Source organism: Citrus clementina, unplaced genomic scaffold (genome assembly GCF_000493195.1).
Source record: "Citrus clementina cultivar Clemenules unplaced genomic scaffold, Citrus_clementina_v1.0 scaffold_7, whole genome shotgun sequence".
Classification (NCBI taxonomy): Eukaryota; Viridiplantae; Streptophyta; class Magnoliopsida; order Sapindales; family Rutaceae; genus Citrus; species Citrus x clementina.
Window position 1 is genome coordinate 9,989,081 of NW_006262075.1, and position 133,982 is coordinate 10,123,062.

The 133,982-nt window shown below is 35.2% G+C and overlaps 8 protein-coding genes and 2 pseudogenes across 9 annotated transcripts; 1 reads left to right on the forward strand and 9 right to left on the reverse strand.

The window, feature by feature from the left end:
• Positions 1-7,276: 7,276 nt before the first annotated feature.
• LOC18036413 (auxin-responsive protein IAA1) lies at positions 7,277-8,631 on the forward strand. Its single transcript, XM_006427043.2, has 5 exons — positions 7,277-7,579; positions 7,689-7,873; positions 7,974-8,085; positions 8,198-8,259; positions 8,367-8,631. The coding sequence occupies exons 1-5, from the start codon at positions 7,368-7,370 to the stop codon at positions 8,402-8,404; spliced, it is 609 nt and encodes a 202-aa protein (XP_006427106.1). The 5' UTR covers positions 7,277-7,367; the 3' UTR covers positions 8,405-8,631.
• A 2,587-nt stretch (positions 8,632-11,218) lies between these two features.
• Positions 11,219-14,555, reverse strand: LOC18036951 (D-glycerate 3-kinase, chloroplastic). Its single transcript, XM_006427044.2, has 12 exons — positions 14,242-14,555; positions 13,285-13,685; positions 13,000-13,079; positions 12,839-12,890; positions 12,710-12,751; positions 12,514-12,592; positions 12,403-12,434; positions 12,246-12,314; positions 11,905-11,979; positions 11,707-11,823; positions 11,572-11,622; positions 11,219-11,476 (listed from the first exon to the last, which is right to left on the reverse strand). The coding sequence occupies exons 1-12, from the start codon at positions 14,486-14,488 to the stop codon at positions 11,342-11,344; spliced, it is 1,380 nt and encodes a 459-aa protein (XP_006427107.1). The 5' UTR covers positions 14,489-14,555; the 3' UTR covers positions 11,219-11,341.
• Positions 14,556-18,469: 3,914 nt separating this feature from the next.
• Positions 18,470-24,346, reverse strand: LOC18036371 (cyclin-A2-4). 2 transcript variants are annotated; one of them, XM_006427045.2, is made up of 12 exons: positions 24,258-24,346; positions 22,662-23,025; positions 22,305-22,557; positions 21,110-21,246; positions 20,793-20,885; positions 20,065-20,198; positions 19,863-19,938; positions 19,381-19,457; positions 19,250-19,283; positions 19,017-19,166; positions 18,789-18,923; positions 18,470-18,601 (listed from the first exon to the last, which is right to left on the reverse strand). In XM_006427045.2, exons 2-12 carry the CDS (start codon positions 22,962-22,964, stop codon positions 18,548-18,550), a joined length of 1,446 nt encoding a protein of 481 aa, XP_006427108.1. In that variant the 5' UTR covers positions 22,965-23,025; positions 24,258-24,346; the 3' UTR covers positions 18,470-18,547. The 2 variants fall into 2 exon arrangements, with proteins under 2 accessions (XP_006427108.1, XP_024036029.1); XM_024180261.1 differs by lacking the exon at positions 24,258-24,346 and adding an exon at positions 23,946-23,967.
• Positions 24,347-46,398: 22,052 nt separating this feature from the next.
• On the reverse strand, positions 46,399-49,583 carry LOC18036297 (wall-associated receptor kinase-like 10). The gene is made up of 3 exons (XM_024180732.1): positions 48,705-49,583; positions 48,447-48,614; positions 46,399-47,609 (listed from the first exon to the last, which is right to left on the reverse strand). The coding sequence occupies exons 1-3, from the start codon at positions 49,537-49,539 to the stop codon at positions 46,399-46,401; spliced, it is 2,214 nt and encodes a 737-aa protein (XP_024036500.1). The 5' UTR covers positions 49,540-49,583.
• Positions 49,584-64,915: 15,332 nt separating this feature from the next.
• LOC112096895 lies at positions 64,916-66,967 on the reverse strand. Its single transcript, XM_024181106.1, has 3 exons — positions 66,480-66,967; positions 66,121-66,353; positions 64,916-66,033 (listed from the first exon to the last, which is right to left on the reverse strand). Exons 1-3 carry the CDS (start codon positions 66,965-66,967, stop codon positions 64,916-64,918), a joined length of 1,839 nt encoding a protein of 612 aa, XP_024036874.1.
• Positions 66,968-77,695: 10,728 nt separating this feature from the next.
• Positions 77,696-80,920, reverse strand: LOC18036302 (wall-associated receptor kinase-like 10). The gene is made up of 3 exons (XM_024180688.1): positions 80,022-80,920; positions 79,764-79,931; positions 77,696-78,926 (listed from the first exon to the last, which is right to left on the reverse strand). The coding sequence occupies exons 1-3, from the start codon at positions 80,866-80,868 to the stop codon at positions 77,716-77,718; spliced, it is 2,226 nt and encodes a 741-aa protein (XP_024036456.1). The 5' UTR covers positions 80,869-80,920; the 3' UTR covers positions 77,696-77,715.
• A 12,814-nt stretch (positions 80,921-93,734) lies between these two features.
• LOC18036703 (wall-associated receptor kinase-like 10) lies at positions 93,735-96,885 on the reverse strand. The gene is made up of 3 exons (XM_024180834.1): positions 96,042-96,885; positions 95,780-95,950; positions 93,735-94,945 (listed from the first exon to the last, which is right to left on the reverse strand). The coding sequence occupies exons 1-3, from the start codon at positions 96,883-96,885 to the stop codon at positions 93,735-93,737; spliced, it is 2,226 nt and encodes a 741-aa protein (XP_024036602.1).
• A 7,486-nt stretch (positions 96,886-104,371) lies between these two features.
• LOC18036704 (wall-associated receptor kinase-like 10) lies at positions 104,372-106,879 on the reverse strand. Its single transcript, XM_006427051.2, has 3 exons — positions 106,014-106,879; positions 105,745-105,900; positions 104,372-105,626 (listed from the first exon to the last, which is right to left on the reverse strand). Exons 1-3 carry the CDS (start codon positions 106,873-106,875, stop codon positions 104,437-104,439), a joined length of 2,208 nt encoding a protein of 735 aa, XP_006427114.2. The 5' UTR covers positions 106,876-106,879; the 3' UTR covers positions 104,372-104,436.
• A 4,863-nt stretch (positions 106,880-111,742) lies between these two features.
• On the reverse strand, positions 111,743-112,697 carry LOC112096896 (annotated as a pseudogene).
• An 11,445-nt stretch (positions 112,698-124,142) lies between these two features.
• LOC18036218 lies at positions 124,143-127,331 on the reverse strand (annotated as a pseudogene).
• Positions 127,332-133,982: the final 6,651 nt, after the last annotated feature.

Sequence of the window (133,982 nt, forward strand, 5' to 3'; positions counted from 1 at the left end):
ACCATCGGGAAAGTCCCATCCATAAACTCGTCCAGGTACCGATTTCTCACCAAATCTTCGACCTGGGTCTTGAGATCTCTACACTCTGCTGTGGTATGGCCATGGGTGCCATGGAACTTACAATAACGTCCTCTATCCCTCCTGTTGGGTAGCTTTGTTATTGGTGTAGGGAGTGCAGCAGCCCTCGACCCTTTATGGCCTCGTACACCTCATCCAGGGGCATCTTCAAGGGAGTGTACCGCCCATAGTCCTGGTTCTGGTCGACCAGATGCACTGCTCTTTCTCTGTTTGCCCCACTGTGAGTTGGGGGCGGTGGGAGTGCTTCTGGTCTGCTCGTCCTGCTACCGTGGGAATGTTGATGAAGATCGCCGGATGCCGGATCATGTCTTCTCCAAGGCTCCCTAGCTGGGGAACGAGGAGGTGGCGCCCTGCTGCGCTGATACTGTGGCGGCCTCTGATGAGGCTGGTAAGCAATTACCCTACCTCCTGCTCCACTACCGGAGATCTGGTGGTCCCTCCTCCTGATCGGCCCATTAGTTGGTAATGCTTTCTTCTCTTTCCTCCCTAACCCTTCCAACTGGTCTGTCTTGATCCGTGCAGCCTTCTCCTCCTCAATCTCGATGTCTCTTTTAGCCTGTTCGTATGCGGCTGCATACGTTTGAATAGCTGGGCTTCTCAAATTGTACCACAGCCTTCCTATCTTCACCCCTTCTTTCAGTCCCCTTAACGCCTGAGGGTGGTTGAAGGCTCCCAAGTCGAGGACAGCCCGATGAAACCTCTTGATGAATTCCCGAAGGGTTTCTTGCTCCCCCTATTTCATGCTCTTCAGCTCCATCATGTCATCTTCCGGTGACATTGCCCCACTAAACTGCTCTGCGAATTCCTGGCACATCTGCTCGAAGGTTTTTATGCTGCCCCGAGGAAGTTTCCTGTACCATTCTCGTGCACGTCCCTCAAGGGATAGTGGGAACACCCTGCACCTTTGGGATGGAGATAATCCCTGGACCCCCGTTATGTCGTTGAAGCGCTCTATGTGCACCAGCGGGTCAGTTCTTCCCGAGTATCTGAGGTCGGGGAGGCGGAAATCTCTCGGAATAACTGCCCTCATGATCTCTGCTGCGAGCGGTGATTCTCCGTCCAGCATTATCCTCCAACCAGGGGCTCTGTTCCTCCCTTGCATGTCGTCAATTATTTGCGCTAGCCTTCGCACTTCCTCCTCCAGCTGTCCTGCGCGACCAGGGTCGCGCGCTGCAGCTTGATCCCGCTCTCGCTCTACATCATGTAAGTGTTGCCTCAGTTCTGTTTCCTCTGCATTCACCACCCCGTCGCCCCCGTCACAAGTCTGTCTTACTGGGGACTGCTCTCTTTCTCTATGAAATTCTCCCCGCAGAGGTACGTTACCTCTCTCACCACCAAATCTCCCAGCGGTTTGACTTCTCTCCGCACTATCGGTACCTGGTGCCGCTCCACCGCCTCTCACCCTTCCCTCTTGGGTTACCCTTCGCTCGTTCCGCAGCTCATGCAGGATGGTTGTCAAGGTTTCCATCTGCTTTTCCATTCGCTCCATCCGGTCGAACATGACTTTTTCCCGTGCTTCGCTGATTACCTCCCTCAGCGTCACGGAATCGTTAAGCCTTATGTCACCCCCTTGTGCGCTACTTCCTCCTATCTCCATTGCCTTTCGCTTACTCCACCCCTCTTCTTGCTATCGACAGAAGCTTTTTGCTCTGGATCCCCACAGACGGCGCCAAAATGTTGATGCGAGATTCCGGTTCTCCTCGTTCTACGATCAGGATCTCTGCTCGATCAACTTCGTCACGACCAGGAGGTCTCCTCGCCAGGCTTCTTCTCCAGAGGTCCCTGCGTACACAGATAAGTCAGAGTACGCCGGTTGTTTTCCCGGCGCAAACCCTCCGACGCTCAAGTCAGATATGAAGGTTCGGGAAAAGCTTGCCACAGGTCTTATGGCGTTTCTTGTGGTTTTCTCCCCTTTTCTCAAGAATGCCAACCCTTTTACCTTCGTTGACTACCTTTTTATAGGCTTCCTCTGAATCTCAGTCTTCCGCTCTTTTCGAGACGGTATGGGACTCCAACTGCTGCGTTATGGGCAAAACATGGGATCTGGCGTGTTACGCCACGGTTCAGGGGAAAGCGTGGCTGCCATGGCTCTGTGAGACCTTGCGTGTTACGCCACGGTTCTGGGGAAAGTGTGGCTGTTATGGCTCTGTGAGATCTTGCGTGTTACGTCGCGGTTCTGGGGAAAGCGTGGCTGTTGTGCCTAGATTCTCGTGCTGGAGAGCACGTCTTGCCAACTGCCGTCGACCGGGTCTCCTCGCCTCTCGATCTCTAGCCGGAATGGCCTTATGCCTTTTATAGGAATTGGCCTCGCGGACGACAACATCGTGGACGAGCAGGATGTTTCTGCTCCTGTTCTTCCACGCGCCAGGCTTTAACGGAACACACCAGTTCGCAGAACTCCGCCATCAGATATCTGCTCGTCATTCCTGGTCCCTTCGACGCATTTGTCCCAAACAGTATCCCTCCCAAACATAAAACATTAGACGATTTAGATCAGTACGTAATGCGTATATTATGTATATAGTTCACATTGTAACACATATATATGCAATAAAATATATGCATGTAACATTGTTTTAGTTAATCCAGATTCGTTAGGTTTAATTGTGGATTGATTAGTGGGTTTTAATTCAAAACCAATCTTTCTCCATTATTTATGCAATCTGCAATGTTTAGAAATATGTGAAGCCAATGAATGTCTCTCTCTTTGCAGCGAACTTAGTTTTGCTACGACTGATTATAAAATGGTCAGTGGTTTTAATTTGTTAATACAATTTATAGATTCACCACAGACAGCAGTTCGTTGCATGAGGTCCAATTAGCTATTTTTATTTGGCGAAGTGGGGTGCAAGAGATAGTGATAACTTGTGTGATTCTTTTTCAGAAAAGTCTATGACTAATGGGAAAAACCAAAATAATAATAATAATTTATTTTCTAATTAAACTTTAGCAGTGCTATGCTTAAAGTGTATCGTGTACTCCAGGTATTTAAATTGGTTACGGATAAAATTTTAAGTAAAAATTTATCTTCAAATGATTGAAAAGAAATCTCCCTCAGTAAGGTGATATTTGTTTGTTCGTCTAAAATCTGAATAAACCTGAATTAGTTTAAATTCTGAATAAAATGAATGTCTGAATCTGAATGATATATTTTAAATTTTAATCGGTTAAATTATTAAGTCCGTTTGTTTTTTTTTTCAACTTAATGAAAAATTATTAGTATATGCTAATTTAAAACATAAAGGGTTGTATTCAAGTGAACATGATTTATATTGTGATATTATATTATCTTATTTAAATTATTTGAGATGTTTGATATTTATTTAATATTTATAATTTGTAAGAAAACAAATGTAAAATTTTCAAATTTTTTAATTTAAAAAATAAACAACTTAATATCATTAACTCAAAAAAACAAACACCTCCTAAAGTTGTATTATAGTTCATTTAAAGTTTTTTTTTTCTTTTACAATGTCCACAATTTTTTTTTTTAAAGTGCTATCCCAAGCACTTTTTGAAATTATTTTTATTTACAAAGTCTAAAGTTTTTCTTCTGTGAACAAAACTACCTTTTAAGCAACAGTTTTTCAACTCAATTATGTCAAGACAACTTGTGGGCAGAAACCACCGATTTTTCAACAAAATATAGAACGTGGAAACATAGAAATTATGTAGTGGGAAAATTAGAGAGAATCTTATCAGACAAGAGTGAAGAAATTAAACAAAAGCGAAACACAATACCAAAAGCACTTCCGGGCCAAAAAGGGAAAATGCTTTGCTTAACTAGAAGGCCGACCATACAAAATATTTAATCAACATTTATATTAACTCTTGTGAGATGCTTTTCTTTCATAAACAAAGTTATTTGAAAATTAGAAAATTACTCCGGCCTTCTCTTATTTTCAAAATTTTATATCAATTTAAAAAAAAAAAATTATGTGCATAGAGTGCTCATCAAGTATGTCATTGCGTGCGTGTCAAATTATTATTATTATAATTGTGGAGAGCTATGAATATATATATATCTAAACGTGTTAAAATAACAACCTGGCTTACCTTGCCCTAAATGTAAAAAGCTTGAAAATGAACCTAAAAGTTAAGGTCTAGTCAGTGGTCACAATGGTGGCTTAGCTATATGGAGAAATGATGTGACCTAATGTCAAAAGAGCCAGCAGTTTAGTTGCTTTGTATGAAAAGAGAGAATGGCTCAGAAAAAATTAGAAAATTGCCATGTTTGATCAAAGTATGAAATTTTACATGTTTAGGGTGAGACATTAAATATTCGTCAACTTTGTGTTCAGAGAGTGGGTAGTCTTAAACGGTTGAACGCACATAATATTGGTGACTGTATTTCTTATCGTGTTTACACTTTTAAGGCTAATTATAAACACCAATTAGGTACTCGAATTGACCCATTTTTATGATCATCTAGTAGGGATATGTATGGTATGGTAGTTTTAAATAATCTCTTATTGAGTTACACTAATTAAACAATAGAAATTAAATTGCAGAAACTCTCACCAAATAATGACTCATTAAATAAAATTATATTATTTATTTAATATCTAACTTCGTTGACACAATCATAATCATACATAGACAAAAACGGATTAATTTTGTGTGATCAACAATTTAAATTGTGTTGTGACTAAATTAAAAATCAAATTTGTTTCTGTTATTTTGAGTGTGACTATTAACATGATTCTTGGGTACAACTGAATAAGAAATTAAATAAAAAGACCATGGGTATATTTTGTCAACAAATGGACTTTTTTTCTTTCTTTCTTTCATCTTGCCTAATGATATTAAGGAATCCACTGATTTATGTACTTCTTCTTTTGTTATAATGTGAGCGGCATAATGATGAAATTGGTTTTGACAATGAATAATCTTGTTAATATATATACAATTAATCATGAGCATGTTGAAGAGAGGTTGGAGCACTTGATCAATTTTTTTTTTAATTTTCTTTCTTGAGTCTATTATTTCAAACTAAGCTAGAGAATTTCCAATTTTTTTTTTTGAAAAAAAAAAAGAGAAATCATTAGGTTACCCTCCATTACTCAAAAAAATAAAGAAAAGATTGGACAATTGATTCTTAAAGCAGACAAGAATATTTTATAAGATTTAGATGCATATGGCCAAATAATGAAATATATCTGGCTTCTCTATCTAATGATGTTGGGTTTTTATTGCCTTTTTTCCTCCCATACCCTTTGTTGGGGTGGGTAAGATATACACAATGATTCCGTTATTTAAAATATAGGAAACACAATGTATTTCTCTCCATGATACAAAAAATAAACCAAGCTATACACTTTATGATAGAAAAATAAAATAAAATAAGATAAATCTTTGGTTAATCATATAATAAGCAATTGACCATAATGCACTTCAACCTTTATTTTCCTTCCTAACTTGAAAATTAATGTTCTTTTCTTGTTGGGCTTTTGTTGGTCAAGTAAACGTGTGCGCCTAATTTTTGAGCAACAAACTATTACTTAGTTCGTGCTTAAATCCGATGCTTATGATGATGAATCATAATTAGCCTTTAATTTAGGGGTGTAGACGAAAAATAACCCCAAAGGATTTTTTTATTTTTTTAACCTTGGATCGACGGTTTTGTGTCTGCAAAGCCGCGGGCGGAGGCAGACACGTGTCGGTGGTATACAAATTCTCCTGGTGACAATAGCGGAAAAAAGTTTTTTTTTTTAAATTTTTTTATCTAAAAAAAATAGTTTCCGACAAAGAAACATGATCACATGGGTGCGTGGTGGGTCCCAGCAACTGATTTTCTTAAGTTTTGCTGGTGGTCACATATAAGTTGACTTGTACTTTCAGAGCGCAACACGTTTACACTTGTGGGTCCCCAGACTTTTTTATCATGTACCTTCAATACACGGGATCACTGGCCATTGGGGGGTTTTTGATTCGGTGTTTCTGACTGTACAGATCACGTGTATACTTGTGGGCCTCTTTTATGATCAATTGGATTTCAATTTTTCTTGCTTTTCAGATTTTTTTTTCAAAATAAAATAATTGTTTCTTTTTCTTCTATAAAAGGATTATGGATTAATTATGTGACTTAGACTACATTTTTTCAATTTCAATAAACAAACCTTGCATGGTATGATAACATGGTTTAATTTTTTTGAGTAGCATAATAGCTACAAATTGTTATATAAATTATTTTTATATAAATTGGTGTGATATTATATAATTAGTTGAATAAAAATAAATATATACACTAAGTAATGTCTTCATTCAACCACTCATATGATGCCACAAATAATTTGTGATTATATCATTATTCTAATATTTTTAACATAAAATTATGAGGATTATAAAAAATAATACTTTAAAAATGACAATTTATTTATAATAACTTACTTTTTCAATTCTCAATATTTTTTAGTCTCTTTATTGAATTTTTACCTAAATTAAGGGTGTGTTTGAAATTAAAATCAGGCAAATATAACTTTTAAACTACAGTATTAAAGTATTTGGTAAACACTAACTGCTGTAGTTTAAAAATTATATTGATATAATTTTTCATTTGTATGATAAAAAAATATTATATCTTTAATAAGTTTGTCAAAAATATTATTTAAAATTTATATTTACTACTTATTATTAATTTTTATTTTATAATTATAATTTTTTTTACAGTAGCTATAGTTTAAAAGTTACAACACCTCAATTTCAAATAAGATCTGAATAATTTTTGGTGATTTTCATTTTGAAAAAGAAAAGAAAAGAAAAAAAAAATTCTTATGATTACAAACAGAAGAAATTAGTGAACATAACGACAGACAGCGGAGAATGAAATCAAATCAAAACCTTTTATTTCTGCTGGGATCTTGGGGTCCACAATAATCAATTATTGTCCAATTGTCCACACGCAATAATAACCCATCAACACAATAAGAAAATGTATATAACAGAATATTAGATTTTCCATTAAATTAAATTTGGGGGAAAAAAAAAACCCTCAAAGTCATGAAAACGACCGGCTCAGACCGACCAGCCAACGGGGCCCCGAACTTTACGGCACTCAAAATCACACGCTCACGTACGGTTACCTACATGGACAAATCATAACCGCTCTCTTAAGGACACGTGTTGAATCGGGAGTGGTTACGTAATTTTGCCGGCCACATACTCATTTTCTTCCCCGCCCTTTATATATACCCTTCCCATTTCACAATAAGCAACATGCAATTTTGTCACATAATTTTGTTAACACACTTCTCCACATAGCAAAGCAAAATTTGGCAACCTTAGAGAAAATGACACCGGAAAAAGTTAATCATTTGCCGGAATCCGACACGAAGCTCACGTTAGGCTTACCCGGCGGCGGCGGCGAGTGTCACCGGACGAAAGCCGGCACGAAGCGTGGCTTCTTAGAGACCGTTGATCTAAACCTCATGAGCTCAAGCAACGATAACAAACATTGCGAAGAGAACGATGCAATGGCCTCGACTACAACCCCAGCAACCAAGTAAGAAATTAAAATAAAATCTTTATTTTTTATGCATGTTAGGTCCTGATGTGAGCGGGATTCGCACCCAGATGATTTTATATCGGCCTAAAATTGTATGTTTTGATAGGGCACAAGTGGTGGGGTGGCCGCCGGTGAGAGCATATCGGAAAAATGCTATGAAGGGCAGCTGCAAATTTGTAAAGGTGGCAGTTGAAGGAGCTCCATATCTAAGAAAAGTTGACCTTGAGATATACCATAGTTATCAAGAACTCTTGAGTGCTTTAGAGGATATGTTCTCATTCTTGACTATAAGTAAGTTTTGTAAATACTTTTTTTTTTTTAATTTTTTAAACAAAGAAAAATTATGTTGTGAACTTAATTTATTTATTTAATTATTTATTTTTGGTTATAGGGAACCACGTAAATGAGAGAAAGATTATAGATAATGTAAATGGAGTTGAATATGTACCTACTTATGAAGACAAAGATGGAGATTGGATGTTAGTTGGAGATGTGCCATGGAAGTAAGTTTAATTTGAGATTATCCTTTAAAGATTCAATTCAATCGCTTCATATATATATATATATATTGATAAACTCATATATTAATCTGTTGGTAATCTTTCGCTTTTACAGAATGTTTGTTGAATCTTGCAAGCGAGTAAGGTTGATGAAAAGCTCAGAAGCAATTGGGTTAGGTAATTAAAAATCTTCAATTTGATTTATTTCCCCTGTTAAGATAAAAAAATAAAAATTCTTGGGTGATTGATTTTTTATTTTTTATTTTTCCCTTTTTGTGACACAGCTCCAAGAACACCTGCAAAAAATTCAAGCAAGAGTTGAAGAATGAATAACAGAATAAGGGCCTTATTGTATAAGGAGGCATTCCTGGAGTGACAATTAATGGCTGTACAGAGGCTTTTGATTGATTTGAATTTTAGTACACACCACTGTGTTTTCTTAGGAGAGTTTTGACGATCAGATTTTGATCAGTTGATATTAGAGAAATAAGAGAGCCCTGCTGCCTGTAATTATATATCATATATTATCAGAAGTTACATACAGTATTATTGATTGTTTCTCAGTTTCTGGGAATTTTTCTTTTAATTATTATTATTATTATTATTATTTGATTATTATTGATTGCCTTTTATGTTATACGTCAACGCAAGCACTTGCAAAGCTCAATCAATATGATTCATACAAGATTTGGGTATTTGATTCATTCGAAATCCTAAAGAATGTGGATCATGAACTGCACTGAAATGAATTTCACAAGTCTTTTAAAGCTAAGAAGAAATTCATCTTCGAACAAGACACTGGCAAGTGTTCGGTTTCCTATGAAAAACAGAATCACTGAAAAAGAAGAACTCGCTTAACCAAATGAACAACCGTTGACATGATTGCAGTGAAATTATAACTATGATTCATACGTGCATGCTGTGACATACATTGGCACATGTTCTGTCTCGTTAAAAAACGAATGAAAAATTCTGCTTCAGATGATTGATAAGATTCAGTTGATTACCTGTTTGATGGTATTTTGAGCCAAAATGTTAACAGACCGACCCTTTTTTCTTGTAAAAGATTGTGTTTGGCTTACCAGAAAATTTGATGGAACACGGAAGGAAAATAAATGCAGTTCTCAGATGCAATAGGTTTTTGACAAAGTAAAACCATTAAGAATTTGATTCAGTTTGGCCGGTCATTAGTGGGAGGATCAGTCGAGTTATTTGTTACATAAATGAAAGATTTGGTTGATGATTAGTACACGTAATATGTGCTCAATGTAATTATGCACCTGATTTAAGCCTCGGGAGAACTGCAAGTTTGTAGACAGCAGAGAAGTTGTTTGAATATTGGCAGCCGATTTAGAAGCACACTTTCTTTTACAGGCACATGCTGCATTCTTTTACTATTCTTTGTTTCAACATCTTGAATTTGATGCAATGCCATTGCCATTGATTTTGATACATGAATGCAGTATCTGATCCGGATCTCCTAGTAATACTCTGCTATCTGACTGCTCCGCATTAAATTGACATGAAAGTTTCCCAGAATCTATTATATTTACTTGGATCCGAAGCATGAGTGGTTTCTTTTAGGGTCTCATACATCCCATGGTATCAGAATCACCTCACGCACTCATAATGCAGTTGTTTTTGAGTCATCTTTCTTGGCATTATGATCAGTTAACCTTTAATACATCCTATTGAGATGATTTGAGGCTGCTATCAATCTCAACACACCAAAAATGTTAATCCTTTCAATTGATCAACACATTGATTGTTGATGTAGCTTACAGTGATGCCCAACAAACTGAAAAAATGACTCTTGTTCCTTGGGTTTTCATAGAATTTAATTTATGCAGTGTTTGGTTTGATTACATTAGATTTGTAGTATCAACGTAAGTAACAGAGAAGATTGCAGCTTCAAGGACTAGTTTGGTTTGCATTTAAGCAACTTTCTCCGCATGGTTTTGACGTTCGAGAATGTGACTGATGTTTCCACATTTTGCATACTGTTGAACAATGAGAGGTTGAATGTCTGTTTCTGCAAGATCACGTCAACATGTGCTGTCATTGTGGTCCATGAATTGGATGTAGAATTGTTGCATGAAATGTTTTGGTTTGTAAAATGTTTAGATAAAACTGAAAAGACAAAGCTGAAATTCTAAGAAGAAAAGAACAAAACTGCAGCGGATTACAAAGGTTGTGATTATGAATTGTGATTAGTAATTTTCATCATCTAAATACTCCTTTAATTGGAGCTACAATGTCAGTACAAATATCCCCTTCAATTAAAATGGAGATGGTTACATTCCCGTGAACATTTAAAGCATCCACGGGACAGGCTTTGAAGCTCAACAAACAAAGGGTCCTTGCTTGCTACTTTCCACTAACCACCACATTTAATGTATTCAGATAGACTAGCAAGCAAATTCATTGTACCCGAAAAAAAAAAATGACCCTTTGGCCTCAAGCAACCAAGCTATCTCCTCCACTTCTTGCCTATAAAATTCGATGCTACATACAAGTTTGTTTGTCCTTATCACATGAACAAAACTGCTATCAATTAGAAAACAAAGCTGAGAGAGAATCATGGATGCACCGGCACAGCAAGAGATGTCATATATGGAACATGTCAAAAAACGCCATGAGGAGAAAGGCTGCCTCTTTGCACTGTCTGTATTGATTTTCCGCTTTCTCCCCCCCAATTTTATGTTAATTTTTGGTCTGATGATACTTTTGCTTTTGATTGTTCTTGAGATTTTTGTGGCGGTATTATTGTGCGTTTACTTGTTCTGTTTTGATACACAGGCTGTTTGCACTTTGCTGCTGCTGCTGTTGCTATGAGTCCTGTGAATGCTGTCTGGACTGCTGTTGCTGCACCTCCTAGTTCATTTTATTGGTTCATACTGGACTGTAATCTAAAGGGTTGTACAATATTACCAAAATCTTTTCGGGGTTGTACTTTTTTGTATGAGTTGAACTAAAGTGGAATTTGTTTTGTGAGTATATTCAATCTTTTATTTTGGTAAAAAGTTTTCTTTGTTCCTTATACTCCATTCAGTTTCTTTATTTCTATCTTGGCAATTGAACCATGCTAAAGAAAGGAGATAAATAAATAATATTTATTCAATTGAATATTGCTATCATACACTAATTTACATTTGCATTTACAGTGATTTCTGGACATTTTTATTGTTAAGTAGCAATTGGCTTAGCAATAGACATGTCAACTGAGAAACCAAAATTGGAAATAGTTTTCACAAGTTACCTAAATAGGATTCCTCCCATCATCAATTTCAATAATTAGCGTATGTTCCGGATCTGATCCGTTAGGTCCTTCGGAATAGAGGGTGGGAAGGTAAGCGTGGTATGCGGGAAGGTAGCGTGAAACAAAATCCTTCACCTGCAACATATCCACCGAAACAAATAGACTTTACCTGCTGCGGAATTGAGGATAAAATAGAACTATGTTATAAGAAAGAAGATAACATAACATACCTCCTCATCGGACATCCCAGGATTGCCTGCCTCCCTCATTGCAATCTCAGCCTGTGGAAATCCCAGAAAACTAATTAGGTAACTAGGCTACAAGATACAAGAGTATTTGGAGCAAGTGATGCATGGGTAGCTAACCTGCAAACGCCACTCGTACACACAACTTGGATCCTTGATTTTGATAACAATCCATGCCTTAATGAATTTGTCCCATGCGTCAAAGTAAGCTTCCAGATTTTTATTCACCGTCTCCAACTATGAAAGTAAAAAGTTAACTGAGTTTCCCAGCTGGAACAACACTAATCAGTTCTCCCAAAATGCATTGAGAGTTCTAACCTGTGGGTCAACAGCTTTAACTACTTCAACAGGAAGAGGTTTGAAACCAAGCATCCAACCTTCATATAAAACAACCTAATTTATCAATCAACACGGACATCAGTTTTCAGGGGTAATGATATTTTGAAGTATCTTGACAGATAAGGTTCAAGAAGAAATACAAAAATCAGCTGAGTTAAAATTTGCTCTATTGTCCTTTTAGGTATGTTGGGACATAATTCAATTCTAAATTTGACTTTACGGCAATCCAATTTGAGTTTTCAACCCTGCAGCATAAAATGGGTTCAAATTCATATGGACCGCACTCAACCGTTACAAGCTTAAAATGAAATTTCTGTTACCGTCAGTGGCCCTTCAATCTCTGGCCATGTTGAAGGATCAGCTCGATCACCCCTCCCATTATATGCTGACTACAGAGCAAAACAGTTATCATAAGCAACTTCAAAAGGCCAAATGATGCTTGAGGAACAAGAAAATTTGAAAAAACTGAACGCTTACTTTATCATAGCGTGGTAGCTTCATCTTTGTACCTAAGAAAGTCCAACAAAAGCAATCAAAACAGTAGACAAACATATAATGCTAAGGAAGACAACTGAATAAGAAACCTACCTTCTTTTGTCAACTTGCTTATAGCTGTCAGTGTCTCAACAGATAACTGAAGATCATGGCTTCCAGCATTTCCACGAAACTGAAAACAAACAAAAACTATAACCAACAACCCATTTTGAGTAATTTGGTGAGTCGCAAATATCAGCACTACTCTTCTGTCAAATTGACAAAATATTAATAAGGGATAAACGGTTACCTCCAAAAGTGCATTTCCTCGATTTGCTTCCCTCAATTTAGCCTACACTTGATATAAACTTGCATCATAAAATGACAACCGAAATATGAAGAAAAAGAAGCACACACCAAAAATAAGCTGACTGATTACCTGACCCTCTGCTGTCAAATAGAAATCATCTATAGATATAGTTGCAGACTTCCTGAAAAGTTAAACTGCTAGTTTAAGTGCTCTTTGTCAAATAATTTTCACCAAAAGCAGAGTCAACTCACACATGAACTACATCTAAACTTCCATGGTCTCCAAGCTACCTGCCAGTGACGCGAAAAAGATAATCAAGAGCAAAGGCAAGTGTTGTCTTTCCACAACCTTGTGGTGCGCTGAAACCAATCTGCACAACACAAACACATAAGCACCATAATCAATGTTTGAGGATCTGCATCCATTGCAGATGCCTTTGAACCAGTAAAAACACCTTATCACATTCCCAAATGATCACTTATCAAATGTGCCTCTTTAAGCCTTTGTATACTACAGAAATTAGGCACAAAACAATTACTGAAATAGAACAGAAAGTAACATGTGCGCACACATACCACAAAGGGAGGTATATCTTCTCCATCCTTAAACTTGGACACATGCTGAGAAATTTGATCTTCACACCACAAGAAAACAGGTATGTAGTAGTGAAAAAACCTTACTTTCTGTGGGAATGTAAGATACAGTTCATTGAGCTGAAAAAGCCGACACAAGTACGAGTTGTACGCTATCCACTTGTCAATCGAGTCGCCTATCTTTTCTTTGGAAAAGCCCATCTTGTCTATGAGAGGACCTGAGCATATAAACGCGAAAAGGTCCTGAACAGATGAAACTTGAGCACGTTCCGTGGGAATGGCTGAACATACTAGGCCCTGCTTCAAATCAGGGCAACCTTCACCACTTTGAAGCATGGAATTATTTTGCATCCATGAACATCCAGTTCCAGCAGAAAGAGCCTCTGAAAATAGAAACAACAAAAGGTAAGATTACTCACAAGACCAGTTGAAAACTACGGACAAATAATGCAGTGATTCTATCATAAGCCCACATTTAAAAGTACAAGACACTCGGCATTTTGCATAGATGAGAATTTATGAAATATTGAATTCAATATGGTGCAATGCTCTAAGACTAGAAACACAGAAAGAGTACTTCAAAAATTCAAAATTGAAAATTAAGCCATTTTCCCAATTGGGATTTTCCTTTCGATGAGTTCCATTTTATTCCATCCTAAGAAACGAGAATTATATATAGAAAGCACAGTTGTGGATGCTCAATAAAGTACATTATATTAAGACAATTTAAAAAAAAAAAGTCGTGAATTTTAAGTCATCTAACAATACGATCAATATTATTAAGTTTCACAACATTTTGGATTATTGGTTTATAGACAATTAATAATAAGAAGGCGGCATAAAGCAAAAGTTCAAACTCAATACCACCATGAATTAAAAAAAAAATACAATACAAAAAAACCAAAAATTGAAACTTTAAGACAAAATTGAGAGAATTACCTGATTTGGACAAATGGGTTGGCATATGAGAGAATTTGTGAGATGGGTTTGATTTGGTTTGCACAAAGAGAGAAGAAAGAAGAGGAAGAGAATGAGAGCACGGCAACGAGTGTAATTTAGTATTATTATTACTATTATTATTAGTATTAAAATAAACATTATGAGAAGATTGACTATAATTAGCATTAAAATAATGAGAATTTGTCGATGGAGTTGGCAATAAGATATTCAAAGTTGCCATGCTCATCTCTTCCTCTCTGCTTCTCTCTGGCTTATGTGTGTGCCTCTTGGATAGCTTGACACATAAGAGTGATGAGTTCGTTAGGAAATAAGAGCCAGACAGTATCTTTTAGTTTGGGTAATTTTCAGGGCCCTCCCCTGAGGTTTGATTTATTAACACTTAGATAGAATGTATTGATATAATTATAGATACCTCCCCTGTCATTAGTTATAGGATAATTTTCAGGGCCCTCCCCTGAGGTTTGGTTTATTAACACTTAGATAGAATGTATTGATATAATTACAGATACCTCCCCTGTCATTAGTTATACTTACATGTTGAGTTGACCGTTAGTAGACTATTAAAATTACTAAAATACCCTCCCTTCCAAAATAATAAATTATCAAATAAATCTTTATTGTTTCGTGAAGTAAGATGTTATTAGAAGCTACTTTTGATATTTTAATTTAACTGAAATTGCACTTTTAAAAAATTATTTTAATTATTTTTATACGATATTTATTCGTAATCTACTAATACTTTCAATCGAAGCCTTTCATACCCTATTTAGATTCTATTATTATGACATAAATCAAATGTTTAGGCCATAATGAGCATATTCAAAGTTAAAAAATAAAATTTACTGAAAGGCGAGGACAAGCAATTGAAGTTAAATTGAACAAATGACATTGCCACTAGTTAGTAAAGACATGATTTCACATTAATAAATTTGAGGAATTAGCATTGTTGAAAGATTATAATAACATCATTACATCATTACGAACATACAAATCAACTTCACTCAGACATCGATATTTTTTTTCTTTTTCCCCCTTAGCTGAACTGGCTTCTGAAATCTCAAGTGAAATAGGACAATGGTCACTCCCATAAAAACCTGCAAACAAATATAAAAAATGCACAAAGAATTAGCATTTATCTAATTTTTCTGTTTTATGTATCACTATAGAGTATAGAGACATTGTTGATGAAATCAGGCAATTCAAGAGGAGGCTTTTCAGATTTTAAGTTTTGTTCCCAACTTGCTACTTAGACAGTAAGAAAATTTTCATAACATTCATCACACATTCAAACACTAGTTTCAAGTATATGTATGGTAATATAAAAGCTATCCATCAGGAAATAAACAGTACCTTCTAAATCAATTATGTGCCCTTGCATTTCAAATGCAATAATACAATCTTTGAGTTCTTCTGAAACAATGAAATAGCCTATTGTGTCATCCTTTTCTCCTGGTACATGGGAAAAAAAAAAGAAATTTAATATATCACAGTCTATACATTTAGATCCAAATTGAGTGTTAAACTTTACTTCGATCACCCAATTACTTTCCAATTGGATTTTCAGACCATAAGAAGCCACAATCCATGTCCTTTTTCTTGTGTAAGAATTTGTATGCATCTATTAGCATACCCCTGAAGCATAATCCATAAAAATTCTCAAAAGCTATTTTCCCCCCTAATTTTTAATAGGGCAAAAAGGAACATAACATATGCATAACTAGGAGAGCTATAAATCCACGACCACTGGAGATATTTTTAAATGAGATGTAGAGAATGATGAAATTATAAGAGTTGTCCATCAAACTCTCGATGACTGATCCATATGTCATGAAGAAAACATCAGTTTTGATCATGATTTCATAATTGCTAATCATATAAGTAAAGAAAAATTAAATACTCTTTCAATATGGCACCAAATTGCTTTCTCTCAGCAATCTAAATCCAGGCTACCCCCAATCCTGACCCAACAATAAATCAGGTCAAAAAAATTTTAAAAAATAAAATTATTGACACATTTAGAGGATTACATTACCTAACCATAGTTTGAAGACATGAAGAAATTCAACATCTCGGTTAACATTACATGATAGACTATCATTACATCCTAGTTGCTTGTAATTGATAACAGAGTAAATTCAACAAGCAGACCAAATCAGAGTTCAAAATTAAATGGACATGAATCAGAAAGGAAAGGACTTTATTCATTTGGTTTTGGGAATATCATATGTATATATTGACTTTAAAGAAAAAAAAGAAAAGAAAGCAAATTAGCTAACATAAAAATAGAAATATATGCATATATATAGGGAATACCAAAATTAGAATGAATATTTCGAATTAAAAAAATTGAAGAAAAATGAAAAAAAGAGAAACAACAGCAGTCCGAATGTCAACAATCATTGGCTAACAGAAAAAAAAATTAGAAACCACGGCTGTTGAAATCAACATGCTTAAAAAAAAACAAAATACAAAAAACTCATTTTCATTCGTAAGTAATTCAGAATCAACCCATTCTTTTTTTTAAAAAAAAAAAACTAAGCGTCAATAAAATAATTAATTGCATATGATTCACATCTTCGAACGATCATAAATAAGGACTAACCATTTTCTCCTCCAATTCTAGTCGCGGCTGAAGCCATTTACCGCCAGTACTCGCGTTGTGGAAGACTTGGGTCACCACAAGAACTCATCTCGTTTGTAACTGAAGCTAAACTCTTTTTTCAATCATGATAAAGCTTTAGGTAAAAGGAGTGCTTCTTCTCAACTTTAGAAAGATGAAATCAATGTTGGGTTTTGCTTATGTGAAAGAGAAAAACTAAGTGGATATTTCCTTTCGTGAAGATTTTTTCTTTCTTTTGTCCACTGGCATAAAGATTGTACCAGTTAATATTTCTCAGATATCGATAAATTTTCATCTTGAATTTTGAACTGTTTTGAATTTTAAATATATTTTTACACATTTAGCCTTCTATACTAACGACATACGTATTTTTATACTAATGACATGGGTGATATCTGTAATTACATTAATACATTCTATCTAAGTGTTAATAAGCTAAACCTCAAGGAAGGTCCCTAAAAATTACCCCTTTTAGTTTTGAGCATTTTAAAGTACTAAACTACCCTTCACATAAAATATTTCATACTCGGTTCGATAGTTTAGCTTTTGGAGAAAACGATGTTGACATTCTAACAACTGGGCCAATTATTGTGCACCTGGTGCATGGTGCCCCATGATTTGTCCATGCATAAGTTGTCAATTAGATCAATACAAAAATTACTTCAATCACATCTGTGTATTTTCTTTGGTTCTTAAGATCACCTTAAATTATAATTTGCGTAAGATATTGTTCATGATTTTAACCAATCCTACCAATTCATCATGTTACTACTTTTCCTTAAATCCAATGATTGGATTGGACTAGATCTAATACAAAACTTACTTCAATCACATCCGTGTATTTTCTTTGGTTCTTAAGATCACCCTAAATTATAATTTGCGCAAGATATTATTCATGATTTTAACCAATCATACCAATTCATCATGTTTCTACTTTTCTTTAAATCCAATGATTGGATTGGACAACTGTAAGTTACGTAATTTACCACTTACCTCTTAACATTTATGTCCTTATTGAATGTAAATAAAATAATGTTTGCCTACAAAGAAACATAATGTTTCTACTCTCCATCCAAACTTTTAAAAAAATTATTTCGTTAATTGAATAATAAAAAATATTTTCCACTACCAATAAAGTGAGCGTAGCTTCTTTATCTAAAGAAACAAAAATGCTTAGCTCCTCGGTCACTTGAAAGAATGATAGTATCACATTAGAAATGAACTGTTATTACAATTGTTCAATCTTCTGTTAAATTAAACCAAGATCGCATTAAGAAGGTTGCACACTGTTTCTTGCAAACTTTACAACCCAACAGATGAAACGCTCTTGGTCGCCGTCCCATGACATTCTAATTTCAAAGTGAACAAAAATCATAATATTGACAGTTTGATGATACTTAAAGAGGATCAAATTTAGTGGCCAGATGTCTCTACAACTTACAAGACATGGGTTTGGAAGAACCAAAACCCAGACAGAAGTGGCAACAACTTATGAACAATGACTACTAAAGATTGGACAGATGTGAATAAAAATGAAGAAATTAAGAAGTTGACATTTTACAACCTCGTGGGGAAATTAGGAACCTGAAGGAACTTCAACGTGAAATCTATATGTTAACCTGTTAGCAGCCCCTTACAAAAATTGATGAATCAACCACTTGTTCTCTAAAATAGTGTTTCAAGTAGTTTCGGGGAAGACAAAGCCGCCACATATTTAAACTGCAATGACAGTAACCCATTAGAGAACCTGCAGGATTTTCCTAAATAAACATCATGCAAATTCTGGATCCTTTATAGGCTTAACTTACACTTTGAGGCATTAACTACAATACTTAAATGAATAGAAGTGAGAGGGAAAGTTATTCAGAATGCATCAGAGCCTTAGAGTATCATTGATAGTTGTTACCTTCTCTTGCCTATATTTCATGCGTATAGCATTCAGAGGACATCCGTTGGTGTTCAACTGTAAGTCTTGTAATGCAAATGCAGACACTTTAAGATCGGAAGCCTTGTAGGATGTGTAATGTTCAAGAGTTGCATTCTGTCAAATATATAAATAAAGTCAGTTCTCTTGGGTGCAGACAGAATGGTAAAGACTATGGGAAAGACAGATAATGAGGAAAAGAATACAGACCCATGGGTGACTTGATTGATCCATTGTCCATCTGGCAAGAAAAACAGCCGATGCAGCTATGATGGATGGGATAAATTTGAGGAAACCATAATCAACTAGTGACAGTTCTGCTAGAAAGTTAGCCAAGTACTCCAATTCAAGACTGGGGCTCTGCAAATTTGAAGTTCAATAAGGCAATTAGTCTATCTCTAAGAATAAAGAAATCAGTTCTGTTGCTCCTAAAAACTCATTACCTTGTAGGAAACTTGAGCTGCTCTCAGAAATCTCCTGAGAGCCAAAACAAATTCCCATAAAAAATGCATTAGGAATGTTGTAGTAACACTTATATAATAACACAAGCAAAACAGTGGTTCAGTTGAAATACCTCAGAAAGGTTTTTGTTGTTGGTACAAATAATTGAAAGCCCAAACATTTTAGCACCTGACTCTCCATCTTTAATACCTGTCACGTAACTTTTCTCAGGAGCACAATCGAAGATACTCTTGTAGGAAGAAGAGGAAGAAAGAACTAAGAATATAAATATGTACATTCTAAACTAGTCCAATGGTTAATTGGTAGGATTTTAGGATGAAAATCTCCAGCATGCCACAGTTGATGTGAATGAAATACCAAACATAAGAACAAAATAAGTTAGATTTGTTGAGACCAGTGACTGCCATGATGCAGTACAAAAAAAGCATTAATCCTAAGATTGTGAGACTTAAAGTTTTAAAACTGATAGGCAGACAGCTTGTGCTTAAATTAGTTGAGATGCACTGCATTATACCCTCGCATTAAGTTTGATATTTCATTTACTTCAAGTTCAGGATTTAAAGCTCTCCCGTTGCCTTAGAACCATTGACATACCTCTTCTCTTGAGTAAGTGTTGTCCGTGATGAAGCAAAATTCTTCTGCTCGCGGTGCACATATTTCTTCATACTTCCTTCAAGACATAAAGAGAGAGTCGCATTAGAAATCAAATCAAACAAAACAAAAAAAATAACCATACTGTGGTGGAAGGAGTTAAATGAATCATGCAGTAAAGTCCATCATGGGTTTCAAAACTTACGAGGCAATTAGCATACAAGTGATACCAAGCAGTTGAAGCCTTTGTCTCTCGATGTAATTTTGGCAGAGAAACCAATCAATGAGATATACTGTCATGTAAAGTGTATCCGGCACCAGCTTATATTCCTCAGAGACCTGAACCCAAAATTAAATAAATATGAAATTAATAAATTTGGCATTCATATTGTCATATATAATTCTTAAAAGGTACTTTAGATCTCCAAGACAGTCAAGTTGGTTTTCTGAACTTGTCAAGCACTAAAGAGAACGCAATGCACAGAAGGAGCATCAAGAGAATACTGCTCTGATGAATTATATTTACATCATTAATAAAATACTAAAGTGAGCAATGTAAGAATCTAACAAAAGAACAACAGTCTCCTAACAATTAAATTCTTGAACCATAGTTTTTCAAATCACTACGAATAATGTTAGAAATTAAATTTTAACCACTGATTTGAACTTTCTGTTTTAATTTGCTTTGGCATAAAGTTATACACCTCAGATATAAAATATACCTCTGTGAAGCAGTATTCTTGATGTCTATTTAAATTGATATAAAATGAGACATCACATATTCAATTTTCTAACACCTGCAGCTCAAGGCACCTATGTGGCTATGTCAGTCATCACCAATCATTGCATAACAAAAATCTAAGTCTCTGACAAATAACATGCACGGCTCAGACCATTGGAAAATGAAAATTCAGATAGTTAAACTGCACTAACCTCCACAAGCCAATCAACAAGGATCCCCCTCATGGCTTGAGTGATATCACGTTGTACTGTTTCCATAAAATTGGGAAATGGCCTTCGGTTAAGCTGTCGAAACCGAAAATTAGATCATAAGCAAATGTCAGATCTTTTATAAAGAAACGCAGAGCAGGTTGCATATTTAGTAAATATTTTCTCAATCTCCATGATTTGCATATAGTTGTGACTTTTTAAATTCTAGAGTTCCAGGATAAACAGAGAAAAGTATTGCAGCAGTGGAAATCAAACACACGAGTGCTATTGAAAATATAATTGGTATCAACAGTACAAACCTCAGCAACTTGCAAATTGCTATAGATATCTGCAGCATATAGACTGCATAGTTGAGGATCTGTATGATCAGAGTCGATATCTACATGGTCAGGGTAACAAGATGTCATTAACTTCCCAGAAAAGTTGTCTTTCTCCACTGTAATCAAATCAAACAAAAATGTCATCTCTCCGGAACTATTACAAGATAAAAGAAACAAGATAAGATTTTTAACTTTAGACATATAATTCTTTCTTGCAAGATCATGGCAATTCCTTTTTTTCCTTATAGCATCTTTATGACATGTCTGTATTGAATTTGCAAACACACCCCCCCCCCCCCCACCCCCCAAACAAAAAATAAAAAATAAAAATTATCGATGTTGAAGACAACTTATGATACAACCCATAAGTTGGAAAAGAAAAATGGTTGTACATGGTACTATGATGATCCTTAATATAGTATCAAACCATTCTGCTCAAGAAAACTTCACAGTTAAAACAAGGGTTAGCCTTAAATATATAAGATAGCATAAGATAGACATTCTGAAAGAAGGTAAAAAGAAGATGCTATTTGCACTTGACATTTGGAACTTCCACTTCCACCATCCACTATCTTTATGATGAACTTAGGCAATGCACATGAAAAGCAGCAAGTTTAAGGAGAAAACTTTGAAATAAATCTGAGATAAGAGATTGACATGAGTAACAACCCTTTCATTCATTTGCTTAATTCCTTTTGTCTCTCCTTCCTCTCCTTTTTATTTTCTTCACCAAACTAGAGTTGAGTTGTATGCCTCATAACTGATTCCACCATTAGATAATTCCACATTACATGAAGGATGAAAAACCAGAAAATTAATTATGCAATCACCCCCGAAAAAGCCCTTTGAGCTCTCCAGTTGACACTTAATGACTACAACTCTGTTGATAGCTCTGGAATAAAAGTCTCCTTTGTATAACAAATTTTAATCACTCCATCACCTTCTTTAATATAACAAATTTTAATCGCTCATTACCTTCTTTTTCCAATTACAATAGAAGCATATTCACAAAGGGTGTGAAATTAATTTTATAACAAGTCCTACTATATTTTTGCGAAGCTGACAACATATATCAAGCTTGTAACACACAGATAATAAATACAAAATGCCTTTAGGACTAGTAAATCATTCATACAAACAGTTGTTCTGATTGTAGGTAAAATTGGAGGCAAACCTTTCTTTGTACAGATCTGCAGCTCTGAAGGCCTCTGATTACCCCTAGTGCACTCATTTATGGAACCTAATTGAACAGTCATATCCGCACCCAAACTAGTAGAAAGTTCTACAGGTTTATGTCCTGCTTTCACTGTTCCTTTGTTGATTCTTGTTTTTGAATTAGCCTGAACATGCTGCACTTTTACTGACACCGAAGGAGCCACTTTTGATATCTGGGCCTGACCATTTTTAGCCTGCTTACTGTTCTTAGGCTGAATGACAATTCAAATTCAGATAAATGAGTGGAGAACAAAATAAAATTTTTCACACAAGATACAACTTAATTATGGTCAAAGGGGGAGGACAACATATTAACCTGAATTTTAGCTGCATGGAAGAAGCTTCTGTAAGAATTTTCACAGCAAACATTTGTTACATCCTGAAGCACTGCTCTCCTCTTATGCTGTCGGCATGGATTGTCAGTCACAATGATGTTGTTCTCGTCTGAGGCTGCTTTTTTTGGATTTTCCCGCAGAACACGTTTTCTAGTTTGTACTGAAGGTGCTCTATAAGAAGCCACAAATCCAGATGATTGCGAGGCCAAGGTGGCAGCTCGAGAACGTGTCATTATTCCAGTTGAATCTCCAACATTAGCGGCAATGGAGCTCTGCTTCTTCATATTTACAAACCTCAGAGAAGAACAACACAAAGCATTAAACTAAAGCTTGAAAGTCTGGTACCTGCAAGAAATAGCCAAATCAGGAGCAAGTGAATTCATGAACAAGATTACCGCAACAAAACTAAACTTTCAGGGAGAGATTAGAAAAACAGGAGATCACATAAAAGAATTAAAACCTATTAACTTTATCATTCCTAGGTTTTCTGAACTTTTAGATAAAGGTATTAGTATTAGGTGTGCCAAGAAAGAAAAACTCTCCATGAATATAAATCAAGCTGTTCATAAAGCATGTTTCTCCATGCGTGGTAGTTCATTTATGTCTCAAAATAATCTAAGAAATGAGAAACCATGCGATCTTTTGTGCCAAATTACAAATAAGCACTAAATTACTGCAATTTGCTTGCAGTATAGATCAGCTAAACGGTTATGGTCCACTTTCATAAAGACTTTCAGAAAGCATGTATTTGAAAAATTCTTCTCATATTAACTGAATGACCAAGTCGAAACTCTTAGATTAGCTTCTAGAAATCACATTAATCCCAAAAGTTCTTTCTTCTTGGAAATCCTTCTCAAGAGAGACTTCTCATTGAAGATTGGAACTAACTTTAATGACAAAGAGGCAAAAGTGAAAAAAATTGAGTATACAAAGACTAGTAACATAGTGCATTAACTTTCAAATTTCTCAATGTGGACAAATTAAAAAAGATTCAAAATTTAGAAGCTAAAGCTCACAAGTTTAGATTTCAAGACCTGAACTTTCTTAACAGAAATCTAATTTCAAATCTATTATTCAGAACTTCAAGATCCCCCAGATTTATAATACAATCAATCATATAAGCAGAAATGGGAAACAAATTTTAAAAAAACACATCAACCCCAAAATCAAGCTAAACAAACAGAATGTTACCAAAAATAAAAACGCCAAAATATAAAATAAAATCAACCAAGTCATAAAATTCAAAACAATCACATTTCTCTCACCTGAGTCAACTTTCCTCACTTTCTTGAACTTTTCCAACAAATTACAAAAAAAGAAACAAAACACAAGTTTCATTATCTCCCCCAATTTCCTACATTTTCTCATCAATCAGAGAACCCATTCAGCTAACTAACACAACCCCACATCCCAAAATTCAAACTTTACAATAATGGCAACAAACCCATTGAACCCTAATCAATATATCAGCAAAGAAAAAAAAACAGAAAAATACAATGCAAGAACAAACTAACGCATAAACGCAGATAGGCATGTTTGAAAACGTACAATGCATAAGGAAAGATTGAAAATTTGACCTGATTTGGTGTTCAAAGATTCAAAAAGAGAGCCTGAGGATGAGAAAAAAGTTTGTATTTTTATTTTATAGAGAAAGAAAGACACTCACTTGAGAGTGAGTGAGCTGTCTGCCTCAGTGAGCGGGATAGTTGGGGATTTAAACTCTATAATAAAATATTAATTGTTTAATTTTTATTTTTTTTTCTCGTTTGAATGTATACATATGTATATATAATACTATGTATAGTTTAATTGACACGTTATTTTTCATTGATTTTGACCAAAAACACTTTTTTATTTAAAATGAAACATAAACATTTAAATTTTATTTTTTATTTAAGCTATGAAACTAGTATACAAATATTCAATATAAAAAATGATTTTTCTTATGAAAAAATTGCAAACCACCACAAAAAAGTGCAAACCCTAACTTTTAGTTTTTTTAAAAAAATTATTTTTGAAAAAATTATTTTAAGTAATAGTTAAAAATAATTGGAGTGAAAAGTATTTCTTTTTTGGTTAAATTATTTATTTATTGAATAAAGAGAAATTCCCATAAATACCAGAATAAGTTAATATTTGTTTGACTCGTTGACAAAAAAAAATTAGAAACTAGAATATATAAAGAATGTTGATTGGATGATGTTAATTTGAGTTTAGTGTTAATGATCTGTTTGTTTTAACATTAGATTTGCGAGATCTTGGCGATTGCTGGACTTATATTTACCATATTAACCTCCGAGACTTGGGGGGTTCTTAACTGATAATGGGGGTTGACTTGTTCAAAGTCTTTCTGCACTGGAGGGTAATCTGGTCATTTCGATTTGTCAGGCAGGTTTGATTTGTTGTATGGTTTGGGAGAGGAGGGAGCTGGAATTAATTGTGGAGAGTTCTAGGAAAGTATTAGAGTCTAGAGGTATATTCTAAGGACACGTGTTCAGTTCAAATCTAATTTAAGATCTAATTCACTTTTTTAAACTAATCAATTTAATTAAAAATTGATCTATCTCGATGATTTTTTTATAGATTAAATTAATTATATCATATACAACTCAGGCAATCAACTTAACATTTTTTTTAACATTGTAATGAAATTGATTTTTCCAAAATAATTGACTTTATTTTAATAAGTTATAGTAGATCTAAATTTTCATAGAATTAAATATACCTACAGTTAAGATCCATTCTTTTATATTTTTCTTTCTCCTGAACACCAATAGGCTAAAACTAAACTCAAATTAGAAAAAGAATTATGTAATTCTTGAATTTATCATTTGTCGTAATTCGTTATTCATTATAAATGACAATTTTGAATAATCTAAATTTAAGAATCAATTTCTATACCTCTTATGTCATACAAAAAAGTCATAACTTCATACTAAAATAGCGGTGATAATAGCTTCAATTGTTATATTTATAAACTATAAGTATATAATTGTTTTAAAAAATAAATTATGTGTACAATCACATATGTTATTAAATAAAGGGGTTAATATGATAGTCATTGTCCAAAATGATAAAAAAAAAAGGATGATAGTCATTGTTAAATAATATTATGACAGTCTTTTTGTCCAATAATAAAAATAATACGAGTGTCAATATGACAGTCTTTGTTAAATAATATGTTAGTCTTAGTCCAATAAAAATAAAATAAAAATGATGGTCATACTGTTAGTGTCACATAATTTGAAATAACAAGATCATTTAATTGATTAGGGAAAAAAAAAAGCATTGGTAGTTAAACAAATATCAGCATGTGATCTTTCATATTTAGTAGATATACAAATATGGCACCACTTAAAAAACAAATATCAAAAAAGCAAATTTAATGTAGAGTTGACACCATTTTGATTTTGGGTTCAATTTTTCAATCAATGATTAAAAAAATTGAAGCCAAATTTTTAATGATTGTGATTGGTGAGCCACGATAAGAGAAAGTGGACCTAACATTTGAAATTTTTTGAAACCAATGGATGGGGAGAAGAATAAAAGATAAAGAACGTTTATTAGCATTTGAAATCTCAAAGGGTAAAATTTATTACAATTAGCACGTGATTCGGCAGCTTTTATTACCAATTATTATCTGTTTATCCTAAACATTATGTGGACCCCATATGAGGGGTTCAGTCCTTGATACTGAATTGTCAATTTTACCCATGATTTTTAAGATATGTTTGGCCATTAAGTAGGGACTATTCAGACATTTTGATCAGGGTTAGATTAGATTAATTGTTGCATTAACTTCAAACAAAAGCAAATCTCGGAAGATTATAGCGTGTTTAGTAAATTATTTAGACTTATAATATGAGCTCTTGTGAATCTGGTGCACATAATTGAAATATATGACGTTGCCAAGTAGTGGGATCCGAAATTTTTTTAATAATTTTTAAAAATCCTATGTTCAATAGAAAAATGAAAGTGTTACACTTCTTTAAATAATTCAACATTCTCACATTATACTTTAAGGTACCTCAGATTGAAAGTCTACATGTATATGATGTATTTCACAAGTCTGATTAGGGTGTTGTATTTCATAGTCCGGATATCAATAAATGGTCAGAAACTCAATAAAAATTAATAAAATATAATCATCTAACGATATAGATATAAATTGTATAATATTACACTCCAAGAATCACATATTATTTTTATGGGCATATATAAAACAACCAAAGATTTTCTTTACATGAGTTTGTGATGAATTTGAAGATACAATTAACAATTATGACTCGAATGTGAATTTGAGGAAGAGGAAAGTTTTTAAGTATAAAAAAGAAAAAGAACATTTTTTTTTAGCTTATAATAACTAAAAAGTTTAGAACTTTTTCTCTCCCTCACTCACTGGATCTCTTAAAGATTATCAATAACATATTATCTTTTAAAAATAAAAATGTAGATTGAAAGAATTAACTTAAAATAAACGTATATGAACTTTTTTATCAATAACATATTATCTTTTCACAGCTCTCGTTCTTTTATCATTTTCATTTTTCTACTTGGTTATTCTCTTACATCAAAACCCAAATTGTTGGAGTTCGATTTTGGGCTTGCGTTCCTCGATATGGGCTTGGGTTAAAGAAGCCCTAGTTGCAGATATAAGTTGTGGGCTTGTGGCGCCTATCAGCAGACAATTTCAAGGGCATTCAAGTTCACATATGTTTTATTTATTTGTTTATTTATTTATTTATTTTTTGGATAAACAAGAGTTCACATATTCTAGTTGGTGAGAAAAATCTCAATTTGCCACCGCTTGATTTGATTTATTTTCAAGTGGTTTTGATCAATAAGGGGCTTGATAGTATTGAGATCATATCCTAATTTGAATTACTTTTGAATAAAAATTCACTTACTCATTGATGGTTAATAAGTAAAAAATAAAAATGCTAATTCCTATTTATATACAATTATTACTAAACATATGACACAAGATTTTTAAAAGTTCAAAAAAACTCAGATAAGGAGAAAATCCTAATCTGGTCTGAATATTAGCCAACTTATGACAATGCATTATTGCCATTGTAACAAAATTTTTGGGTCCTAGACATGCGGTTTTCATTTATTTAATTTTAACAATAACTATAATGTATTCTCGAACCAAAAGTCTCACACAATTTTATTGTGAAATATAATTAACAAAACATATAGAAAACAATGCTTCAATTTATTTCACAATGGCCTATGTGCAGCCATTAATTTAAAGTTATATTACAAATTGGAACTTCTAAAACCACACTTATCAGAGAGCTCTTACATGACTTATGGTAGCGAATCCCTTCACCATTTATTTGAAAATTGGAGGATCAACATTCGTTGAAAGAGTGTTGCTATCCAAAAAAGATCTAGTGAAGGATTCATCGATTTCATAACTTTCAGTTATGTTAGCCTCAACACAATCAATCTCTTCAAGACTTTCTCGAACAATATTTGAAGCTCTATTATTGCACCCTCTAATTCCTGCTAACTCCATGGCCAGTTATCTCATTGTTGGTTTCTTCTCATTAAGATTCAAGCATCTTTTTTTGAGTTTAACAACTACCACAATTTCATCTTTGCCGCCCTCCTTCAAAACTAGACCATCAAAGATTTCAAACAAACGATCCTCTTTCATTGCACGTAGAAAATATGTTGTTAAACTTTTATTTTCTTCATAAGTAGTCAAACAAATAGGTTTTTCTTTCGTTAAAAGCTCAGAAGAACTAATCCAAAACTATAAACATTACTTTTCTCTGTAAAAGGACTCGACTGAAAATATTGAAGATCTAAGTATCCGAAGGTGCCTTGGACTTGAGTAGTCATATATGTTTGATCAGCTGCCATTTATCTTGATGTCCCAAAAACTTTAGCTAGATATTTATCATCCAAAAATATTTTTTCTAAACTTAATGTCTCGATGATAAATGGGTATGGAAACAACCTAAAGTAGAGAGGATACACAACCTAAACTATCAACAACAATGTGCAACTGCATTTCCCATGCGATTGGAAACTCTTCATTTTGATTATTTATATATTGATAGACAGTTCCATTAGAAATAAACTCGTAGACTAAAAGAAGAACTTCAGTCTCCAAGTTAATTTGAGATAAAATAACCACCTCATTGATGAGTTTGTTAACTTTACCCTCATATATTAGTTTAACTTTTTAACAGCCACAATTTTTCCATTTACCAACATTCCTTTGTAGACAGTCCATTGACCTCCTTGACTAAGGATACGATTTATGTTAAATTTATTAGTGGCATTTTCTAATTACCTTTGTTGGAAGACAACTCTTGTTGTGGTCATAAACCACCATTTCTCTTAAACAATTTTTGCTTGAGCTTGATTTCCTTTTTTCTCTCCATAAACTTGCACAACAATAATACTTTTGTCACTAGTAACAACATTCCAAGCCCACCAGTAATGCAACCTATAGCACTTAAAAACAAAAATATTACATTTTCCCAAGATCATTCATAAAGTCAACTATTGCCAAAAAAATGCATTTTAGTTGAATTAATTCGTTTAAGGGCCCAGTAAGGATTTTGTAATTTATTGCCACACATAAATGTAAAGTGTAATATAGTTGAGATTTAATTGTATATAATTTTTTATTCAATATGTAACTACTAAGCATAATACTATAAAAAGCTTAACACAAAAAGCTTAGCTTGCCATGGACACTTTAATAATAGCTTAGCCACATAACAAAAGGCACAACATGGGCACAAGCATGACACTAGCATCTTTTTGTGGAGCACGTGGGTACAATGAGCCTTAAAAGCATGACCTAGTTAGAAATAGAATAAAGCATTGCACATGAAAAAGCTTGCAATAAGCACAATAATGAACTAGCATGCAGTCTGCGGGTCATCAGTAGCATGCAGCCAAAATATATCAAAGTAAAATTTCTTGAAATATAATTTAAAAAAATTACGGAAAAAATAATTTATTTCATAACTATTGGGAATGACCAACATACAACCACAAAGTGAACGTCACAAGTACTAGAACAAAGATTGAATCTTAAAAAAATATCATGCCTATAATAATTTGGCCACGACACGAGTACAACCACTGCACGAGCACGTTTTGGTGAAGCACGTGGTTAGAACGAGCCTTAAAAGCATGAGTTAATCAGAAATATATTAAAGCATTACGTGTAAAAAGATTTATAATAAGCATAGTTATAAGCTAGCATGTAGCCCACAGACAATTAATAGCATACATGCCAAAATATATCAAAGTAAAATTTCTTGAAATATAATTTTAAAAAATTACGAAAAAATAATTTATTTCATAACCATTGGGAATGCCCAACATACATCCACTAAGTGAACGTCACAGTCACTAGAATAAAGATTGAATATTAAAAATATACTTACAAACCTTCTACGCTAACTTTGATTATTATACATCCATGTAAAATCACAGTCACTAATACAAAATCTAAGACTTCTCACGACAAACTTAAAAGTTGAAAACGTAAAACTTGAAATTTTAGGTGCATATATAGTAGCAAATCCCTTCACAATTTATTCGAAATTAGAGGATCAACATCCATTAAAAGAGTAATGCTATCTAAAAAATATTCATTAACGGATCAGTCAGTTTCATAACTTCAGCTATGGCAGCCTCAACACAATCAATCTCTTCAAGACTTTCTCGAACAATATTTGAAGCTCCATTATTGCATTCTCTAATTCTTGGTAACTTCATAGACACTTCTCTCATTATTGGTCTCTTCTTTCCATTAAGGTTCAAGCATCTTTTTGTGAGTTTAACAGCTACTACAATTTCATCTTTGCAACCTTCTTTCAAAATATGACTGTCAAAAATTTCAAACAAACGATCATCTTTCATTACATGCAGAAAATATGCTGCTAAACTTTCATCTTCTTCATAATTGGTCAAATGAATAGGTCTTTCTCTCATTAAAACTTAGCAAGAACTATTTTAAAACTACAAGTATCACTTTTCTCTGTAAAATGACTCGACCAAAAATATTTAGGATCTAAGTATCTAACAGTGCATTCAACTTAAGCGATCATATATGTTTGATCATCTGCCATTGATGTTTAAGCCTCAAAATTTAAAACTTTGGCTTGATATTTATCATTAAAAGTATGTTTGTAGACTTGATAACTAAATGATAAATAGGTATGTAAGTAGCTGAATGCATATAGGATATAAAACTTGAAACATCTACAGCAATACACAATTGCATTTCTTGTGTGATTAGAAACTCTTCATTTTAATCATGTATGCATTGAAAGACAATTCCATTAGGAATAAAGCCATAGATCAAAAGAGAAGCTTTAGTCTCCAGGCAACTTGAGAACATTTTTGTTGTCAATTTGAGATAAAATAATTGCCTCATTGATGAATCCCTCAACTTTACTCTTATATATTATTTTAGACTTTTTAACGGCCTCGATTCCATTTACTTAAGCTTGATTTCCTTTCTTCTTTTTACAAACTTGTGTAATGACGATGCTTCTATCACTAGTAACTATAATATGTAGCATTTAAGAAGGAAAATATCACTTCTTGTCAAGATCATTCATCAAGTCGAGTATTGCTAAAAAAATGAACTTTAATTAAATTTATTTATTTCATGGGTCAAGTCAGAATTTTGTAATTTATTACCATGTGTAAATATATAGCATAACAAAATTAAGATTTAATTACATATTATTTTATATTCAATATGCAACTACTAAGCATAATACTGTGAAAAGCTTAACACAAAGTTTAACTTGCCATAGGTAGCTTATTGTTACAGGATGAGTTTCGTTGCGCAGCAACCCGTGCGGCACTTAGACGACTTCTAGCACACAAGTCATTAAGTAAGCCTAGACCACTTCTCAACCTAGCGAAGCAAGAATGCTTACGGAAAATGCTAGAGAGACTTATAACAATGTGGCCAAAATAGATTTTATTACACACAAGGAATAAATACCAAGAGAGCTTTACAAGAGAGCTTTACAAGAGAGCTAGAGAGCTTGTATGTGTGCTTGAGTGTGTGTGTGTGTGGTGTGGTTGATGGGCAAATGAGGGGACTTGCCCCTATTTATAAGTGTTGGAGTGCTAAATCTAGAGAGTTCCATACAAGTTGCATAAATATCTAGGGGTCTAAGTGAAAAGTCTTAAAAACTTCTAGCTTATTTACAATTATAGAGAATTCTAGATCTTGGGTCGGGCTTGGATGGTCACTAAGTGCACCACGTTGGCTTGTTGTATTGGTGGCCCATTTCTAAGTGCATCTCGCCATTTGTAACTAAGTACATTCCGCTTTTAAGCGCACTCCACGTCGAGGCGGACTTTTGCTAAGCAGACCCGTGTGCACGAAATTAACCTCTGATTACGGGAGCACAACCACAGCACGAGCATGTTTTTGGTGAAACACATGGTTATAATGAGCCTTAAAAGCATGACTCAATCAGAAATGGACTAAAGCACTATGTGTGAAAAGGCTTACAATAAGCTCAGTGATAAACTAGCATGCAACCCATGAACAATTAATAGTATGCACACTAATGTATATTAATGTAATCAGTCGAACAAATAAGTCTTTCTCTCGTTAAGTGCTCAACAAGAATTACTTTAAAACTATAAACAACACTTTTATCTGTAAAATGACTCGATTGAAAATATTTAGGATCTAAGTTTTCAAAGGTGCCTTGAACTTGAGTGGTCATACATGTTTGATCAACTGTCATTGATCTTGATGCCCTCAAAAGCTAAAACTTTAGCTGGATATATATCATCTAAAAATATGTTTATAGATTTGATATCTCGATGATAAATGGGTATGAAAGCAACCTAATGCAGATAGGATACAACACCAAAATATTTACAGCAATGTGCAACTGCATTTCCCATGAGATTGAAAGCTTTTTAATTTGATCAAACGTATTAGGAATAACCTTGTGGACTAAAAAAGGAACTCGAGTCTCCAAGCAACTTGACATCATTTCTGTGGTTAATTTGAGATAAAAATAACTACCTTTTAAAAATAATTCCTTAACTTTATTGTCATATATTATTTTAGACATTTTAAAGGCCACGAGTTTTTCATCCTCAACATTCTTTTGTAGACAGTTTCTTGGCTTCCTAGACTATGGACTCAATTCATGTTAAAGTTATTAGTGGCCTTTTCTAACTACCTTTACTGGATGACAACTCCTTGTAGTCATAACATACCATTTCTCTTTATGAGTTTTTTCTTAAGGTTGATTTCCCTTCTTCTTTCCACAAACTTGTATAGTCACAATCCTTCTATCACTAGTAACAACATTCTAAGCATACCAATAGTGCAACCTATAGCACTTAAGAACGAAAATATTACTTTTTTTTATATCATTCACCAAGACAAGTATTGCTACAAAAATACATTTTAGTTCAAGATTTATAATTTATTGTCACGTGTAAATGTATAGCATAATATAGTTAAGATTTAATTGCATATCATTCTATATGTAACTCTAAGCATAATATTATAAAAAGTTTAACATAAAAGCTTAGCTAGTCATGAACCATTTAATAATAGCTTACCCACATAATAATATGAGCACAACATGAGCACAGGCACGACACGAGCACCTTTTGGTAGAGCATGTGGGTATAATGAGCATTAAAACCATGACCTAGTTAGAAATAGACTAAAGTACGGCATGTGAAAAAGCTTGCAATAAGTATAGTGAAGAGTTAGCATATGGCCTGCAGGCCATCAATAATATACATGTCGAAGTATATCAAAGTAGAATTTTTTGAAATATAATTTAAAAATATATGAAAAAATAATTTTTTTCATAACCATTGGGAATGACCAACGCCCATCTATTAAATGAATGTCACAATCACTATATTGAAGATTGAACCTTAAAAACATACTTATAGACCTCCTACACTGAGTTTGACTATTATACATCCATGTAAAATCGCAATCATTAACATAAAATCTAACACTTCTCACAACAAGTTTAAAAATTAAAAACGTAAAACTTGAATTTTAGGTGGATATATAGTAGTGAATCCCTTGACCATTTATTCGAAATTGAGAAATCAAGATATATTGAAAGAGTGATGCAATTTGAAAAAGATCTAAAGGATTCGTCTATTTATCATTTTCATCTATGTCAGCCTCAACACAATTTATCTCTTAAAGACTTTCTTGAACAATATTTGAAGCCCCATTATTGTATCCTCTAATTCTTGCTAACTCTATGGCCACTTCTCTCATTTTTGGTCTCTTTTTCCCATTATGATTCAAGCATCTTTTTGTGAGTTTAACAACTACCAAAAATTCATCTTTGCCACCCTCATTCGAAACATGACCATTAAAGATCTCAAATAAATAACCTTCTTTTATTGCATGTACAAAATATTCTGCTAAGCTTTTATCTTTTTGTTATTAGTCAAAAGAATAAGTATTTTTTCCTTTAAGAACTCAACAAGAACTACTCCAAAACTAAACATCACCTTCCTTCGTAAAATAACTAAACCAAAACTATTCGGGATCTAAGTATTTGAAGGCGCCTTGGGCTTTTTAGTAGTCATATGTGTTTAATTAACTGCCATTTATCTTGATGCCTAAAATCCAAAACTTTGGCTTGATATTTATCTTCAAAAAATATGTTTGTAAATTTGATATCTTAATGATGAATGGGTATGGAAGTAGCCGAATGTAAAGAAGATATAACACCTAAAACATCTACAGCAATGTGTAACAACTACAACTAAATAGGTCTTTCTCCAATTAAGAGCTCAGCAAAAATTACTCCAAAACTATAAGCATCACTTTTCTCTATAAAATAACTCAACCAAAACTATTCAGGATCTAAATACCTGAAGATGCCTTGGCCTTGAGTAGTTTTGATCAACTGCCATTTATCTTAATGCCCAAAATCCAAAACTTTAGCTTGATATTTATCATCAAAAAGTATGTTTGCAAACTTGATATCTTAATGATAAATATGTATTTGAAACAACCGAATACAAATCAGATACAACACCTGAAACATCTATAGCAATGTGTAACCACATTTTCCATATGATTGCAAACTCTTCATTTTAATCATGTATATATTGAAAGAAAGTTCTATTAGGACTATGCTTGTAGAATGAAAGAGGAACTTCAATTTTCAAACAATCTGACAATATTTCTATGGTTAATTTGAGATAAAACAACCATCTCATTGATGAAATCCTCAACTTTACTCTTATGTATGATTTTAGACTTTTTAACAGCCATGATTTTTCCATCAAACAACATTTCTTTATAAACAATTCCTTGACCTCTTTGACCAATGATTCGATTCATGTTGAAGTTATCAGTGGCATTTTCTGATTCTTTAGAAGTAAATAATTTTGTCTTCGCAATATTACCTTTACTGGAAGACAACTATAGTTACACTAACAAACCATCATTTCTCTTAAAGAACTTTTTAGTTGAGTTTGATTTCCCTTCTTCTTTTCACAAATTTTCACAACCACAATGTTTTTGTCACTAGTAACAACATTCCAAGCCCACAATAATGCAACCTGAAGCATTTAGGGTGCGTTTAGCACACTGTATATTTCATTATTTTGAAGAATGTTACATGAGAAATCACAGTAGGATCACATGTACAAATAGAGAGGCACCTATGTTTGATTGTCTAGATTAACAACATGATCTGCAACAAAATAGGGCTACAATCAAGAGCCACGATCACTATATTCACTTAACTTTTATTTTGCAAAAATAATAGTGTATTAATTAAATGTTCTTCCATTTTCGTTAACCTCAATTTGAAACATATATTTCAGTTCCTGGAAAGTCTTTGCAATGCTTTAAAGTGCAAGAAAAGCACTTCGCGTCTATGCCCACTTTCTCACTATCCACACCTCTCAATTGACAAATGATAATTTAAAATTTTTGGTGGCTCACCAATGATAAACAAATGTTGATAAAAATGGCCATTAAGAATTTGACCACGTGATCTTGCGGTTAGAAGGAAATATTGTCTTTTCAAAAGTCAACAGAGAGTCAAACTTTTGAAATCAACTGCTAACTAATAATCGAGATTAAAATATTATATTTTAATTTTTATGGCACCAAACTGTTATAAGGCCAAATGGGGAGGTAGCCAACTTCTGACTTAAAATAGAAAAATGATATTTGAATAATAAGAATACAAGATGACGATGACATTGCATGGACAGAAACGAAAGCATTATGCATGAATAAGTTGTTATTTTTAAGAATGGCAAAAGGTCGGGTTGGGCTCGGGCTTGGCCAAGCCTTACCCGACCCGATAAAAAAAAAATTGAAACCCAACCCTAAAAAAACCCGAACACTATTTAGTTAGGGTCAGGCCTAGCCCGACCCAAATCGGGTCAACATCGAGTCGGTCCCAACCCGACCCTACTGAAATAGTTAACCCTCCTATTTTCCACCGCCATTTGAACCAATTCTGCAATTCCTCAACCATTTCAAACACAATTCAATTCCACTTTCCACAACTATTTCAACCCCACACACAAATCAATTTCAAAATCCAACATGAAAAACACACAATGTAATTCCACAACCATTTTAGCCATACACAATTCAATTTAACAACCCAACATAAAAAATAAAAAATAAAAAATAAAAAAACTCATGTCTTATACAAATAAAAACACACAATTTAGTTCCACAACCCAACATTAAAAAAAATGTCTTATAAAAATAAAAAAACTCATGTCTTATACAAATAAAAACTCATAATTCATAAAAACACACAATTTAGTTTTTTTTTAATAGGGTCAGGTTGGGTCGGCTTTAAGCCCGACCCTGACCCGAAATTTTTTTGGGCCTTAAAAGTTTGACTGTAACCCGACTCTAACCTCAAAAATTCGGGTCAAAGGCCTAAAAATTAGGGTCGGGTCAATCGAACCAAAAATAGGGTCGGGCGAAATTGTCAAGCCTAATTATTTTGGTACGCTACAAAATTACTGTGATACAAACGGTAACACAATTTCTATCTTTCTAACTTTTTTATTGTTCAAATATTAGTCAAAGGGACAAATAACTAAAAGTTAGTGGGTTAGGTCCAAAACGTTTATGGTCGTACATGCATCAAATTGAAAAAAATAATAATAATAATTTCATGACACCTCACGTGCCCGAATTCATTTTTTTTTAATTCAATATGGACTCTGTTAAAAGAGCTACAAGGACACTATTCGGGGGTGAGCCACCCCATACATATCATGAAGAAGAAAAGGAATGTCAGAAACCAGGGGACTACTCAGATTGTGAAGGCCAATTGAAAGGTCGGAAGCATAATTGCAATTGTGTCTGCAGCAAAATTTGCCTCTCTGTAAACATGGTTCACCGAATTCATTTTCAATTAATTGGAACATGAAGCAGACTTGTACAAACTTACCCAAGACTCCACCTCAATCTTCATCTTAATTATTATAATAAGTATCGCTACTCGTTTTATTTGTCCGATTTTATTTACTTTGTTGTTTCTTTTTTACTCTTTTGATCTTTATTGAATGAATTGCGAATATGTGTTTGTGCCTTAAGTCGAGTTATTGTTAAAAGCTCATGTTAAGATCAACCCCGTTTGAATTTTTGTTTTGGGGTTAAAAAAAAAAACCCTTATAAAGTTTACACCTAAAAAGTAACTAAGTGATGCAAAAATTACAATTTGATACCTGTAGTAGTATCTACTTAGAACATCCCCCACCCAAAAAAAAAAAAAAAAACTTGAGTACTTGGATAATAATTTCCCAATACCTTTTCTTATAATTTATATTTTCAGTAAAAACAAAATAAATTTCAAATAAGCCTAATCATCTATATAATTTTAAATTAATATTGTTACATCTAATACTAGTGAAATTTAAGGTTTGAATTCTTCTTGTTTTGTCAAACAATCATATAAAATTGATAATAAACCAATCATATAAAATTGATAATCTTCTTCTTCTTTAGTCTAATGAAAAAAACAACTGCTATTATAGAAAGAAGTTTTAGTTATAAAATAAAAATTAATAGTGTATAGTAAAAATGATAAATCAAATCAACTTAAGTTTTAAGTACAATAACTAGTATTTACTAAATATTTTAGTGTTATGATTTTTTTAAACTACAACTGCTTAATCTCAATACCAAACAAAACCTCTCCTTATAATTTAGATTTGTATGTTGGCATAAGTTTACGTGTATTTTATATGTAATTTTAATTTTTTGTTAGTGGAAAATGGTCAGCCACCTTGAACGAAAGAACCAAAAGTGTAGAAACTAGACGCTTGCACAAGCAATAGCGCAGATTTTTTATGTTAAAAGATGGGCCGAAATTCAATTATTCACCCAAAAATCTCAAATAGGCCCATCTCCACGATTCATTTGATCCAGATATGATATGATCTCATACATTCGACCCAATCGTGACCCAATTTTGTAATAGTCCAACACAGTCTCTCATTTGAGTGATGCTATTAGGACACCTTCAAAGCTCTTTCAAAACCCCTCCTATGTGTTTACAATTTTAACCTCTAATAAAATGACAAAAAAACCAGTCTTTTCTCAACTGAGACTGCAGATTTCTCTCTTTCTTTTTCTCTCACTCTGCATTTATAGTTACCATTGCTTCTTGTTTGCATTTTTGCTGCAAACCTACAATGAATTCTTTATTTAAAATGTTAAATTGAGGATCGTGTATACAAATAACTTTAGAATAAATAAATCATTTAAGTTTTAGTTTTATTGGGAAGTTCAAAAGAAATTTTTTCTATTCTATATACGCACTTGACTGTTGAGTTTCACAAGTGTTAACTTGCACTTTTAGGTTTAAAATCTATACAAATCATTCAATGATCAGTTTAGCGACTATCAACGAAAGGAAAAAATTCTTAATTATTTCTTAAGAAATGTAATAATTTAAAGGGTTTAAAGCTTGATTGCAGCTGCAGTTCTAACTTCACCATTAGTTATATTGTTATCCAAATCATGGTAGCTTCTTTTAGAAAGCTTGTTTATTCGCCATGGGAGAGTCTGTAGTTCCTTTCTTCTGATCGAAGATCTATAATAATACACTAAATTGGATAATTTTGCGGTCATGTTATCTTTCCATAAAAATTTTTTAGGCCTTCGTTGGGAAGAAATGGGTAAGGTCATTTATGGAATTAACGTGTGGGTGATATTAGTGATTATGTTATTTTAATTCTCGCTGCATGTGCTTTAAAAAAAAAAGGATAAGAGTTATTGAGGGGTGCCAATTGTCCCACTCCTCTCATTTATAAGTGTAGTAGTGATCTAATTCTCATCCAATAATTAGAAAGTAGCCTGAATTGCCAACATATGGGATCCAACTATGATGCAACTGTGGTACCATACCACAGCTGTAACGCCACAAATTTCCATAATATTAAATTATGGAAATTGGGCTTTCATTAAGAATTATGGATGGCCTATAACCCTTATTAAGAAAGGGATACTAATTATAAATAGAGGTTATTTATGAGATAATTTTGAAAAAGGGTTATTTTTCCTAATTAAATAGGGTTTCTTAAGACTCCCTATAAATGCATACTTTTTCCCCTTCCATAACCCTAAGTTCACAACATTTATTCTTCTTCTCTGCTGCTCTTTATGCTCCTACCCAAATCTTAGGATTCAAACCTTTGTTTAGGAGAGAATCAAAGCGACGGGAAAGTTATTATCCATATTCTCAACAGATTTCTAATCACTCTATCTATGGTTTATATTGGCGATTCTAGATGGTTATAGATCATAATGCAAGATTTAGAATGTATTTAGGTGTTGTTTGGGGTGTTGATTTATTATGAGTTTAGTTAATCAATCCTTGACGTATTAAGCACTGGATAATTCTGGACAGCATGAGTATCTCGAATTTAAACCTATATTTTTTGAACGAATTTTATTATAAAATTTATATTTTTGGAAACTAGACATGTAGGGCTTCTTGAGTAAATTTTATTTCATTAAATTCGACTTCGTTTTCAATTTTATATGTATTTTCGAAATAGAAACCACTGCACTGGAAAACTGCGATTCCAGCATTGCGATCGGATTCACAAGACTATTTTTACCACCAAATGAACTCAGAAAATTCTGAAATTTTATATGTAGGTTAATATATGTGTCTGGGATTCCCAGTTTTAATTTCATAATTTTATGATTAGTATTTTATTTTATAAAAATCACGGAACCCGTTCTGTTTGGTTTAGATTATGTGAAAACAGTTTCGAATTTGCTGAGAAGTAAATAGTTTTTTAAATGTTTTTGATATCGGATCCTCTTGTACATGGGGTACTCATGGATGTCCAGAATAGTTCCATAGAATATTATATCATTCTAAGTTTTAGATTAAGAGTTAAAATTCTGAGAATCAGACCTGTACGGGTATGAATTAGAAAATCAGATTCTTAGAATAAGTTATTAATTGCTATATCTTGTATTTGTTTAAGGTATTGAAGGTGATTGAGGCTCTTAGAAGCTTAGAGGTGTGTTAATTCAAATTCATTTGTCGAGGTAAGTAATTTTATTCCTAATGTACTGGATATATATAAGTATTTTGATATTATTATTATAAGTATAAATGTTTTTATACTACTTAAAGGATTAATTGATTTTGATAACAAAATTAGTTTTATGTAAATGTTTTCAAACCTAAATTCTTTTTAGCAAAGTATTTTATAAATTCTTTTTAATATGTAAATGATTTTATGACATGACAACCTTTTATGATTTTATCTTTAAAATGTTATGCAAGCCTAAATTATTGATATGGACTTTTATGAATCTGATACGAATATTTTATTCCCATTTTTGATTTCAATTATTGATGATTGTATGAGATTCTTAATGTTTTGGCTCATTGTCCATAGTTATTCTAATTCTGATTCTGATCGTAATATACGATATATCTGTCTGGACCAGTACTGGGTTTCTGTTTGAGTGTGCACACGATATTCTGATTCTGTTTCTGGCTAGGTCACCGGGACTATAGGTGACACTATGTGACAAGAGCTAACATTTTGTTTTCTATATACGTATTATATGATTTACTTCGTAAGTAAATATGCTTTTGGATATTTTAAATTATTAAGAATTTATGTTATGTTATCATGATATATCGTTTTAAACAAAATAAGGCTTGCAATATTTTTGTATCGATAGGCCTAGTATGTTAGAAATGGCATTACTTACCGAGTTGACGGCTCACCCCTCGTCATTACTTTTTGCAGATTAAGTTTCTTTTGAGAGGTCCGCTTAGCTTTGGAGTTAGAAATTTTCCATTTCCTTTGCCATTTGAATAAGAGGAGGAATAGGCTCGTGTTTCTATTTAGTTATTTCTATTATGAACGTGTAATTTGGAGTTTGAGACTTTTGTTATTGTTTTTATGTCCTCGGGAGGGATTATTTAGTATTAAATGTTTGATTATGTGGATTTATTTGAATAAGAATTGGAGCTATTTCAGTTTGAAACTTATGAGTAAAGATTATGATTTGTGAGTAACCTCTTTTTTCACGTGCTCCGCACGTGTTAAATTTGGGGTGTTACAACAGCTGCAACTAGCCATTGGATCCAGCTATGGTGAGATATCCAATGGCTAAATAGCTGGATTCAATGGTTAGGTGCAGCTGTGGTATGGCTGGTACCATAGCTAAGTCCCAACATATGACTGATTTATATAAGACCTCAGAAGGCCGACCAACCAACTTATATAACTGATTTGTGTAAGCCTCATGAGGCTCCACAGTTTTAAAACATGAACTTCATCAGGACCACGTCCCAAATACTAGAACAGAAAACAAAATCATACATGCACTGAATGAATAAGCCTTCATCATTATTTACTACTCAAACATAAAACTTGAAATTTCACGTGCACTAGTAATGAATTCCTTCACCATGTGTTTGAAAGTAGAGGATCATCATCTACGGAAACAGCGACACTGCCATTCAAAAAAATCCAGTGAAACATCCATTTGTTTCAGAATTTGCAATAATGTCATCATCCCCATAATCAATCTCTTCGAGACGTTTCTTGAACCATATTTGAAGATCCATGATCGCATACTCTAATTCCAGCTAACTCCAAGGCCACTTCTCTCATTGTGGGTCGCTTTTTTTCCATTAAGATTCAAGCATCGTTTTGCAAGTTTAGCAATTGTTACAATCTCATTTTGGCTACCTTTCTTCAGGAAATGACCACCAAGGATTTCAAACAAATGATCCTCTTTCACTGCACATAGATAATATGCTGCTAACTTTTGTCTTCTTCAAAGTTAGTAAAACGAATTCGTCTTTAGCTCAGCAAGAATTACTCCAAAGCTATAAACAACACTTTTCTCATTAAATTGACTCAATCCAAAATACTTATGATCCAAGTATCCAAAGGTGCCATGGACTTGAGTAGTCGTGTGTTTGATCAACTGTTGTTGATCACGATGCCCTTAAATCTAAAACTTTAGCGCAATATTTATTATCCAAAATTATGCTTTTAGACTTGATATCTCGATGATAAATAGGTATGGAAGCAGTTGAATGCAGATAGAACAAAGAGATTGAAACTTCAACAACAATGCGCCACCACATTTCCCATGTGATTGGAAATTCCTCAGTTTGATGATGATGATTATGTATTTAAAGAGCATTCCATTGGAAATGAACTTGTACACTAAAAGAGGAATTTGGATCTCCAAGGCGCAACCTAGTAATATTTCTTTGGTTAATTTGAGATAAAATTACCACCTCGTTGATAAATACCTCCGCCTTACTCTCATCGACCATTTTAGAATTTTTAACAGCCATGATTTTTCCTTCTGCTAGTATTGGTTAGTAGTGCCTGGGCCTCTTTGGCCGAGGATTCGGTTCATGTTAAAGCTATTAGTCATCTTTTCTAATTCCTTGGAAGTAAAAAAATTTTGTTTTGTCAATATCACCTTCGGTGGAAGAAAACTCTTGTTGCAGCAATTACCCACCATTTTTCTTGAAGAATTTTTTTTGAGCTCGGTTTTCTTTCTTTTGACACACTTGAACAGCAACCATGCCCCAGTGACTAGACACAACATTCCAAGCCCACCAGGAATGCAATCTTACCCTTAAGCGCTTCAAAGTCTATCGAGTTTCGACCAGAGGACAAGGTCAAGAATATTGTAGATTGTATATGTAATTTAATTCAAAACTGGATTTATAAATTATTAGAGAGTCTGCTTTCTACTTTTTGATTTTTGGGTGGCAGTAATTTCACTTTACAACAACCAAGAATTGAGTTCACTGGCTATCAATTGTAAACAACTACCGAGTGTATGATTGAATGGTTTGCATTAGCTTCCTGTTAAGAGTTGGTTGTTTATGAATAACTTAAGCTATTGTGCTTTAAAAAATTAAAAATTATGCGGAAGCACAGCAATCTGAAACACACTTAGTGATGGAAAAAAACAGAGAAGATATGATATGGGTACCTATAATGATAAATTTATCACAAGATTTTTTGCCCAATCTTAGTGAATTCAGAGTTTTCGAACTTGAGTAGTGTCACAGATCTTGGTCAGAGTCAAGGAGCTTTATTTGGTTGGCCACTCAAAATTCAAATCCTGGCGGAATAGGACACTGAAAAATCGATTTGGACTATACTCACCCCCTGTATCTTAAAAAAAAAAAAACAATAGAATTAGTTAGTACCTTCACATATGTCTGGGTAAGCACCACATGATGGTCTTCTATGAAGACAAAGACAAAAAATAACCTGAGCCCATTTGAACCACACAGTCACCGTCCAAATTACAACTAGTAGTATCAGAATTATATTCTTTCATTACAACTACCTATTAATTTCCCCCACTCCAACCGGGCAGGAACATCTTCTCTACTCGTCAAAACTTTTGAAGTTGCCAGGTAGTTTGAGAAAAGCCAAGGTTGGTAAACCGCAGAAACAGACCTGCATTCCTGTGAAATGCTCCGAGAATAAACGTATGATGAGAGATCTCACAGTAATCTAAGTAATCAAATGAACATCAGACTGAAAAAATAAATAAAACGCATATTTTACTGCAGTGAATTTCGTAGTTCCTATTTTTTCTATCTTTTAGTTTGGTTTCTTGGTTAAATATGAAATGCATATATTACTTATTCAATAAATAAAGTGCTAAAATTATAATTTATAAACCCACATTAATACCTAAAATACTCTAATTAAACTACTAAATTATTGTGATTACTCCTATTTTTTATTTAACTGATTTTTCATCCTTTCCTCCATCTCTCCTTTTGGCGCTTTATCCATTACAGCTTTATTCTCAAATCTAGGGGTTTGAAAAATGAACAAATGAATTGAATAGTAAACGAATAGAGTCTTAATTCAATGGGTATGAATTCGATTTGTTTATTGAATGAATATTTATTTAATTCATTTACTCTATAAAATTTAATGAATTAAATCGAATTTAGATTCATTTACAATTTGTATAATACATTTATTAAAAATTATTTATTTTTATCTTATTATTATAACTTATAATTACAAAACTATCCTCTAAATTTTTAAATTTATGCATAAACAATTAATGGTAAATAAGTAATTTAATCAAATGGATAATAAATGAATAGGTTCATACTCGATTCATTTTTTAATTGTTTATTAAACGAATCCTAAATGATAAATGAATGAGTGACCTCAAACTTAGATTCGATTAATTTATTTTGTAAATTAAATCCAATTCAACCATTTATTAAACGAATTAATTTTTTCAAACTTAAACATGCTTAATTTGATTTAAATAGAATCAAATAATACATCTTGAACCAAATTGTCACCCCTATCTATCCTTTAATTTTCTTTTCAAATTAAGTAGTTTTTTCCCCTAATATTTCATGTGTGAAACAATACCTTTAAAATTTAAGAAACAAACGGATGATAAAATTATATTTTTAATGGATACAGTTCTTGCATGGACTTTTTAGGAAAGCTCCAATGAAAAGAGAATACGTTGCTCAATGCTGTAAATAAATTTTGCATAAATTTACTAGTTGAAATCAAGAGGGAGTTTTATCAATGACAAACTTTTAGCCAAGATCAAATATTTAACAAATTCCTCAAAATTTCATTCCATTAACTAACGAAAGTGTAGGTGAAGAAAAGAAATTCAATAAATGGGTAAAAATTCAAAGAAACAAGAGAACTCTACATACAAATTTCATGAACGCTCACGTTTCTGAATTCATTTCTGATTCGGAAGACTATGCAAAAGTGTACTTTAATTTGTTGTATCTTTTTGACTCCTTTTGATCTTTTCTCTAGAGCAAAGAGCAAATAAAAATCAGCGAGTTACATTCATTTAATGTTGACGAAACTGTGCATTTTATTCACTTTTGTCGGATGGAAAGATTTCGCACTGGAAAGTGGAAATAGGAATCTTGTCTGTGTAACTTGAATTTTCAACAGACGAAAGTTGCCGCGCAAGTTGACTGTAATGGAGGACGTGTGTTATGCGCTGGCGGGAGTGGAATATAAGGGTGTGGACTTGTGGATTGACGTCCACAAGTAAGACAAAGATCTGTCGATAAGATGAAACACGTTGGCTTTCATGGCTACCTAACGAACATGTCGGGAACTTTCGTCCAACTTCAACCTAACTAACTGGCTTCCGTAGCTTTCATGGCTAATAAATGAACATGAAATTATGTGTTTACTTGACCGTTAATGGACAGTGGATGAAATACGTTTTGGCCGTCAAAACAAACCACTGATTAACGGAAAAGGTTCTTAAAAAAAATAAACAAATAAAAGGATTTAGAGCATAGTATAGATAACTTTTTATCAATAACATGTTATCTATTTAAAAGTTTTGTTCTTTTATCATTTTCTGCTTCGTCATTCTCCGCATCGAAACCCAAATTATTGAAGCTTAATCCTATCTGCCGAGCTATATAAGTTGTAGGCTTCTGGAGCCATCACCAAGTTCGTGAGCATTCATTCAAGTTCTCGCATATTATTTTTTGTTTCGGTGCAAAGTTGATGAGATAGAGCTAAATTTTCCAGCGTCTGATATGAATAATTTTCAAACGGGGTTGATCAATAAGAGGCTTGATGCTGGCCGGTTTAAGACCGTGCATTCTTGCCACTTGAGTAAGATTTTTGGTTCCTAGACAGGCGCTTTTCATTTATCTAACGATGTTGAGACACTCAATTTATAAAAGAAGATCAAAATTACTTGGAAAACTTGTTTAAATATGTTTATATACAGTAGAAATTATCCAGGATCTTAGACCAGGTAAATACTATAATGTAGAGATTTTTCTTTTTAACTATTTATGAGCATATGGCTTCCGAAGAAAAAAAAATTTGAAGGATACAATAACTAGAATATATTCTGGAAGTCTCACAATTTTATTTTTTAAATGCATAATTCAAGAAACATATGGAAAATATACTTCAATTTATTTCATAATTATCGGGCATGACCAACATACATCCACTAAATTAATGTTACAGTCATTGACATGGAAATTGGAAACTTATAAACACACTTAGAGGCCTCCTACATTGAGTTCACTAACATATATGCACATAAAATCAGAGTCACAAACACAAAATCTGAAAGTTCTCAATACAAGATTTAAAATTTCAAACATAAAACTTGAAATATTAGGTGCATAGTATCAAATCCCTTCACCAATTGTTTGAAATTAGCGGATCAACATCCACTGAAACAGTAACACTATCCAAAAAGGATTCGTCAATGGATCCATCAGTTTCAGAATTTGCACCTATATGTATGTCACCAAGAGCACAATCAATCTCTTCAAGACCTTCTTCCATTACATTTGAAGCTCCATTCCCTGCCTTAATTCCTGCTAATTCACTTGCCACTTCTCTCATTGTAGGCCTCTTTTTCCCATTAAGGTTCAAGCATCTCTTTGTAAGTTTAGCAACTGTTATTATCTCATCCTCGCCACCCTCTTTCATGACTTGAGCACCAAGGATTTCAAATAATCTTTCCTCTTTCATTGCACATAGAAAATATGCTGCTAAACTTTTGTCTTCTTCCAAGGTGGTAAAACGAATTGGTTTTTCCCCAGTCAAGAGCTCAGCAAGAACTACTCCAAAGCTATAAACGTCACTTTTATCAGTAAATTGACTCGATCGAAAATACTCAGGATCTAGGTATCCAACGGTGCCGTGGACTTGAGTAGTCATATGTGTTTGATCAACTGCCATAGACCTTGAAGCCCCAAAATCTGAAACTTTGGCACGATATTTATCATCCAAAAGTATATTTGTAGACTTAATGTCTCGATGATAAATAGGTATAGAAGCAGCCGAATGCAGATAGGATAGAGCACCTGAAATTTCGATGGCAATTCGCAATCGCATTTCCCAAGTGATTGGAAAATCCTCATTTTGATCGTGTATGTATTGAAAGAGAGTTCCGTTGGGAATGAACTCATACACTAATAAAGGAACTTCTGTCTCCAGGCAACAACCTAGCAGCTTAACAACATTTCTGTGGTTAATTTGAGATAAAATAACCACCTCATTGATAAATTCCTCCACCTTACTCTCATCAATTACTTTAGACTTTTTAACAGCCACAATTTTTCCATCTGCTAACATTCCTTTGTAGACAGTACCTTGACCTCCTTGACCAAGGATTCGATTCAAGTTGAAGTAATCGGTGGCTTTTTCCAATTCCTTCGAAGTGAACAATTTTGTTTTCTCAACAGTACCGTCAGTGGAAGCCAACTCTTGTTTCAGTAATAAGCCCCCATTCCTCTTGAAGAATTTTTGCTTGAGCTTGATTTCCCTTCTTCTTTTGACAAACTTGAGCAGCCACCATGCTCCAATGAGTAGAAACATTCCAAGCCCACCACTAGTGCAACCTGCACCACTCATAGACAATCTTAGTATCGAAATGACAAAGCAGAAAATGATAAAAGAAGAAATGTTTCCAAATATAATCTGGGGAAAGTGGTCCCTCTTCAAATTTATTTCGCTACGTTTAAATCCACACACTACCCCATTTCATCCTTGATGTTCAAACAGTGATTAGGAAAAAAACATTGTTGAAATGTAAATCACATTTTTTATAGATAAATATTTAACTAGTTTTAATTTGCAAAACTCGTAGATAAACAATTGTTTGGGAAAATGTCGCATTTATCTTCTAGCAGTGTATTTATTCTGTTGTTGTATTTTAACACCGTGGATAAAATGTGAACAAGTTCTAAGGGAGAAAAATATCTCATAGAATAATTATAGAGCCACAAACACTTTATAAATAATGTAACATTGTACAAACTGAGGTGACAAGATATGATTGGTTGATTAAAAATATAAAACATAAAAATTAACCATGAGATCCTTCAGTATTTTTTGTGTATAAAAATATTTGTGATTGTATCATGACTCTACCGTACTAGACTTTATATCTCTTTTATATAAATAATAAAAAATCCTAACAGTGTGTAATTTCTAGTATAATTTTCATTTTGATACTATCATTTTTAGTCGGTTTTCTATAAGAAAGTGGCAAAAGATTGAATCCACCGTCTTATTGTTTGGTTAGCAATATACAAGAAATATTTATAAAAGTTCACGTGCATAAGTCATATTAGAAAACGAATTCGGGTGCTGATTCTGCCAGATTAATGTTCTATTTTAATTATTTTTAGTCAAGTTGGGAAATTTTCTTAAATAACAGGGGTAGAAATATATACCTATAACAACATATTTGACCCGAGTTTTTTTGCGGAGAAATGAATCCCTAGTTCTCGTTGGGGAGCATCCCGGTTCTTGGACAGACTCATCGAAAACCGGGTCATAATAATAACCATCAGGACATTTGGAGCAATTGTGTCCGCTTGTGGTATTGCAGATCAAGTAACCTACACAAAGCCAAAGAAAATGGAAGATCAAATTCAACTGCGCCAAGAAATTCTGTCTGCACTCATGTCCAAAAGGGTTTAAGTCTGTACCTTCACATAAGTCGTCTTGGTAGCCGCTACTTCTGCTGTAATCACAACGACAGAAATGACCTGAGCTTAATTGTATTAAACAACGATCGTCCTTGTTACACACTTTAGTTTGTGAATTATAACCTTCATAACAGTCGCCTTTATATTTTCCCCACTCCAACAGGGCAGGAATCTTTTTTTCATCCTTCAAACCACTGGGAGTTTCCAGATAGTTGAAGAAAGTCCAATATGGGTAAACCAGAGAAAAAGAGGTGCATCCCTGTGGAATACTTTGAGAATAAACGTACGCTGTATTCGCATCGAGAACTTTAGTACTACTATTTTGAGGAATGTTACATAACACATCACAGCAGCCACTATCTCCAGAAGGATTGCATGTACAAATAGATATGCACCCACCGCCAGCATCAGTGATAGTTGAATTACTTGAAATTGAATCATTCTGCTGGTTGCTGGCATAGTTGTCACAACCTATGGCCAGGAACTTATTTTTCCTTTGTGAAAAGGAAAATGGAGTGCCTTTCAGGTTAATGCCTTTAGCATTCAAGGAAATTGCAGAAATATTGACCAAGATATAGGGAAATCTGCTGCCGTAAGATACATATGAGGAAATTTCTTGGCCGATTCTTTGAAGAATAGCTTTTGGAGTGCCGGAAGAGTTATCACAGACTACTTCAAAGCTCTCATCAAAGTAGCACCCTGCTCCGATTCCGAAAGGGTATTGGATCTCGACATCCCCGCATCGATCTGGACACGCTAATGCCTCCGCTGCTGCTTCGACCGTGCAGAGTAACATAATGATATGCAACAAAACCAAACCATTATCAACAGCCATATTAGTATTACCACTCAAACTTTATAAATTCCTCTTTCTTTTATTTTGCGAATCTAAGGAGTGTTAACTCTTCTCCCGTATTTTCTTCAACCTCCATTTATATATTTATTTCAGCACCAAGAAAGTATAAGCAATTTCGATTGACTTCAACCTCATTGGCCCTTTTAGTCTTTCTCCTTTTATTTGTTAGGTCTTTTATCCAATTATTATTTCAATTATATTTATTTTGTCACATTGTTCAATAAAGATAGAAGAGACATTGTTAAAGTCATTTAATTGAGCGTCATGGGATGCGATTAAAGGACCCCATAATATTTATTTTTTTTATCTGTTAAATTTTTTCTCCAATTATTATTTATTCCATTATATTTATTTCACATCAATCTATTAATTACTTGATCAAAATTGCCGAGGATAAAAACTAATTTATTTATTTATTTAATCCAAAGGGACAAAAACGACTGTCAATCAATGATCGTCTTCAATCTCTGCTACCTGCAGAATGCTCATTTGTATTGTCATTGTTTGGTTCAACAATTTTTTAGAAAGTTCAGGTAACCTTTGCATAAATGTTCAAGAGAGTTCATTGTTTGGTTCAACAATCAAATTAGATGTTCTCTTGCTAATTTCCTAAAAATCTCAAGTAATGAAGAATAATAATAATACATTATCCATCACGCGAGTGACAAGGTAGTTAGCTATTCAATTTCATTTTTTTTTCATGAGGGGAAGATTCCAACTCCCCACATTGCATAAATGAAAGTAAATTATAAATAGACACAACTCTCTTGGTGTCGGCATAGCCCTCTCCAGAACTACAGCCTTCAATTAGCATAAAATTACAACTTTTATCTTTCAATATCCTTAATGCAATTTTGACTTCACTTTTTTTTTTTTACCATTTTTATTTAATGTTAGAATTCAAAAGAAGAGACCGAGAGCATTATTACTAACTTGGAATATGATTATTGGTAATGTTAGAATTCGAAAGAAGAGACCGAGAGCATTATTACAGACTTGGAATATGATTATTGGTATTGACAGAACCATTAATATATAAGTTAGAGAATTAGCTGAAAAAAGTCTTTGGATATGTACATGGCCCGACTTTCATAATTAAATCGGAATAGTAAGCCAGAGGTTCAATGTATGGAAGCTTGATTTCGGCCTTGCCTTGCTCATAGTCTTGCCATTTACCATGGACTGAAAAATCAATGTGGTTAAAAAATAGATTCTCTTGGATTTGGTTTCTTGCTGTTCGAGAAAATGTATTCATTGTTTAGTGTATAATCTGGGGTTAAAGAGATCCTAAACTTAGGCCAAGTGGGCTTGTTATGTTTAGTCTACGTAACTAGCTCTACTGAAATAAGTTAGGGGTTTGTAAGATCATGGTCAATTTGCCGTCGTCAGATTTGATTAATTTTCAAGCGAAGTTGATCAATGGGAGACTTATTTTTACATTATTTTACATGATTATACGTGATTATTTTTACTTATTTTAAGACAGTGCAATCTTTAAAAAAAAAACTAATTAATAACTTATTTTTACATTATTTTACATGATTAGACGTCACAATAATTGTAATTTAGACAAATCTGACAAAAAATAAGATTTTTGGGACGTAGGAACTTCTTAGGTGCAAGATGCCTCCTTTCATCACAACCGGTGACGTTATTCCGACACATCATCGAGACCCAATAGTTGAAGTAAAAGCCTTACATGGGTCATTCAAAAAAAAAAAAAAAAAAAAAGCCTGACATGGGTCAATTACATGTGGCGTCATGGAATGTTTTACCAAATCATCCAGTCACTTTTACCATCTTTAAAAATAGTCCTCAACACATTATGCTAAAGAAATGTTAACATTTCTTTAAAATAAATAAAATACAATGTAATCAGTGGGCTAGGTAAATTCGGCTTTGTTACTAAATCGAAGGTTCCATTTCATGAACTCTCACGTGTCGGAATTCATTTCTCATTCGGAAGACAATGCAAAAGTGTACATTAATTTGTTGTATCTTTTTGACTATCTTTAATCTTTTCTAGCAAATAATTGCTCAACCGGCCAGTTACATTCATTTAATGTTGGCGAAGCTGTGCATTTTATTCACTTTTGTCGGATGGAAAGATTTTGCACTGGAAAGTGGAAATTAACTATGATTCTTCATACGAGAAATAGGAATTTTCAACAGACGGAAGTTGCCACGCAAGTTCCCTGCAAGGGAGGACTTGTGTTATGCGTGGGGTGGGAGTGGATTAAGGGTGTGTGAAATGAAATCAAAAAATGAAAGAAGTAAAAGTTGTACTAGTTACCACCTTGGCGCTGAACGACTTGCTTTTCAAATAATGATCTTAAATAAAGATCTGTCGATCGATAAGATGAAACAAGTTGGCTACCCAACGAAACATGTCGGTAATTGTCCTCCAACTTCAACCTAACTGGCTTCCGGAAATGATCATGAAATTATGGACGTCGCTCAAAGTTCCTACGTTTACTTGACCGTTAATGGAACGTACCAAGATGAAACACGTGTTGGCCGTCAAACCAAACGACTGATTAACGGAAAAAGATGCTTAAAAAAAATATTCAAAAAGATGAACAGCACAGTGTAGATAACCTTTTATCAATAACATGTTATCTATTCAGGAGTTTTGTTCTTTTATCACGCCGTCTATAAAAATGGACTGAAAAAAAATCAACGTGGTTAAAAATAGATCCTCTCGGAGTTGGGTTTCTTGAGGTTTGCAAAGAGAAAACGTAGGCATTGTTCAGTTTATGATCCTGGATTAAAGAAATCCTAAATTTAATTTAGGGCAATTGGGCTTGTAATGTTTAGTTTTACTAAAATAAAATCCTAACTGCCGAGCTATATAAGGTTATAAGTAATGGGCTTCTGGTGCCATCACCAAGTTCATGAGCTTTCATTCAAGTTCTCACATATTATTTTTGTTTTGGTGCAAAGTTGATGAGATAGAGCTAAATTTTCCATCGTCTGATATGATTAATTTTCAAGTGGGGTTGATCAATAAGAGGCTTGATGCTGGCCGGTTTAAGACCGTGCATTCTTGCCACTTGAGTAAGATTTTTGGTTCCTAGACAGGCGCTTTTCATTTATCTAATTTTTCACATTTGGTGATATTATGTGAATTTCATAACTTGAATATGAGTTATCAAGATTTATGATTTAAGGCACAACTAAACTACGACCGCGAGATCAAAACAAGTGACGTTGTCATCGAATCTTTTACCAAAATTTTCAATTACTTTTATAGTTTTACCATTTTTAATTAATGGGTTAGGGACAAAATGGTTCAAATAAACTTGTGAAAGTTGCAATTAAATTTGAATTTATCTTAGGTTTCCCAAATCAGAGCTTTTATAATGGAATGAATTATTTCTTTTCCCCAACATGTCACTTTCAGTTATTAATGTATGTTAATCAATTTCAATTTATTCACAACCAAACACGGTGACAACATAAATGTTCTCAAATGAAATGTTATGCATCGTCTCCCTGCTAGATAATCTTATAAACAAATGCAAAAACTTTACAGACCAACATGTTGGTTTTATACTAAAAGATTCAAGACATTCACAACAATCCTGACTATGAGGTTGACACACTTAATTTATAAAAGAAGATCAAAATTACTTGGAAAATTTGTTTAAATACGTGTATATATAGTATAAATTATTTGGGATCTCAAACAAGGTTAATACTACTATGTAGAGATTTTTCTTTTTAACTATTTATGAGCATATGGTTTCTGAATAAAAAATAATAATTGAAGTATACAATAACTAAAATATATTCCTAAAGTCTCACAATTTTATTTATTAAATACATATTTCAAAAAACATATGGAAACTATACTTCAATTTATTTCATAACCATTAGGAATGGCCAAGATACATCCACTAATTTAATATTACCGTCACTGACATGAAGATTGAAAACTTATAAACTCACTTAGAGACCTCCTACACTGAGTTTGACTAATATATATGCACGTAAAATTACAGTCACAAACACAAAATCTGAAAAGTCCTTTAAACAAGCTTTAAAATTTCAAACATAAAACTTGAAATATCATGTGTATAGTATCAAATCCCTTCACCAATTGTTTGAAATTAGAGGATCAGCATCCACTGAAACACTAACACTATCCAAAAGGACCCGTTGATGGATCCATTAGTTTTAGAATTTGCAGCTTGTGTATGTCATGAGAGCACAATCAATCTCTTCAAGGCCTTGTTCCATTACATTTGAAGCTCCATTCAATGCCTCGAGTTAGTTTTTATTTTATTTTATTACATATTGTTGAATTGTATATTATATCTTTGTTGTTTCAATTTATTATTATTGTTGTTGTTGTTGTTGTTGTTATGAAATTGTGATAAGTGTGTAAGAGCCTTATTAGTAAGCTTAAGTGCACTCGAAAGATTCTGTTAGTGAAGCTTTATACATTGCCTAAACAATCTGGGTTTTAAATAGGACCATTGCCTTTAATCTTTTCTGAGAACTTAACTACTATATTTTTGCATGCAAAGTGGCCGGGTCTAATATCGCTTGTAATGTATGATAATCTATCACAACAATTGTAAAACATATTATCTGTTAAAATAGAAACTGATATGAGCCAGCAAGCTGTAACTTTTGACCCTCCTCTTACTGTCTCATGTGTTGATGTTAGAATTGGTGCTGTTTCCTCTATGGTTGTTCCTCGTGAGGAAAAACTTGAGAAATTAATTGGACAGAATTTCCAATGGTGGCAACAAAAAATGGTTTTTTACTTGATCACCTTGAATCTTGCGAGATTCTTGAAGGAAGATGCTCCTGTACATAGAAGGGTTGAAGTTGATCGCCAAGTGATTAATCCAATATATGATTGGAATCATTTTGATTTCCTTTACAGAAATTATATGTTCAATGGCTTAAGCAACTATTTGTATAGTGTTTATGCTAGAAAGAAAAGAGCGGAGGAGCTATAGGAGCCTTAGAATGGAAATATAAAACTTAGGGTTTTTCATGATTTTTTCTCTTTTAAGAATAAGTAGTGCTTTCCTATTTGAGTTAGGATTCTAGGATTTGTATCCTATTTATGATTTTTTGGTCGATGCACATTTATCTTGTAGAGGTAAGAAAGGTGTTGGGCCAAAGTTAGGGTCTTAAGGAAAGTTTCTAGAAGGTGGTATAATACACTATATCCGAATATTGCAATAGTTTAATATGGCGTAAATTGAGACTATGAACTTTTTGATTTTGTACTATTTTAGTCTTTTTAGAGTAATTGGTTCTCTACTAACTTGATTTGTAAAGCATTTTTTTATGGGCCGAGACCCTTTAAGTGGGCTTAACCCAAAGTTCAATGCAAATTGAGCCCACTTTAATGCATAAGTGTCTTTCAAAGTACGGTCCACAGTAGTTGCTCTAACATAATAGATTAGGTCCACAAAAAAAATACATACTTGATGGCCCGGATTAGGCCCTTAAGCCTACTATCGATTTTTAGATAGCCACAACTTCATACTTCAAATTCAAGTTAGAACTACTATGGTGAATGTTATTTTTAAGGAAAACAATGTTAATACCTTATACTAGTCCTGTCCAGACTTTACACGAGAAAACAAACAAAGCCTAAATAAAAAATTAAAATAATATTAAAATACAATGTAACATTAGTGGGTTAGGTAAAAATGGTTTTGTTACTAAGTCGAAAATTCCAATTCATGAACTCTCACGTTTCCGAATTCATTTCAATTCGGAAGACTATGCAGAAGTGTACTTTAAACTGTTGTATATTTTTTTTACTATTTTTCATCTTTTCTCTACCAAAGAGCAAATAATTAAATCGGCCAATTACATTCAATTGATGTTGATGAAATTGTGCATTTTATTCACTTTCGTCAAATGGAAAGATTTCACAATGGAAAGTACAAATTAATTATGTTTCTTCATACAAGTAATAGAAATTTTTTGTGTAACTTGAATTTTCAACAGACGAAAGTTGCCACGCAAGTTAACTGTAATGGAGGACTTGTGTTACGTGTGGGGTGTGAGTGGATTAAGGGTGTGTGAAATGAAAGAAAAAATGACCATAATTGATTAGAAAAAAGGAAAATGATATTCGGCCACCACGAGAACATAAGGAAGCCAGAAGCGCATGCTTCCTCTGCCGTTTTCGAAGTTTTCAATTTAAAAATTAAAAATAGATTTTTCCATTGAAAAATATTAAAATTAAATCTAAAGAATGTGAAAAATCTAAAATTCTTACCCCTTCCTCTCACTGTACCAGTCACTCATTTACTCATTTGCTCTGTTCTCTCACTCACCCGATCTGTCTCTCTCACCCACCCTCCATCGCACACACCCGATCCGTCTCTCTCGCTCACCCTCCCTCTCATACACCCGATCTGTCTCTCTCAGAGTGAAGCGAAACTGCTGGCCTAAGGTGCGTGGTGTGGCCATGAACCCAGTGGAGCATCCTCATGGAGGAGGTAACCACCAGCACATTGGTCATGCCAGCACTATTAGGCGTGATGCTCCTCCTGTCCAGAAGGTTGGTCTTATTGCAGCCAGGAGGACTGGTTGGCTCAGAGGACAAGCTGCTGCCACTGCAGCCAAGGCTGACCCTCATTTATCGATGGAGTAGTGATCTAATTCTCACCCAGTAATTAGAAAGTAGCCTGAATCGCCAGTATATGACTGATTTATATAAAACCTCAAAAGGCCGACGAACTTATATAACTGATTTATGTAAACCTCATGAGGCTCCAAAGTTTTAACTTTTAAACATGAACTCCATCAGGACCACGTCCCAAATGCAAGAACAAAAAACAAAATCAGGAACAATAAATACTTGCACTAAATTAATAAGCCTTCCTCATTATTACAGAAATATTTACTATTCAAATATAAAACTTGAAATTTTACGTGCAGTAGTAGTGACTTCCTTCACCATGTGTTTGAAATTAGAGGATCAGCATCTACGGAACAGCGACAGTGCCATTCAAAAAAGATCCAGTGAAACATCCATTTGTTTCAGAATTTGCAATAATGTCATTATCCCCATAATCAATCTCTTTGAGACTTTCTTGAACCATATTTAAAGATCCATTATCGCATACTCCAATTTCAACTAACTCCAAGGCCACTTCTCTCATTGTGGGTCGCTTTTTTTCCATTAAGATTCAAGCATCTTTTTGCGAGTTTAGCAACTGTTACAATCTCACTTTGGTAACCTTGCTTCAGGAAATGACCATCAAGGATTTTAAACGAATGATCCTCTTTCACTGCACATAGAAAATATGCTGCTAACTTTTGTCTTCTTCAAAGTTAGTAAAACGAATTGGTCTTTAGCTCAGCAAGAATTACTCCAAAGCTATAAACAACACTTTTCGCATTAAATTGACTCACCCGAAAATACTTATGATCCAAGTATCCAAAGGTGCTCTAGACTTGAGTAGTCATGTGTGTTTGATAAACTGCCTTGATCTTGATGCCCTAAAATCTGAAACTTCAACGCAATATTTATTATCCAAAATTATGTTTTTAGACTTGACATCTCGATGATAAATAGGTATTGTTTGGGAGAAATACGTCGACGAGACCAGGCATGGTGAGCAGATATCTGATGGCAGAGTTCTGCGAACCGGTGTGTCCCGTAAAAGCCTGGTGCGCGGGGGAACAGGAGCAGAAATATCCTGCTCGTCCACGAGCACGTCATCCGCGAGGCCAATTTCCTGTAAGAGACATAAGGCCATTCCGGCTAGAGGTCGAGAGGCGAGGAGACCCGGTCGACGGCAGTTGGCAAGACAGGCTCCCCAGCCCGAGAATCTAGGCACAACAGCCACGCTTTCCCCAGAACCGTGGCGTAACACGCAAGATCTCACAGCACCACGACAGCCACGCTTTCCCCAGAACCGTGGCGTAACATGCAAGATCTCACAGAACCACGACAGCCACGCTTTCCCCAGAACCGTGGCGTAACACGCAAGATCTCACAGAACCACGACAGCCACGCTTTCCCCAGAACCGTGGCGTAACACACAAGATCCCGCGTTTGCCCATAACGCAGCAGTCAGAGTCCCATACCGTCTCGAAAAAAGCAGAAGACTGGGATTCAGGGAAAGCCTATAAAAAGGTAGCCAACGAAGGTAAGGGGGTGAGCATTTTTGAGATTAAAAAAGAAATTCAAAAGAAGAGAAAACCACGAAAAAGCCATAAGATCTGTGGCGAGCATTCCCCGAACCTTCATATCTGACTTGAGCGTCGGAGGGTTTGCGCCGGGAAAACAACCGGCGTACTCTGACTTGTCTGTGTGCGCAGGAACCTCTAGAGAAGAAGCCTCACGAGAAGACCTCCTGGTCGTGAAGAAGTTGATCGGGCAGAGATCCTGGTCGTAGAACGAGGAGAATCGGAATCCCGCATCAACATTTTGCGATCCTGGTCGTAGAACGAGGAGAATCGGAATCCCGCATCAACATTTTGGCGCCGTCTGTGGGGACCAGAGCAAAACGCTTCTGTTGATAGCAAGGAGAGGGGTGAAGCAAGTGAAAAGCGATGGAGACAGGAGGAAGTAGTGCACAAGGGGGTGATAGGAGGCTTAACGATTCCGTGACGCTGAGGGAGATAGTCAGTGAGGCACGGGAAAAAGTCATGTTCGACCGGATGGAACGGATGGAAAAGCAGATGGAGACCTTGACAACCATCCTGCATGAGCTGCGAAGCGAGCGAAGGGTAACCCAAGAGGGAAGGGTGAGAGGCGGTGGAGTGGCTCCAGGTCCCGATAGTGTGGGGAGAAGTCAAACCACCGGGAGATCTGGTGGTGAGAGGGGTAACGTACCTCTGCGGGGAGAATTTCATAGAGAAAAAGAGCAGTCCCCGGCAAGACAGACTGGTGACGAGGACGACGAGGTGATGAATGCAGAGGAAACAGAGTTGAGGCAACACGAGCATGATGTAGAGCAAGAGCGGGATCAAGTTGCGGCACGTGACCCTGGTCGTGCAGTGCAGCTGGAGGAGGAAGTGCGCAGACTAGCGCAGATAATTGACGACATGCAAGGAAGGAACAGAGCCCCTGGTTGGAGGATAATGCTGGACGGAGAATCACCGCTCGCAGCAGAGATCATGAGGGCAGTTATTCCGAGAGATTTCCGCCTCCCAGACCTCAGATACTCGGGAAGAACTGATCCGCTGGTGCACATAGAGCGCTTCAACGACATAACCGGGGTACAAGGATTATCTCAATCCCAAAGGTGCAGGGTGTTCCCACTCTCTCTTGAGGGACGTGCACGAGAATGGTACAGGAAACTTCCTCGGGGCAGCATTAAAACCTTCGAGCAGATGTGCCAGGAATTCGCGGAGCAGTTTAGTGGGGCAATGGCACCGAAAGATGACATGATGGAGCTGAAAAGCATGAAACAGGGGGAGCAAGAAACCCTTCGGGAATTCATCAAGAGGTTTCATCGGGCTGTCTTCGACTTGGGAGCCTTCAACCACCCTCAGGCATTAAGGGGATTGAAGGAAGGGGTGAAGATAAGAAGGCTGTGGTACAATTTGAGAAGCCCAGCGATTCAAACGTATGCAGCCGCATACGAACAGGCTAAGAGAGACATCGAGATTGAAGAGGAGAAGGCTGCACGGATTAAGACAGACCAGTTAGAAGGGTTGGGGAGGAAAGAGAAGAAAGCATTACCGGGGAATGGGCCGATCAGGAGGAGGGACCACCAGGCCCCCAGTAGTGGAGCAGGAGGTCGGGTAACTGCTTACCAGCCTCATCAGAGGCCACCACAACATTAGCGCAGCAGGGCGCAACCTCCTCGTTCCCCAGCTAGGGAGCCTTGGAGAAGGCATGAGTCGGCATCTGGTGGTCTTCCCCACGATAGCAAAGTGAGCAGACCAGAAGTACTTCCACCGCCCCCAACTCAGAGCGGGGCAAACAGAGAAAAGAGCAGTGCCTGATCGACCAGAACCCGGACTATGGGCGGTACACTTCCTTGAAGATGTCCTTGGAGGAGGTGTACGAGGCCATAAAGGATCGAGGGCTGCTGCACCTCCCTACACCAATAACAAAGCTACCCAACAGGAGGGATAAAGGACGTTATTGTAAGTTCCATGGCACTCATGGCCATACCACAACAGAGTGTAGAGATCTCAAGACCCAGGTCGAAGATTTGGTGAGAAATCGGTACCTGGACGAGTTTATAGATGGGACCTTCCCGATGGTGGCCACAACAGGTGAAGGGGAGCAGAGTGGTAGAAACTTGAGGCGCGAGCAGCCCGCAGTAAGGGTGATAGCTGGGGGCCCAACATTGGCCGGAGATTCTAATAGATCGAGAAAAAATTATGCTAGGTACGCCATGACCAGTAAAGAGGTACTCTTCAACACCCCAGCAGCCAAACGAGCAAGGGTCAGGCAAGTGCCAATCATGTGGACGGATGAGGATGAGGAAGGGATTCTATACCCCCACGAGGATGCTTTAATCATCAAGGCTACTGTCGCTAGCAAGAAGTTCGATCGGATACTGATTGATACGGGGAGCTCAGTTGATGTGTTATTTAAGTCAACCCTGGAAGAGATGGGAATAGCCGACCGGAAGTTGGAATACACCAATACCTCCTTGAAGGGGTTCGGAGGAGGGAAGCTGGTCCCTCTGGGCGTGGTCGAGCTGCCTATCACAATTGGGAGCTCCCCGACAGAAAGAACAATGATATTGGACTTTGTCGTAGTGGACGAAGAAAGTCCTTACCAGATGATCCTAGGTCGGCCATTTTTAAGGATGAGCAAAGCGGTGTTGTCCAACCATTATCTGGCTCTGAAGTACCGGGTGAATGAGGTAGTAGGAGTGGTACGAGGAGACCAGAGGATCGCAAGAAGCTGCTACTCCTCGGCAGCAAGGGAAGCACTGCAGATAACACCCCTCGATACCCGAGTGGAAAACAAGAAGGGCAGACAAGAACCTGTAGAGGATCTGGAAACAGTAAGCCTGGGACCAGAGAACCCGGGAAAGACAATCAGAATCGGGTCGAGACTTAAAGGAGAGCAAAAGCGGGAGTTGGTGAAATGCTTACAGGCTCACGCTGATGTATTTGCTTGGACACATGAAGACATGCCAGGGATTGACCCTGAGGTAGCATGTCATAAGCTGGCAATAAAGAAAGGTGCCCGGGCAGTAAGGCAGAAGAGGAGGTGCTTCAACCAGGAGAGGTATGAGGCTATAAATGGCGAGGTGGAGAAGCTCTTGAGAGCAGGGTTCATTCGGGAAGTCAGTTACCCTGAGTGGATATCGAATGTGGTGTTGGTAAAGAAGGCAAACGGCAAGTGGAGGATGTGTGTGGATTTCACAGACCTCAATAAGGCGTGCCTAAAAGACAGCTTCCCTTTACCAAAGATCGATCAGCTAGTAGATTCAACGGCTGGACATGGTCTGCTTAGCTTCATGGACGCGTTCTCGGGATACAACCAGATCCCCATGTACGAGCAGGATGAGGAAAGCACGGCTTTCATCACTAACCAAGGTTTGTTCTGTTACAAGGTAATGCCGTTCGGTCTCAAAAATGCTGGGGCCACCTATCAAAGGCTGGTGAACAAAGTCTTTAAGCCATTGATTGGGAAAACCATGGAGGTGTACGTGGATGACATGATCACCAAGTCCAAAATCCCGAAGGAACATGTCAGACACCTCGAGGAGACATTCGAGCTTTTGAGGAAGTATAAGATGAAGCTCAACCCGGAGAAGTGTGCTTTTGGGGTCGAGTCAGGGAAATTCCTTGGATTCATGGTGAGCCATAGGGGGATTGAAGCAAATCCCGAGAAAATCCAGGCGATTGTGCAAATGACGTCTCCTCGTAACCTGAAGGAGAAGCAGAGCCTCACGGGGAGGTTGGCGGCGTTGAGCAGATTCATATCCAAGGCTACAGATAAGTGTCAGCCATTCTTTCAAGTGATAAGGAGGGGAAAGAAAACAGAATGGACCCCAGAATGCGAGGAAGCCTTCCGGAACTTGAAGCAATACTTGCAGCAAGCTCCGCTGCTGTCCACACCAAGGGAGGGGGACAAGTTATATCTGTATTTGGCGATATCGGATCGGGCCGCCAGTTCTGTTCTGGTGAGAGAGGAAGAAGGAGTTCAATATCCGATATACTACACCAGCAAGGCCCTGCTCGACGCTGAGACCAGATACCCGCCGTTGGAGAAATGGGCACTTGCCCTTGTGGTTGCTGCTCGGAAGTTGAGGCCATATTTTCAAGCATTCCCGGTCTCAGTAATAACAAACCAGCCATTACGTCAGACTCTGCACAAGCCAGATGCCTCTGGTCTGCTCGTCAAGTGGGCTGTAGAGCTGAGCGAGTTCGACATAGACTATAAACCCCGCGCAGCGATAAAAGCCCAGGCAATGGCCGATTTCATAGCTGAATTCACAGAGCCCGAAGTATGCTTAGATCAACAAAATGCGGTTATAGGCAACGACGAAACCCAAGTATGGCAGGTGTCTGTGAATGGGTCATCAAGGGAGCGGGGTTCAGGAGTAGGGATTGTCTTGGAAGGCCCAGAGGGGGAGGAGATCTCTTATGCTGTAAAGTTGGAATTTGCAGCCACGAATAACCAGGCAGAGTATGAAGCCTTGATAGCAGGTCTGGAATTGGCCAAGACCGTGAAAGCAGACAGAGTTAAGATTAGAACTGATTCCCAGCTGGTTGCGAATCATGTCAGTGAAAGATTCCAACCAAGAGAGGAGAAGATGGAGCAGTACCTGAAGACAGTCAGGCAGATGATGGGGAAGTTCGAAACAGTGGAGGTGATACAAATCCCCAGGGAGCAGAATAGTCGAGCAGATATTTTGGCTAGGATGGCAGCAGTAGCCGACCCAAAAATGCCAAAGTCGGTCCCTCTGGAGGTGAAGTCCAGCCCAAGTATCGATCAGAATTTGGGGGTGTTGCGGATAGAACAAAAACGCTCGTGGAGGGACCCGATAGTTTCATACCTTAGAGACGGGGTATTACCACCAGATAAGCTGCAAGCTCGCAAGATTAGAGCTCAGGCCTCGAGATACACGATGATTGATGGGGTACTGTATCGGCGAGGATATACACTACCGTTCCTTCGGTGTCTGGATGAGGACGACGCGGATTACGTACTGAGAGAAGTACATGAAGGAATTTGCAGAAATCATTCTGGCGGGAGATCCCTGGCCCACAAGGTTCTAAGGCAGGGATATTTCTGGCCGACAATGCACCAGGATGCGCAAGAGAAGACCAGGAGTTGCGTAAGCTGCCAGAGTTTTGCAAATTTCTCTAACCAACCACCAGAGAAGCTCACCTCCATGACCTCCCCCTGGCCATTTGCTCAATGGGGAATTGATCTGATCGGCCCATTGCCAAAGGCACGAGGAGCAGCAGCACATGCAATAGTTGCTATAGATTACTTCACGAAGTGGATAGAGGTAGAAGCCCTTAGCAGGATCACAGAGAAGAAAACAACAGACTTCGTGTGGAGAAACCTGGTCTGTCGATACGGGATCCCTTATGCCTTGGTAACGGATAATGGCAGGCAGTTCGATAATCACAGCTTCAGGGAGTTCTGCTAGAACCTCGGGATAGAGCTGAAGTATTGCTCACCTGCTCACCCTCAATCGAATGGACAAGTAGAAGCGGCCAACAAGACCATCAAGAGGCTTTTGAAAACCAGGCTGGGAGCAAAAAAGGGTGCGTGGGTTGACGAGCTGTCAGGTGTGCTATGGGCATACAGAACAACCCACAAAACCGCAACTGGGGAGACACCGTTCGCTTTGGCTTTCGGACATGAAGCGGTCGTGCCAGCTGAGATAGGGACGACCACACACCGGACAGGTCATTTCAATGAGCAGGAGAACGACGAGCAGATATGTTTGAATCTTGATCTGCTAACAGAGAGGAGGGAGCAAGCAGCCGAGCGATCAGTCATTTACCAACAGAGGGTTGCTCGGTATTATAACCAGAAGGTGAACATACGACAATTCAGGGTCGGAGACTGGGTACTGAGAAGAGTGAATCAGAGCACCAAAGATTCGACTCAAGGAGTGCTGGGACCGAATTGGGAAGGGCCATATAGAGTCAAGCAGATAGCGGGACCCGGAGCTTACAAGCTGGTCCGCACGGACGGCCACGAGGTGAAACGCCCATGGAACGCAGCATACCTCCGAAAATACTTCCAGTGAGACTTGTTGACATTCGAAAGCTATTTTTGCTCATGTTCATTATCGTTTATCTTTCACGCTTTATGTCCAAACAATTTCATGTAAGCCGAATCCTGCCATTAATAGAACGTCGAGGAATTTCTTTCGCTTGAAACCGAGGAAATTATCCAAGGCATGCAAAGGCTCACCAAGTCTCAAAGCCTGTCTTATGGCGAGACAGAAGCCAAGCATGCCAGGATCTGCTCGGCCACGAGAAGGCGAGCAGAATCCCAATCCTCGAAGAATCCAAGGCATGCAAAGGCTCACCAAGTCTCAAAGCCTGTCTTATGGCGAGACAGAAGCCAAGCATGCCAGGATTTGCTCGGCCACGAGAAGGCTAGCAGAATCCCAAGCTTTGAAGAAATTATCCAAGGCATGTAAAGGCCACCAAGTCTCAAAGCCTGTCTTATGGCGAGACAGAAGCCAAGCATGCCAGGATCTGCTCGGCCACGAGAAGGCGAGCAGAATCCCAATCCTCGAAGAATCCAAGGCATGCAAAGGCTCACCAAGTCTCAAAGCCTGTCTTATGGCGAGACAGAAGCCAAGCATGCCAGGATTTGCTCGGCCACGAGAAGGCTAGCAGAATCCCAAGCTTTGAAGAAATTATCCAAGGCATGCAAAGGCTCACCAAGTCTCAAAGCCTGTCTTATGGCGAGACAGAAGCCAAGCATGCCAGGATCTGCTCGGCCATGAGAAGGCGAGCAGAATCCCAATCCTCGAAGAATCCAAGGCATGCAAAGGCTCACCAAGTCTCAAAGCCTGTCTTAAGGCGAGACAGAAGCCAAGAATGCCAGGATTTGCTCGGCCACGAGAAGGCGAGCAGAATCCCAATCCTCGAAGAATCCAAGGCATGCAAAGGCTCACCAAGTCTCAAAGCCTGTCTTATGGCGAGACAGAAGCCAAGCATGCCAGGATCTGCTCGACCGCGCGAAGGCGAGCCGAATCCCAGGCATTGAAGAATCCCCAAAAGCATGTGGCAAAACCATGAGCCAGGCCAGAACCTGCTCGTCCAGACAAAGACAAGCAGATTCTCAACCGAAAATTAATTCACACTTACAACACAAGAAAGTAATCAAAAACCATTTTTATTAATTTGTTAATAACTAACAGAGGGGATAATCTTCATGAACATTGTTCATTACAATACAAGAGATATATCAAGAAGATGGTGGATCAGTAAGCCCGGCAGCATCGGTTGGCTGGACCTCCACAGGTGCAGGAGGGGTATCACCAGTTGCGTCAGGGGGGGTGCTCGCCTCGCCAACATCAGCAGGGACTGCACGAGGAGGAGAGTCTTCCTCCTCGACCACGATCGGCTCTACCCCATCGGCATCTTCCTTGGCCGCCTCCTCGTCCATATGTTGAGCAACACCAGCTGCAAGGTCGTCCATCTTCAGATCAGGGTGTTGCTTCCCAAGGACGGCCATGATGCAACGATAGGAATGCCGAAGACCCTGGTCGTACTGGTGGTCAGCCTCCCTCTTCAAGTTCTCGACCTGAGCTCGGTGGGAGTCGCGGAAAGATTCGAGCTGAGCCTCATACATAGCCTTCTGCCTTTGCAGATCCTCCTTGACCTTGGTAAGCTCCTCCTCGAGGGAAATGGCTTTTGCTTGAGCAAGTGATTCTTGCTCTATCAGCTTCAGATTCTCGAGATTCAGCTCCCCTACTTTCTTCTCGGCAACGTCAGCTCTGGTCGTCGCCGATTGAATATCCTCCTTCATCTTCCGGTCGTAGCGGCCAACCTTAGCCTTGTAATAGATGGTCATGCAGCTGAGGTGGAAAGTACTATGCTGCATGGCCCCCACCAGCTCACCCAAGGTGCGGCCATCAAAGTCCTCCAGGTCCTTCTTGCTCACGAGTTTAGTTAACTCATTGAGGTAAAGGATCAGGTGTTCTGCTCGGCTGTCAGGTAAGCGAGATCGAGGCCCGACAGGAGGAGAAGAGGAAGCAGGATCTGTGGTTGCTCCACTAGCTTCCCCGACTTTTACAGGAGCAAGAGGTAAAATCTTCAAGGGTGGGACCTGCTGCACGATGTTGGCCCGCTTTGCAGTAAGGGCATCCTTACTCTGGTCCCTCTTCGTGGTTGGAGGTCGGGAACGTTTTCGGGTCAGAGCCCCTATCACAGCGTCCTCCATCCTATGGCCAGGAAGTATCAAGCGAGACTCGAGCAAGTTGTATGTAGTTAACAGTTCTCGGCTCGAGCAGGAATTGGCTAGTACAGCCTCGACCCGTTTGAGCTGGTCAGGTTCAAGCGGGAAGTGGACCCCCCAAGAAACTACAACACAAACAGACACTTGGTTAGAGACAAGCCAAAAAAGCAAGAGCAATTATGGATGCAAGACATCTAGAGCGAGCAGGCAACCTGGGACCGTGAAACGGGGTGAGACGCGACAATCCTTCCCGTCTATTTGTGCAACTTGACCCCAAGGACCCTCAGCAAAAAAGAATTTCCTCTTCCAAGTCCCACCACCACCGGTCGGAAGATCGGTTATGGGTTTCCGGCTCTTGGTGCTAGATTGGAAGTAGTACCAGCCGGCATCTTTGGGGCTGCTCTTTAGCTGGTACAGGTGCTTCACCTCATCAACCGTGGGCTCGCTTTGACAACATCTGTCCCACAAGATGAACAGACCAGAGAGCACTCTCCACCCATTGGGATTCAGCTGACCAGGAGCTAGATTTAGCCCGTTAAGTATCCGGGCAAAGTAGGGTTGCAAGGGACACCTCAGCCCGTACTTAAAGCTCTCTAGAAACAGGGTAACGTATCCCCTGGGAGGCCGGCTGGGAGCATCCTTCTTTCCTGGGACCTTGAGAGGTATCTCACCAGGAATGCTATACCTAAGCCGGAGGTCATTGAGCTCATCAAACAAGGTCGTGCACGTCATGTAATCAATGGCGTAATTGCGCGACAAGGCTCTGCCTCCTACTGTACCCCGCTCTTCTGGTCGTGATGTTCCAGATGGAGACACCTCACCAGAGTCACCTTCCCCATTCTCACTTAAGGTGTCCTCAGAGCCAGAAGATCCCTCCTCACCATTGCTTCCGCTCGTGGAGGTTGTTTGGGGGGACATCCTCCTAGCGTTAGTCCCGACACTAAACCTGATGGGCTCTAAGGGGATCCCGAGGTCAAAAGCAGGATCAGTGAGCAGACCGGGAAGGAAACTTAGTTCGTCGTCATCAATCTCAACGACTTTCTCCTTACCCTTCGACATTCCCTAAGCTCTAACCACAACACCACCAACTACTACCCAAACAGAAGAGAAGAGAAATCATCTACAATTATCCGAGACCAAGGAGATAGAAGAAATACCTGAAGTAATGGCTCAGTCGGTGAAAGTCAGAGATAGAGGCCTTTTATGCCGGAATTTCTTTGCCGGAGAGACAGAGACGGAGACGGAGTGAATGATGAATATGCCGTTCGAGAGGATTTGGTTCTCCTAATGAGGACAGACTCTTGGGTTGCCAGCATTTAACGGCGCGGAATCCCGAGGGTCTCATAACCGTCGGTTTGAAATTCAAATGGAGGGGGGGATTTCTGCCACGTCACCTCGCCCACAATTAAATGCGACATGACTCTTGGCAGCCTTTTCCAATCCCACGCGAGCGAGTACTAACGAGTTTCTACTGCTGGTCCACTACATTACCCAACACCAGAAACTGGGGGACCGGTGTTTGGGAGAAATACGTCGACGAGACCAGGCATGGTGAGCAGATAGCTGATGGCAGAGTTCTGCAAACCGGTGTGTCCCGTAAAAGCCTGGTGCGCGGGGGAACAGGAGCAGAAATATCCTGCTCGTCCACGAGCACGTCATCCGCGAGGCCAATTTCCTGTAAGAGACATAAGGCCATTCCGGCTAGAGGTCGAGAGGCGAGGAGACCCGGTCGACGGCAGTTGGCAAGACAGGCTCCCCAGCCCGAGAATCTAGGCACAACAGCCACGCTTTCCCCAGAACCGTGGCGTAACACGCAAGATCTCACAGCACCACGACAGCCACGCTTTCCCCAGAACCGTGGCGTAACACGCAAGATCTCACAGAACCACGACAGCCACGCTTTCCCCAGAACCGTGGCGTAACACGCAAGATCCCGCGTTTGCCCATACCGTCTCGAAAAAAGCGGAAGACTGGGATTCAGGGAAAGCCTATAAAAAGGTAGCCAACGAAGGTAAGGGGGTGAGCATTTTTGAGATTAAAAAAGAAATTCAAAAGAAGAGAAAACCACGAAAAAGCCATAAGATCTGTGGCGAGCATTCCCCGAACCTTCATATCTGACTTGAGCGTCGGAGGGTTTGCGCCGGGAAAACAACCGGCGTACTCTGACTTGTCTGTGTGCGCAGGAACCTCTGGAGAAGAAGCCTCACGAGAAGACCTCCTGGTCGTGAAGAAGTTGATCGGGCAGAGATCCTGGTCGTAGAACGAGGAGAATCGGAATCCCGCATCAACATTTTGCGATCCTGGTCGTAGAACGAGGAGAATCGGAATCCCGCATCAACAGGTATGGAAGCAATTGAATGCAGATGGAACAGAGCGATTGAAACTTCAACAAAAAAGCGCCACCTCATTTCCTATGCGACTGAAAATTCCTCATTTTGATGATCGTGTATGTATTTAAAGAGTGTTACATTGGAAATGAAGCTCGTACAATTAAAGAGGAATTTCTGTTGTGAAACAGACCCTTAAGCCACCAGATTTATCTCACCCCAAAATCTAATTAAGACTCCAAGATTTACGAATTAAATCAACACAAATCGTGACATTCACTAGATCAAAGAATAACAACACAAAGAAACAAGAACACAGAAAGATTTAAGTGGTTCATCACCTATTACAGTGCCTACATCCACCAGAGAAAACAAACTCAGGGAGCAACTTTATTGAGCTTCAAAGGTTACAGAGGTGCTAAGCATGATACAGAGAATACTCAGAGATGTTTCACTCTCTCTAATGCTTCCTTATCACTCTCTCTTAGATTGATCTAGATGAAACCAGAACCAGAATATATATCAGCTGAAATGACATGTCACTTGACCCTTCGACCTCTAAATGAGAAGTCGTCTGCCGAGTTTGAGTTCATTTCAACAATTTCGGTCTCCAAACAGCAACCTAGCAATATTTGTATGATTAATTTGAGATAAAATGACCACCTCGTTGATAAATACCTCGACCTTACTCTCATCCACTATTAAGGAATTTTGAACAGCCATGATTTTTCCTTCCGCTAGTATTCTTAGTAGATAATGCCTTAGCCTCTTTGACCGACGATTCGATTCATGTTAAAGTTACTAGTCATCTTTTCTAATTCCTTGGAAGTAAAAAAATTTTGTTTTTTCAATATTACGGTCGGTGGAAGAAAACTCTTGCTGTAGTAATAAACCATCATTTTTCTTGAAGAATTTTGTTGAGCTCGGTTTCCTTTCTTCTCTTGACAAACTTGTGCAGTAACCACGCCCCAGTGAGTAGACATAACATTCCACGCCCACCACTAATGCAATCTTACCCTTAAGCGCATTCAAAGTCTATCCAGTTACGACCAGAGGACAAGGTCAAGAACAATGTAGATTGTATATGTAATTTAATTCAAAACTGGATTTATAAATTATTAGAGAGTCTGCTTTCTACTTTTTGATTTTTGGGTAGCAGTAATTTCACTTTACAACATCCAAGATTTGAGTTCACTGGCTATCAATTGTAAACAACTTACCGAGTGCATGATTGAATGGTTTGCATTAGCTTCCTATTAAGAGTTGGTTGTTTATGAATAACTTAAGCTATTGTGCTTTAAAAAATTAAAAATTATGCGAAAGCACAACAATCTGAAGCACACTTAGTGATGTAAAAAAACAGAGAAGATATGATATGGGTACCTATAATGATAAATTTATCACAAGATTTTTTGCCCAATCTTAGTGAATTCAGAGTTTTCGAACTTGAGTAGTGTCATGACCCAACCCAGACCTGACAAGATATTGTCCGCTTTGGGCCTTAACAAGGCCCGCACGGATTTGTTCTTGGGGCGCCCATACACCCCAAAACGCGTCTTGCCAATTAAGGTGTGGATCACCCCTTATAAACCCAGCATCTCTCCCGTGCTTTGCCGATGTGGGATTCGCCTAGGGTGTTACATACACCCCCCCTTGGGGACTCAGCGTCCCTGCTGAGGTTTGCCCCACCATCGCTCAAGAGGACACGCGGAGCCTCTCTGATACCACAATGTCATGACCCAACCCAGACCTGACAAGATATTGTCCGCTTTGGGCCTTAACAAGGCCCGCACGGATTTGTTCTTGGGGCGCCCATACACCCCAAAACGCGTCTTGCCAATTAAGGTGTGGATCACCCCTTATAAACCCAGCATCTCTCCCGTGCTTTGCCGATGTGGGATTCGCCTAGGGTGTTACATACACCCCCCCTTGGGGACTCAGCGTCCCCGTTGAGGTTTGCCCCATCATCGCTCAAGAGGACACGCGGAGCCTCTCTGATACCACAATGTCATGACCCAACCCAGACCTGACAAGATATTGTCCGCTTTGGGCCTTAACAAGGCCCGCGCGGATTTGTTCTTGGGGCGCCCATACACCCCAAAACGCGTCTTGCCAATTAAGGTGTGGATCACCCCTTATAAACCCAGCATCTCTCCCATGCTTTACCGATGTGGGATTCGCCTAGGGTGTTACAAGTAGTGTCGCAGATCTTGGTCAGGGTCAGAGTAGTAACCACGAGGATATTCGGTGTAGTTGTGTCTGCATGTGGTATTACAGATCAAGCTACCTGCAGCTAGAGATGGCAAAAGTCCGGGTCGGGTCCGGGTTTGGGGCTGCCCGGGACCGACTCGGATATCAAATGTAGCTACCCGGACCCGCACTGTGCCCGGAATTTTTCTATGCGGGCCGAGCACATGCCCGGCACTATCCGGGCACGGGTTTTTTTCGGGTTTTTTCTACCCGGATTTGAGTGGTGAATGGTGATGAATTTGAGTAGAGATGGCAAAAGTCCGGGTCGGGTCCGGGTTTGGGGCTGCCCAAGACCGACCCAGATATCAAATGTAGCTACCCGGACCCGCACCGTGCCCGAAATTTTTCTATGCGGGCCGGGCACATGCCCGGCACTATCCGGGCACGGGTTTTTTCCGGGTTTTCTCTACCCGGATTTGAGTGGTGAATGGTGATGAATTTGAGTGGTCATAATATATGGGACAAAATCAGAAATGCACATATTACATATAGCTTCGAAATTCACTGCAAACCCAACTTGCAAAAACCATAATTTCTCACAACACACAAAAATTAAAAGGCAAATCACAAGCCAAAAAAGAATAAATAAAAGGTGTCAAAACAATTGTTTACTTCTAAATTCTAACAAACCATAACAGTCTAAAATCAAAACATCTTAACTATAAGCAAACATCTAACAGAATTATCAAAATTAAAAAAGGAAAAAATTCTATAATAAATTATTACAACATCTTAACTATTTCAATTTCAATCTACTTTATAAATTGAAGTAAATAACAAATAAAAATCATTTCAATCTATTATCCACTACCTAAATTTATTTAATTTCTAAACTAAATTCATTCAATCCCTATCAAAAATTTAAATTGAACATCATAATAATCACCAAATAAATCTAAATAAATGTAGCATACTAACACCCAACATATTACATAATACATATCATAATAACTCCAATATCAATAACCAACATAACATATAAAAATCCCAAAATATCAAGCACACATAATTCATAAAAGAGTTTAAAATAACAGATTATGTCAAACAACTCGACGATTGTGCCCCATCATCATCATCATCATCATCTGAAATTAACTCCTCCCCAGCAAAAATCGCATTTTCCGGAACTCCACCTAATAACAAAAATAACAGATTAAGATTTAAAAATATTTTGAGCAAACAAATAATACGATAACATAATTCAAATAACTTTATACCTCGAGAAGAAGCCCAAATCCAATTTTGAGCACACATTAAGGATTCCAAAGTGTTGGGATGAAGTCTACTACGATGTGGACTCAAAAATCTACCCTCGATACTAAAAGCGGACTCAGAGGCAACAGTGGATACAGGAATGGCTAAGATATCCTTGGCTAACTCGCCCAAAATAGGATATTGGCCTGTGTGCATCTTCCAAAAAGTTAAAATATCAAAGTTCGGAATAGTATCCAATAATTCATCATCTAAATACTTATCCAACTCCGACTTAGTCACCTTAACACGCTTATTTCGACTTCGAAATGTTTCAAACTCATCTACATCCCAATACTTATTCGGATTCGAAGAAGATTCCAAAGGAACATCATCCAACCCAATATCCTGCCTATCACTCAAAACCATAGCTTTCATTTCATATTCTTTCACTAAATCATGACAAAGCTTATGTGCACGCTCAATATGCTCATCCGCTGTATCACCATAGATCTTTGGGAAATAAAAATCAATCAACAACATCTTATATCTCGGATCAAGAACTACAGCAACAACTAACATCGGATGAATTTCATTCCAATATTTTTCAAATTTATCAACCATTTTATCAGCCATAATTCTAATAGCAAGATTATCGGAAGTGCGCCACCCATTAATTGACATGTTCATTTTACATATTAACGGAAGGAACAAATTAGCAGTAGGGTATTTTGTACCCGAAAACATCTCCGTTAACATGTATTTCAAATGCTCCACCATTGTGGCTGCCAAATCCTACTAACTATCACTAGGCAAGCTCTTATATTGAGACTCACGCTGTTGTAGCCGAGAAAAAACACTTTTATACATTAGTGCTACATCAAGCATGGCATAAGTAGACTTCCAATGAGTTGGACAATCTAACTTCAAACTTTTTTTACAATTAATTTTCAGTTGCCTAGCAACTAGCTCAAAAGATTCAAATCGTTTTGGTGTTTGTGTTCAGTAACTAACACTCTCCCTAATCTTTCCAACCCCATTTTCTATAACTTTTAACCCATCCCGCACAACCAAATTCAGTATATGAGCAGTACATCTCATATGAAAAAATTTACCATTGGAAATTAAGGTACCGAGATCAAACCTTAATAACAATTTCTCAACCATCGCATCATTAGTGCTACAATTATCCAAGGTCATTGAAGACAACTTTCTATCCACGTTCCAATCCAACAAACATTGCACCAACTCATTAGAAAGGGCCTCAGCAGTATGAGGGCTCGGAACATAAATAAACCTAACAAATATTCAAGTGATAATTTTAAATACACAAACTTAAAATATTATAACAATTTAAACTTTAAAAGAAATCAAATATAAGTAATAAAAAATTGAAAGAAAAATTAATCAAATAAAAAGTTATAAACAAATTAGAAATTACCTTAAAATTCGGCTATGCAATTTCCAAGAGTTGTCAATAAAATGTGCTGTGACAACCATGTATCCTTTTTTCTAATTACTTGCTGTCCATAAATCCGTAGTAATAGCCACTCTACCTTGATTTTTCTCCAACATATGCAAAGTCTTAATCTTCTTAATATGATAAAGTTTCGAAATCTCGCTCTTCAATGTATTTCTACTCATTGGCTTAGCCACGGGGTTGGCATGTGCCATCATTTCTCTAAAGCCTTTATATTCCACAAATTTAAGTGGAAGCTCATGCATCACCACCATCTTTGCGATCAAACTCCGTAAAACTTTTGGATCAAAACTATCAAAGCCAATGTCACAACTCCCATCCTCTCTTTTGAGCACTTTGAGACTTCCTTGAAGTGCTTCTTGTATTTTCGGTTGACTCCTCGAAAAACAAGATTTCACGTGTCTATTCAAGCTCATGGTCCATGATGTGTATTTGGCTTCTAAAATTGCATTATAGTGCATGCACTTTGCCTTTTTTTCTCCATTAATAGTTACTTTTGTAAAGTGATCCTAAGCTGTAGAGACTTTCTTTCCCTTTTTATCTTTAAGAGTTGACAGTGAAATCTCCTCAACCTCATTATCATTGCTATCTTCAACATTCCGAGATAAATTTGGAGCATTTGACGAATTAATTTCCATATTGTCTGACTGTTACTGTGACTGTGACATCGCATTGCTGTTTATTATAAAAAAATAATGAATAATTATAAATAATCATGCAAATTACATAGTTATAATATTATATAACAAAATTAACTTACAAGCAACCTAAGCAACCTAATAAAGCAAAGAAGAAAGACCAGACAGATAAATAAATAAACAACTGAGAAATTTCTGGAGCAATTGCATGAACAGGACCACAATACAAAGAAAATAAACAGGTTTAATTAATTAATTGACTGAAGCAAGTATTTTGTCACTGTCTGATTATAATTAGAAAATATTGTATAGTTTTAAATTTGTGTTTTAAAACATATATACATGCCTGCACAGATATCAAACTTATCTCATTCTCAGCTAAGCAAACTTGTTAGTTTGGTAACAATCATGCTTATTTCGCCACTAGGCCGTAGTTGAGTGGTGAATCCATGTCTTTATACTAGTGAAGGTATATAAGGTAAGGATTAAAAAATAAAAAAGAAAAAAAACAATAAACACCATTTGAATATTCCCCTAGTCACAAGTCTTTTGGCTGCGATTACATTGTACTTTAGTCCCAGTAGCTGAAATTTCCCACTTTACAGAATTTCTTAATGTGAGCCAATTCTTTTTTAGTTTTTAGATGGCCCCTGGTGCATAATCACAAATATGCCGAAGAGATACTTGCCAATACTACTCACTTTGCAAGCTTATGAAATGAACATATATAATTTATGTTATCACAATATTAAAGTAATTATCACTACAGCTCATGATCACCACATACAAGTTACTTATCATTTCTTAAAAGTGCTGCTCACACAGGAAATAGTGTTCCATTTGAGGTTCATGGCCTCTTTGGTTCAAGTCTAGCTAGTTGCAACTTAAACAGGAATTAATGCCAGAAATTGTTCAATTGATCAGCTGTAAATTGTGAACTGTGAGCTATATCAAAACGATTGCAGTTTGCAGATAAATGAGATCAAACGTATTCCAAACGAAACACCCATATGAAATAGAAAAACTACTACAACAGCATAATGAGGGTGTTTAACATTAGCTCTTTCTTATTATGTTCTGTGCAGCCATTAACAACATAAACACTTCCAGCATCCAAGAAAATAATTAAGCATATATTGAAAGCAATTTCATCATTTGTTTTTGAAAAAACAGCCAAAAAAAAAAATTACCTCGTGGGTCGTGGCTGTGGGTTGCAGGCTGCAGCTGATATGGTGACAAAACAATGGAGTGAGAGTGTGAGACCAGCTATGGTGGCGGACGCCGTCGCGCAGTGGCTGCCGCTGAGAAGCTAACCAAACAGTGAAGAGCTCTTTGACGGACTGACGAGTGACGACTGTGCTTTGCGGTTCGTGGTCGTGGAGGGAGAGGCGCGGTCACTGTCAATACTGCATCGCCATCGGTGAAGGATAGGTGGTGGTTGCTGGTATGGTGGAGAGACGAAGGGAGGAGGTGCCGATTCTGATTTCTGAGACTTGTCTCGAATTCGCGATTTAGGGTTGGTTGGCCGGTTGGGTTTGGGGGAAATTGGGTAAAGGAAAAATGCAATTTTCGTTTTTATATTTTCCTCTTTTTTTTTTACTTAATAAAAAAGCGGGCACGGGTCCGGGTTCCGGGTACTTGGTGCTGTGACCGGACCCGTGCCCGGAAACTGCCGGGCATTGAAAATCAATGCCCGAATCCGCTTTTTTCATGCATGCGGGCCAGGTTTTACTCGGACCGCATGTTCCGGGTTCAGTTCGGATCCGGCCCGGGCGGGCTTTTCTGCCATCTCTAACATGCACACACCGAGAGCATGAACTAAAATTATGATCCATCGTTTAGATTCAAGCAGCTTTATTTGGTTGGCCACTCAAAATTCAAATCCTGGCAGAATAGGACACTGAAAAATCGATTTGGACTATACTCACCTCGTCTATCTTTAAAAAAAACAATAGAATTAGTTAGTACCTTCACATATGTCTGGGTAAATGAATTGAATAGTAAACGAATAGAGTCTTAATTCAATGGGTTTGAATTCGATTTGTTTATTGAATGAATATTTGTTTAATTCATTTACTCTATAAAATTTAATGAATTAAATCGAATTTAGATTCATTTACAATTCGTATAATACATTTATTAAAAACTATTTATTTTTATCTTATTATTATAACTTATAATTACAAAACTATCATCTAAATTTTTAAATTTATGCATAAAAAATTAATGGTAAATAAGTAATTTAATCAAATGGATAATAAATGAATAGATTCATACTCGATTCATTTTTTAATTGTTTATTAAACGAATCCTAAATGATAAATGAATCAGTGACCTCAAACTTAGATTCAATTAATTTATTTTGTAAATTGAATCCAATTCAACCATTTATTAAACGAATTAATTTTTTCAAAATTAAATCATGTTTAATTTGATTTAAATAGAATCAAATAATACATCTTGAACCAAATTTCACCCCTATCTATCCTTTAATTTTCTTTTCAAATTAAGTAGTTTTTTCCCCTAATATTTCATGTGTGAAACAATACCTTTAAAATTTAAGAAACAAACGGATGATAAAATTATATTTTTAATGGATACAGTTACACGTTGGCTTTCATGGCTACCCAACGAACATGTCGGGAACTTTCGTCCAACTTCAACCTAACTAACTGGCTTCCGTAGCTTTCATGGCTAATAAATGAACATGAAATTATGTGTTTACTTGACCGTTAATGGAAAGTAGATGAAACACGTTTTGGCCGTCAAAACAAACCACTGATTAACGAAAAAGGTTCTTAAAAAAATAAATAAATAAAAGAATTTAGAGCATAGTATAGATAACTTTTTATCAATAACATGTTATCTATTTAAAAGTTTTGTTCTTTTATCATTTTCTGCTTCGTCATTCTCCACATCGAAACCCAAATGATTGAAGCTTGATTTTCGGACGTGCGTTGCCTGTATTCATGCCATCTATTAATGGACTAAATAAAAATCGATCAGTGCGGTGGTTAAAAATAGATCCTCTTGGAGTTGGGTTTCTTGAGGTTTGCAAAGAGAAAACGTAGGCATGTTCAGTTTATGATCTTGGGTTAAAGAAATCCTAAATTTAATTTAGGCCAATTGGGCTCGTAATGTTTAGTTCTACTAAAATAAAATCCTATCTGCCGAGCTATATAAGTTGTAGGCTTCTGGCGCCATCACCAAGTTCGTGAGCATTCATTCAAGTTCTCGCATAATATTTTTTGTTTTGGTGCAAAGTTGATGAGATAGAGCTCAATTTTCCATCGCCTGATATGAATAATTTTCAAACGGGGTTGGTCAATAAGAGGCTTGATACTGGCCGGTTTAAGACCGTGCATTCTTGCCACTTCAGTAAGATTTTTTGTTCCTAGACAGGTGCTTTTCATTTATCTAACGATGTTGACACACTCAATTTATAAAAGAAGATCAAAATTACTTGGAAAACTTGTTTAAATATGTTTATATACAGTAGAAATTATCCGGGATCTTAGACCAGGTAAATACTATAATGTAGAGATTTTTCTTTTTAACTATTTATGAGCATATGGCTTCCGAAGAAATTTTTTTTTGAAGGATACAATAACTAGAATATATTCTGGAATTCTCACAATTTTATTTATTAAATGCATAATTCAAGAAACATATGGAAAATATACTTCAATTTATTTCATAACCATCGGGCATGACCAACATACATCCACTAAATTAATGTTACAGTCATTGACATGGAAATTGGAAACTTATAAACACACTTATAGACCTCCTACACTGAGTTCACTAACATATATGCACATAAAATCACAGTCACAAACACAAAATCTGAAAGTTCTCAATACAAGATTTAAAATTTCAAACATAAAACTTGAAATATTAGGTGCATAGTACCAAATCCCTTCACCAATTGTTTGAAATTAGCGGATCAACATCCACTGAAACAGTAACACAATCCAAAAAGGATTCGTCAATGGATCCATCAGTTTCAGAATTTGCAGCTATATGTATGTCACCAAGAGCACAATCAATCCCTTCAAGACCTTCTTCCATTACATTTGAAGCTCCATTCCCTGCCTTAATTCCTGCTAATTCACTTGCCACTTCTCTCATTGTAGGCCTCTTTTTCCCATTAAGGTTCAAGCATCTCTTTGTAAGTTTAGCAACTGTTATTATCTCATCCTTGCCACCCTCTTTCATGACTTGAGCATCAAGGATTTCAAATAATCTTTCCTCTTTCATTGCACATAGAAAATATGCTGCTAAACTTTTGTTTTCTTCCAAGGTGGTAAAACGAATTGGTTTTTCCCCAGTCAGGAGCTCAGCAAGAACTACTCCAAAGCTATAAACGTCACTTTTATCAGTAAATTGACTCGATCGAAAATACTCAGGATCTAGGTATCCAAAGGTGCCGTGGACTTGAGTAGTCATATGTGTTTGATCAACTGCCATAGACCTTGAAGCCCCAAAATCTGAAACTTTGGCACGATATTTATCATCCAAAAGTATATTTGTAGACTTGATGTCTCGATGATAAATAGGTATAGAAGCAGCCGAATGCAGATAGGATAGAGCACCTGAAATTTCGATGGCAATTCGCAATCGCATTTCCCAAGTGATTGGAAAATCCTCGTTTTGATCGTGTATGTATTGAAAGAGAGTTCCGTTGGGAATGAACTCATACACTAATAAAGGAACTTCTGTCTCCAAGCAACAACCTAGCAGCTTAACGACATTTCTGTGGTTAATTTGAGATAAAATAACCACCTCATTGATAAATTCCTCCACCTTACTCTCATCAATTACTTTGGACTTTTTAACAGCCACAATTTTTCCATCTGCTAACATTCCTTTGTAGACAGTACCTTGACCTCCTTGACCAAGAATCCGATTCAAGTTGAAGTAATCGGTGGCTTTTTCCAATTCCTTCGAAGTGAACAATTTTGTTTTCTCAACAGTACCTTCGGTGGAAGCCAACTCTTGTTTCAGTAATAAGCCCCCATTCCTCTTGAAGAATTTTTGCTTGAGCTTGATTTCCCTTCTTCTTTTGACAAACTTGAGCAGCCACCATGCTCCAATGAGTAGAAACATTCCAAGCCCACCACTAGTGCAACCTGCACCACTCATAGACAATCTTAGTATCGAAATGACAAAGCAGAAAATGATAAAAGAAGAAATGTTTCCAAATATAATCTGGGGAAAGTGGTCCCTCTTCAAATTTATTTCGCTACGTTTAAATCCACACACTACCCCATTTCATCCTTGATGTTCAAACAGTGATTAGGAAAAAAACATTGTTGAAATGTAAATCACATTTTTTGTAGATAAATATTTAACTAGTTTTAATTTGCAAAACTCGTAGATAAACAATTGTTTGGGAAAATGTCGCATTTATCTTCTAGCAGTGTATTTATTCTGTTGTTGTATTTTAACACCGTGGATAAAATGTGAACAAGTTCTAAGGGAGAAAAATATCTCATAGAATAATTATAGAGCCACAAACACTTTATAAATAATGTAACATTGTACAAACTGAGGTGACAAGATATGATTGGTTGATTAAAAATATAAAACATAAAAATTAATCATGAGATCCTTCAGTATTTTTTGTGTATAAAAATATTTGTGATTGTATCATGACTCTACCGTACTAGACTTTATATCTCTTTTATATAAATAATAAAAAATCCTAACAGTGTGTAATTTCTAGTATAATTTTCATTTTGATACTATCATTTTTAGTCGGTTTTCTATAAGAAAGTGGCAAAAGATTGAATCCACCGTCTTATTGTTTGGTTAGCAATATACAAGAAATATTTATAAAAGTTCACGTGCATAAGTCATATTATAAAACGAATTCGGGTGCTGATTCTGCCAGATTAATGTTCTATTTTAATTATTTTTAGTCAAGTTGGGAAATTTTCTTAAATAACAGGGGTAGAAATATATACCTATAACAACATATTTGACCCGAGTTTTTTTGCGGAGAAATGAATCCCTAGTTCTCGTTGGGGAGCATCCCGGTTCTTGGACAGACTCATCGAAAACCGGGTCATAATAATAACCATCAGGACATTTGGAGCAATTGTGTCCGCTTGTGGTATTGCAGATCAAGTAACCTACACAAAGCCAAAGAAAATGGAAGATCAAATTCAACTGCGCCAAGAAATTCTGTCTGCACTCATGTCCAAAAGGGTTTAAGTCTGTACCTTCACATAAGTCGTCTTGGTAGCCGCTACTTCTGCTGTAATCACAACGACAGAAATGACCTGAGCTTAATTGTATTAAACAACGATCGTCCTTGTTACACACTTTAGTTTGTGAATTATAACCTTCATAACAGTCGCCTTTATATTTTCCCCACTCCAACAGGGCAGGAATCTTTTTTTCATCCTTCAAACCACTGGGAGTTTCCAGATAGTTGAAGAAAGTCCAATATGGGTAAACCAGAGAAAAAGAGGTGCATCCCTGTGGAATACTTTGAGAATAAACGTACGCTGTATTCGCATCGAGAACTTTAGTACTACTATTTTGAGGAATGTTACATAACACATCACAGCAGCCACTATCTCCAGAAGGATTGCATGTACAAATAGATATGCACCCACCGCCAGCATCAGTGATAGTTGAATTACTTGAAATTGAATCATTCTGCTGGTTATTGGCATAGTTGTCCCAACCTATGGCCAGGAACTTATTTTTCCTTTGTGAAAAGGAAAATGGAGTGCCTTCCAGGTTAATGCCTTTAGCATTATTACTAGTATTCAAGGAAATTGCAGAAATATTGACCAAGATATAGGGAAATCTGCTGCCGTAAGATATATATGAGGAAATTTCTTGGCCGATTCTTTGAAGAATAGCTTTTGGAGTGCCGGAAGAGTCATCACAGACTACTTCAAAACTCTCATCAAAGTAGCACCCTGCTCCGATTCCGAAAGGGTATTGGATCTCGACATCCCCGCATCGATCTGGACACGCTAATGCCTCCGCTGCTGCTTCGACCGTGCAGAGTAACATAATGATCTGCAACAAAACCAAACCATTATCAACAGCCATATTAGTATTACCACTCAAACTTTATAAATTCCTCTTTCTTTTATTTTGCGAATCTAAGGAATGTTAACTCTTCTCCCGTATTTTCTCCAACCTCCATTTATATATTTATTTCAGCACCAAGAAAGTATAAGCAATTTCGATTGACTTCAACCTCATTGGCCCTTTTAGTCTTCCTCTTTTTATTTGTTAAGTCTTTTATCCAATTATTATTTCAATTATATTTATTTTGTCACATTGTTCAATAAAGATAGAAGAGACATTGTTAAAGTCATTTAATTGAGCGTCATGGGATGCGATTAAAGGACCCCATAATATTTATTTTTTTTATCTGTTAAATTTTTTCTCCAATTATTATTTATTCCATTATATTTATTTCACATCAATCTATTAATTACTTGATCAAAATTGCCGAGGATAAAAGCTAATTTATTTATTTATTTAATCCAAAGGGACAAAAACGACTGTCAATCAATGATCGTCTTCAATCTCTGCTACCTGCAGAATGCTCATTTGTATTGTCATTGTTTGGTTCAACAATTTTTTAGAAAGTTCAGGTAACCTTTGCATAAATGTTCAAGAGAGTTCATTGTTTGGTTCAACAATCAAATTAGATGTTCTCTTGCTAATTTCCTAAAAATCTCAAGTAATGAAGAATAATAATAATACATTATCCATCACGCGAGTGACAAGGTAGTTAGCTATTCAATTTCATTTTTTTTTCATGAGGGGAAGATTCCAACTCCCCACATTGCATAAATGAAAGTAAATTATAAATAGACACAACTCTCTTGGTGTCGGCATAGCCCTATCCAGAACTACAGCCTTCAATTCGCATAAAATTACAACTTTTATCTTTCAATATCCTTAGTGCAATTTTGACTTTACATTTTTTTTTTTACCACTTTTACTTAATGTTAGAATTCAAAAGAAGAGACCGAGAGCATTGTTACAGACTTGGAATATGATATTTGGTATTGACAGAATCATAATATATAAGTTAGAGGAATAGCTGAAGAAGTTAGAGGATTAGCTGAAAAAAGTCCTTGCGTATGTACATGGCCCGACTTTCATAATTAATTCGGAAGAGTAAGCGAGAGGTTCAATGTAAATTTAATTAAAAAAAAGGGGACCGGTAATAATTACGTTGCCATAGTATCATTTCTCTTCCGTAAGACAATTTCACAAGTTTGACAAAACCTCGAGGAGACTTCAGCTTCTTTTCATCACTAGACTAGTCAAAATCTCTTTGGTAGATATAATAAACAAATCAAAGATTTCATCAGCTTAGTGTGATAATTAGTCTAACTAACTAAAAAATGATTATGTCGTTAAGTTGCTACATGCTAGGCTGTTGCTTATAGATCCTAGTTCCTCTGATTTCAAACAAATTTGTGAAGAGATTCTCCGCAATGTTTCTGGAAATTTCTATGCAGATGAAATTTCAAGTTTAATACTAAAGACTGCATGTTACACAATTATATATATATATATATATATATATATATATATATTTCACAATGAAGAAATTGAATATCTAAAAAATAGTATTTTTAGAGATTTTATTAATAATAGAAAAAAATGTAGAGCATAGTAATATAGAGAGAACTTTTTATAATAACATGTTATCTCTTTGGAAGTTTTGTTCTTTTATCATTTTCTACTTCGAAACCCAAATTACGGAAGCTTGATTTCGGCCTTGCCTTGCTCATAGTCTTGCCATTTACCATGGACTGAAAAATCAATGTGGTTAAAAAATAGATCCTCTTGGATTTGGTTTATTGCTGTTTGAGAAAATGTATTCATTGTTTAGTCTATAATCTGGGGTTAAAGAGATCCTAAACTTAGGCCAAGTGGGCTTGTTATGTTTAGTCTAAGTAACTAGCTCTACTGATATAAGTTGTGGGTTTGTGAGATCATGGTCAATTTGCCATCGTCTGATTTGATTAATTTTCAAGCGAAGTTGATCACTGAGAGACTTAATGTTGACTGGTTTAAGACAGTGCAATCTTAAAAAAAAAAATCTAATTAATAACTTATTTTTACATTATTTTGCATGATTATACGTCATAATAATTGTGATTTAGACAAATCTGACAAAAAAACAAGATTTTTGGGACTTAGGAACTTCTTAGGTGCAAGGTGCCTCCTTTCATCGCTACCGGTGACGTTATTCCGACCCATGATCGAGACCCAATCGTTGAAGTAACAGCCTGACATGGGTCAATTACATGTGGCGTCATGGAATGTTTTACCAAATCATCCAGTCTCTTTTACCATCTTCAAAAATAGTCCTCAACAGATTATGCTAAAGAAATGTTAACATTTCTTTAAAATAATTAAAATACAATGTAATCAGTGGGCCCGGTAATATCGGTCTTGTTACAATGAAATCTCACGTTTCCGAATTCATTTCTCATTCGGAAGACAATGCAAAAGCGTACTTTAAATTGTTGTCTTTTTGACTCTCTTTCATCTTTTCTAGCAAACAGCAAATAATTAAAAATTGTTACATTCATTTAATGTTGGCGAAACCGTGCATTTTTTTCACTTTTGTCGGATCGAAAGATTTCGCACTGGAAAGTGGAAATTAACTATGTTTCTTCGTTCGAGAAATAGGAATTTTGTCAGTGTAACTTGAAATTGAATAAGAATATGACAATATTTATTTGAAGTATTCCTTAACTTACATGTATGTAACTTACAATTCTTTTACATGAATAGTGAGTGGTATGAGCTCATTCACTATTTATATGAGAGGGTTGTAAGTTATATACATGTAACATAGCATTAACATTATTCAAAACATAATAATAATAATAATATGAGAGGTAATATGATAGTCTTTGTCCAATAAAAGTCAAATAAAAAGGAAAAAAAATTATAAAGTGAATAATTTAGGCCAACTTTGGGTCCTAGACAGGCGCTTTTCATTTATTTAATTTTTCTTTTTCACATTCTGGAATTTCGTTTAAAGTTTCTTTATTATGCGAATTTCATTATTAATAAATTATTTGAATATGAGCTTTTAAGATTTATGATTGAAGGCACAATTAAACTACGACCGCTGTAACATCGACGGGCTATTCACACATGATGCTCAAGACCCAATCAATGGATAGCTTAAAAGCTTGACATAGTGGGGTCAAAACAAGCGATGTCGTCATGGAATCTTTTACCAAAATTTCGGTCACTTTTACTATTTTCAAAGCAATGGGTTAAGGACAAAATAGTTGAAACAAACTTGTTAAAGTTACAACTAAATTTGAATTTAACTAAAGTTTCCCAAATCAGAGCTTTCATAATGGAATCAATTATTTCGTGTTTCCCCCAACATGTCAGATTTAATTATTGGTATATGTTAATCAAGTTCTTTATTCATAACAAAACACAGTAAAAACATATCTGTTCTCAAACGAAATGTTATGCAAAAATTTTACAGAGCAATATGCTGGTTATTCAGGACATTCACAAACAATCCTGACTATAATGTTTACACACTTAATTTATAAAGGATGATCACAGTTACTTGGAAAATTTGTTTAAATACATTTATATATAGTAGAAATTATCTAATTTAGGATCCTTGATTATGTTAAAGTTCAGTATTCTAAACCAGATTAATACTATTATCTATAAATATTTTTTGGCATATATGACTAGGTGGTTTCTGCAGAAAAAATAATGAACGGACACAATAACTAGAATATATTCCAGAAGTCTCACAATTCTATTTCTTAAATACGTAATTCAAAAACATATGGAAAAAAAATACTTCAATTTATTTCATAACCATTGGGAATGGTCAACATACATCCACGAATTAACATTACAGTCATTGACATGAAGATTGAAACCTAACAAGCACACTTAAAGACCTCCTACACTGAAAAGGCTTACAGTAGTGTGTTTGGTTGATGAGAAAAGCAGAGAAAAATATTGAGCAAATGAGAGAAAATTTTATTGAACGGTGAATAATATGTACAGAGGATGATATTTATACTACATTCATGTAACTAATTCAGCTTACATCAAACTAATAAGAATTCGACAGCTGTACAATTTATAACGACTTGATACCATGCTTGCTTGTACGCATACGTGACTAATTACTAACTTCCAAGCTTGTAGAGCTTCAGCTAAGATTCCGGTGACATCAGCTGCATTCATGAACAACCTGGAGGTTGTTGGAACTTGCTGGAGCTTTCGGGAATACTCCTAACATCCCTCCTCGTTAAAAAATATGGTTTAAAAGTGTATTCACATTAAACAAATATGGCGCTCGTATATGAGAATAATTATATATATATATATATATATATATATATATATAGATATACACTCACCGTCATTCTCCAGTGCAGACACCCTCATATTTTATCATGAGGTTTAATAGTGTGCCTATGTTGACTCTATTAAATCGTGTAATTTAGCGACGTGTCCGCATGAAAAAAATGAGAGAGACTGCAACTAAAAATGATTATATATATATATATATAGTAATTTTTCTGATTCGGGATCTTAAAATGCAGAAATGGTCCGGAAAATCTTTAAAATTGTAGGGTTTAATAGAATTATAAACAAAGCTTTAAAACCGCACAATTCTAAAGCTTTCCCAAACGTTTTCACACTTTAAAATCGTGTATTTATATGTAACACGCTGTCAACCATACAGTTTAATAAAGTTAGTTTTTAATGCAGTATAAAATTATGTAGTTTAAAAATGTATCTACACTCACTCTATTAAACCATATAATTTAACAGGTTGTCTGTATGAAAAAAAAAATGGAGGTGCCCGCGGGAGAAAAAGACTCTGCATATACACACAAACATCCTCATTTTAAAATGATGCAAACGAAACTAAAAGACAAAAGAATGCATATTTGAATGCACTAAAAGACAAAACACAGTACGTTGAAGTCCTCATTTTCTTGTCTCTTATGTCTTTCTGAATTTTAAAACCCTGCAGACGTCCACACTTGAGAAGCCTTGGATATTTATATATAGAAAAATTCGAATATATGCAAATTTTTATTAGTTTAATTTTCCTTTAAAGTATTGCATTAATTATTTAGTTTTAGAATTATAAGCTATTGAATAGTTTCATAAAATCCAAGTAAATTTATTTGACGTTTCGAGAAGGTGTGATATCAAATTATTTAAAGATAAATTTCTAGAAAGAACGATTAAAAATAGATAAATATTTACAATAATACAAAAAATGGATTTGAATATAAATAGAAAATAAATAAATTTTATTCGGCATATTGAAGAATTTAAACTTAAATGGTCAATTTAAAATTCATACTTCAATTACAAGTTAGAATAAGTCATATCCATACTTCAGAGAAAACAAACAATCCTACATTAAAAAAATAAATAAAAATAAGATATTTATAAAAATACAATGTAATTAGTGGGTAAGGTAAAAGCGGTTTTGTTACTAAATCGAAGATTCCATTTCATGAACTCTCACGTTTCCAAATTCATTTCTAAGTGGGAAGTCGATGCAAAAGAGTGTTTTAATTCATTTAAAGTTGTATCTTTTTTACTCCTTTTCATCTTTTCTCTCGTAAAGATCAAATAAAGTTGAAATTAACTTTATTCATTTAAAGTTGATGAAATCGTGCATTTTATTCACTTTTGTCAAATGGAAAGATTTCACACTGGAAAGTGGAAATTAACTTTGTTGCTCCATAAACATCTGTCGATAAGATGAAACACGTTGGCTTTGATGACTACCCAATGAACAAGTCGGCAACTTTCCTCGAACTTCAACCTAACTGGCTTCCGTAGCTTTCATGGCAAATACATCATCATGAAATTATGTACGTGCCTCAAAGGTCCTACGTTTACTTGACCGTTAATGGAACGTACCAAGATGAAACGCGTTTTGGCCGTCTAAACAAACGACTGTTTAACGGAAAAAGATTCTTAAAAAAAAAAGAAAAAAAGAAAAGAAGATGTAGAGCATAGTGTGGGACTGTGGGTAACTTTTTATCATTAACATGTTATCTATTCAGAAGTTTTGTTTTTTTATCATTTTCTACTTCGTCATTCTCCACATCGAAACCCAAATTATTGAAGCTTGATTTTGGGCCTTGCGTTGCTTTTATCCATGCCATCTATAAAAATGGACTAAATAAAAATCGGTGTGGTTAAAAATAGATCCTCTTGGAGTTGGGCTTCTCGAGCTTTGCGAAGAGAAAGTGCAGGCATTGTTCAGTTTACGATCTTGGGTTAAAGAAATCCTTAATTTAGTTTAGGCTAATTGGGCTTGGGGCAATTTTCAGAAATCTCCCCTGAGGTTTGATATAATTTCATTTAGATGGCGAGTTTGATTGTATTCTCACTTATCTCCCCTGCCGTTAGTATACATACGGTTTGACCGTTAGTTGACTTGTAAAATTACTAAAATATCCAAACCACTTAAACCAAGCCTAAGATTTGGCACCAACAACTTCATACGGGTGCTTTTACCAATGAGTGTGTTTATGGACAAAAATAGGGTACCATACTTCTCTCCAAATTCAACCTAGGTCTTGACTTTTCCGGCAACAATCGACGGTGGGTGGACGAGCTTTTGACAGCAAATTGATCTCCGGTAGCACGTGACTCTACCTCCGCCAATTTTGGCCGCAATATTTCTGCCAAGTTACCGGTAATCTTGGCTATGCTTATATTGCAAACTCTTTTTGTTTCTCATTTTAACAAAATAAAAAATAAAAAAATCACCATGTTCATGTGCTTTTTTTTTTTTTTTGGTGAGAAGGTCTATCTCTAGTACGAATGAATCTCTCTCTTTTTTCCTCATCACCTTTTTCTCTCTGGAAAGGTTTTTTTCCTCATTCCATTATTTTTTTAAAAAAATGTAGAGACAAGAGCAATTAAGTAAAATACACACATATATTGTTGTTTTTAATTTATAATATAAAGTAATAAAATATTATTTTTGTATTTTATATATAAATAAATAAATATTATGACATAAAAAAGCAAAAACGGTTTGCTCTCCCCATTTTGGCCGAATTTTCCAGTATAAGTTGCAGTTCTTGATACTATGACTCTCCTCCATCTATATATTCTACACACATTACACAATACTTGCTTCCCCCCATTCTCCATTAATCAATTAATTTATATGTTTTTTTTTAATTTTACAGGAAAGGAACAAGCATTTTCTCAAGCCCAGCTGCTCTTTTAATTAATTACTACTGTAAGTACTCCATATTTAGACTAAAAAGTTGGATTCAACCCATCTCCTTCTTCCTTTTATATAAATCATTTTTCTTTTTCTTTTTTAACCATATTTATTTATACCGAAATGAAATGAAATGATATTGATAGCTAGATGAGTGTAAGATTGATTATAGATGAGTATTAGGATTGATTGTTGTGTGAATATCAAAAACAGTTTTATTAAATTGATAGGTAAAAAATGGCACATGAGGTGTTCGACAAAATGCCTATTACGGTTTGTTTGTCTCATTTTAAGTAGATTAAGTAGAATGGCATATTGATGGGGAGACAAATTTTGTAAACTCATCATGTAGCACAACAAATCTGTGAGAAACGGCTTAAAACGCATTTACGAATTCTGCAAAATTGCGCGCGCGATGAGTGGAGAAACTTTCGCGCTCGCGCGACGGGCATTGAAACGCGTGCGCGATGAGCGCTCATCTCGTTCGCGTTTCAGCACCCATCGCCCGTGCGAGAAGCAGTCGTTGCGTGCGGGACGTGTGCTTCTCGGGCGCGTGACGAGCGCACTCATCGCGCACACAACAAGCGGCCATTGCGCGCGCTTTGGTTCGTTGTCGGTGATATGGTGTGTGTTTCTACATGGTTCAATATAGTTCTGATAATAATAATTTCAAGATTTTATGATATCTTAACATTGGATAGGAATTCTTATGGCCATCTACAGGTTTTAATTCCAATTAACTTGGAAGACAACCATTGGGTTGTACCCCGGGTAGACTTCCGGCGCAAGCAGATGTCTATCTATGACTTAATGAAGGAGTTTCGCGAGGACAAAACGTATTGTCAGCTTTTGAAGCCACTTCAAGTTATCTTTCCCCAATGGTTGGAAGATGTTGGGTTTTACGACATCCGGCCAAACTTACATAGTGCGGAACCATGGAAACTGATGAGCGTTGATGATGTGCCTCAACAACAGCCCGTAAGCGGCGATTGTGGGGTGTTTATGTTAATGTTTACGGTGTACTTAATGTTCAAGCTACAATTTAATTTTGACAGTTGGCATGGACAATATTTTAGGAGGAAGATTGCCATTGACATATTTAACGGTGATATTATGTTATAAATGATATATTAATCTTTTATATTAATTATTGAATCTTGTGTCGACCGAACTTCCATTCATATATTTAAGATTGTTATTATGTCTGTTTTAATACCTTGTGTTAATGAGTTGATTGTTGCTTGGTGAGAATCAAGAGTTGCCTTCTTTTTGTAATTTTATTGAGATGTTGGCTAGTGAGAATCTGTGTTGTGTTATAAGTTGATAGTAGCTTGTATCAAATATTGGTGGTTTGGTTTTTGTAGCAAAATTGAATCCCTTGCTGGTGGAGACTGATATAGTCGGTTGCTAAGAGAAGTAAATTATGTTTTTGTTGTTTTTAATTTTACCTCTAGGCAAACATCTTATAATTTGGGGAGACAACATTTATCTCTCGGGAGATGAACAGTCGTCGCTCCAACTTTTCGAGACAAGCATTCTGTAATTTGGGGAGACAAACACTGTCGCACGAGAGACAACAGCTTGTCTCCCCAAATTTCAGAATGCTTGGCTCGATGCTTGTCTTTCCAAATTTGAGAATACTCACTGTAATTTCGAGACAAGTATTTTGTAATTTGGGGAGACAAGCACTGTTGCACGAGAGACAATATCATGTCTCCCCAAATTACAGAATACTTGTTTTTATAATTTCGAGCCAAGCATTCTGTAATTTGGGGAGACAAGCACATGTCGCACGGGAGATAAATGTTGTCTCCCTAAATTACAGGATGTTTGCCTGGAGGTGAAATAAAAAACTACAAAAACATAATTTACTTCTCTCAGCAACAGACTATACTAATCTCCATCAAGTTATTTGTCACCCAACCGACAAAACAAATAACAAACATTTTAATTTATGCCGAGACCTAAAAAACATTAATATCAGTTAATTGAATTGAAAAATAACACTAACAAGAATGTCACCATCACTTAAATAACAATCACGTGCATTTTTACAGCTTACAGTTGGTCACAATCATAATTTGACTGAATTTCATCAGCCTATACATCTACCAGTCGCCCATATACACAAAAAGAACAAAAATAATAACTACAGTAACAGTGTGCCATGATAGATAGCTGAGTTATACTTTATACATGGCATTGTCACTATGTTAGTATCACATTTATACAAAATATACAAAAACTCAATCTTGTGCCTATGACGGAGTACAAAAAGATGATACGACATCTCACAACTTCATTAACCTCTCCTTCGCTATCAGCATGAGGTAAATCATTTTTAATATTATTTTATGAACATTCATCTGCAAAGACATCATTATCGTCATTTGTTGCCATCATCTCAACAAAATCTTCTATTGCCATCACTTGCTCGATGCGAACCTCATCATTCAAATCAGGAAGAGCAAACTCATTCTCATCCGCTAAGTCAAAGCAGTCCATTTCAACTGGTCTTTCGTCTATATCATATGTGAATAAACACACGTTAATAAGTGAAAGTAAAGTAATAATTATGAATAATAATAATAATAATAATAATGACATTGCTAAATAACAACAACAACAATTACAATATTAAAGAAAAAATGATAATAATAATACATTTTAATATTTTTCATGTCACATGCATGTCACATAACAAGCAAAAACTGAGTATGTGCGACAAAAAATGTCGCACGAGGGACAAAACTTGTCACCCAAAAATACATAATGTCTGTATGTGAGACAAGATCATGTCACCGCACAAAATACAAAAACATTGTTTCACTTGTTGCCCAAAAATCCTATTTGTCGCCTAAAAAAAAGAAATTGCGTTCGTGCGACAAAAAACTGTCTCACGGGAGACATAAAACTGTCGCCCAAAAACACAGAATGTATGTGTGACAATAGCATATCGCCACACAACAGACAAAAATAGTGTTTTTGTGTGACAAGACTTGCCCCCCGTGCGACAAATTTGTCGCCTAAAAACACAGAAACTCAATACGGGCGATATTAGTTCATCGTACGTGCGACAACAATGTCACCCAAAAACTCAGTCTGTATTAGTGGGATAAGGACTTGTCGCACGGGAGACAAACTTGTCACCCAAAAACATAGAAACTGGGTTTCTGCGACGGGCGTACACAAACACTGTAAATTCATAAACATATCAACTTAAGCAAACTTTGGCGGGAAAAATAAAAATTACAGCTAAGACTACTTCTATTTTACACACCCATTTGCATAACAATAACAATTTTTTTGCTTTATAGCCTTATTACGCTATGTATGGTGTAAATCACAAACATAAAATAACTAATAATTAAATTTTTTCAACTCATGGCCACATATGGCTAAACTCATTCTCCTTTTAATCAATTTTTCCACCACCAACCCATGAACAAGACAAATAAAAAACAACCAACAACCACTTATAAAACTCCAAAAATAAGAAAATCAAAGGTATTTAAAATTTTTAGACTTTCATAAAGTAACTAACCTCTTACAAACTCCAATAACAGTGGCATCTTCCGGCCACTGTTGATCGTCACCAGTCGTTGGCCTTTTCCGACCACCTATGTCTTTCTTCTTCATGGGTTATGTATGCTCTTGATGTGTATTTCTTTTTATTCCAGCAAATGAGAGTAGGTGAGTGGAGTGAAAATTGTGAGAGAATGTCATCCATTGCTTTTTTGTGCTGAGGAAAGAGAAGAGAAAGAGAAATGCACTCTTTTACACAATGGATATTGTGTCTAATCGGTTAATATAATTGTCCAATAGATTTTAAACTATTTTTTTATTGTTATTTGATTTTTTTTATAATTTCAGCTTTTCTTTTACATATTTGCCCTCGTCAACTAACGGTCAAACCGTATGTATATTAACGGCATGGGAGGTAAGTGAGAATATAATCAAACTCGCCATCTAAGTGAAATTATATCAAACCTCAGGGGAGGTTTCTGAAAATTGCCCATTGGGCTTGTAATGTTTAGTTCTACTAAAATAAAATCCTAACTGCGGGGCCATATAAGTAGTGGGCTTCTGGCGCCATCACCAAGTTCGGGAGCATTCATTCAAGTTCTCGCGTATTATTTTTATTTTGGTGCAAAGTTGATGAGATAGAGCTCAATTTTCCATCGTCTGATTTCATTAATTTTCAAGCGGGGGTTGATCAATAAGAGGCTTGATGCTGGGCGGTTTAAGACAGTGCATTTTGGCCACTTGAGTAAGATTTTTGGTTCCTAAACAGGCGCTTTTCATTTATCTAATTTTTCACATTTGGTGATATTATGTGAATTTCATAACTTGAATATGAGTTTTCAAGATTTATGATTCAAGGCACAACTAAACTACGACCGTGAGGTCAAAACAAGTAACGTCCTCATGGAATCTTTTACCAAAATTGTCAGTCACTTTAACAGTTTTACCACTTTCAAGTAATGGGTTAGGGACAAAAATACAAAATGGTTCAAATAAACTTGTTAAAGTTACAATCAAATTTGAATTTAACTTGAGTTTCCCAAATCAGAGCTTTTATAATAGAATAAATTATTTCGTCTTTTCCCCAACATATCAGTTTCAGTTACTAATGTATGTTAATCAATTTCAATTTATTCACAACCAAACACAGTAAAAACATAAATGTTCTCAAATGAAATGTTATGCATCGATCCCTACTAGACAATCTTACGAACAAATGCAAAAATTTTTACAGACCAACAGGTTGGTTTTATCCTAAAAGATTCAAGACATTCACAACAATCCTGAATATGATGTTGACACATTCAATTTATAAAAGAAGATCAAAATTACTTGGAAAATTTGTTTAAATACGTTTATCTATAGTAGAAATTATTTGGGATCTTAGACGAGGTTTTTTTTTTTTGAACTGATTAAGCATCAGGTTACTGTATTACACAGAGATATATACAACTGTTATGACAGCAGGTTATTACACTGATATTTACAATCAGATATACATACATGAGACTTACATTATTACATTTTTAGTCTATGAAGCACATGCCCAGCCAAATACCCCTTACAGAGGAGGGATGTCTCTACTCCACTCGCATTTCGCAAGAGAGAAAGACGTTGTAAGTAGTCTCCACACAATTATATTTAATTGAGAGAGTTGAGTCCGTGGGGACTCGAACCATTACCCTCATAGTCATGCTTAACTTTGAGGGCAATGGTTCACCACTGGGCTACAAGCCCAAGTGGCATCTTAGACGAGGTTAATACTATTATGTAGAGATATTTCTTTTTAACTATTTATGAGCATATGGTTTTTGAAGAAAAAAAAAATATTGAAGTATACAATAACTAGAATATATTCCGGAAGTCTCGCAATTTTATTTATTAAATACATAATTCAAAAAACATATGGAAACTATACTTCAGTTTATTTCATAACCATTGGGAATGACCAACATACATCCACTAATTTAATACATGAAGATTGAAAACTTATAAACACACTAAGAGACCTCCTACATTGAGTTTGACTGTATATATGAACGTAAAATCACAGTCACAAACACAAAATCTGAAAGTTCTCACAACAAGTTTTAAAATTTCAAACATAAAACTTAAAATATCAAGTGCATAGTATCGAATCCCTTCACCAATTGCTTTTAATTAAAGGATTAGCATCCATTGAAATAGTAACATCATCCAAAAAGGACCCGTTGATGGATCCATCAGTTTCAGAATTTGCAACTATATATATGTCACCGAGAGCACAATCAATCTCTTCAAGGTCTTCTTCTATTACATTTGAAGCTCCATTCCATGCTTTAATTCCTGCTAATTCACTTGCCACTTCTCTCATTGTAGGCCTCTTTTTCCCATTAAGGTTCAAGCATCTCTTTGCAACTTTAGCAAATATTATTATCTCATCCCCGCCACCCTCTTTCATGACCCGAGCATCAAGGATTTCAAATAATCTTTCCTCTTTCATTGCACATAGAAAATATGCTGCTAAACTTTTATCTTCTTCCAATGTGGTAAAACGAATCGGTTTTTCTCCAGTCAAGAGCTCAACAAGAACTACTCCAAAGCTATAAACATCACTTTTATCAGTAAATTGACTCGATCGAAAATACTCAGGATCTAGGTACCCAAAGGTGCCATGTACTTGAGTAGTCATATGTGTTTGATCAACTGCCATAGACCTTGAAGCCCCAAAATCTGAAACTTTGGCACGATATTTATCATCCAAAAGTATGTTTGTAGACTTGATATCTCGATGATATATAGGTATAGAAGCAGCCGAATGCAAATAGGATAGAGCACCTGAAACTTCGATGGCAATTCGCAATCGCATTTCCCAAGTGATTGGAAAATCCTCATTTTGATCATGTATGTATTGAAAGAGAGTTCCGTTGGGAATAAACTCATACACTAATAGAGGAACTTCTGTCTCCAAGCAACAACCTAGCAGCTTAACAACATTTCTGTGGTTAATTTGAGATAAAATAACCATCTCATTGATAAATTCCTCCACCTTACGCTCATCAATTACTTTGGACTTTTTAACGGCTACGATTTTTCCATCTGGTAACATTCCTTTGTAGACAGTACCTTGGCCTCCTTGGCCAAGGATTCGATTCAAGTTGAAGTTATCAGTCGCCCTTTCCAATTCTTTTGAAGTGAACAATTTTGTTTTCTCAATAGTACCTTCAGTGGAAGCCAACTCTTGTTGCAGTAATAAGCCCCCATTCCTCTTGAAGAATTTTTGCTTGAGCTTGATTTCCCTTCTTCTTTTGACAAACTTGAACAGCCACCATGCTCCAATGAGTAGAAACATTCCAAGCCCACCACTGGTGCAACCTACACCACTCAAAGACAATCTTAGTATTGAAATGACAAAGCGGTAAATGATAAAAGAAGAAATGTTTCCAAATATAATCTAGGGAAAGTGGTCCTTCTTCAAATTTATTTGGCTACATTCCTTCCAGTCCAGACACTACCTCAGTTCATCCTTGATGTTCAAACAGTGATTAGGAAAAAAAAAACATTATTGAAATGTAAATCACATTTTTAACAGATAAATATTTAACTAGCAGTGTGTTTATTATGTTGTTGTATTTCACCAGCATAGATAAAATATGAACAAATTCGAGGAGAGAAAAAAGTCTTATAGAATAATTATAGAGCTACAAACACTTGTATAAATAATATAACATTATAAAAACTTATGTGACGGGATATTATTGGTTAATTAAAAATTTAAACATAAAAACATATCATGAGGTCCTATTGTATTTTTAATTTAACTAATGATAATTTAAGACTTTAGTTTGTACAATTCTTTTTTTTTTGTATAAAAATATTTGAAATTGTATCATTACTCCACTATACTAGACTTTATATCTCTTTTATACAAATAATAGAAAATTATAAGAATGTGTAATTTCTAATATAATTTTCATTTTGATACTATCATTTTCCGTCGGTTTTCTATAAGAAATTGGCAAAAGATGGAATCCATCCTCTTATGGTTTGGTTAGCAATATGTAAGAATTATTTATAAAAGCTCACATTCCTAACTCATATTAGAAAACGAATTCGGGTGCTGATTCTGTCAGGTTAATGTTCTATTTTAATTATTTTTAGTCAATTAAGTTGGGGAATTTTGAAAATAAAAGGGGTAGAAATATATACCTATAACAACATATTTGACCCGAGTTTTTTTGCTGAAAAAAGAATCCCTACTTCTCTTGGGGGAGCATCGCCGTTCTTGGAGAGGGCGATAATAAGCAGGCCGGTAATAATTATAACCATCAGGACATTTGGAGCAATTGTGTCCGCTTGTGGTATTACAGATCAAGTCACCTACACAAAGCCAAAGAAAATAGAAGATCAAATCAAAATGCGCCAAGAAATTCTTTATGCACTCATGTCCCAAAAAGGTTTAAGTCTGTACCTTCACAAAAGTAGTCTTGATAGACGCTATTTCTGCTGTAATCACAACGACAGAAATGACCTGAGCTTAATTGTATTAGACAACGATCATCCTTGTTACACACTTTAGTATGTGAATTATAATCTTCATAACAAACGCCTTTATATTTTCCCCACTCCAACACAGCAGGAATCTTTTTTTTATCCTTCAAGCCACTGGGAGTTTTCAGGTAGTTTGAGAAAATCCAATCTGGGTCAACCAGAGAAAGAGAGGTGCATCCCTGTGGAATACTTTGAGAATAAACGTACGATGTATTCGCATCGAGAACTTTGGTACTACTATTCTGAGGAATGTTACATACCATATCACAGCAATCACTATTCTCGGAAGGATTGCTTGTACAAATAGATATGCACTCACCGCCAGCATCAGTGAGAATTGAATTACTTGAAATTGAATCATTCTGCTGGTTATTGGCATAGTTGTCACAACCGATGGCCAGGAACTTATTAATCCTTTGTGAAAAGGAAAATGGGGTGCCTGTCAGGTTAATGCCTTTAGCATTATTAATGCTACTCAAGGAAGTTACAGAAATATTGACTGCGATATTCGGGCTGCCGCTGTAAGATGTATATGAGGAAATTTCCTGGCCGATTTTTTGAAGAATGGCTTTTGGAGAGCCGGAAGAGTTATCACAGACTACTTCAAAGCTCTCATCAAAGTAGCAACCTGCTCCGATTCCGAAAGGGTATTCAATCAGGACATTCCCGCATCGATCTGGACACGATAATGGCTCTGATGCTGATTCGACCGTCCAGGGTAACAAAATGATCTGCAACAAAACCAGACCGTTATGAACAGCCATATATAATCACTCAAACTTTATTAGTTCCTCTTTCTTTTATTTTGCGTATGTAAGGCGTGTTAACTCTTCTCCCATATTTTCTTCACCCTCCATTGATATATTTAGTCTTCCTCTTTTTATTTGTTTAGTTTTTTCTCCAATTATTATTTATTCCATTATATTTATTTTGTCACATTATTCAATAAAGGTCGAAAGAGACTCTGCTAATGTCACTTATTTGAGAAATAACAAAAGTCAAATGCAGTCAATTTGAACATCTGTTTTCGTGGCTGAACAAGAATTGTGCACGTTGCATGGTGGTCCATGTGTAGTTGCACACCGAAGCACCATGGGATGCACGGCGATTAATGGACCCCATAAGTGAACAAAGGCGGGCCGTGACACTCCCATCGTTTGTGAGCCATTGGGCTATTTTCATATATTCCAATTAAAAAAAAAAGGAACTTTTCAAGTAATCTGTAGAATCGTATTTTTTTCTCATCATTTTTTGGCATGACTTCTGGGTGGGGTTGGGGTAATAATATTTGACTTTCTTTATGACTCTGATTCTTTCTTTTCTTTTTTTCTTTTTTTGGCATATATTCGAATTAGATATAGGAAATTTAATATTTAATTATCATGAATATTTAAAAAAAAATCATGAATATTGAAATACTGCGAATATAATGTGGAAAATGTTGAATTTCTTCTTTCATACTTGCCAGAAAATACTGAAATGATTTTATAAACACTCAATTTTTTGTGGCACCTTTATTTGGTTGTCCATTCGAGTGCGAAATCTCAAAGATATAAGAACTTAAAAAATTTATTTAAACTATGACCAAACTTGTTCCTTTTGTCGTTTATAGCATGCTTAATTTGCTTTCAATAGTGCGCAGATGATTTTTCAACTTCCAGGAAGCAAAAAGTTGCGTAATCGGACCGCTTTGAGCGTTCTGAGCTAATAATTCTAGCACAGAAAAAGAAAGCTCTCTCGATTTTTTTGGTTTCTTTCATACCTCGAATAAGTCCGGCCATGTTGCCACAGTTGTGCCTTACAACAGCTTTGTCTTTTTGTGACTTAGTTACTGTAAAATTTCATTGAACGCCTTGTACTCTATTTTATTTATAATTCAATAAAAGTATTATGATACTTTCTGTTTACTTACACTATCAAAATTTAATTTATCACCTTCTTCTTCTTTTTTTTTTATTTACTACTTTTTGTAAGTATTAAAGTAGTTTCTATTTACCACAACACATTAATCATCACAACACAATAATATCAATAAAAAGATAAAAGTACCCTTAAATTAGTACCTGAAAAAAAAATGATTTCCTCTCTTGAGGAATCATGATAGCTCATCTTTCATCACTCATCATCAATAAACTTTTTAAGGATATGACCAATAATCTTCTTTATAATATCATCTCATATCTCATAATAATTAATACTTTCATGATAAAGAATGAACCAAAAAAAAAAATCCCTTTTGAATCCATCCCTCCCCATTATCAATTTCTTTTCACCACCGAGTTTCTTACTGATGGCAAGCTAACAGTCGAAGGACACCATCAATCTAATCTTCACGGACGCCCGTTGTCACCTTAGCCCATATCCGCCAGTATGTAATTTGCTTGTTTTTTCAAATGGACAGCCACAATTTTCCTTAATCATCAACCCGATACATATTTTGTCCTTCGAATCATACGGTTACAATAAAAATTCAAACTTTAAACTATTCTTGTGGTCGTTATAATGTCTTTTGTATGTTGTTAATAGATAGAAATTATCCACGATTGTAAAACCATTACTTAAGTTAATGGTGCGTTTGAGATTGAGGTTGGAGAGCTGTAGTTTAAAAGTTACAGTAGTAAAGTGTTTGGTAAACACTAGCTGATGCAGCTTAAAAGTTATGTTGATACGATTTTTCACATGTATAATGGAAGAATATATTATATCTTTAATAATTTTGTCAAAATTATTATTTAAAATTTATATTTATTACATATTATTAACTTTTTATTTCATAATTACAGTTTTTTTCCACAGCAACTGTAACTTAAAAGTTACAGTACTTCAATCCCAAACGCATCCTAAATCTTCCACCTCATTAAAGAATAGTTGTTGGAGAGCCGGAAGAGTCATCGCAGACTACTTCAAAATTCTCATCAAAGTAGCGCCCTGCTCCGATTCCGAAATGGTATCAATCCGAACATCCCCGCATTGATCTGGACACAATAATGGCTCAGTAACAAAATGATCTGCAACAAAACCAGACCATAATCGCTCAAACTTTATTAATTCCTCTTTCTTTTATTTTGCGAAGGTGTGGTAATTCCTCTCCCGTATTTTCTTCAACCTCCGTTCATACATTTGATTCAGCTCCAAGAAAGTATTTGAATGCAAGCAATTTAGATTATTGACTTCAACCTCATTGGCCTTTTCAGTCTTCTATTTTTTTTTTTTATCTGCTAAGTTTTTTTCTCCAATTATTATTTATTCCATTATATTTATTTCACATCAATTTATTAATTACTTGATCAAAATTGCCGAGGGTAAAAATGAATTTATTATTTTTTCAATCCAAAGGGACAAAATCCGACTGTCAACCAATGATCGTCTTCAATCTCTGCTGCCTGCAAAAAGGAGCTCATTTGTAATGTCAGTGTTTGTTTCAACAATTTTTTAGAAAGTTCAGGAAAAGATCAAAGTAGATATTCTCTAGCTAATTTCTTCATGGTCTCAAATAATGAAGAATAATAATACTGCATTATTCTTCACACGAGTGACAAGGTAGTTAGCTATTCAATTTCACTTCTTTTCAAGAGGGAAAGGTTTCAACTCCCCACATTGCATAAGTGAAAGTAAATTATTAATAGACACAACTCTCTTGGTGTCGGCATATCCCTATCCAGAACTAGAGCTTTCAATTAGTGTAAAATTACAATAATTTTATCTTTCAATACCCTTAATGCAATTTTGACTTTACATTTTTGTTTTTACCATTTTTATTTGATGTTGGAATTCAAAAGAAGAGACCGAGAGTATCATTACAACTCACTTGGAATATGATATTTGATATTGACAGAACCATTAAGTTAGAGGATTAGCTGAAGAAGTCTTTGCATATGTACATGGCCCCAATTTCATAATTAATTCGGAAGAGTAAGCTAGAGGTTCAATGCAAATTTAATTAAAAAAAATAGGAAAGGTACATAATCATATTTTTTGTTATTAAGTAGCAAAAAAATCCTTTAAAAGTCTTCCTCTTACGTTGCCATAGTATCAGTTCTCTTTCGTAAGACAATTTCACAAATTTGAAAAAACCTCGAGGAAACTTCAGCTTCTTTCATCATTAGACTAGTCAAAAACTCTTTGGTAGATATAATAAACAAATCAAAGGTTTGATCAGCTTAGTGTAATAATTAGTCTAATTAACTAAAAAATGATAATTTAATAAAACTACATATGTGTTGCTTATAGATCCTAGTTCTTCTGACTTCAAACAAATTAATTTGTGAAGAGATTCTCTGCAATGTATCTGGAAATTTCGATGCAGATGAAATTTCAAGTTCAATACTAAAGACTTCATGTTACACAATTTTCTATATATATATATATGTTTGAATTTCATTTCACAATGAAGAAATTGAATATCTAAAAGATAGTATTTTTAGAGATTTCATTAATAATATTAAAAAAATGTAGAGCATAGTAATATAGAGAGAGCTTTTTATAATAACATGTTATCTCTTTGGAAGTTTTGTTCTTTTATCATTTTCTACTTTGAAACCCAAATTATGGAAGCTTGATTTCGGCCTTGCGTTGCTCCTAGTCTTGCCATTTACCATGGACTGAAAAATCAATGTGGTTAAAAATAGATCCTCTTGGATTTGGTTTCTTGATGTTTGAGAAAATGTACTCATTGTTTAATCTATAATCTTAGGCCAAGCGGGCTTGTTATGTTTTGTTTAAATAACTAGTTCTACTGAAATAAGTTGTGAGCTCGTGAGATCATGGTCAATTTGCCATCGTCTGATCTGATTAATTTTCAAGCAAAGTTGACCAATGAGAGACTTAATGCTGACCGGTTTAAGACAGTGCAATCTCTTAAAAAAAAAAAGAATCTAACTAATAACTTATTTTTGCATTTTTTTTTTACATGACTGTACGTCATAATAATTGTAATTTAGACAAATCTGACAAAAAATAAGATTTTTGGTACGTAGGAACAAGGTGCCTCCTTTCATCACAACCGGTGACGTTATTCCGACACATGATCGAGACCCAATCGTTGAAGTAGAAGCCTGAAATGGGTCAATTACATGTGGCGTCATGAAATGTTTTCCCAAATCATCCAGTCTCTTTTACCATCTTCAAGTAATGTGCTGAGGACAAAATAGTCCAAAGGTACAATCAAATTTGAATTTAAGTAACTAGGGTAGGTCTCCAAATTTGGGGTGGCAAAAATGCCCACCTGGACCAGATCCTGCCCGGACTCGGCGCATGTGGCCCGGACCGCATGTATGGGAAAAGCAGATTTGGGTATTGATTTTCAAATCCCCGGCGGTTTCCGGCCAGGGATCTGGTCACAACACCAATAACCCTAAACTTGGACTATGCCCGATTTTTTATTAAGTAAAAAAAAAAGAGAAAATATAAAACTCGAAAAAAATAACATTTTGCCCAATTGCCCCAATCGCCCCAATTCTAAATCGTAACTAAACACAACACAAACACTGAAACAATTCGCTGCTGCCAACCTCTGAACCTCGGCAGTCGGCACCTCCTTTCGTCTCTCCGGCAGCAGCCACCACCCACCGTTGTAGTGTTGACTGCGCCTTTAGGAACCTTTTACCTCCCTTCATCAGCTCTTCTCATTTCTCACAAAGCACAGCCGTCACAGCCATCGTCTCTCCAACGTTTGGTCGTTTTCTCAATGGCAACCACCGTGCGATGGCGTCAACCATCATAGCTCGTCTCACTCCATTGTTTCGTCACCTTCTCAGCGGCAACTCCGCCATCACAACCACAAGGTATTATCTTTTTTTTTGGCTGTTTTTAAAAAAACATGATGAAATTGACATTATTATTATTAGGTGTTATATATATGTTTAATGTTTTTCTTGGATACTATGCTTGTATGATTATTTTTAATTAATGGGAGTTGAATTTAGATTTTAGGTTGCTTTAACTTAATTACATAATATTTATAATTATGTAATTTTGTATGATATAATGATAATTGTTTATTAATAGGAGCTGAATTTAGTATTTAGGTTGCTTTTAAGTTAATTTGTTACATAATATTTATAATTATGTAATATTTATAATTATTTTTTTATTAATAGGAGCTGAATTTAGATTTAGGTTGCTTTAAGTTAATTTATTGCATAATATTCATAATTATGTAATTTGTATGATAATTTTTTTTATTAATAGGAGTTAAATTTAGCATTTAGGTTGCCTTCAAGTTAATTTTGTTACATAGTATTATAACTATGTAATTTGCATGATTATTTATAATTATTTATTATTTTTTCTATAATAAACAGCAATGCGATGTCACAGACAAAAAATATAGAAATCAATTCATCAAATGCTCCAAATTTATCCCGTAATGTTGAAGATAGCAATGATAATGAGGTTGAGAAAATTTCATTGTCAACCGTTAATGATAAGAAGGGAAAGAACGTGGCGAAAAGTGCTAAAAAAATTTTAAATCCAATTTTTAATTCTCAACGAACGCATTCCACCACATAAAATTATTAGTTTTAACTAATGTTAATCCTTAAAATTCAATCATATTGTTCACCATTCTTGTCAAAGAAATCATGACTCACAAGTTCTCCGCTTTTATGATGTAGTAAAAATCATACTAATCAAATTTTCTCTCAAACTCAATAAATGTGCCATTCATTCCATGCTTATTTGTATCAAATCAATTATCACACCCAATTGATTATTGTTTGCTAAAGGCCTGGCATAAATTGCTTATTTATTGTTTTGAATCTGAAAAGAAAAAAATGACTAATTTGTTGTTCAAAATCTGAAATAATAACATATGTAATTTGCAGTACGGACAAGAATTATTGTATGATGGGTAGAGCTTTTATGGAATCATAGTTAAACCAATATTGAAAGCATATAAGAAATTCTTGACTTGGGTGTTTTCGTGCTAAGAATATACGAAGAAGAAACAAAGAGGAAGCTTTAAGGATATGTTTGGAACTTTAAGAGGGTACAAAGTAAAACTTAACTATTTTTAAATTACAATGAATGAGTGTCCCAAGTAAATGAGTGGTCAGAGTATTTTTCAGGTTGTGAATATATAGCCCCACCCATAAACTAATAAAAAATAAGCAGCTCTACTACTCATTTTCTTATTCCCTTTTGTTTTATTTTATGTTATTTTATTTTTCTCTCTGTCTATTTTCATCTGTTCTCTAGCACAGACCAAAGAATCTTGGTCAACCCATATTACATTGATGAGATGGTGCTGAAATTGAGCATTTTAATATTTTATTACGGCGGAAGTGAAAACCATTTTAATTATGACTTATTTAATATAAATGATCAAATTTGTTAATGAAAAGAGAGAGTAGGAGATTTACAAGGCTAGTAAAATGCTAAATAGAAAATCTGCGCTTGAAGGAGACTCCAGTCATCTTATCCTAAAAATCCCTTGCGAGTATCGTGTATGACTTGATACAACGTATATACCATTATGAAAATTTTTTATGTCAATGCAGTTGATCTAAAATAGACACCAGCATTAAAATTATTGGATCCATTTCATGATTTTTGGGTACGTCCAGTCCAACGATATACAAACTTCGAGGATGATACGACAATAAATTGAATAACCAAGAGCAGAGAAAAGAACTGGAAATCAAAGACTAGAATGGCTCAGCCAAAACTGCCTAATCTCACACTATAAACACGCATTAAGCAAGCTTCTATTATGGCACAACAATTCGAGAACTCCTTACAAAGAACAAATTTCCCATACAGAAAATTCTCTAATTCTAACCCAGTAATTAGAAAATCACATATGAAGTAGCCTGGACCACCAGAATTTATATAGCCTCTTGTAAATTGGGACGCGGATTTATGAAATACCCGTCTGGTTCCACAATAAATGGAAGTCATGAGGCGCAAGATTCTCAAAAGCGTAGTAAATGGAAGTAAACACTACTAAATGTCTCCCAATTTTAATTATGAAATGAAATTCAAACATATTGATTATTATTAAACATGAAATATTCTAACATAAAACTTTGAAATTTACCAACAAAGTGTTGGCTCCACTGGCAATGGAGTCCCCTTAAGTGGTTTGACTGAGTTTGCTCCCCAGTTCGAGTCGCAGGGAAGTCACCTTTGTTGGGAGAACCTGTGCCTCCCAGTTCGAGCGGGGACTTCTAGTCTGAGTTGTGGTACGGGCTTAAAGGTGCCTCCCACAATTGGGATCCTCCCCATAATACCTTGTGGTTAAGACAAAAAAAAAAAACCTTGAAATTCAACTGCATAGAAACTTTCAGTTACATTATTGAGAATCTCCTCAGTCCTCACCATTTTTTTGAAATTAGAGGATCAGCATCCACCGGAATAGTGACACTATCAGTATATGATTCGGTGAAAGATTCACCAGTTTCAGAACTTTCAGCTATGTCACTCTCAACACTTTCTTGGATAATATTTGAAGTTCCATCGCATGCTTTAATCCCTGCTAATACCACGGCTACTTCTTTCATTGTAGGCCTTTTCTTCCCATTAAGATTCAAGCATCTATTTGTGAGTTTAGCAACTGTTACAATGTCTTCGTGGGAAGCCTCCTTCAGGACATGAGCATCAAGGATTTCAAACAAACTGTCCTCTTTCATTGCACATAGAAAGTATGCTGCTAAACTTTTGTCTTCTTCGAAGTTGGTGACACGAATTGCTCTCTCTCCTGTTAAGAGCTCAGCAAGAACCACTCCAAAGCTGTAAACATCACTTTTCTCTGTAAATTGACTCGATCGAAAATACTCAGGATCTAAGTATCCAAAGGTACCTTGGACTTGAGTAGTCATATGTGTTTGATCAATTGCCATAGATCTTGATGCCCCGAAATCTGAAACTTTGGCACGATATTTACCATCCAAAAGTATGTTTGTAGACTTGATATCTCGATGATAAATGGGTATCGAAGCAGCAGAATGTAGATAGGACACAGCATCTGAAACTTCAATAGCAATCCGCAGTCGAATTTCCCATGTGATTGGAAACTCCTCATTTTGATCGTGTAAGTATTGAAAGAGTGTTCCATTGATAATGAACTCATAGACTAAAAGAGGAACTTCAGTCTCCAAGCAACATCCTAGTAGCTTAACAACATTTCTATGGTTAATTTGAGACAAAATAGCCACCTCATTAATAAATTCATCAACTTTACTCTCATCTATTACTTTGGATTTTTTAATAGCCACGATTCTTCCATCTGCTAGCATTCCTTTGTACACAGTGCCTTGGCCTCCTTGGCCAAGAATTCGATTCGTGTTATAGTGATCAGTGGCTGTTTCCAATTCCTTAGAAGTAAACAATTTTGATTTGTCAATATTACCTTCAGTGGAAGCTAACTCTTGTTGCAGCAATAAACCACCATTTCTCTTGAAGAACTTTTGCTTGAGCATGATTTCCATTTTTCGCTTGAGAAACTTGTACATCCACCATGCTCCAGTGAGTAGACACAACATCCCAAACCCACCACTGGTGCAACCTGCACCACTCAAGGACAAAGTTTTCATTCTTGTTATTGTGCTTTCAAAGTTAAGCTGAAATGTGGCTATAATCCCATATATCACGTAGTGGAAAAAAGGTAAAATGGATACAAGTACCTATAACAATATATTTGTTCCGAGATTTTTTCCCAAATGTTAATTGAGTACTTCTTGAGCATAGTGGTTCTTGGTCAGAATTATAACTAGAGAGGTAATAACCTTGAGGACATTCGGAGCAATTGTGTCCGCTTGTGGTACTACAGATCAAGTCACCTGCAAAAATTAATGGCCAAATAAAAAAGATCAAATTCAACTATGGCTTAAAATAACAGAGTTTTGCTCATTTGCAAGCCCTAAGAAAAGGTAATAATAAGTAAAACATGTACCTGCACAGTGTCGGGAAGCCACGGATCTTGTGTAATCGCAAAGACAAAAATGCCCTGTGCCTAATTGTAATAGACAGTGATTATCCTTATTACACATTTTAGTGTGTGAATTGTATTCTTCCGTACAAGTGCCTTTATATTTCCCCCACTCCAGCACTGCAGGAACTTGTTCTTGATCCTTCAGAACAACGGAATTAGTCTGATAGTTGTTAAAGAGCCACTCTTGCTCTACCACGAAGACAACGGAGCATTCCTGTGGAATACTTTGATAGTATTTGTACGATGAATTCGTATCGAAAACCTTAGTATTTGGAGGAACGGTACATAACAAATCACAGCAATCAGCGTACTGTGTAGGATCACACGTACAAACTGACTGGCACTTACCCGAATTACTTGAATCATTCTTCTGATTTAGCTTGGCATAGCTGTCACAGCCTGCGGCAGTGAATTTATTGTTCTTCTGAGAAAAAGAAAACGGGGTGCCTGTCAGGTTAACACCTTTAGCATTACCCATTGACTTGCTGCTATTCAAAGAAATTACAGGAGCCTCGACTGCTATAAGGCCTTTCTGAAACACAAAATTTAGCAACATATTGAGGTTGATGCTTTTGAGTAGAGGTTTCGGAGAACCGGAAGAGTTGTCACAGAATACTTCAAAACTCTTATCAAAGTAGCATCCTTCTCCGATTCCAAACGGGTAGTCATCAGATCCGAAATCCCCACATTGATCGCACATTAATGGCTCTGATGCGTCGATTGTACATAGCAACAAAATGATCTCCAACAAAACCAGACTATTATGACAAGCCATAATCAAATATGACTCAACCGTATTTTGTTCTGAAATTTTATTATGCATTGCTTTTCCATATATATTTTTCAACCTTGATTATTCAAACGTACTTGTTTCTTTGATTAGTATACCAAAATAATCTTCACGTCGCCACTACAACTACTATTCAAGAAAGAGACCTTGTCCCAACAGATATCATTTAATGAGAACAAGAATTGCGCACGTTGCATGGCCGCGGTCCGCAGAAACGCCAGCCGACAACACGTTTACAGTGAGCCGCACAACAAAGCACCATGGGCCGCAGTCAACGGACCCCCCATAAGCCCATAATGGCGGGCTGAGGACATTCCCATCACACGTGAAACATTTGGCTATTTCATATATTTTATTTTTAAAAAAATCTAAAAAATTCTAAAACACATTTATAGGTAATCCTTGGCATTGCATTTTTTCTTATCATTCTTTTGGATTCGACTTTCTTTATGAGCCTTTTGTTGGCTAAAACGATAATTTTTTTTCCAGTATATTCAAATTAGATGTGGGAAATTTAATGCTTAATTATCATGAATATTTGAAAAAAAATCATGAGTATTGAAATAATGTGAATATAATGGTAGCAAAATGTTGAATTTCTTCTTTTGTACATGCCAGATAATACTTAATTGTAAATAATTTCATGAACACACTTTTTTGTGGTAGCTTTATTTGGCTGGTCATCTGAGTGCAAATCCCAAAAGAAGTAGGAAGTTAAAAATTAATTTGAACTTTGATCATCCTTCTCTCTTTTTTAAAAAGGTAAAAAAATTCATATACAATTTCCTTTATTTAGTTCTAATTTGGTAATACTGTAATTTTTAAAATAATCATTGTTAGTGGTGCTGTAAAAATAATTAACTTTGAAAAAAAATCAATTGAACATTTAGTAAATTTTATTTTAAAAATGGTGTGAATTTTAAAAGTAATCATATATGTTTGATGAGTCTTATTATTAAACAACTGTAAAAATGTAAATGACTAAATTGGATATAATATTGAATAATTTTTTTACACATTTATAAATATGTGTATAAAATATTTTTGATTGTGTATATATAACAAATAATAATTAAAATAAATATTTTTATATTGTAATTTTATTTTTTATTTTATTATCTCAGTATAATTGGCAATAATAATAATATCTTTAAAATTGATGAACTTATTTCCTAATTAATAAGGATAATTTTAGAGTTTTATAATATATATGAGGATATATATATATATGAAATTATCCTAAGTATGAAGATGATTTTTAAAATCAAAATTTTAAAAGTCACTCATTCCCTACTTTTCAAAATTTAGTATTAGGTGGGTAATTTTAGTAAAAGTGATTTTTGACTTTTGACTTCTTAACATTACTTTTGAGCCTTCCTAAGGCAATCTCAAATAGGCTCTTAATATGATGTGCTAGTTTGCTTAATTTTCTTTCAGCAGTCGGCCAATTTTTTCACACTTCTAGGAAGCAAGAATTGTGGAACCGCACCGTTTTAACCGTTTTGAATCAAAACGTTTATGCTGCGCTTACTTTTTGGATTGGAGTGGAAATCCTGAGGAGTGGGAATCCTTGGATTAGGAGTGTGGAGTGGGAGTGGGAGTAGGGTGTTTACTTAGACTAAATAAAATTATAGATTGTCAATCAAAATCCTAATTATTTGTTTACTTTGTCTTGGATTGTGAGTAAATTATTTTAAATTACAATTTTATCCTTATGTACAGAATTATAATTTGTAATTAAAAAATTAATAAAAAATATATTTGGAAAATAAAATAAATATTTTATTATATTTATAAATTAATAATAATTACTAATATTCTTAATTATGTAAATCATAATTTTTTATTAATTTTAATTTAAATTATGTGAATAAAAATTATTAATAATAGCAACACAAATGAAATATTATTATTGATAATATAGTACAAAATTAATATTTTTTTAGAATAAAATATTTATTATTATTAAATAAATAAATAATTAATATTTATTAAAATTAATGTTTAATATTATTAATTTAAATATAATATTTATTTATTTTTATTTTATTAAATAAATATGATATAATTATTATTTTTAATAAATTTGATATTATTTATTTTATTAAATATGATATTATTTATTTTATTAAATATTATTTATTTATTTATTTTTATAAGGATAAAATGGAAAGAGGGGGAGAGGATTCTCACTCCCACCTCTCCCCATGGGATTGGGAATCCCACTCCCCACTCCAAAATTGGGTGGGACCCACGGATTCCCACTCCCACTCTCCCTTTTTTTAAAGTAAATAAACATTGGAGTGGGAGGAATCCACACTCCACACTCCCACTCCAAAAAGTAAACACTACCTTAGTAGAGAACAAGAAAGCTCTCTCTTTTTTTTTTTTTTTTTTGGTTTCTTTCATAGACTTTGAATATTCCAGTTCTTTTGAAAACGAAGGCAACGGATACTGGGAACTTTCCAACCATAATTATCCTAGAAAAGTAAGACCAGTTTAGGGTGCGTTTGGGAGTGAGGTTGGGCAGCTGTAGCTTTTAAGCTACAGCACTAAAGTGTTTGATAAACACTAGCTGCTGTAGCTTTTAAGTTATGTTAATATAATTTTTCACTTGTATAATATAAAATTTATTATATCTTTAATAATTTTGATAAAATTATTATTTAAAATTTATATTTATTATATATTATTAACTTTTGTTTCATAATTACAGTTTTTTTTTCACAGCAGCTGTAGCTTAAAAGCTACAACACCTCAATCCCAAACACACCCTTAGTCAAGAATAATGAAATTTCTCCCAAGCATTTCATCAAACACTTTGCTGAGTACTTTTTATATCACAAGATTATATGCAGCCCTTGTTTTCCAGCTTTACGAGCAAACTGGGCCCACAACTGCCAGCTCAACTCTCCACATCAGCATAGTTGTAACTAACTCTACTCTCATTCGGCTCCAAAATTGAAACACAAAAGTCATGTGTCACAAGGCTTTCGAAAGCCCTGGAATGAGATGTTTATAGAATATATACCGGAAGTGTCACAAATTTATTTTTAAACAACATAAACAAAATTATGAAACATAACTTGTTTAATCTAAAACGTAGAAAATTTTAAGTGCATATAAATTCAGGGTCTGTTTTGTTGTTATTTTTGGCCAATTATTTTTCATTTCATGGAAACAGAAAACAGAAAAACTTGTTCAGTGAACTCTAATTACCGTGAGTTTTCTATTTAGGTGAAAACAAGTTATATTTATTTTATAAGGAGACCAAAGGAAATTGTGAAACAATAATTTTATGTTTACTAATTATAATAACATAATTGGGTCCCCCGCCTTCGAAAAAGTAAAATCGATTCCACTTTGTATCCGCACTAGACAATTGCACAAAATATAATACAATAATTCAGATATACAAAAGCAAATATAGTTTAATTTTCATGTCCTCATAATAGATGCAATAATATTATTTTCTGGGGTCCAACTACCACACACCTGGTGCATATGAGTCAAATGCATGGATGTATAAATTGCCCTCTAGATCTAAAGTAGGACTTGCTTCAACGGCATGGATATATTCTCTTTGGTTTTTAACATTGATATCCCTATTGTTTTTCAAAAAAGTAAAATAGTCAAAGATTTGACACATAATTTTAGATTATTTTTAAATTTTATAGTTTGATCAATTGACCTAATTTATTATTAAAATTAGTGACAATATAAGGGTAATAACTTGTAAAAACTCTTTTTTATACATTAAAATCTTTTTTTAATTTTTTGGAAACAATATAATACCAATTTAATCTATAATAAATAATTTAAATATATAATAAAAATATATTAATTTATCAATAATACTAAACAATTTTTAAAAACAGTATAAAATCTATTTGGTTAATAATAAATAATTTTAATTTTAATTTATCAATAATAATATGACCAAATGACAATGTTAAAAAATTTCATAATAATCAACTATGGTTTAGTATTCAAATATAAATAATAAAAATATACTCTAAGTGTAAATAGCAGAAATATATTGGACTTATATATTAAAAGGGTTATTATCATTTGACTACTTAAAAAATTATCAAATATCAAATGACTACAACAAGTATTATCTCCTATCATTTTCATACTATATCTTTATAAAAATATCATTTTATTACTTTTCCGTTACAACCGTTAGTTGACTAACAAAATACCAATTTCACCCTTTATGATTAAAAAAAATTACTTGAAACTTATTTACAAAATAAATTTGTAATATCTTTATTAAAATGGATATAAAATACCAACATAATTCTTTTTGTTTGAATGATGAAAATGAAGCTTATTTACAAAATAAATTTGTCTTATTATTTTTTTAATGAATCTTTTTTTTAATCATGAAGGGTAAAATTGGTATTTTGTTAGTCAACTAACAGTTGTAACGGAAAAGTAGTAAAATGATATTTTTATAAAGATATAGTAGGAAAATGATATAAGACAATACTTATTGTAATTATTTGATATTTGACAATTTTTTAAGTAGTAAAATGATAATAACCCATATTAAAATTACAAAGCTTCTACTTTTTTTATCTTTCAACAAACAAGAGGAACTGCAAAGTAATTTACCAAAAACAAAGGTATTGTGCACCCCGGGCACTATAGCTTCATCCTATTTTCAAACATGTTACTAAATACTAAATATATTTTTACTATTTTTATTTTGAAATATTGCATAAAAAAAAGTAACTGTTAAATGCAATTTCATATTTACAAAAAACTAATTATTTCTATATTATAACATTTCTATATAAGACAAATATAAAAATATTATTTAGAAAACAATACCCAAAGCACCCTAATTTATTCAGCCAGATTGTAGTGAATTTCTCCACCAATTTGCTTAAAATTAGAGAATTGACATCATTGAGATAGTGACGCTATCACTGCCAGTAGATGAGTCAGTGAAACATGCATCGAGATAAGAACTTTCGGCTATGCCACCATCCACACAATCAATATCTTCAACACTTTCTTGAACAATGTTTGAAACTCCATTACATGCCCTAATCCCCGCTAATTCGATGGCCACTTCTCTCATTGTAGGTATCTTCTTGCTATTAAGGTTAAAGCATCTTTTTGCAAGTTTAGTAACTGTTATAATCTCATCTTTGCCACCCTCCATCAAGACATGCACATCAAGAATTTCAAAAAGACGACCCTCTTTCATTGCACATAGAAAATAAGCTGCTGAAATTTTATCTTCTTCAGAGTAGGTCAAATGAATCGATCTTTCTCCTGTTAAGAGTTCAGCAAGAACTACTCCAAAGCTATAAACATCATTTATATGTAAATTGACTTGACTAAAAGTACTCGGGATCTAAATATCCAAAGGTGCCATGGACTTGAGTAGTTATATGTGTTTGATCATCTGTCATAATTCTTGAAGTCCCAAAATTTGAAACTTTAGTGCGATATTTATCATCCAAAAGTATATTTGTAGACTTGATATCTCGATGATAAATAGGCATCGAAGATGCTGAATGTAAATAAGATAGTGCACCTAACACGTCTGCAGCAATACGCAATCGCATTTCCCATGTGATTGGAAATTCCTCATTTTAATGATGTATGTATTCAAAGAGAGTTCCATTAGGAATGAATTCATATATTAAAAGAGGAACTTCGGTCTCTAAGCAACAACCTAGTAGCTTAACAATATTTCTGTGGTTAATTTGAGATAAGATTACCACCTCATTGATGAATTCCTCAACTTTATTCTCATCTATTATTTTAGATTTTTTAACATCAACAATTTTATCGTCTACCAACATTCATTGGTAGATAGTGCCTTGGCCTCCTTGGCCAAGACACTACTAGAAAAATAGCTTTTATTGATACTTGTCTTGTGACACTTTTCAAAAAAGTATCAGTAGTTACATATATTTGGACCATTTTCCGTGTTTAACAAACAAGTGTCAAAATTAATGATTCTATGGTGTTTGTAGATTAAACATCAGAAATCTTCGACACTAAAGTATCAGTAAAAAAAAAAAAACCTATTTTTGTTTTAGTTGCGACTCGAACCTAGGACCTCAAAACTAAAGTGCTTTAGGTTCAACCAACAAACCACCAAGCCAAATTCATAAATTAGTTTGTGTTGAACATGCTGAAATTATCAAATTAAATTAATATAGAAAACAACAATATAAAAGCAAAAGCAAAAAACCCTAAATCAATATAAACATAAAATTCCCTAACTCCTAAATCCATGGCCAGCTGCCTCATCTCTCTGGCGATATCCTTCTTCTTCTTCATACCTCTAAAAATTCTCTTCTTCGAGCCCTAAAATTCAAGGGTCCATGCCATAAGAAATCCTAACACCATTGCTCAAATTCTAAGACCCATACCATACGAAACCCTAACGATCTACATTATGCAAAACATCCGGCATGCCACTATGCCACAAGCTCACAAGGCTCGCCTTAGATCTCTACATTTTGCTCACCCTACTTGAGTGCACACCGCCCCTCTCGCTTCGACTTCTCAAGATTTCTTGTTAGCTGAAGTTTTGTTTTCTTCCGCTAATTTGATCTTCGACTGCCGTAAATTCACCAAATAAAAGGGATTATGGTCAGATCGGTTCGCTTGAACTCCATCACGATGGACAAATCATGTGTGAGGTCCAGATGCTATCGTTAAAGGTCAAATCGCTATTTTAGCCTCAATTGAGATTTTAATTTTGTTTATCAAATTGGAAAATTAATGCTTTGAATTGTATTGTGTTAATCTCCTTGGATTCACTTAACTGAATTATTACGTAAACTAAATTAAAGGTCAGATCATCATTTCTTAGTTAAATCTGTAGTTTTATTTATTAATTTTTGGGTGGTAGTCTGCTGATATGTTAACTTTATACTTGGATGAAGGTAAACAGAGTTATAGTGGCTAGGACTCAAAGCACATGTAATGAATCATTGTAAATTGATTCTTAAGTTTCTTGAAGGCACTAACACTGGATAAAGGTTTTTCATGTTTAGATAATTTCGTTCTAATTGGATTAACATACCTTAGCGTAGCTAATTTCTATGTGACTTATTGACACGAATGGATACTTTTAATTTGAAGCGAACTAATTAAGCAAGCTTTTCTTTTTCATTTAGGTTAATGCGATCAAGTTGAGGTTATCATCTATTTATGAATATCATTTCTTCCATATGATTATTTTCTTATTCCTCTAATATGTTCAATATGTCACATATACATGCTACAAAATATGATAAAATAAATATGCAACACATTTTACATGGATGTCGCACAAATAGAGAATGTGCACAACAGGCAACTTTATGTGCAATAGGTGTTTGTCGCTCTTAAATTGATGCAAATTTTTGGTTTGTTAATGGGGGAGACCAGTGAAAAGTGTTTGAGTTTGATTTGTCTCGTTGTAAGCTTCGAAATGGTATATTATACGCAAAAAACGGACACATGTAGCCTAAGTTATGACCTCCAAAAAGTATCGTCGCACATGCTGTAATTTTGTACGATAGGCTGGGTGACAGGTTTTGTTTCTAACTTAAACTTTTGCTGTTTTCAATGATTTTTTGATTTCTCAACTCAAATCTAATTACTTTAACAAATTATATTACTTTATAAATGAAAAATAATAACATTTACAACAAAATCTACATCAATTTTGAACTTAAAACCGTAGACTTAATACATTAAAATTTCATATTTGTGTAAGAACATAGAATAACGTTTGAAATGCTCTCCAATTGATGATTTTATACTTTTTTTATGTTGAGAATGTTGAGATTTATTGAGAGTGTTGAGGTTTTTTAAGGGTGTTGAGAGTGTTAAGGTTTGTTGAGAGTATTGAATATTGTAAGAGTGACATTGTTTGAAAATTTGATGAAAATGGTGAGGCCAATTTGGTCCAAAATTTTAGTATTTGACTAGTTATGATAGAAAAAAATTTGAGGGGTTAAATTTAAAAAATATAAAAATATTATGACAATTTTTGTGAATTTCCCATTGAGTTCATATTAACTAAAGGACCAAGTCAAATCTCTTATTAGCTTCGAGAAATCACATTAATACCAAAGTTGACTTCACATTGTTAGAGACAAAAGTAAAAAAATTTGAGGACACAAAGACTAGTAATTAAATTTGGAAAAACCACAACAAACAAAACTAATACTAATATAATGCATTAACTTTCAATTTCTTAACGTGGAAAATTAAAAAAAAAATATTCAAAATTTAGGAGCTTAACTTCAGATTTCAAGACCTAAACTTTCTTCACAGAAATATAAAACAATCAATCACATATGCAGAAATGGGAAATGAATTTAAAAAGAAAAAGAAAAACACATCAATCCCAAATCAAGCTAAACAAACAGAATTTTACCAAAAATAAAAACGTCATTACGTCAAAAAATAAAATAAAATCACCCAATTCACAAAATTAAAAAAAAAAACATTTTACTCACCTGAATCAACCTCACTTTCTTGAATTTTTCCAACAACTTACCAAAAAACAGAAGACAAATTTCATTATCTCTCCAAATTCCCTACATTTTCTCATCAATCAGAGAACTCATTCAGCTAACACACACAAACCCACATCAACAAACTCGTTGATAATCGATATGTCAGCTAAAGAAAACTAAAAAAATACAATGCAAGAACAAATGAATGCATAAATGCAGATGGGAATGTTTGAAAATGTACGATGCATAAGTAAAGATTGAAAATTTGACCTGATTTGCGTTCAAATATTCGAAAAGGCATCTGGAGAATGAGAAAAAAAAGTTTGTATTTTTATTTTATAGAGAAAGAAAGACAGTGAGTTGTCTGCCTCAGCGGGCTATATATATATATATTGGTGAAGAAACTAAGGAAAGTTGTTTGGCTTGAGAAAAAATCTCAGAGAAAATGTAATTGTAAATTCCAGAACTTTCATTAAGATTCTCAATCAGTTACACCTACATATTTTTACATGCTCACTTGATGATAACAACTTGTAACTAATATGTATTTGTTAACTACTAATCTAGCACCATTTAGTTACATACAATTGGTGTGTTAGCATCAATCTTAACTACCGATGCTGAGCTGTCATTCTTCTTAACAACCTTTGCTTTGCTGATTTGGCATTGCTGATCTGCTTCAGCCTGCTTCGCTTAGTCTCTATAACTTCTAAATAATGTTGACGAAACTGTGCATTTTATTCACTTTTGTCGAATGGAAAGATTTCCCACTGGAAAATGGAATTTAACTATGTTTCTTTGTACAAGAAATAGGAATTTTGTCAGTGTAACTTGAATTTTCAACAGACGAAAGTTGCCAAGCAAGTTCACTGCAAGGGAGGACTTGTGATATGTGTACCATGGGAGTGGATTAAGAGTGTGTTAAATGAAATTAAAAAAATGACCATAATGGATTGAAGTCCCCAAGTAAAAGTTACACCTTGACGCTGAACGATCTGCTCTTCAAATAATAATCTTAAATAAAGATATGTCGATCGATAGATGAAACAAGTTGGCTTTCATGGCTACACAACGAAACATGTCAGTAATTGTCCTCCAACTTCAACCTAACTGGTTTCGTAAATGATCATGAAATTATGGACATCGCTCAAAGTTCCTACGTTTTTTTTTTTTTTTTTTGAAATGAAAATATAGCTTTCATTGATTGAAACTGGCAAATAAGGACACAATTCGCAGAGGGAATGATCCCTCCCAAAATACAGGGTTTTCAAACTCTAAAGCTTTTTTGGCTAAAGAATGGGCTGTGGCATTACATTCTCTTGGTATATATTGAATTGAAAACTGATTCAAACTCTGGATGCTTTCTTGGATATCTGCAATTATCCAAGAGGTTTCTGTTATGCTGACTTTCTTACTCAATGTTAAGTCTACCACTTCTTGCGAGTCTGTTTCTATGATCATTGGGGAGACCCCTGCTCTCTGAGCACTCTTGATACCCAGGATGACAGCTTCAGCTTCCATGTGAGTACTGCTGAGTTGAAACCAAGATCTTTGGACTGCAGTTGCCACTACCTCTCCATTAGAATTTCGTATAATCACACCCAGCCCAACTATTTGGTCTTTTACATTCATTGCTGCATCCACGTTAATTTTAAACCAGCCACTGGGGGGAGGGTTCCAGACTTGCTTTCTATTCCTTTGCTGCTTTTTCAGACTTTTTAAAGATGGCTTTTTAATTCTTCTAAATGAATCCAGATTTGCATCAACTCTGGCAATTGATAACTGTGAATCTTCTCTCTTATTCTCAAAGATGAAAAGATTCTGTGAGTACCAAATGGTCCAGCACAGAACAACTATCAACTCCAGCTCATTTTTACCTTTTTCCTCTGAATTTCTACCAGCACTGCCATTAAATCTTGCTGAACCAACTTCTCGATTTCCTCTGCACAATCAGTATTCCTCCACACTTTTTTGGCTGCTTTGCAATCCAGTAATGCATGAATCACATCCTCATTTTCACTCCACATCTTTGACAAATAGGGATCCCCACAATCTTCCTTCTCCATAGATTAGAAGCTGTTGGCAAGAAATTCTTCACTGCTCTCCACATGAAAATCTTAATTTTTTATGGTAATTCAGCAGCCCAGATAACATTCCATTGGCTTAACGAGCTGTCTGAGCTATACGAGATGTCTGGGAACTTCAGCTTCAAAGCGATCTGATATCCACTTTTGACAGAATATCGTCCATATTTATCATAGTGCCCCAAGTACTGGTCAGGCTTTAGAGTCTTTGGGAGTTGAATTCGAATGATCATGGCTGCATCTTCTTTCATAAAGTGCTGGTATATCATTTCCTTCTTCCAGTTCTGGTTCTCATCAATCAAGTCAGCAACTACTGCTTGGATATCCAATGTTGGAAGAGAGAATGGTTTAAAAGTTTCCGGTCTTGGCAACCAATTGCTCTTGTAAATACACACTTGGTTTCCAGAGCCAATTTTCCACCTTAAGCCTTTCTACAAAATCTGCCAACCCCATGAATGCTTCTCCAGACAAAAGATGGTCTTGATCCTAATTTTGCTTCCATGAAACTGGATTGTTTGAAGTACTTTGCCTTTAGCACTCTTGCCATTAAAGATTCCAGATGCTGGATAATCCTCCACCCTTGCTTCGCGATCAATGCTTGGTTGAAATTTGTAAAATCTCATAAACCCATTCCTCCTCTCATCTTTGCTTGACAAATTTTCTCCCATTTAGCGCAATGAATGCCTCGGCGATCTGATGTAGAGCCCCACCAAAACCTCGCAACTGCCTTTTGAATGTCTTCGCAAATGCTTGCAGGAAGCTTGAACACACTCATTGCATATGCCGAAACCGCTTGAGCCACTGCCTTAATGAGAACTTTTTGACCCCCACTTGAGAAGAGTTTATTTTGCCAACTTGATAGCTTGTTCCAAATCCGCAACTTTGTCTCATTGAAGAAGCTTATATTTCTTCTCCCTACCATAGATGGTAACCCAAGGTATTTTTCATGCTTTGAAACAACCTTGAGTTGAAAAATCCCCTTAATGATCTCAACTTGTCTATTATACACATTGCTGCTAAAGAGCATGCTTGACTTCTCATAGTTAAAAATCTGCCCTGACGCTGATCCATAACGATCAAAGATGCAGTTTAAGTTACTGCAGTCTTCTTTTGTTGCTCTTGAAAACACTAAGCTATCATCCGCGAATAGCAAGTGGGAAATTGACAAGCTGCTGTTGAACCTCAGGCCATGGATGATCTGATTTTGGTCAGCTTGAATCAACATGTTGGAGAAGACTTCTGCACATAAAAGAAATAAATATGGTGATAGAGGACAGCCCTGCCTCAATCCCCTTTAAGGATGAATTTGATCCTTTGGCACCCCATTTATCAATACTGAGAAGGAGGGAGTAGTGATACAGTTCATTGTCAGCTCAATCCAATTAGATGAAAAACCTAACTTCTGCATTGCACACCTAAAAAAGTTCCATTCCCCCCGATCATATACTTTACTTACGTCTAATTTTAGGGTTATCATCCCGTTCTTTTTTCCCTTTCCCTGCCTTATCTTATTCAGACATTTATAACCAATGATTATGTTATCTGTAATAAGACGATTTGGTATGAACGCACTTTGGTTTGGAGACACAATTTTATCAAGGATATGCTTCAACCTATTAGCCATTGATTTAGCAATAATTCTATAAATGACATTACAAAGACTTATAGGTCGAAAATCACTCACTGAGTTAGGCTTCGTGGTTTTTGGAATTAAAGTTATAAAGGTGTGATTAAGGGGGGCTAGATTACCTTTCTCGTTAAGTATGTGTAAACAAGTGGTGATCACTCCCTCTTTTACTGACCTCCAGTACTTTTGGAAAAAAGCGGCAGGTAATCCATTGAGACCAAGCGCTTTTGTGGGGCACATCTGAGCCAGCGCTTCAGCTATTTCTTCTTCCATAAATGGAGCATCAAGCTGGAAGTTCATCTCCTCGTTAACTTTTGCGCTCGTATCTTTAAGCGCTGCTTCCATTTGCTCTGCATTAGGGGCTGTTGTTGTGAAGAGCTTTGTAAAGTGTTCACAAAAGATCCTTTCTACTTCGTTGCTGTCCTCTGTCCACTTCCCCTGCTCATTAAGAATCCCCCCGATTCTATTCTTTTTTCTCCTAGCTGAAGCTTTTGCGTGGAAGAATTTTGTGTTTTTGTCCCCTTCTTTCAACTAATATGCTCTTGACCTTTGTTTCCAAAAAATTTCCTCATCTTGAAGAATGTTATCAATCTAATTTTCAGTTTTCTTCAATTCATCTCCACAATTGTAATTGCTAAAGCTATGCCGGATTGATTTCAGCTTCTTCTGAAGTTGCTCCAATTGTTTCTGCCTTCCTCCAAACTCCTTTTTGCTCCACAGCTGAAGCTCACTTAAAGATTCTTTTCCCTTCTTATTGAACAACTCAACCGGATTCTCTTCATTCCATCTACTCTTTTTCTGCCATTCTTGCTGGACTATCTCTCTGCATTTCTCATACCCGCTCTACATATCTTCGTAGTGCACTCTTCGAAAAGTTCTTCTTTTGTATCTTGGCCCCGTTTCTTTCCTAATTAATTCCATCAATATGGGGCTGTGGTCGGAGCTCCAGGAGATTATATCCAAGCGCTCATCAATCAACTAAGGACCGAACCTTCTATTTGACCAAGTAAAAAGATAACCCTTTAGACCCAAGTTAATCAACCTACAATCCCTTACAGCTTGCCTAAATTCGAGCACCCTACTTGGGTTCCTCTCATTTCCCCCCACTTTTTCATTCAAGTTAAGGATTTCGTTAAAATCCCCAAAACAGAGCCATGGCAAGGTTGACATACCTGCTAGCCTTCTTAACAGCGACCAAGTATGCTTTTTTTGCTCTGATTCAGGTTGACCATAGACGCCTGTGCATCTCCATGCGCTCCCATTTTCATTGTGAATAACAGCGTCTATATGGTGCTTACTGTACAACTTTACTTCCAAGTTGACATCCAAAGTCCATAACAATGTTATACCGCCTCCCAATCCACATTTATCTACTACCAGGCAATTGTCGAACTTCAACATTCTCCTTTTGGCTTCCATTTGCTTAGCCATCATTTTTGTTTCGCTAAGAAATAAAATCTGAGGTCTAAGCTCTTGGAGAAGTTTCTGAGCTTCTCGGAACGTTCGGGACTTCCCCAAACCCTGAACGTTCCAGCTTATAATCTTCATATCTGTCGGCGGTGCTGAATTTCAGCCACCGCCGATTGAGTTACTTGCATTGCTTCATCCCCTGCTTCTGTACCTGTTCCCTTTGCCTGATCTTTCCCCTTATCAGTTTCCTTTTGTGAGTCATGTCTTCGTTGAAAAGATTCATTCCTGTATGGGCTGCCTCCTTTATTCTTCTTAGCTTTTGGGCTCTCCATGTTTAGTTCACTGGCTAGTCTTTTAGCCCTCATGGTCTTTCCTTTCACCTCTTTTTCACTGTCCACTTCTCGGCCTTGTAGCTTCTATTTGCGAATCTTGGGCTTTAAGCTTACTTCCTTCCCTCTTTCTTTGTTCTCAGTGCTAGACTCTCCCTGGTTTGTTTGTTTTTGGGCTAAATTTTTTATTTCATCCGAGCCCAACTTCTTTACTTTTGCACTCCCCTTTTTGTCGTTTTCCCATACTTCTGTTACCTCTATCATTTCCCCCTTTTCAAACCTAGATTCGGTTTCCCGCCTTTTATCTCCTTCTTTTTCTTTTTCTTCCTTATTGCTCGCCTTCCTAAGAGATGTGACCTCAGTAGCTAATTCCAAATTCTTTGTACAGCTACTTTCTGGACGTTTTGGGTTAAGCGCCCTTAGCATTAAATGAGTATCAACTACCATCTCATCAGTCTCGGGGTTTCTAACCCGATTCACCTCCTCGCCCGAATGGTGGCGGGTTGCAATTGTTTCCGGGTTTGGGTGGTTTGTGTTATGCTTCCCTACTGTTGACTCTGTCTGGTTTTCCTTCCTTGCTGTTTATTCAGCATCATTTCCATTACTGTTGAAGTTTTCTGACTTCCATCGATTTTTTTCTTTATCTTGTTTCTTCTTCTCAGCTATTGTGGCGGCTTTGAGATGGGGGCCATACTCCAGTTTATCTTAGGGCTGGTTTTTGTATTTGATGCACTCTCTGTATTGGTGACCAATAATTCCACAGCAATAACAAAAGTCCGGTAACCTTTCGTACACCACCGGCATATGTACCTCAACTTTCGGTCTGTCACGATCTCCTATGTTCTCCGTTTCTCCTTCCGTCTCCTCTTCATCTCTATTGCTCTCTCCCCCATCATTCTCTTCATTCAGGACTATCATTTCTTCAGAGACTTTGTGATATCCACCTTTATCCTTAATCGAGCTATGTTCCCCATGCATTCCCCCGCCTCATCCGTTGTTACTTCCTCCACTATGCCTATTGCCTCACCTAGCTCCACAAGGGTCTCCTTTTCCATGCACATTATGGGTACATTGAAGATTTGTACCCAGAATGAAGCATGTGTGAATGCTTGTTTTGTGATGTCCCATATTCCACTTGGTTCCTTGAGTACTATGAGTGCTCTGTTGAAATGCCATGGACCTCCCGCCATAATTCTTTTTCTGTCCTCTTCAGCGTTGAACTTGAACATGAACATATTATCCCCAAGACTTTCTATCTTCACCTCTCTCATCGTTCTCCATACTTGCTGCATAGTTGTTTTTAATCCTTCAGCGTTGACTCCTCTGTTTAGGACAACCTTGCCAATCAAACATCTTGCTACGATCTTTTCTCATTTCTTTTTCATCTTGCTTTTGAATATTACTCTCTCTTCTGCTTCCTCTGTCAGTCTAATGGCTCTGCATTTCTTTATTAACTCCTCTGTGTCCATTGTAAAGTGATGTGAATTTACCGTAGTTAAGGTTGGTTGCAAAGGTTGATGGATAATAAAAGATTTTGACTAGAGAAAATGGAGTTAATGAACTGAGATGGACACTGGAAATATAATAACTAAAACCACCCACCAGGGAGCGACTCAGTGAGTCATAAAGACCCCACTACTCACTCTCATTCCTTTCGTTTTCAGAGAAAACCGGAGAGAGACTTTGTCGAAAAGCTAACTTGTGAGCTTGGTACTAGTGGACGCTCAAAATTCCTACGTTTACTTGTGTGTTAATGGAACGTACCAAGATGAAGCACGTGTTGGCCGTCAAAACTAACGACCGATTAACGAAAAAAGATGCTTAAAAAAAAAAGATGTAGAGCATAGTGCAGATAACTTTTTATCAATAAAATGTTATCTATTCAGAAGTTTTGTTCTTTTACCACTTTCTGCTTCGTCATTCTACATTGAAACCCAAATTATTGAAGCTTGATTTTCGGCCTTGTGTTGCTCATATTCACGTCGTCTATAAAAACGGACTGAATAAAAATCAGTGTGGTTAAAAAAAGATCCTCTTAGAGTTGGGTTTCTTGAGGTTTGCAAAGAGAAAACATAGGCATTGTTCAGTTTATGATCTTGGGTTAAAGAAATCCTAAATTTAGTTCTACTAAAATAAAATCCCAACTGCTGAGCTATATACGTAGTGGCTTCTGGCGCCATCACTAAGTTCGTGAGCATTCATTCAAGTTCTCACATATTATTTTTGTTTTGGTGCAAAGTTGATGAGATAAGAGGCTTGGTGCTGGCCGGTTTAAGACCCTGCATTCTTGCCACTTCAGTGAGATTTTTGGGTCCTAGACAGGCGCTTTTCATTTATCTAACTTTTCACATTTAGTAATATTATGTGAATTTCATCACTTTTTTTTTTGAAAACGTGAATTTCATCACTTGAATACGAGTTTTCAAGATTTATGATTGAAGGCAGAACTAAACTACGACCGCGAGGTCAAAACAAGTGATGACGTCATGGAATCTTTTACCAAAATTTTCAGTCACTTTTACAGTTTTACTATTTTCAACTAATGGGTTGAGGACAAAACGGTTCTAATAAACTTGTTAAAGTTGCAATTAAATTTGAACTTACCTTAAGTTTCCCAAATCAGAGCTTTTACAATGGAATCGACTATTTCGTCTTTTCCCCAACATGTCAATTTCAGTTATTAATGGATGTTAATCAATTTCAATTTATTCACAACCAAACACAGTAAAAACATAAGTGTTCTCAAATGAGATGATATGCATCGATCCCTAGTACACAATCTTATGAACGGATGAAAAAAATTTTACAGACCAACATGTTGGTTTTGTCCTAAAAGATTCAAGACATTCACAACAATCCTGAATATGATGTTGACACACTCGATTTATAAAAGAAGATCAAAACTACTTGAAAATTTTGTTTAAATACGATTATATATAGTAGAAATTATCTAGGATTTCAGACAAGGTTAATACTATTATGTAGAGATTTTTCTTTTTAACTATTTATGAGCATATGGTTTCTGAAGAAAAAAAAAATTGAAGTATACAATAACTAGAATATATTTCGGAAGTCTCACAATTTTATTTATTGAATAATTCAAAAAACATATGGAACTATACTTCATTTTATTTCATAACCATCGGGAATGAACATACATCCATTAATTTAATGTTTCAGTCACTGACATAAAGATCGAAAACTTATAAACACAATTGGAGACCTCCTATACTGAGTTTGACTAATATATATATGCATGCATGTAAAATCACAGTCACAAACGCTAAATTTGAAAGTTCTCACAACAAGCTTTAAAATTTCAAATGTAAAACTTGAAATATCAGGTGCATAGTATCGAATCCCTTCACCAATTGCTTTTAATTAAAGGATTAGCATCCACTGAAACAGTAACATCATCCAAAAAGGACTCGTTGATGGATCCATTAGTTTCAGAATTTGCAACTATATATATGTCACCGAGAGCACAATCAATCTCTTCAAGGCCTTCTTCTATTACATTTGAAGCTCCATTCCATGCCTTAATTCCTGCTAATTCACTTGCCACTTCTCTCATTGTAGGCCTCTTTTTCCCATTAAGGTTCAAACATCTCTTTGCAAGTTTAGCAACTGTTATTATCTCATCCTTGCCTCCCTGTTTCATGACCCGAGCATCAAGGATTTCAAATAATCTTTCCTCTTTCATTGCACATAGAAAATATGCCGCTAAACTTTTGTCTTCTTCCAATATGGTAAAACGAATTGGTTTTTCCCCAGTCAAGAGCTCAGTAAGAACTACTCCAAAGCTATAAACGTCACTTTTATCAGTAAATTGACTCGATCGAAAATACTCAGGATCTAGGTATCCAAAGGTGCCGTGGACTTGAGTAGTCATATGTGTTTGATCAACTGCCATAGACCTTGAAGCCCCAAAATCTGAAACTTTGGCACGATATTTATCATCCAAAAGTATATTTGTAGACTTGATATCTCGATGATAAATAGGTATAGAAGCAGCCGAATGCAGGTAGGATAGAGCACCTGAAACTTCGATGGCAATTCGCAATCGTATTTCCCAAGTTATTGGAAAATCCTCATTTTGATCGTGTATGTATTGAAAGAGAGTTCCGTTGGGAATAAACTCATACACTAATAGAGGAACTTCTGTCTCCAAGCAACAACCTAGCAGCTTAACAACATTTCTGTGGTTAATTTGAGATAAAATAACTACCTCATTGATAAATTCCTCCACCTTGCTCTCATCAATTACTTTGGACTTTTTAACGGCTACGATTTTTCAATCTATTAACATTCCTTTGTAGACAGTACCTTGACCTCCTTGGCCAAGGATTCGATTCAAGTCGAAGTTATCGGTCGCCTTTTCCAATTCCTTTGAAGTGAACAATTTTGTTTTCTCAATAGTACCTTCAGTGGAAGCCAACTCTTGTTGCAGTAATAATCCCCCATTCCTCTTGAAGTATTTTCGCTTGAGCTTGATTTCCCTTCTTCTTTTGACGAACTTGAACAGCCACCATGCTCCAATGAGTAGAAACATTCCCAGCCCACCACTAGTGCAACCTACACCACTCAAATACAATCTTAGAATCGAAATGACAAAGCGGAAAATGATAAAAGAAGAAATGTTTCCAAATACAATATGGGGAAAAATGGTCCCTCTTCAAACTTATTTGGCTACGTTTCAGTCCAGAGACTACCTCGTTTCATCCTTGATGTTCAAAAAGTGATTAGGAAAAAAAAACATTATTGAAAAGTAAATCACATTATTAACAGATAAATATTTAACTAGTTTTAATTTGCAAAACTCTTATATAAACAATTGTGTGTGAAAATGTCGCATTTATCTTCTAGCAGTGTATTTATTCTGTTGTTGTATTTTAGGAGCATGGATAAAATATGAATAAGTTCTAAGAGAGAAAAAAGTCTCACAGAATAATTATAAAGTCACAAACACTTGTACGAATAATATAACACTGTACAAATTGATGTGGTAGGATATGACTGGTTAATTAAAAATATAAAACATAAAAATTTATCATGAGGTCCTATTGTATTTTTAATTTAACTAATGATAATTAAAACTTTAGTTGTACAATTCCTTTTTTTTTTGGTATAAAAATATTTGTGATTGCATCATTACTCTACCATACTAGACTTTATATCTCTTTTGTACAAATAACAGAAAATCCTAAGAATGGGTAATTTCTAGTATAATTTTCATTTTGATACTATCATTTTTAGTTGGTTTTCTATAAGAAACTGGCAAAAGATCGAATCCACCCTCTTATGGTTTGGTTAGCAATATGTAAGAATTATTTATAAAAGCTCACATTCCTATCTCATATTAGAAAACGAATTCGGGAGCTGATTCTGTCAGGTTAATGTTCTATTTTAATTATTTTTAGTCAAGTTGGGAAATTTTGAAAATAACAGGGGTTGAAATATATACCTATAACAACATATTTGACCCGAGTTTTTTTGCGGAGAAATGAATCCTTAGTTCTCATGCGGGAGCATCCCGGTTCTTGGACAGACCCATAAGAACCAACCGGGTCATAATTATAACCATCAGGACATTTGGAGCAATTGTGTCCGCTTGTGGTATTACAGATCAAGTCACCTGCACAAAGCCAAAGAAAACAGAAGATCAAATTAAACTGCGCCAAGAAATTCTTTATGCACTCATGTTCCAAAAAGGTTTAAGTCTGTGCCGTCACAAAAGTAGTCTTGGTAGACGCTATTTCTGCTGTAATCACAACGACAGAAATGACCTGAGCTTAATTGTATTAGACAACGATCATCCTTGTTACACACTTTAGTTTGAGAATTATAATCTTCATAACAAACGCCTTTATATTTTCCCCACTCCAACACAGCAGGAATCATTTTTTCATGCTTCAAACCACTGGGAGTTTCCAGGTAGTGTGAGAAAATCCAATCTGCGTAAACCAGAGAAAGAGAGGTGCATCCCTCTGGAATACTTCGAGAATAAACGTTCGATGTATTCGCATCGAGAACTTTAGTACTACTATTCTGAGGAATGTTACATACCATATCACAGCAACCACTACTCTCGGAAGGATTGCATGTACAAATAGATATGCACTCACCGCCAGCATCAGTGAGAATTGAATTACTTGAAATTGAATCATTCTGCTGGTTATTGGCATAGTTGTCACAACCGATGGCCAGGAACTTATTAATGCCTTGTGAGAAGGAAAATGGAGTGCCTGTCAGGTTAATGCCTTTAGCATTTTCTTACAGAAATATTGACTGCGATAATGGGGCGGCCGATGTAAGATATATATGAGGAAATTTCCTGGCCGATTCTTTGAAGAATAGCTTTTGGAGTGCCGGAAGAGTTATTACAGACTACTTCAAAGCTCTCATCAAAGTAGCACCCAGCTCCGATTCCGAAAGGGTATTGGATGCCAACATCCCCGCATCGATCTGGACACGCTAATGCCTCTGCTGCTGCTTCGACCGTGCAGAGTAACATAATGATATGCAACAAAACCAAACCATTATGAACAGCCATTTATGTATTACCACTCAAACTTTATAAATTCCTCTTTCTTTTATTTTGCGAATCTAAGGAGTGTTAACTCTTCTCCCGTATTTTCTTCAACCTCCATTTATATATTTATTTCAGCACTAAGAGAGTAAAAGCAATTTCGATTGACTTCAACTTCATTGGCCTTTTTTGTCCTCCTTTTTTTATTTGTTAAGTCTTTTCCTCCCATTATTATTTATTCCCATTGTATTTATTTTGTCACGTTATTCAATAAAGATCGAAAGAGACATTGTTATTGTCATTTAATTGAGAAATAACAAAAGTCAAATACAGTTCCTTTAAACGTCAGTTTTCGGAGAAATTTTAAAATATAGGAGAGCTACTTATACAATAAATAAATAATATTATAATATATATGTGTTTATTTTAAAAAAATTAAATAAATAGTGGTTATATTAAATTTAATTACATGCGTTATGTATCAATTGATTATAATATATAATAGGTATTCTAAAATTTCTCTATGACCGAGCAAGAATTGTGCACTGGTCCATGTATAGATGAACAGCAAAGCACCATGGGATGCGTGTCGATTAAAGGACCCCATTAAGCCCACAAGGGCGGGCTGTGACGCTCCCATCATCTGTGAACCATTGGACTATTTCATATATTTTAATTAATGAAAAATATGAGTCTGATTTTCCGCATATTTTCAAATTAGATATGGAAAATTTAATGTTTAATTATCATGAATATTGAAATAATGCGAATACTTTTTTATAAGCAGGATGTGTGTTGAGAGAGAAAGAGTTTGGGGGAAAAGTTTTAAAAGAGACAAACGTGATTTTGGATGTTTATTTAGGTAAAAATTAATTAAAACAAAATTTTAATTATTTAATTTCATTAATGACATATGTCAATAGATGCTTAAAAGTTTAGGAGGATTATGAGAGAAAATACTTAGGAAAGGATCTTGATCCTATTCAATATTGACAGAACCATTAATATAGAAGTTAGAGGATTAGCTGAAGAAGTCTTTTCATGCCCGAATTTCATAATTAATTCGGAAGAGTAAGCTAGAGGTTCAGTGTAAATTTAATTAAAAAAAGGGGAAAGGTACAGAAGCACATTTTTCGTTATTAAGTAGCAAAAAGATCCTTTAAAAGTCATCCTCTTACGTTGTCATAGTATCATGTCTCTTTCATTTGACAATTTCACAAATTTGACAAAACCTCGAGGAAACTTCAGATTCTTTTCATTATTAGACTAGTCAAAATCTCTTTGGTGGATATAATAAACAACTCAAAGATTTCATCAGCTTAGTGTAATAATTAGTCTAATTAACTAAAAAAATGATAATTTAATCAAACCACATATATGTTGTTAAATTGCTACATGCTAGGTTGTGGCTTATAGATCCTAATTCCTCTGATTTCAAACAAATTTGTAAAGAGATTCTCTGCAATGTATGGGGAAATTTCTATGCAGAAGAAATTTCAATTTTAATATTAAAGACTTCATGTTACACAATTTTCTATATATATGTTTGAATCTCATTTCACAATGAAGAAATTGAATATCTAAAAAATAGTATTTTATTAATTATATAAAAAAAGTAGAGCATACTAATATAGAGAGAACTTTTTATAATAACATGTTATCTCTTCAGAAGTTTTGTTCTTTTATCATTTTCTACATCGAAACCCCAATTATGGAAGCTTGATTTCGGCCTTGCGTTACTCATATTCTTGCCATTTACCATGGACTGAAAAATTAGAGCGGTTAAAAATAGATGCTCGTGGACTTGGTTTCTTGATGTTTGAGAAAATGTATTCATTGTATTCATTGTCTAGTCTATAATCTTGGGTTAAAGGGATCCTAAATTTAGGCCAAGCGGGCTTGCTATGTTTAGATTAAGTAACTAGTTCTACTGAAATAAGTTGTGGGCGTGTGAGATCATGGTCAATTTGCCATCATCTGATTTGATTGGTTTTCAAGCGAAGTTGATCAGTGAGAGACTTAATGCTGACCGGCTTAAGACAGTGCAATCTTTAAAGGAAAAGAAAAAAATATATAATTAATTACTTATTTTTACATTGTTTTACATGGTTTTTGTAATTTACATCATAACCGGTGACGTTATTCCGACACATGATCGAGATCCAATCGTTGACGAAAAAGTCTGACATTAAAAGTTATTCCGACACATGTGGCGTCATGAAATATTTTACCAAATCATCCAGTCACTTTTACCATCTTCAGGTAATTTAAGTAATGTGTTGAGGACAAAATAATCCAAGGGTACAAATAAAATTGAAATTAAGTAATGAGGAAATATCCACCGTTCACCCATTTTTTTTAATTTTATTATTTTAGTTATTATTTATTATTGTTATTATTATTTTTAATAATAATAACAACAACAACAATAATAATGATAATATTGTTAATAATGATAATATTAATAAAAATAATAATAATAACTAAAATAATAAAATTTAATAATAATAATTATTATTATTAATGACATTTAAAATAATAAATTAATTGTTATTTGAACGAGGGTAATTTAGAAAATATGAAAAAAGTTAGAGGGATACAAAAATAAACATAGATTTCATTTCCAACGGCCCCATGGGAATGAAATTTTTATTTTTTATTCCCAAATTATATGAGACCCACATATTTCATTCTTATTCTCAAATTACATTTTACCAAGTAAACATGAGTTTCATTCTCATTTCTTAAACCCTCAAGTAAACACACCATAAGTCTTGAGAATTGTCAACTAATGTTCCATAATCGCAATGACAGAAATGACCCAAGGTTAATTGTATTAAACCGAGGTTATCCTTTGCAGACTTGGAATAAAATATTTAATATTCACATAACCATTGAGTTAGGGGATTAACTGAAGAGGTCTTTGCCCGAATTCATATTTAATTCGGAAGAGTAAGCCAGAGGTTCAATGTAAATTAATTAATAAAATCGGAAAGATACATATCCACATTTTCACTATATAAAAAGAGGAAAAAAGGTACTCTAAAAGTCATCTTCTTAAGTTGCCCTAGTCTCGTTTCTCTCACGTAAGATAATTATTTACAAATTTAAGAAATCCTTTAGGAAGCTTCAGATTCTTTTCATTATTAGATTAGTCAAAGTCTCCTTGGCAGATATAATAAACTAATCAAAGATTTCATCAGCTTAGTGTATATAATAATCAGTAGTCTAAGCGGCCGTCTAATTAACTGATAATAATAATTTAATAAAACAACAGATGTGTTGTTAAGTGGGTACTTGCTAGGTTGTTGCTTGGAGATTCAAATTCCTCTTTTGATCTATGAGTTTACTTGCCGCGAACAAGCCATCGTTGATTTTGATCCTCTGATTTCAAACAAATTTGTAAAGAGATTCCCTACAATGTAGCTGAAAATTTCTATGCTGATGAAATTTCAAGTTTTATGCTGAACGCTTCATGTTATACAAATTTCTATATACATTGATGTTTGAATTTCATTTCACAAATAAAATTCTGACATGTTTAGTATAATATTCTATATATAGACATCTCAATTTTCCCTAAGCCTTTGATAACCTTGTGACACATAGCTTTTATAATTGTGGAGCCAAATGGGGTTCTCGCAAATCAGTGCCCAGTTTACAAGAGTTAATTAAGTTGTTAAAGGTGATATATATGCTGGTGATCTGGGATCTATTCTTCACGCGTGATTCTCTAATTACTTGGTGAGAAATAGAAAATTTTATGTTTGAGAGATTTGTTCATCAGTGGAAGCTTGCTTAATGCATATTTATGGTGTGGAAGTAGGCAGTATTTGTTCTTTATCTGCTCTCTGGTTCAATTCTCTGGTTTCGACTCTAACCAAGAACTTGCATTGCTACTCAAGAACTTCGAATTCATTCATCATTATTCGCCAAAAAGTCTATGGACACGTTTATAGTTATAGGTACAATTATCGGTTCCGCTTACTAGCTCAATTTCGAAGCATGATTGCTGTATGGGCTGGGATTCTGCAATTTTATTGACCCATATAGTGAGCTAAATTTTCAGGAGGCCCATTGGGCTTTAGAAACTTTATACTTTTGACATTTTGTGTGTATGTATAATTTCACAAAAGAAAATGAAAAAAAAAAAAGAAAAAGTATGCTTGTGTGTATGTATATTGTGAAAGTATAGTTAAGCGTGCGGAAGCTGGGAAGGAGGTTTTTACTTCTAATTTCAAGCCTCGAGCCACGGCCTTTGATAGTGGCAAATCAACCGTCTTTCCATCACAAGGAGAGGATTCGAATGCCCATATATTGGACTTTTGATTGTAAAAAGCTGGAGTTTTGACGATTTGGATCCAAATATTTTAAATTCCTAGATGATACCGAATTGTTGCCATAAAATTACATACCATCGATTGTTGTAACTTTTAAGCAGACATTTATGATGATTTTAAATTTAACGATCATGATAAAAGTATTAAGGGGTGTATAATTAAAACTTGGAAAAATGATTTGATGGTATCATCACCAAAAACTCTCGAATGGAGAAAATTAGTGTTGAAGACTAACATGGGCTAACAACGATCTAACTAACTCTCCTCTCACCCTACATAAAAGGAAACAAAAGGAATAAACCAATATAATATACACCACTTTCATAGGTATAGATTTTAATATTCATTCCATCGAATGATTGAAGCATATAAAACAAATAAATAATTTTTTTTCAATCATGTAAAGTAGATTTCATATCTAATATCTTATATGATAATCAAGTAATTATAGTTACATGCATTTTCAAGCAGACATTTTATATCTATCATGACTTTGGAGTCTAATGGTTTCTTAATGGTATAAATGAATTGGTCAAGATTTCTAATCTCAAATAAACACCATCAACCAATGGCAATCCACAATAAATGTAACCCAAGTTGATGCAACCTATCCTTAATGGAATTCTTATATTTAATTATCTTCTCTAGTATCAATAATAATAAGATCAAATAATTAGGAAGTTTGGTAGAAAAGGAAATTACGGGTTTTATTATGAGCTTTCCGTCAACTAGCATCACTCATGCTGTATCCAATTGGCTCATGTCGTCATTTTCCAGAAATGATAAAGGTAACATTGAATAATTTTGTACGGCTTTAATTTTTTTGCTAAATAATTTTAATTTCCCCCCTACTCCACCGCAATATCCGGCGGAAGCCCCCCCGCCCCCCCACCCCCCCCCCCCCCCCAAAGTATATTGGTTCATCTCTCTCATAAATTTATTATAAATTATTGTATTTATTTGTGGTAATATAAATAAGTATTGATATGATATGAGGAAACTACCTCAACGAGTTTTGAGTTCTCCTCACTTTCTTTGTTAATTTCATAAAAAAATAGAATAAAAATAAATTTATCTCTAGTTGTTAGTGAAAGTAAATTTTGAAGATCTCTAAATTATATTACAAATATATGTATTGAGATTTTCTAAATTTTTAATAAAATAGACTATTTGAAGTCACTAATTTTCTCTCTACAATCTCTTTTTAATTAAAATTTTTTATTATTTTAATAATTTTTTTAAAATTGCTTATTTAACTTTTTTTTCTTTCTTTTATCAATTTTACAAATTCTTATTAATTCATTCAAATATATTCTTTTAGTTGTAAATAATTGGTATCACTAACTAAGAAGAATAAAACCTACCATCTAAAAATGAACATTAACAAATTTTTATTAGTCATGAAAGTTATTAAAAATAAAGAAATTGAGTGTTTAATTTGTTAAATGTGAGAGTGGAGAGAAAGTAATCAATGAAGAGTAATTTTAATATATTTAAATTTTTAATTTTTAATAATAAATTTATTTTTTAAATAAACATAAAAAATTTAATCCCTTCAAATAACCTCATTCTTTTTAATATTATGCGTGTAACTACTGTGTAACCTGGGGATCTGGGATGGTCAAGATTGTCCAAAATGATTTTTACTCTTCTCACGAGCTAAATTCCGAGGAAGCCGGGAGCAATCGTTGACTCGTCGTAGCCGCACGTTTTTAGATTCCCTGTTTCTGCTGCTCCGTTTACTTGCGCTCTCATTAAATAATCTTCAAAAACATTAAAAAGGCAGCAACAAAATATTAAATTCTTTCTTAATTATCTTCAATAAACAATTAATTTATTATTAACTTTTTTTTTTTCTGTCATAAATCATAATCTGGGTTTCTGCAATGGGGTAAGAACACCAATTATTTGCTAATTGGTTACGACTTCTCAAGTATGAGCGTGATCAATTTGTTCATTTATATGGAATGGTCCCTAAATTCTGCTGAAATTACCGTAATAGTCTCTAATATCAAGTTACAGACAATAACTCTTAACTAATTTAACAACGTTGAAACAATTTGCTCGGGTCAAAGAAAAAATTGTTTAATGATTGTTGTGTTGGAAATCTGTTAAGGCTGAAGATAGAATCTAATTTGTCATGGAATAAATCGTTTATTGATAATTACATTATAAAAAGATATACTGCTAAATAAAGAAAAATTTATATTCACAATACTATAAAAAAATTTGAATACTTGACTTAAAAGAACGAGATGAGGATGTGACACTAATTAGACCAAAGAGTGATTGTAATATTTAAATAAATTTAATTGATTTTATCTTGCTTTAAAAA

What these genes read in the sequence shown, in the direction of transcription:
- LOC18036371 (XM_006427045.2), bottom strand. Translation starts at nt 22,964, where the DNA reads ATGAAGAAGCAGAGCTCCATTGCCGCTAATGTTGGAGATTCAACTGGA. An exon ending in GCAATTTGCAAGTTGCTGAG is followed by an intron (nt 20,886 to 21,109) that starts GTTTGTACTGTT and finishes CGGTTTCGACAG; the next exon opens with CTTAACCGAAGGCCATTTCC. An exon ending in CAGCTCAAGTTTCCTACAAG is followed by an intron (nt 19,167 to 19,249) that starts GTAATGAGTTTT and finishes TCAAATTTGCAG; the next exon opens with AGCCCCAGTCTTGAATTGGA.
- LOC18036297 (XM_024180732.1), bottom strand. Translation starts at nt 49,539, where the DNA reads ATGGCTGTTGATAATGGTTTGGTTTTGTTGCATATCATTATGTTACTC. An exon ending in CCAAGACGACTTATGTGAAG is followed by an intron (nt 48,615 to 48,704) that starts GTACAGACTTAA and finishes GGCTTTGTGTAG; the next exon opens with GTTACTTGATCTGCAATACC. An exon ending in GGTCAAATATGTTGTTATAG is followed by an intron (nt 47,610 to 48,446) that starts GTATATATTTCT and finishes TGAGTGGTGCAG; the next exon opens with GTTGCACTAGTGGTGGGCTT.
- LOC18036302 (XM_024180688.1), bottom strand. Translation starts at nt 80,868, where the DNA reads ATGGCTGTTGATAATGGTTTGGTTTTGTTGCAGATCATTATGTTACTC. An exon ending in CCAAGACGACTTATGTGAAG is followed by an intron (nt 79,932 to 80,021) that starts GTACAGACTTAA and finishes GGCTTTGTGTAG; the next exon opens with GTTACTTGATCTGCAATACC. An exon ending in GGTCAAATATGTTGTTATAG is followed by an intron (nt 78,927 to 79,763) that starts GTATATATTTCT and finishes TGAGTGGTGCAG; the next exon opens with GTTGCACTAGTGGTGGGCTT.
- LOC18036704 (XM_006427051.2), bottom strand. Translation starts at nt 106,875, where the DNA reads ATGCATAATAAAATTTCAGAACAAAATACGGTTGAGTCATATTTGATT. An exon ending in GGCTTCCCGACACTGTGCAG is followed by an intron (nt 105,901 to 106,013) that starts GTACATGTTTTA and finishes TAATTTTTGCAG; the next exon opens with GTGACTTGATCTGTAGTACC. An exon ending in GAACAAATATATTGTTATAG is followed by an intron (nt 105,627 to 105,744) that starts GTACTTGTATCC and finishes TGAGTGGTGCAG; the next exon opens with GTTGCACCAGTGGTGGGTTT.
- LOC112096895 (XM_024181106.1), bottom strand. Translation starts at nt 66,967, where the DNA reads ATGTCGAAGGGTAAGGAGAAAGTCGTTGAGATTGATGACGACGAACTA. An exon ending in AGCTTTAAGTACGGGCTGAG is followed by an intron (nt 66,354 to 66,479) that starts GTGTCCCTTGCA and finishes ATGTTGTCAAAG; the next exon opens with CGAGCCCACGGTTGATGAGG. An exon ending in ACCCCGTTTCACGGTCCCAG is followed by an intron (nt 66,034 to 66,120) that starts GTTGCCTGCTCG and finishes TTTGTGTTGTAG; the next exon opens with TTTCTTGGGGGGTCCACTTC.
- LOC18036413 (XM_006427043.2), top strand. Translation starts at nt 7,368, where the DNA reads ATGACACCGGAAAAAGTTAATCATTTGCCGGAATCCGACACGAAGCTC. An exon ending in GTTCTCATTCTTGACTATAA is followed by an intron (nt 7,874 to 7,973) that starts GTAAGTTTTGTA and finishes TTTTGGTTATAG; the next exon opens with GGAACCACGTAAATGAGAGA. An exon ending in GTTGGAGATGTGCCATGGAA is followed by an intron (nt 8,086 to 8,197) that starts GTAAGTTTAATT and finishes TCGCTTTTACAG; the next exon opens with AATGTTTGTTGAATCTTGCA.
- LOC18036703 (XM_024180834.1), bottom strand. Translation starts at nt 96,885, where the DNA reads ATGGCTGTTCATAACGGTCTGGTTTTGTTGCAGATCATTTTGTTACCC. An exon ending in TCAAGACTACTTTTGTGAAG is followed by an intron (nt 95,951 to 96,041) that starts GTACAGACTTAA and finishes GGCTTTGTGTAG; the next exon opens with GTGACTTGATCTGTAATACC. An exon ending in GGTCAAATATGTTGTTATAG is followed by an intron (nt 94,946 to 95,779) that starts GTATATATTTCT and finishes TGAGTGGTGTAG; the next exon opens with GTTGCACCAGTGGTGGGCTT.
- LOC18036951 (XM_006427044.2), bottom strand. Translation starts at nt 14,488, where the DNA reads ATGAGCATGGCAACTTTGAATATCTTATTGCCAACTCCATCGACAAAT. An exon ending in AAGCAAGTTGACAAAAGAAG is followed by an intron (nt 12,435 to 12,513) that starts GTAGGTTTCTTA and finishes GGACTTTCTTAG; the next exon opens with GTACAAAGATGAAGCTACCA. An exon ending in AGATTGAAGGGCCACTGACG is followed by an intron (nt 11,980 to 12,245) that starts GTAACAGAAATT and finishes TTGATAAATTAG; the next exon opens with GTTGTTTTATATGAAGGTTG.